This window comes from Melospiza georgiana, chromosome 3, assembly GCF_028018845.1.
Source record: "Melospiza georgiana isolate bMelGeo1 chromosome 3, bMelGeo1.pri, whole genome shotgun sequence".
Taxonomy (NCBI): domain Eukaryota; kingdom Metazoa; phylum Chordata; class Aves; order Passeriformes; family Passerellidae; genus Melospiza; species Melospiza georgiana.
The window spans coordinates 83,212,650-83,356,828 of record NC_080432.1 but is presented as its reverse complement, the minus strand read 5'-3'; the positions used below and the strand labels follow the sequence as shown (position 1 = coordinate 83,356,828).

At 40.7% G+C, this 144,179-nt stretch overlaps 1 protein-coding gene across 1 annotated transcript; it reads left to right on the top strand.

Annotated features, from left to right (window-relative positions):
• Positions 1 to 40,900: 40,900 nt before the first annotated feature.
• Positions 40,901 to 121,260, top strand: PTCHD4 (patched domain containing 4). Its single transcript, XM_058020589.1, has 3 exons — positions 40,901 to 41,452; positions 65,809 to 66,289; positions 119,482 to 121,260. Exons 1-3 carry the CDS (start codon positions 41,027 to 41,029, stop codon positions 121,113 to 121,115), a joined length of 2,541 nt encoding a protein of 846 aa, XP_057876572.1. The 5' UTR covers positions 40,901 to 41,026; the 3' UTR covers positions 121,116 to 121,260.
• The last annotated feature ends 22,919 nt before the right edge of the window (positions 121,261 to 144,179 follow it).

The following is a 144,179-nucleotide window of genomic DNA, read 5'->3' as shown; positions in this document are numbered from 1 at the left end:
AGAAGGAGCAGAGATAAAGTGGATCATTCTCACAACCAAAGAGAGGAGAAAAAGCTGAAGATTGCATTTATCAGAAGAGTTGATTCTGCTGCTGAGAACATTTTGCCAATGAAAAAGTGAAATGCCACGAATTATGGAGATTGTTTAATGTATGTGACTGCTCTGAATAGAAGAAGGTACAAAGGCATGTCAAAAGAGTGGGAAAATTAGCAGCTGAATTTGGCAGCTAGAGAGGAAAGAAGGCCATGTGAGAGTCATCATGACAGAATAAACCAGTAAACAGCCAGGGAGGGCTGAGACGTGGTTTGATGCAGGAAGAGAAGACAGGATGTGTGTGTGGTGAAAAAGCCTCTCAGAAGAATGAACAGAGAAACTGTGACCTGAAGAGGCTGGGAGGTGTGGGAGAAGTCTATCAGAAAGCTGCAGGTCTACAAAAATAATGTGGCTAGAACAGACCTCATTGGGCATGGCTGAAATTAAAATATTTGAATTATTTGAGGTATTGTTCTTACAATGGTTTTGATGCAAGAATACCTTGTTTTATACTTTCCATAAAAAATAAGTTTTAACACAAATTCTAATACCACCAGATGTTTGCCTCAAAGTTAAGTCTTCTGTGTGAGTGATAATGTTATGCTACCTCACAGAAGTAGTAATGTGACCGATTTAAATCCTTCTCTCCTTTGTAGCTAGAACTTTTGTTGAAGCCTCATCCCCATGACCTACCACAATGTTCCTCCTTGCACAAGCTATACCCCCAAGGAATTGTAAGCCAGCCATGTAGCTGAGTTGGGAAGAGGAACAGGAGGCTACTGACCCAATATTCTCATGGGACGCTATAAAAGTAAAATCACTGAGTTCCAGGGCATTCGGGCTTTCAACTTTGCAGACTTATCTTTAAAAAAAAAAATCCTTTTATGGGAAAAATAGCTTTAATCGGCGATCCAGTCTTGGTGAAAAAAAAAAAAATCAGCATAAATTCTGCAGATGTTTCTGGAAAAGAGATCTGGCAAGGTAAGAAATATCAAGACCCAGGTTGTTTGAAATAGAAGAAGGCTGCAGTCACTTCCAGTGGCCAGGTGTTGTGGTTGGTCAATGAGATGGAAGATGATGAAACCAGTGGCAGTGGGTAAGCAGGGCTGGGGAGGAGAAGAATGAAGACGAGGAGGAGAAGGGGAAGGGAAAAAACTCAGCATTTCATATAGTGGACTGGGTTTAGAAGAGAGGGTAGAGGGAAAACAGCTGTGAGCAAACCACTGTAACTTGAACATGGTACAAAGTGCAAAAGATTTTTCCTTCCTTCTCTTTGCTTTCAGAAGCCAGATGATCCCACATCTCCAAGGCACCTAATCAGAGTTAAAAGCAAGACATTGGGGAAAAAAGAAAAAAATAAAAACCCATAAATTCCATTCATGGATAAACAAAGCTATATCCTCCTGTATCCACACATGTATTAGTGTATTTAAATTGAATTAATGCTTTGGTCATAACTTCTCAGTGTGGCATGAAAGTAATTAAAATTAAGGGGTCTGCAGAGACATCAAATTCCATTCTCCCAGCTGTGTTGTGAAGCTTAAAGACAGTTACATCCATAGACACAGAAGTTTGCTAGACATTTATTCCTTATCTGTATTTTAAAAAATTGTGCCTTTTTCTTACCCTCACAGAAAAAGATCTTTGTGTCTAAGTCTGTCAGTGGGATTCCTTTGAACCTAAACCCTTATTTTATAGAACCATTTTTATTCATAATTGTAGCTATGGGGCCTGATCCTATTTTCACACTAGAAAATGCAGTCAATTTCAATCCAGCCAGTCGTGGTCAGACTTCTGTAAATGAGATTAGAATTGAGCCTATGTCAAACACAGTAGAGCCAGAAAAAGATTTATTTCTCTCATTGAACTCTTTGGGTGAGGATTTGTCCAATTAAAATATATTATCTATTATACTTTGGACAGCATGACCAAACTAAACTAACACTTAAAACTGGATGTTTGGAAGGGACAGGTTTCTGTTTTTCAACATAAGATCATTTGAGAGTTTTTGTTGATCTGGGAACTTTTTTAAGAGCCAAAGACACAATTTTTACGGCAGGAAGACCTGCCCTAACACCTTTGGCAAAAGGCCTGGGCTGTTTTCTGAAGAAATGAGTGGATATTGTTTTGCAGGGTGCTCTGAATTTGAGGCTTCACACCCTTTGTGGTAGTCATTGGTGCATTGGCTCAAAAATTTATTTCATTCTCATGCCTTCAGGAGATCTGTGTTTGTGCAGTGAGCAGGGGCTGGTTTTTACTTCAGGTTTGGGCAACTGATATGCCAAAACTTGACTTAATCCCTGTTGAACAGTAACCAAATAAACACCCTTCTCTAGAACTAATGAGCCAAGAGATGCAGTCAAAAAAACCAGCCTCATCCACAGGAGTGCATCTCCCATCTTACCAAACACCTAAAACTTACCACAGTAAGTCTTGCAAGCTTCAGTGCCACCCCCAAAATGTCCTTGGGTGAAACCATCTCAGGCATGGTTTTCAATAACTGTGTTTATGTCTGCCAGCAGTTTCCACAGAGGATTCCCTGGAGCCATGCTCCCACTGCCAGGCCCATTTATGAATTTTCTTGTTTGACCTTGAAGATTTCCATTCCATCTCTGAGGGAGGTGGCTGCTGTGCATCCCACCATTTATGGGATAGTAATGCCTGGACAGCCACAGTTAGGGTCTGAAGTATTAAGTGTCAATAGTACCTAAGTGCCCAGGGAAATCCAGGAGGCATGATTAGTTTCAAGATATTCTAGACACCCAAATATCTTTGAGAGTTCAAGAGAGGTTTTTCATTATTCATTTAGTCTATGTTGACCTTTGTTACTTTCCTTTGGCTTGTCCTCTGTTCCTTCCATTTCTTGAGGTCTCTGTGATGCTCCAGACATTTGGCTCTGTCTCTCAAGAGACACAAAAATGCTGATCCTATGGTGCTCCCCTGTCTTTTCCAGATCTCGTCTGTTTCCGCTGAAGTCTTAAAATAAAATTCCTTTTCATTACACTTTGGCATCAAGTTTTGGCTATGATATTAGGATAGTGGCAGTATTTACCAAAACTATAAAAAGAGCATGAAAAAATGATGTGATGAAGGAAGAAGATAAACAGGAACACAATACTCTTAAACTAGACCCTTTTAAACTTAGATGTTGCATTCTAAAGCTGCCAGCAGTGCAGATAAAAAGGAATCACATCAAGAAATGTGAACCACAAGTCCATTCAAAGGACTGCTCTGTAATTAGGTTTTTTTCCTCTTGGCAGACTCACTGAATAGCTGTTGAAAGAACCACTGATGGCGTTGGAAGCATGGATCCAGAGCCCCTGCCACCACAGCACCATGGTCATCCTGAGACCCTTCTGCAGGGTTCTCAGGTCACATCAATGCACTGATACCCACTCTGAAAGACAGATTTTGGTGTGAAATCTGTCATTCTTTTGTGGACCTAAGAATAGTTAAAGAGGTCACTGAACCCCAAGCTCTCTGCTACCTATTCTAGCTGAGAAATAAAAAGTGATCATTAAAGCAGACCTAAATCCATGCCAGTGTAAAGTGAAAGAGGTTTCATAAAGAAAACCTCTCCGTCTTTTCAGTCCCTGTCTCACTCAAGTCAATTAAGAACCATTTTTCAGCCCAGGGTAGGAAACAGCTCTTGAGGCTGAAGGGGGTGAGTGATGACAGTCACCTCATTTACTGCTCACACAGAGCCATCTGAAAGATGTACCTCAGTGTTGAAGTGAGGGGAGAGCGACCATCCTGTGATGCATCGAACTCGATTTATTGATCGATCAGTCAGCTTAAATAATAGTGTTAACGAACTTCATGCATATTCTGTAATACAGGTTTATGATAGGCTAACAGAGAAAACTCTAACCACACCTTTTGTTTTACTACACCGTTGATTGTTTACACAAAACAAAACCAGTGTTCTCACTGTGATGCGAACGGTTCCCAAAACTTCCACATCTGTTCTCAGGGTGCCATCTTTTCCCAGAGAGAGTGTTACACTTGTTATGAGAAGACTGCCTGAGAACTTTATTGTTTATACAATGATGCCTGAAAGAGTCTAATTGTTTATAGAAGTCAGGCTGGGAACTGCTTCACAGCTACCTGTTACTTTTCTCTCAGTTTCATGGCTTCGTGGCCTTTTTCTTCAAGCCATGCCTGAACTAAACTCTCCACACCTCAGGAAATGACAATTACTGCTGCCAGCTGCCCCTTACAGGGCAATTTCATCACAGTTAGCATTTGCATAGGCAAATATTAATTATTTATATTTAATGCAGCTTCAACAAAATTAGTGGAGCTTTTTAGGCTGTGCACGGTGACTTCCAGATTTGAGCTAGAAATGAAAGAAGCCAGGAAATATTGTTGGTGAGAAATACTAATGGACATTACCTGTGTTTAAATAGGATACATCACAGTATAAGTAGGCATTCATTATTAGTCATATGGCATACTTTAAGCAGTATTCACAGGGACAATTAGTTTTAGACAGTTTACATTCACAATTCCATGTTTACCTGAGCAGGCAGTTAATGCACTGGGAAAAAATCTTAGCTAGTGTACCTGTGTTCAGAGGTGAATTTTGGGAGCTTTCAGGATACCTGGGAATAGGAGCCTCAGCCTAATCACAAGCTCAGTACCAGGGAATGGCAACCCAGCATAGAAACCTTCTATTATTAGTGTGTCACCTAGTACACAATCTTCTGTACAAGTACTTCTCTGCACAAGTTTCAGGTGATTTTTGTATTAAATAATTTTAATTCCTATAAAGTAAGTAACTGCAGACATTGCCTTTCTAAACAGTTAAAGCAAGTGCATCTCATTCAAGCTGACTTTCTGATCAGTGTGGGAAAGGACCCAACCCTTTACTTATTTTTTCATATTCTTCCCACATATTCGCATGCTCTTTATTTCCTAACAAGTAGCAGCTCTTCCTTGACATTTTATCAAGCAGTTTTCATACTGTTTTATTAGATGTTATGCAGCTGAAATATTGAATTATACTAAACAAAAATGTTTAAATGATAAGCTTGATACACTGCAGATGCATCACAAAATTTACTTGTAGAATGTAGTTAAGTGCCTTTAAAAAACAGAGAGCTAAAGCACAAAACTAGTCAGCTCTTCACTGTCAGTGAGAAACAGGGTTCCAAAAATACTTTATGTAGGGGCCTGGTGGATGGGAGACCACGTGGTCCTCCCTGGGCTGAATATGCATCCTGCTTTCATTCCTTGGGGGATGAACAATGTGGATCTCTATTAATCATAATAAGGATTGCAATAAATCATAACAAGGATTGTGTCCCAACTAAGGAATGAAGCAAATTCTGAATCTGGGGCTGAATGCAGAGACAAGCTAATTCATCAGAGAATTGTCAACAAAGAATGTGCCTTAATCTTAATTACTGGTAGACCACCATGTTAGAGCCCTGAAACATATCTAAGTGCTAATACAAAGAGCAAACAAGGTGTCAGCATGGAGTGAAGTGCTAATGTCCCATCCTGAGGTGATGCTGGATGCAAACAACAATTTTGCCTAAATTTACAGCCACCTCAGAGCTGTCAAGCTCTTCTTGATGTGCTTACGGATGTAACATAGGAGGCAACCACTTGAAATTGTTGGGATCTTCCATACTGGAAGCTTTGGGATCTCAGGATCCCATGGACATGGTATTTTAAAATTTGTCTTTGTGCATGAGGGTGAGAACATTCAGTTTCTTGCACTCAGATAAGGTAATCTGTACAATCTGTGGTCAGGCCCCTTGAGGGATATTAAGACAAGTATAGCTGACAATCATCAGATATTGATGATTTTAATATGCGGCAAAGCTGTCCAAATTCCCTTTATAATAATGGATAAAGGATTAGATTCTTCTAAGCTGAAATGCATTTTAAGACAGATGTTACATGATTAATTTCTTTAAAGTCCAGAGGAGGTCCCAAAGATGATCAGGGGGCTGAACCATCTCTCCTACAAAGACAGGCTGAGCTTTGGCTAATTGAGCCAGAAGAGAAAGCTCTGGGGACATCTCATTGCAACCTTCCAGTTCTTAAAGAGAGCATGTGAAAAAGAGTGAGAGAAATTTTCTATACAGGTAGATAGGGATAGGACAAGGGGCAATGGCATTAAACTAAAAACGGAATAATTTAGATTAGATATAAGGAAGAAATTATTTACTCAGAGTGTGGTGAGACCCTGGCCCAGGTTGTCCAGAGAAGCTGTGGCTGCCCCATCCCTGGAAGTGTTCCAGGCTAGGCTGGATGGTGCTCTGAGTGACCTGGTCGAGTGAAAATGTCCCTGCCCATGGCAGGGGGTGGAATGAGATGATCTATAAGACCTCCTCTAACTCAAAGCATTCCTTGAGTCTATGACAGGTTTTGATCAAGTGAGAGAGTCTCCTTGACCTGTGATGCTGAGTAAAGTTTTACAAGTTCTCCCTAGATGAAAAATCCATGAATTTGAGTGTGTTAAGTGCCTGACCTGTCCCAGACACCAGCTAGAACTAGTTTCTGGGCACATTTAAAAATGTTTATTTAAGAAAAAGTATGAAGTAATCAGTCAAAAACATTCTGTGTTTCCTTGCCAAGATCTTTGCCTCTAAATAAGTGCCATCCTCAGCAGTGCATTGTCAATGTCATTTATTTCTTTGTCTAATTCCTATGCCAGAAACTTCTCTATCACTTCAGATCTTCATCTTCAAACATATTCAAGCAATCTGTCTTTTCCTATCAATTTCTGCCATTGTTATTTCCCTCTTTTAGATATTAAAGCCTGGAAGCTCATGCAAAGCAATTATTGCTCTTTTTCTAACTTGGCAACTTTTGTCTGTAGTTCACAGTGTTTTCCTTTCAAACTTGTTTCCTCCCAAACTTTTTCCCTTCTTACTGCACTTCTTATTTTATTTTTGGTGCCTGTGAGATTTTTCTTTCTAAGGTGACCTACAAAGGATTTTTTTTAATTGGACTTATACATTGTCTCTTTCTGGAATACAAAGATATTCTTTCTTTTTGTTTGTTTATTCATAGCAATTATTTTTTCTTGGCTATTTCAGGAATGTCAGTGCTGGCCTTTTCTGATTTTTCTGGATGCTACTTTGAATCTTCCCAAGGGCATTTATTATTAGCTCTTACATTGCAGCTGACTGGATATGGGTGTTGAAAGTTTAATCTGTTATCTCCATAAAATATAATTACTTGTACCCACCAACCTTGAAACAAGCCCATATTTATATAAAAAACCTTAACTATTTCTCAGTGAAAGCAAAATTTACTAGCTACCTCATGCCTTCCAGAAATATTCTCCAAAACTGCTTGCTTCATTAGATATATATCATCATCTTCCCTTAATCTCAGCTAGGCTTTCATATCTATGAACATGTGCCTAATATTAATAAAGTAAAATCCTACACCCTCCCACTCCCTGTCCCAGGAAGAAACATGTTGTACCTGATTTCCTTCAAAACTTTCTGAAGAAGATTTCACTGACACTGTGTACTTCTCTTGTTTTCAGTTTCTTACTCCAATATTAGTGCCTGAAACTGGTTCAGGTGAATCAAACATGGAATGCCTATTTCTCTTCACTGAGCGTGAAGACCAGAAACTCTTGCAACAATACAAATTGCATCTTGAACACAAATAGAATTGTTAGGCTCAAGGTCTTGTTTCCATCCTCTGTTTTCCTTTCCCCTCTCCCTTTCCCTCTCATCCTTCCTGGGCAGGGTTTTGTGGTTTGCACCAGACCACACCCCATGCCAGGTACACCCTGGGTTTTGGCCTCTGTGGTCTCAGGAGCAGCAGGTGACTTTGTGTGACCTTGAAAGCTGCACACACAGGTTATGCCTGGACCTACAGGGATCACAAGCAATTTTTGACACTGAAACTCTATAAAACATGTGGCCAAGCAGTGACTTCTGCCAGCCCTAAGGGGGTGCATCTTGAGCTGGAGGGTACCCCTGCCACCACCACAACAAAGCATCACCCAAAAGAAAACCTCCTCCAGTCCCTGTCATTTACATTTTCCACAGCTGATTTTAAAACATATTTTTGTGACTATCAGGGCCTTTATATTTATTAGCTCTTCTTGCTCCCCAGGTTTATTTTTTCACTGGTGGATTCTCTGTGTCTCTTTTTGCAGTTTGTTTTATTACACTGTGTAGACCAAGATCATTTACTCCTCTCTTAAGAGCAAAACCTTTTTCCTTGTAGACCTGAGTAATTTCTCTTCTTTCGTGATGAACAGTCAGGACAGTATTAGATATGAGTCCTTTACAGGGCGTTTTTGCAGGGCCATTAATAAGAAATCCCTCTAAATGGATACTAATACTTAACAGATAGGAAACTACACATCAGGAAATTCACAGAACTATTTCACTCTGTGAAATATCTCCCCTCAAATTTTGCTATTATGGCTTTCATCATAAAACCATTTGGGTTAAAAAAGACCCATTAGATCATTGAGTCCAACCACTGAGTCTGACTGTTGCCATTTGCTGGAATAAAGAGCAATCATGTGTTAAAATAAAGGGATCTGTGGTTTGAACACCAGAGAAGAGAAGTAGCTGTTGAATCGTGTCCTCTCCTGCTGTGGCCAACAAGCTCAATGACAGAGATAAATGTGTGCTGGCAGCGTTACTGGATCCATATTTTAAGCAAAAATTGAAGCCTCACTTCTACAAAATGCTGACAAGGCTATCTAGAAAGATGAACCATTAAGTGCAGGATCCATCCTCCCTCCCTTATCTGCTGTGCTGAGTGCTCTGCAAGGTGGTATTTCACATGTCAGTGGAAAGATCCATCTGATGAAGTTAGGAAAGTCTTCTGAGTGGAAAAAAATACCCTAAAATGAATTTCAGCCCTGTGTCAATGTTTTAGGTGTTCTGTTGCATCTCACAGACCACCAGGCACTTATGTACTGAGAAATGTGCTGATGTCCTAATGCACTGAGCCCCTAAATATGAACTGTTGGATGTATTTGTCTTCAGCTCAAGCTGAATCCCACCTTCATATTTGGTCAGCTGAATCCCCCCCATATCTCTGTCCTTGCAAGGAAAGGCTGTGGGCTGACCTGAAGGTGTGGAAGCAGGACAGGAAACTAAAACCTCTGTACTGGCCTCTTGGAGGACATAGACACAGTCCCTGAGACCAAAATATTGCCATTTATTATTTCTTGATTACTTGGTCCTAACTGAAAGAAACATGCAATTTGTTTCTACATAGCTCAGCAAATATTTGTGAACAAGACTCTGGTTACTTTAATCTTGTCCATTCTAGGAACAGGTTGATTAGAAAATCACTTATTTTGTACAATAATTTATTTCTATTTTGCTTTAGAGATTCATCCATCCATCAGGAGCAATTTCCAGGTTTATCCTACATTTCCAGAAAATCCTGTCTGACTTGCGGTAAGTGACTGACTAAGTGTTGGCCACTTGTAGATGTCAGCACCTTCAGTCAGATTTCTGAGTGATCAGCTATTTTGAAAATTAGGCACATTTTGTCTGAAGGAGTAATTCCTATTTCCTGTGCATGAAATGCAATATCAGGACAGTCACTGCAGTCCATGTTTCCTGTGTTTTTATCCCTACACCCATTTTCATGGAGGAGTTGGCCACATTTCATATGTGCTAGCTGTTCAATACTGGTAATGCTGATATTAAATTATTTGGAAAAGGCAAACTTATTTCACCGTTTAATATCTCATTTAGGAATGCCCAGAAGAAAAAGTCTGAGGATTAATCTAAAGAAGTATCTTGATTAAACCTTTGTATTGAATTAGAGTGGATTGGAGCTGTAGGGCTGATACAGCCATGATTTTCCAACATTTCCCAAAGCCAGTGTCCTTTTGTGCTGCCTGCTGGGTGATTCTTCAGCATTATGTATTACCTTCAGCTCTATTTAATTTGTTCCCATACGAGAGGTGTCTGACAACGACAAAAAAGTGCTCTTAAAAGTGGAGCCATTATAGTATCTTCTTTTATTGTCTGGTGGCTACACTGTGTTCTATTACATTACCTGAAAAATAGAGTGTCTCTTCTCTGATTAGATAGAGGGGAAAGATGGGCACTGTATTTTGTCAGAATTTACAGCAAGTGATGGGGTAAATGAATAAAATATTCCAAGTCAGTGTTTACCTTGTGTCCTCCTTTGCTGGCTAGTGAGATCTCTTAAAATTCTTTCCTTTTATATAACAACCTTAGACAGAAGCACATTTTTTCTTTTTTTTCCTGATCTTCATCATTTTTTTAGTGGATGCTGGAACTTATGACAGTGATTCCAGGTCTTGCAGCAGATGGCAGTTTTCTGAGAGGGCTGGCAGGAGGATTTCTCTTGCACTCCCTAAAATGAGGCATTTAATTATTGGGTGGCTGAAATTGACCCTGAAAATCTTCTAAAATCAACACTAAGAATTGTTTACTGCTCTGTTCTTGTGTGTGGAAGTGAAGAAGTTCTGTAATGGAAAAATCTAAATCAAAAACCAGAATTGCAGATTTCTCTCCCCAGAAGTTTAGCCTTTAATGCATGTATTTGTCTCCTGTTTCCCAGCAGGGTGAGGAGATCTTTCACATGAAAGCTGCATAGGAAAACCAACCTATGAATGAATAATTCACATCTATTACTTAGTATCTATTACTAACTCTACAAAAAATTTTCTAAGTGAAAGAATATAGTGGTCTACATCTCTAAAGGAGGCTGGTAGTTTTGAGGGCCTAATTTTCAAAGTAATTAAGTTACCAAAAATTCACAGTCAAATCATGTAACTTCCTTTTCTCATGATAGGTTGGTTTGTTGTTTTTTGGGGTTTTTTGCAAGTCTGAAAATCAGAGGCAACTTTGGAAGTTTGTGACATTTAGGAGAGAAGGAATTCCATTCATGCAAAGCAAAGAAAAATGAAACACTCCTCTATAAATGAGCCCTAATCCATCTCCCATGCCCAATTAAGATGTCAATACATGTCTTGCCTGACTTATGTCACCGTTCAAACTTGACATTGGTAAAACAGCATTCCTAATCTCCACCCCTTCCCTGAAGTTGCATTCTTCTCTCCATTTCAGTCATTCTGAAAAATAACACTATCACACTCATCAGTCAAGCTTATCATTTGGGCATGATATTTACACAGATGGATTTCTCTCCGCTGCATCAAGCTGTTTCTAAATCTCACTGACATTTCCTGACAAAAAGCTGCAAGTATTCTAATCCATGTAAGGAGCTAAATTGTATCCCAGCTCTTACCGCCTGATGTCTCAAGCTTCAATAAACATAGTCCTTCCCATTTCCTTTTCTCATCTCTTCTGCAATGTCTATAAAAACTAGATAACACTTAGATTAGGTGGGTTTTGCAAACTACTCCCTGTAACATCCTCAGTTTCTTTACAGCTGCTATTTTACTTATCTATTAGAAATTACCTGCTTAAAGAGTTTTGAAGGAATCACTTTTTCTTTTATCGATGTACACTAGCTGTAGAAACTTGTGTAAGATTAAAAAAAAAGATGGCTATTACCTTTAAATAAAATTATTGAAACCCTTTCTAAAAGTGAATGGCTTTTAAAAAATACATTGAAACAGCTAGCTAAATTCTGGCCAAATATCTGAGTAATCTTGTGAGAGTCATCCCCATCTTTATTGAAAATAATGACCTGAAATAAAGGTAAATCTGAAAACATTTGAAGCTATCCTTCTCTATATGACTCCAAGGCACACATTTAAATAGGATCGGTGTTTACCTCTCATCTTTACTGAATTGATAATTTACTTTATTCCAGCTTGGTTATTCTACAAAATGAAGCTAATACCTTCTAATAATGTCTGGCACAGAATACTGTGCTACTTGCACATGTTTACATGAATTTTACATAAATTAATAAGTAAAGTAATGGTGCCTGTCACTGCAATATTTATCATTACTTACTGAATTGCAAGTGCATAGTATAAAGGCCACAGCTTGCTAGCAGTAAGAATCTGCACAGGTTGCTCAAGCAAATGCAATTTTCTCTGTGATTTTAGTTTCAGCTGCAGCCTAGTGGCCAGCTGCATTAGCTGTGATTCAGCTGTCAGCAGAACGGAGCTGTGTCAGTGTAAAGCCCCTGCAGCCTCACTGCTCCCCGGGGCTGTGTCACTGGGATCCTGGCCAGTCCCATTCACACAGGAACAACTGGCTGGGGACTTCTGGGGATCCTGGGATCCCCAGTGTCCCTGGCATCCTGGCCAGTCCCATTCACACAGGTACAACTGACTGGGGACTTCTGGGGAGCTCCTGGAGGGAGGTGCAGGAAGGCACAGGTGTCCCACAGGATCTCTGTCACCTCTGCCAGGGCCAGGAGGGAATTTCAGATGTTCTGGTGCATCTTGATGTAAGAGTTGTGATGAGTCCCTGGGTCATGTAGATGCCTGCCATAGCTGTGAATTGAGACTGAAATACCATCTGAGATGTCTGTGTTAGCAGACAGACTGACAGACAGAGGGGAGAGGGACATTCCCTGAAAGTCAATCAGATCAGCTTAAGACACAGAGATTTAAATCATCCCTGAGTATGCCCTGAAGATTATTTCATCCAATTGGCCAGGCTCAAAAAATGTCATAACATTAGACTTACAAAGTGTGTGGAAATGATTCCAGTCCCAAAATGAAAAAAAAAAAAAAAAAGGAAATAACAAGGAATTGGAGCTCAGGATGAGCTTTAAGCTTTACTTAATGTAAATCTGTGTGCTGACAGAGAACATGGATTAAGAGGGTGGTTCATCAGCACTGAAAGCACATGACCCTGTCACAGAAGCTGCAAAAATAGCTCCTAAGGGTTGGTACAGATCAATCTGAATAGTCTGAGGTTGTGTTTTAGAAACATCTCTGCATGTGCCAAACCGCAACGTAGTATTCCTGTATTTAATTCTCATTGTTACCATGTACTTGCAGATAGTCCTTCAGAACTGGGGCTGAGGTTGAAAAGAAATCAGAGTCACCTCACAACTCAGTCCTGACAGACTGAAAAGGGGAAAAATCCACCTTAAGGACTTTACTTCTGAATCTACATGTGCAGAATTCGAGGATGAGAAAAATACCGGAATGAGCCCAGCGAGAGGTGGCAGGAATTGGCAGCTGAAACAAACCCAAGCTCCAGGAAGGCAGTTAAACTCACTCCAGAGGAAAATGTTCTTACTAAGGACAGCCAACTCTCCCCAGCTTTTTGTTTCTTTATTTTCAGTTTGCCTGTTTGCTGCTCTGTAGCCAGTACAGGAGAGGTGACACATCCCCCAGACCCCCGAGTGCTTCCAGGACGTGGCTCATAGGAATATGGATAGAGTCACAGGAATAAGGTTTCCTTTGGCATATTTCCAAAGTGCACGGGCTGGCATGGTGTAGGATCCCAGCCTTATGAGGGGAAGAAGGTCCTTTTTTTTGGTTACCTTCCACATTCCCAACATCCAGTGCAACGCCCCTACATCTGCATTCAGCCTTATTGCTCAGGTTTCAATTGGCTTAATTAGTAGCATTGATTGAAGTGAGGATCATGGGAGTGGGGGGAACTTACATCATAACTTTTCATAATAATTTTTTTTGCTCATTTAATTCTGACTTGTCAAACATTGGAACAATTGTCAAGGGTAGTCAGCCATGGAGTGTATATTGTATTGAAGCTTGGGCCAAATTCTACCGTACCCCAAGCTACTTCTAATATTAACTGAGGTAGTCAGGAGAGCAGAGAAGAGCAAAATTTGAGGAGAGGTAGTAGAAGAAGAAGTGTTTTAAACCAGATGAGCAGCTTGTTGGGACTGATGCCTGCGAGCAATTCCTTATGGCTGCCTGAGCTGGAGCCACCCTGGATGCAAGGTGCCACATTGGATGCTGAGCTGGTCTCAGCTGGCCACTGGGAGGATGTTTGCAGCCATTCAGAGCTTACATCATCCTAAGATTTTGACTTGGTGAGGTTTTAGCAGATGATTCCCTCATATCTATAGATTGCACAGTGTCACTTCTTACTTATGGACAAAATCACCATGACTGTGAGTTTTTTGAGCTCTACCTTCAGCTCACACATGAAATGTGCCTGGGGCAGGGTCTAGGTTGGCCACAAGTCTCAAAGAGCAGAGGAGATAAAAATAACTAACCCATCAACAGACTCTCTTTAATTTGCCTTGCATTTAAAGTGTCTGATCCAAGTTATTTTAGCTGAGAGATCACATTCAACATGCAGAGCTGAGATTTCATTACACAGTTTATCACACCCCTGAGTTTAAATCAGGAGTAACACTCCCTAGTGCTTATCATGGCCACTGTGCTGCATATAAAACCTACCAAAGCCCCTCCTCCATGAAGTGAAGGGGATCCACACAAACATCAGCAATCAAGGTGGCAGACCCTCCTGTGCCTCAGTGCCCAGGTTATAGATATAATTACAGCTGTAATTTAGTTAAAATTATATAAATATAACATTACATATCAATTAAATGCACTTTAGTATATAATTATAGATGTATAATAAAGCTGTATTACATGTATGATTTTATCTGTGCAAGAAAGAGTATAAATATAAATGTATATAAATGAAAATCATACCTTATGCTCTTTCATGCATAGGTAAGTACTAAATCAGGTCTTGCTGTGTATCTAATGAAATTTAAATAATGTCTCCACCAGCTTCTTTATCAACTTACCTACACACTTCCTGTGTGCTCTGTTCCTGGAGGGACAACCATGTGGATGTGGGTGTAATCTCCACAAGGTGGATGGCCTGCACTGCAGTGTGCAGCAGTTCCCTTCCCCAGGGTTTGCATTTTGGTTATGATTTTCTCTCTGGATAACACAGGAAACATCCTATTTGAGATTCTCAGATATTGCTGCCACAAGGAGCAGGATTGCAATGTCTCTATTTCTCCCAGTGATCCCTCAGGCAGCTGCATTCCCTTAAACACCTGGATGTTCCACATTATGCAGACTGCTCTCTGTAAAGGGCTGGTATAAATGATGAGATTCAACTGCTGGGGGAGTAACCTAATCAACATACAAGGTCACATTCAAAAGCTTGAATGTTGCTTCCCAATTAGAGCTATGTATCAGATGGAAGGCAAGGGATTAAATATTGATGATTTTCTTCACTGGGTTAGTGATTTTTTTCAGGGAAGCAGTTGCAGTTTCTCAGCCTATATCCATGTACCAGATGCATACTTCCACTAGAGTTTTCTTTTTTTTTTTTTTTTTCATTAAGTCAGAAGAATAAATCTGAAATAAAATTTGAAAAAATACCCTGCAGTGAAGACAAACTCAGAGGTGTTTTGTTCTGGTTTCTTTCCCCCCCATTATTCTTTCACATTCTGGATAGAAATGGCAAAGGTAATTAGCCACATTCCATTTCCAATTAGCCCAGTTTCCTGATCTAAATTCTGCTCCACTGATATCATTAGGGATTGCATAGACAGTGCAGACCAGATTTAAGTTCACACATGTTCAGGGCAGTGGGTACTTCCAGGTGATGGGCAGGGTCTTTGACAGGAGATGTTTCTGGATGAGATCCAGAGGGAGCCTTGGTGCACTGAAACACCTGAATCTGACCACTGTGAGAGATGTTCAGGACAAGGGGCTTGGATCACTGGCACTGAATAGATCTTCTTTCCTCTTCTGCTTATAAAAAGTGACGTGGCAAAATATTTCAGTGACCAGAAGAGGTTTCCAAGTGCATCTTTCACAATGGCAGTTTCAGGGCTGTAGCTGTCACCACACTGTGCAGCCAGAGCCCTCTGTGCAACATTTCCCTATTTAGTGAATGACACAGAGGTCTGGGTTGGAAGGGACCTTTAAAGGTCCTCTGGTCATGAGCAGGGACATCTTCAGCTACATGGGGTTGCTCAGTGCCCTGTCCAACCTGACCTTAATTGTTCCTTACCCTTTTTACCAATGATTCATTGCCTTCTCAGCATCACACATTTGTGCTGTGGAAGAACTGGGTGCAATTTTTCACTGATTTGTAGACTCATTTCAGGAAGCCTCCAGAGCAGTTTGAAAGTTGGAGAACAGCTTCTTACTACAGATATTGGCATTTATTCAAAAGTGTTTCTTTTCAAATTGAAATATTCACTCCCTCCCCCAATAAAAAAAGGGTCCCACATCACCTGGTCTTATCACAGAATTACAGAATAGTTTCTGTTGGAAGAGTCCCTTAAAGGTCATCCAGCTCAAGCCCCCTGCAATGAGCAGGGTCGTCTTCAACTGGACTAGTCTGGACAGTGCTCAGACCCTCTTGAATGTTTCCAGGGATGGGACTTCCACCACCTCTCTGGGCACCTGTTCCAATGTTTTAACACCCTCAATGTCTAAAAATCCTATTTTATGTCTAATCTAAATCAAATATCTTTCAGTTTAAAACCACTACCCCTTGTTCTATGGCAACAGACCCTGATAAAATCATTCTTCTAGGTCCCCTAAAAGCCAAAAAGCCCATGGTAAAGTTTCTCTGGAACCTTCTCCTCTCCAGGCTGAACAACTCCTTATAAAATTATCTGAAAGTAATGAAAGGGGGAAAAAAGAGCCCAAACTAACACTTTCATGTCAAGGCCATGAAGTCCATCCTGCCCTGAAAATACTTTGTTTGCCAGCTGCCTTTGCTGAGACTCTTGACCTTTCTTGATCACTGGATATCTTTACTGTAATAACTGCCTCATTGTATAATTAATTTCACTGGAGAATTCATTCGTACAGTCATTGCTTTGCATTTTTCAATAATTAATTCCCTGCAAGCAGGTTCATATTTTTTGTATATTCCCTGTAATATTCCTGACTTCTCTTTAAGGTTACTGAACCAATCTTCTCCCCAGACATTCTCTCTGTCCTTTTCTTGTCTCCCTTCCTCTGCCCCTGAGTCCTGCAGCACCCTCCAGTCCTCACACAGCAATGACAATCTTTGTTCCTTTCTTTGAGGGCAGATGAACCCAGTTTCAGGATACACACAAAAATTAAAATAAAATGAATTGTGGGTGGATGAGGCAGTTACAAGGCTTTTTGGAGAACAATTCAAACTGGCTAGCTCTGATCTTGGCAGTGGTAGGGCAGTCCCAGGGCCAGCAGGGTGGGCTGGAGGTGGCCAGTAAGGGTTTGTGAGGACTTAGAGGACTTCAGAGGACCTTATGACGTTCCAAAGACTTGGAGTGAGTAAAAGGACCTGAGAGGAGATTTCAAGGTGGGAGAAACGTTTGATGAGGCCATTTAAGGGTGTTTTGGAGGGCTTTTGGTAAAAGGAGGTTGTTTCTCTCTTTTCATGGGGAATAATAAATAGAGCAAGTTCGGCAACTCTTGGGAGTTTCAGGAAATATTCTGTGTATTTCTGGGTCATAGCACTCAAGTCTTACTCATTTTTGCTTTGTTTCAAATGTTGTCATTCACAAAATTTGTGTTTCTTCCCAGGACAGTTGTTTCTCAAACACAACCTTGATCTCAATACCTGTTTCATAATTTCACAGAAGGTGATTTCTTATTAGTTGATGTCCCCACATTTGAGTTTTCTGATCAAACAAATCAATGTTATAGGGCAACAGTGCTTTGGGGTTTTTTATCTGTAGATACATGATACTGATCACTGTTAATAACTAAATGGCTTCTTGGTACAATTTTATTTGCAAAACTGATCCTGACTCCAGACTTTTTAATCTTATACTGGAGTTATGCCACTGTTACACAGAATGGACTTGTTATACCCCTTAGGTAGCTACAGTTAGTGAGATGGATCCTCCACACACTCTCTTAGAAGAACTTCTTAAGTGAATTTTTATGCTTCCAGGTTTGTAAATTTGGAAATATTTAAATTATTAGAAATATTTTCTATTTCTTTCTTTTTTTTTTCTTCCAGGTAGAATTTCTGCCACAAATCTTAATTACTCTCTAAAGAAGGTGAACAAAGAAAACTCAAAAAAATTAAACCAATGTATTATCTGGCTCCTTTGCTCAGTCCAGAGGACACAATCCAAACTTTCCTGATGACTTTCCTTGCCTTTGGATTAAGTTCTGACCACAAAGTTTGGGTTTCAGGCACGTTTCTGAAGCACAAAATACTGTTCAAATCACCAGCCCCAAAAGGATCTGTGCTTCAGGGGAAAGCAGACAGAGGACAATTAAATGATGATATCTGGATTTGTCAGGCTTATCGAGACTTTTTGTATCCGAGCAGAACTCACATCTTAATATGTCAGGGCTCATCTACCTTAAATAGTCCATGATATTCCAAATATTAGGTTCTAAGCTGCATCTGAAATATTATCAGTAACCATTGTTAGCAAAGTGATACATTCTTTAGGGATTAATCCAAATATCGCTGGAGCTGTTAGGAGCTTTACTTTAAATACATTGGATTGGAGATGCCCCTGATTAATCCACTTTTAATCTGCTGATTTCATGGCCTTTTGCAGCCTGGTATGGGTTCACTCCACCCACAATCTGCAATGGCTAGAAGCTATTAATAAAGGCAGCATGACACTGACTTTGAATTATGAAATGCTTTTCCCCTGTGCAGCATCAGAGCTGGCTTTTCACCAGTCATGACTCTGCAGCTTCTCCTCATCTCGGAGTGTGGACACTGGAGGAGCTCAGGTGCGCACACAGACCCTGGGATAGCTCAGCTGGCCACAGCCTGGTGCTAAAAACACCAAAGCTGTGCCTTTAATCCCCACATGGACCATTTACTTCAGAGTTGGACATGGCGATCCTTGCGTGTCCCTTCCAATTCAGAATATTCCATGAATTTGTGAATAGATCAGATCCTTGGCCCTGTTAGAAGCACAAAACCTTTGCTGTTGGAGCTCCTTATGCAGGCACAGCACATCAGGATTAGCACATTAGATGGACTCAAGATGCTCAGGAACTGTGCCCTTGCTTATCCCTCATTAAAGCAAGATTTAATATGAACTTTATTTGAATACATTAGCATACATATATTACCATTATTTCTTAATATTTCATCGTGAAAACATATTAAGATGGCTCTATATGGGAAATGAGTCTCTGCTGGATGACATTTGCCTGCATAATGCATTCACACAGGTTTCAAGCTTTCCCTCATGCTTGCCAGAAGAAGGTATTGTTAATAACATTAAAATAAAATTTTAAAACTGTGAAGACAGAGGTGTACATGGTTCACTGCCATGGAAAAGGAAATGAAATTTACAGTTCAGAGAAGTTAAATTAAAAAAAAAGAGATAATAATTTAGGTTTAACATTTCACTATGAAATGACAATTCCAAGTGGAAAAAGTTATCAGTTATGTGATATATTTGTTGAAATTTTTATTCTAGTTTAGAACGGAAATATTTTGGAAAATTTTTTCCAATTGTGCAAATCTCAGTGCTTCCCTCAGGACCGAATCTCTCATTTGCTATTACACAAATATTATGTACAAATTCTGGCAAAGACTATGTCTTCCATTGGAGAAAAGAGAAAATATTCTCACTTGGCTCAAGGTCTTTCCACACTCAGTGAATGCCTGAAACAGATCTCCAGCTCCCCAGCATTTCTTTCTTCATCCTGCAATAACCTGTGTCCATGATCCATGTGCCTTGTAACACTGACAAGAGTTTCTCCCATGAAACCCATTCTCCCATTACTTTGTGAACCAGTAATGGAATTAATTCTGATCATTACAATCAAACCTTGGAATGCAGTTTTCTGGTAGCATCCTAATCATGAAGAGTAAATATGTGCAACTATGCTTTTCTTGTCATCTCAAGGAGATTTTTCAATGAGATTGAAACTCTAATGCTCTTGACAAACCCCTATCAGCTTTAATCTGAGAGGACTGCAGAGGGTTTATGCTCACTCATCTCTCTCATGAGCTGCTGCTGTAGAATTTACAGGCTCCATAGGTTCTATCTTTCTTATAGAGAGATAAATGTAGACTCTATAAAGATGGTAAACTTTGGATGAAGTTTTCTCCTATAGAGGAAGCTTGTGGTTTCTTCAGCAATTTTGAAGCCCTGCTATTTTTAATAAAGAATTCTTTTCTTCAAAGAAATGAATTCCTGGGAAAATCTGCATTAAGACTAATTCCGTTTGATCATACATTATTTTTACAAAGCCACATATTCCAAAGAAAATCCATCTTACTTTTAATTTCTGTACAGCTTTCAGGTCCAATTGTTCCTTCTTCCTACCACTCAATCACACTGAGTCTAGGAAGAGCAGCTGTGACCTCCAAGAATATCAACACATGTTGCAGTTTATTTATTAAAGTATCCCAAACAAGCACCTCCCCCCTAGAAAACCCCATAGCTATTTACTTCTTGCTTTAGTTCCCTTCCATTTTAGTGGTAACTTAATAAGATAATTTTTTAGAAGATGTAAAGAAAAATTACATTTTACACTCTTTAAGCCTTTCTCCAACATTTATTTCAAGCAGCCATATTCCCTTCCCTCGGTTTTCTTTCTGTCTTACATCTTTCTGCGCTTCACTTGCTGTCACAAGACAAACTCATGGGATTGGTTACAGTTATGCTCAGAACCAAGTTATGAGAACATATCATGTTTACATTTTTGGCTAAAATACCCACAAAATTTTGCATCTGATGTTTTTTGATAGGTACTGGTCTGTGAAACTTGGTGTTAATGCAATCATGCCAAAAAACTTAAAAGAAAACAGAGACTGGTGACTGAAAGCTGAATTGTTTTCATCCACAACCGCCTCCATCAGATATATCTTGTATAATGTACTGGGCTTTTATTTAATGCACATACTCTTTAATGTTACTGGAAAGTTAGGAAGGAAGAAAAGGGAATGTGTTTCAATGTTGGATTCCAGCCAAAATTTCTTTGGCAGGTCTGAGTGAAAAAAGAAACACTGAAGTTTTCAGAAACCTCCTTTAAAGAGAGCTCTTTCTTTACCAGAAAAAAAAAAAAAAAAAAAAAAAGAAAAAAAAAAAGAAAAAAAAATTAAATTGCCTTAGCATATTGAAAAACACTAAACAACTTAGGAGTGAAATCTTGACTTCATTGAAATCCCTGGCAAAACTCCAGCTTGTTTCAATGAGACAAAAGTATTTGTTGTAAACTCTGTGATATGGAAGATTTTGGCTGGTGGAAGTAATTGCAGATGATCTGATTGGACAAGGAACAATCAATTAAATTATGTGGGATGTCACAATATTCAGCAGCCCATTGAAGAAAACAGTCTTATCCTGAAAGATTGCAAATATCAAGTCAGGCAGGGTTCACTATAAAGAACAAAGTTAGACTCACCCAAAATTTTTTCTGCTAACTGAAGCTTCTTCTCTGAGCTTGTTGAGGCTGAGATTCACCTCCAGTTTCATGCTGGCATGAATTCCTGAAAGTGTTTAAATTGCTAATAGGATCAGAGGGAAGCTGGTCAAGCAACCTGCAAAACAACTCAGTGTCATGATTCTGTTCCCAGTCACTCAGGGAGGAAAGCAGAAATTTCTGCTCTGGACAGGAATTTTTCCCACTGATTTTCAGACGAGATGGACTGTGCTCCCCTACAGGCCATTTGTCTCCTCATTGACCACAGAGGGAGCCCAGAAAATTAAAATAATTGAGCTTAGATCTCCAAATTTTCTTTCAAATAAAAGAATCTTGTAACAAGAGGGCTTTTGCAAATGTTTGTGGCAGGCTGGCATGTCAATCAAATTGATCCCTAATCATTATAGACATCTACTTTACTCCAGGAGCTTCTTGGCAGACAGAGGATGGTGATGGGATAATAGCCCAGGGAAAAATTTCTGGCTAGGAAAAATAAAAGTCAGAAAACAAGTGGCAAGGAAACTTTGGGATCAATAAGGTGCTTGAAATTTCTGTGGAGGAAAAACATGTGAATGTTTATACCAGCCTTGAGCAGCACCATCATCATGTAACATCGTAACTTCTACATAAAAATATGTTTATTTTAAAATAAAAATAAAGGGCAGCATTTAAATAAAAATAAGGGGCATAATTTACCCCTCTTGGCATGAGGCTTTTTTTTTTGGACATCTGACTCCTACTTAGGCATGAATCCTTAGTGTGCTTCAGAAGGGAAGGTGGCTGAAAATAGAATCATTGCTGTTTTAAAAATAGGAAAGCTATTAAAAATAGGATGCTACAGCTTGAAAAAAATAGTATTTTTATAAGTAAAGGCTACTGTGAGAAAGGCAATTCCAGGAGTCTAGCTTTCACAAACCAGAAAATGACAGGGATGTAGTGTAAAAAAGCTATGCATTTAGAACTGGAGATAAGGAAAAAATGTAAATTAGATAAATGCTCACCTTGCCATTGGAAAACAGGACAGATATTTATGTCCCTTTTGGTGGCTATACATAAGTATTATCTGATATCTATCAGGAGCTGTGCACACTTGCCAGAGTCAGGCAGGACCACAATGCCCTTAGTGCCAAACTTTCCCCTTCTGAAGGTACAGTTAAGCAATTTGGAAGTTGTCAAATACCCTGAGGGACAGGAAAGTAGAAATTATGGAGTCAACATGGCTAGATCAGCATCTCTGCAAGCAGGAGCAGCATGAAACCCTAAAGAGAAGAGACTGTGAAGCTGCCAAATTAATATCCACAGCCTCCTTACCAGGGCTGCACATCTCACACTAGAAATTCAGTCCCTCAGTGGGAAGGGAAGTCTTCTTGTTAAAACCAAAAATATTGCCTCTGCTTCTAATAAACATCAAAATCCTAAGAGTAGAGCTTATGTTCTCTGGGTGGAGGCTCACAGGAAGCCTCTGTGAGGGGTTACAGAAGCAGGAAACTTAGGCTGAAGGCAAAACATAAATGCAAGTTGTCAAACTGGAGAAGGAGCAGCTTTGCAAAGGTTCATGTCAGATGATGAAGGAGGAAGGAATTTCTGTATAGACATGACCATGCATTTTATAAATAAAATTGAACTAGATGGTCAAAATGCTGCTACAGACTCAGCACCCAAAAATTTATCAGCTTTCTACCCTGGGAACTGAGTCTGTGAATGTTATTAATTGGCTATAAATGGCTGTGGTCTCTGCTTTTCATGGATTCCTGTTTATTACAACAGGAGAAATCATCACTAAGGCTAATGAGAAGGATGGTCTTCAGGGGTCTCTGGATAGAGAAATTATCAATTCTTCTAAAACTGTACTCCCTTAAGATACTGGAAAATCTCTGTTGTTTCTTCCAGGGAGCACATATTTCTTGAGTCATTAGCAAACTAGAGATAGTGACTTTTCACTAGATCCACAATGTAAGAAATGCTTGCTAAAGAGGTTTTTTGATGGTTGGTTGGTTTTTTGTTATTGTTGATATTTTGGGGGGTTTTGTTGTTTTGGGGTTTTTTTTGTTGTTGTTGTTTTTGTGGGGTTTATTTTTTGTATTGGGAACACTACAAATCATTCTGGCTAGAATGAGCATAATGTGCCTGTTGCACTGGGTCAGTTTTGTTAGGAACCATATCTGGCCAATCTCAGAATCTTGTATCTTCATGCAGAAGTAAATTGATGCAAATTAACAACATGTTCTGTTTACATTCTATTTTAAAATTTCATTACTGGGCACGTGGTTAGGGTGATAATTCCCCATAAGATACCTGGTGCTACCAGGTTGCTCTCTTATTTGTTCCCAGGCACAGCAGATGAATTATTAGCATCCACAGAGAGGCTGTAATTCTGCAGCTGACATCTTGCTCCATGCCCTTCATGCATGTAGCTCCAGAGTAAAGAAGGAAATAGGTCCCCTGTCCATCCTGCTGCAAGGACTTTCCCCACTTCTTTACCCACTCTGACCCATCCATGAGCCTTGATTCAGCCCCATCACCTGTGTGCTCTAAGACCTGCCCTGCTTTGCTCAGAACCTTCATTGGTGTGAAGCTGGGAATACCCACAGAACTGTAAATTCGGTACCAAAATTTGCCTAAGGGATAATGTCAGTGCAATACAGTGCTGTGACAGGATAATGGTCTCCTGGCACAATAAAACTGCCAAAAAGAAGCCAAGCAGTTTATAGATAATAAATGTCAAACAGAGGTAGATGTTTATTTTCAGAACATCACAAGCCTATTATCCTGTCAGACCCTCCTGTTTCAATTTCTTTATTTCTGTTAGAGTAAATGAATAAAGAAAAGTAAAGAACGAGGTGTCCTGCAGGCCAATCACAAGCTGGTTCAGCCTGAAGGCTCCAGTAAGGCATGAGTTTACTTCAACTTACATTTTTTTTAGCAGCTGCCTTGCTCTGGTTCACTGTCACATTAGCTTCACTTGGACAGGAATCCCCCCGTCTCTTCCAGGGGTGTTTGTGTTCCAGTCTTCCATCTCTCAATGCTGTTTAAACTTTCAGTCCTGTCAATTTTCATTCCAAAGGGGGGTACATGTGGCATGCACATTTTCTGGAAAAATCCCTTCACCCAGGATTTTTCTCCTGGGAAGCTGAGATGCCTCAGAGGAAAATGAAAACAATAATTATCTCTTTTTCTTCTCGTCTGTTTTACTCATGTGGAATGTGTTTGGAGATTGTTTATCCAACAGCTGATTGTTTCATTGGTTTGTGGTGTGAGTTGTTTTTACTCTTTGGCCAAGCAGTGCCAAGCTGTGTTGAGACTCTGGAAAGAGTCACGAGTTCTCATTATTATCTTTTTAGCCTTCTGTAAGTATCTTTTCTCTATTCTTTAGTATAGTATAGTTTAGTATCCTTTAATATAATATAGTATCATAAAATAATAAATTATCCTTCTGAGAACATGGAGTCAGATTCATCATTCCTTCCTCTGTCTGGGGAAAATGTAAATGCAATAGGCACATAGAGGGGAAAAAAGGAAGAAAACATTTGTCCCTGTGTCACACTGCTAGCATCTGAATCAGCTTGGCAGAGATGAACATTAAATGGTCTTTAGAGGGGGTAGATGAGGGTTGTGGGCAGAGTCAAACAGAATGTGTTGATGTGGGTATGATTCCCCTGAGCTTCTAGAAGTGAATAATGGCTGTCTCCATTTATGTCCATATTGCAAATAGATGTGTGTTGAGTAAACCCAAAGTCATCTTTTATCATAGAATCACAGAAATCACAAAACAGTGTGACTTGGAAGAGACCTTAAAGTTCCAAATCCCCTGGAGGCAGGGACACCTTCCCCTGGACCAGGTTGCTCCAAGCCCCATCCAACCTGGCCTTGGACACTTCCAGGGAAGGGGCACCCACAACTCTGGGCAACCTGTGCCAGTGCCTCACCACACTCATAGTAAAGATTTTTTTTGACATATATTCCTTCAGATGAGCATTTTGCACTGTTTACTCCTTTTTTTCTTGTTGTTTTTGTTGCTGGTGATGGTATTTATTAATTCTTAATTATCGACATATTAACATTTTATGTTGGTGTTTACCAATTAAATAATCACTACATTACTATTAATTTTTATTAGTATTAATCAATAAATATGGTACTTGTAAAAACAATTTGTGCCCCAAAAGATGGCACAGTCTGTTGCTGAACAAAAAAAGGAAGTAGAAGAGGAGCTGGTTGTGCTTTTATTTGCTGCTGCATATAACAAAACTCAGAGCTGCTGTAGTGGGCAGGGTGTCATGAACAAGCTGTGGCAGTGTGGGTCTGGAGAGTGGATATAAAGGGAAGCAAGCAGGAGTACCTGAAATGGGGTGAAAAGGGTGTTTCCACTGGAAAATACACTGAAGTAAAGACCATCATGTCGGAAGAATGCTGTGGTGACATTTGATCTCACAAGCATTATTTATTTTGTGTGCAGCTTTCCATTCACCATCTAAGTAAAGTCAAAAGGCCTCCAGAAAAAAAAAAAACAACAGCATGACTAAGGGAACTCTTGGCAGTTTTCCTGTGCAGAGAATGCCAAGGGCACAATATTAACCTTCAGACTTCACTCTGGTCCCTTTCTCTTCCTTCGCTGGTTTTCCTGAGATTGCTCCACCTTTTCTTGGTGGAAGGGCACTGCATTAAGATTTTTTTACTCTCCTTTCTTTACGGCTGAAAGAAAAACATCCAAGACAAAACCCCTCCACAGAGGAGTGATCTGGACATAAACCCTAATATTCCATGGACAGCAGTCTGGACTTCAGCGCATGTAGCGCCTAGGAATGACTGAACATCCAAGGATCAGCATTTGAAAACAGCATTTCCAGGGGGAAGATGGATCTGAGCACCAAGGGAAAGGCAGGGGGGTCGTGATAAGGCTGCTTCAGGATTATCTCATAGTAGATGGATGCAGTTCTTTGGGCTTGCTGTGACTTTTAATTGCATCTGTCCACAGAGCCATGTTAATTAACATTGATGCAGAAAGGGAACAGATTTACTGAAACATTCCACAATTTCTGCCCATAGGGATCCTTCCATGCCCTTTCTGACTGGGTTTTTCTTCCCAGTTGCAGGGTTGTCTTTGGTAAATAACCTGGATGAATGATGGCACCTGGCAGCTCAAGTGACACTTACACTCTCTAAGAGTGAGGTCATCTCACCTGGTTCAGCTACCTTTACACAGGCAGATAGTGACAGGGCAGGAGGAAACAGCTTTAAAGTAAGAGGGCAGGTTTAGATTAGATTTTAGAAAAACCTTTTACTGTAGAGGATGGCAAGGCCCTCACACAGGTTGCCCAGAGAAGCTGTGGCTGTCCCTGGATCCCTGGAAGTGTCCAAGGCCGGGTTGGATGGGGCTTGGAGCAACCTGAATAGTGGAAGGTGTCCCTGCCCATGGCAGGGGATGGAATGAGATGAGCTCTAAGGTCTTTTCCAGCCCAAACCACTCTGTGATTCTCAGATCTGAAGGTCAGGGGCCTGCTCTGAACAAAGCATCAAGGAGCCATCAACAGTACCTGGGGGCAGACAGTCACATCCAAAGGCTGCTTCATCCCCATCTAAAAAGAGTTAAAAGTCTAAGATGAACCCTCTGGTGAAGATGTCTTTTTGATGATTATTAAGGGACCTACCTAAACCGATAAGACTAGGCACATATTTTAACAGCCAAAGTTATGTGAGATGTAGCCCATCCCATAAATTAATTTCATGACTTCCTATTGCATATTATTTCAATATTGCAATACAAAATACGCTCTGCAAACTGAAATCAGAGGAAAAATGAATAGTTGATAAAATTATGAAAGTTAATTACATCAGATGAAATGATGGGATTTTCAATTATGTTTTTATTTCAATATTAACAGTCCTTAATATTTAATTTTAAATTCTGACACCTCTGTTAATCTACTTAAAATAAGTTGGGACTGAGATATTACTTCCATTTATATAAATAATTTAAACTAATTTCAAGAAGTTTATGGTTCTTACCAAAGTTATAAAAATGTGAAATCATTTAAACTGTGAAAAGCACTGAGGAAGTAGCAGGAAGTTGGAATTTGGGAATCAAAAAGGTGGGAAATTCTTTATTTTTGTCTGGAAGGATGACATTTGCTATGGTGATGCTGTGATAAAATCTTATGGAGTTCTAAAATTATCTGTTCAATTTATTTGTACATATTAAAGTTTAGCTTCATCACAGATGCAAATCATGTCATTAAAACCTCTCCAACCCTGCTTATGCATCTAGGACATATAAGATAATTTTATTTAACTAATGAAAATGATTTTTTAAACCCTTGGTTTCTGTACTTTAATTAAATTCCTGGATCCATGTGTAAGTCATTTGGCACCTATTATGTAGAGGGAGGGGAAGTCAATTACATCTTTAGAAAATAAGAAATTTATCATTCACACTTTTTCAGCAAAACAGACACAAAAAAACCCAGAGAACCCAAATAAGGATATTCTGTGTTATTCTGTATATTTTTTTATTTAAATGCATACAGATAAAAAAATATCCAATATTTGCAAAAGTATGTCCCAGATTCTGCCAACCACTGAAGGTGAACATAAGGATAGATAGATATGTTAAAAGTATTTGTTCCCTTCTCTTTGTGCTTTAGGGAAGAAACCTTCACCATCCATGCTTTCCCTTTTTTTCATCTCTGAGGAGGGTAAGGTTGGAGAAGTTTGGTATGCTCAAAGTTGATGAGTTTTGCATCCACAGTTCAAGACAAGGAATATTAGGAAAGTCATAGCAGGCTCCTAAAACCTTCTGAAGACAGAGGTTGGGCCCCTTCTCCACATGGTTGGTGCCAGCACTTGCCTGTTCTGTGTTAGAAGGTCTTAGTGCAACAACCTGTTAAAGAAGTTTCCTGTTATCCCAGCCACCAAGGTCATGCAAAACACACTAATTCTTTCTTCCTTTGTATCTGCTTTCCATAAATTTGAAAAAGACCATTGTGTGCGCTTTGTTCTTTGCCTTTGCATACACATTCTGCAAGGAATATCCTCAGAGGGACCAGTGCCGTCCCAAGATAAAAAATGGGCAAAGCATGAAGAACTGAAAAGTTTGCAGAGGGGAGATGGTTTTGGATTAGGGACAAGTCTCATAAACACTTGGGAAGGAGAAGAAGTGTCATATTGGTGGTGAGACACTGCACAGGTTGCCCAGGGAAGCTGGGGATGCCTCATCCCTGGGGTATTCAAGGCCAGGCTGAACAGGGCTTGAAGCAGCCTGGGATAGTGGAAGGTGTCCTTGCCCATGGCAGGAAGGTGGAACTGGATGATCTTTAAGGTCACTTCCAACCTAAACCTTTCATGGTTCTGTGATGATTCTGTGATTCTCAGAGTATCACATCATATTCAATAACTTGGTCCTAATATGCAAAGTGCTTCATGATCTTGGCATGGCATTCCTCAAAGACAAATTAATTCATCTCCTCTTGGCAAGACAGAGCCATTCACAAAAAAGACAGGGCAATCAGGTTGACTTATAGCAGAGCTCTGTGCAATTAGCTTACTGAAATTCTGCTTCATAATCCCTCCCCATGGGAGAGTGTGTCACTGAAATCAGCTCAGCAAAGATAAAAGAGGTTCTTCATGGGTTTCATAACCAATTCAGCAGGGCAACTTAACTTTGTAGGAGAGAGAAACAGAAATATTTCAACAGAAGTAAATTTGCTTTTCAAAAGTTTTGTTTATCTTTTATTGCAATTTAATTAAAGGCCATTGATAGCAAATCATGAGGTTTCTGCTGCAACAAGTTGCTCAGGCAATTGTTTTCATGCTGATGATAAAAGAATATTGAAGTCAAGTCCAATAATTAAACTCAGCAAAGAACATCAGAGGAAAATTATTTACTGAGGCATCAATTCATGCCTTGTTGAGGTACGACATCTCATGACAGAACCTGCTTGTTGTGAAGTCTCTCTGATGTATTTTGAGGCTGTTTGGTGGATAAATGGCATGAGGGAAGTAGGCATTGATTCCTGAAACTTGCTGTCATGCAGATATGATTTTGCAAGGGGGATAGAGGACTGCAATGACAGAGTTCTCTACAGCTCAGGCAAAGTGCAGAGCCTGTGATGGTTTATGCCCCCTTTGGGATGGGAGTAGAAGACGACAGTCCTGTTATACCAGCCCTGACTTATCTTGTCTCCTTATGGCTTCTCATGAAGAAGCAATGAAAATGGTGCTTCAGCAAATGAAGCAGAGGTGACCTTTTCAGTACAAAAATAGAAATCAAAGTTTGGAGTACACTATAACACAGCATTGAGGCAGGATCTTTCAAACAGCAACTTATCCTTGAGCTAGTCACTCAGAATTAAAATTTAAACTCTAGACCACACTTGCCCAAATCAAGTCTGTTTCTAGTTCATCTCTTTATAATTTCCAGCAGCACTGATGTTAAACCAAGTCGGGCCTTAATGTGTAAGCAGCAGGATTAAGTGACATGACTTGGAGACGCATTCCATATGATGTTGGACTGTTTTGGAAAATACCCTGGTTTTTTTTGAACTGTGCTTAGGTTGTGATGAAGTTAAAACTCATTCTCCCTATTTGATCATAATCATAATTCAGACTACTTGGTGATACTAGACCAAAGAAAGAGTCTTGACTAATCTGCCACAGTACATCCATTTAGAAAATGAACCCATGCATGATAATTACTTTCAGACAGTCATTTTCTAACCAGTTTTCCGTCCATCTTACTTTAGAATTAGCATGACTATCTTTCTCCAGTTTGTTATTTGTAATAAAATGGCTTTAGGCAATATTAGCAGACACCCTACAGCCTAATAGTTAGCAACTGCTTTTAGCTATTCTGAAGCCTGCTACAGAAGCAACTGACACTTTTTTTCTTTACAAAACCACGTTTATGCTCATTTCCTTTTGTGAGCTTTCAGATAGTTATTGTTTCATTACCTCTGGTTGACTGGTCAGTGGCCTTTGGCTTACTATTCCTCCTTTTTCTTTTTAAAAACCTCTACTTTATTTGCTTTATCCTATCTTATGGGACCTACCTGACATCTTGGAGTTCACAGACATCAGACAAAAATTCCAAGATATTTTTGATTTGTTATCTGGGAATCCAATTTAAATTCATCAAAGTGTTCTCAGAAGCTCTTCTACTTTTGTTCTGCTTTAATTTGCATTCCTCTGCTTCTGGCATCACTTTTTCAGCCATGTGATTTGATCACACCTCAACCTCTCGCTGAAAATAGAAGCAAAAATGTTATCAAATATTTATAATATCCTGATGAAGAGTCAAGAGGATCCAGTCTAAAAAAATGTTAATTAATGTGATGTACCACAGTGTTCATTCCCTCATGGAATGAACTAAACCATCACACACCTCAGGTCTTTGGTGGGGGTTAGGATCCATCAAAGGCAGAGGAAATTGCTTAAAGGAGACCATTTTAGAGAACCACTAAATGCAAATGGAGAAGAAGGGGGGAAAGCAGAGGGGGATGCATTTGTGTTATGGGGGAGGCTGTAGTGACAGTGTGAAACTTTCAAGGAATAAATGAGGTTTGTGTCAGGTCAGAACTGCCTGTTGATCTTCCTGTTCTGTACTATTTCTGACATTTCAAGATTAACAGGTTCATTTGGGACTGGGGCTTTTTTATTCTGCAGTTGCTACCTCTCTCCTTTCCTCTGTATTCCTCCCATTCCTCCCATCAAAGCTGTCTGAAAATACACCTCTGACACAGTTACTGAACACAATCACAAAAAAGAGATGCTTTGTAAAACACAGGAAAATTTACATACAAGCCAAAGTATCTTGAGTGCCCAAGAGTTTCTAGAGGAATGTTTTCCAAAAAAACCAGAATCCATGGGATGTTCCAAAGAGTGGGAAGCCTTGTCAATAATAAACAACAAATGATATCTCCTGGGAAAGCCACAGCAGCATCAATAACTGAACTGATGGGGGGGGGGGGGGGGGGGGGAGGGGGAAAAGGCAAAATTAATGAAGTCTAAATAAGTAAGAGGGAATGTAATTAATTAATACTAGTCACCAATATTTTACAGAAAACATCTCATAAAACAAATGCTATTTAAATTTTTGATGATTTTCCAAGGGTAGCTAATTAAGGTAATAACAAAGCTATAATCTATTTAGAGTTCAGTCTGATGTTTGACTTTTTGCTGCATAACATTTAGATTAAAAAATTGGCTCCACATCATATTTATAAGGGAAATCATAGCAAGGAGATTAAGAGGGTAATGCAGAAACCTGCAAGGGGATTTGTCAAAATGAGAAACTGATGGAGAGAAGATGCTCTTAGTAGGGTTCTGCACAGGCTCTTGCTTGGTCTGGTCTGTCCTGTATTTCTGGAAGGCTGGTTGCAATTGCCATTGGTTGGACTCAATGATCCTAGTGGTTTTTTCAGTCTTAATGATTCTCTGATTGTTCTTACATATCTTTTCCTTAGGAGGGATCCAGTTTTCCTGGGTTGTCCCTCTAACCAACAGCTGTATTTTTGGCTCCTGTCAGAGCAGTCCTACAGTAAGCGCCCAGGTTCCCAGGCAAGAAGTGATGACAGGTGACTTGAAACCCTTGCAACAACCCACTTTATCTAATTTAGGTGATTGAATTTAGGCAGGCAAGATTTCTCCTTGGAGGCCTGCTGGGCACCCTGTCTATCTCCACTGACCCTGTTGGGAATTTCGGCTCTTCTTTTGGGAGGAGCTAGACACTGAGTCAGATAAACTGGATCACATCCCCTTGGATCAGTTGGCCTATATAAATTTACAGTCCCAACTGATAGGGAAATCTGTATCATTCACTAAGCCTTTCTTGCTTTTAAATTCATTATATTAGTCCAGTGCAACAAAAACCTGATATCATGCATGGGAATCACCTTTACTCTCTGTAGTGCATGTGCTGTGTCAAGAGTTAAGAGCATCCAGAGTTTTCATTAAGGACAAAATATGACCTGAATTAAATTCTTGCTTTGCCAGGAATTTAGGGCATGAAAATTGAATTTCAAGCTGGTGTAAGTGGAGACAAAGTCACCAAGTTCCTGGTTTTATGAAGAAATAACAGTCTTTCATTTTTCTAACACTCTGTTTTTCTTTTCTCTTTGCCTATGTCTTACCTCCAGTCATTCATAATCCACTCTTCTATTTTTCTATTTTTATAGCCATCCCACAGGAATAATGTGAAATATAACCAATCAGTATTTGTAAAGCACTTTGAGGCTATCAGGTGGAAGGAAGTGTATAAATGCAAATTGTTACTATTGCTGTTACATTGCTGCCAAGGGACCTGCAAAGAGAATCAGGTCCCCATATATTCAGATATACACAGGCTTAGTCACATCTGTGAAAGCCTCAGAAGATACAAGCTGAGGAAGCATAAGAGGATAGAAGTTTAATAAAATATGGGAAAAGGTCGTTCAGGGATTGTTTATGAGTTCCAGACTGAATCACTCTTTTGTCACAGATTTTTGCTCCATTTTGCTCCTAGCATTGTCCTCAATACCTGCTTTTGGAATATTATGACTGTCTTGTCTATACTGGTGCAATCTCATGCAGCTTTTATGAAGCAATCCTCATGACTGTGGTTAGACATTCACTTAGTGACAAGTAGGTCTCATATGATGGGACAAATTATGGCCAAGTGCTTCTTGTCACTCACTGCACATTGTCTGGGGCAGACCCAGACTGCTGTCCCAGATGTTGGCATCTACATTTGATTAGGCAAATCCCATCCTATAATTACCTCTGTCAGTAGATTAAACACTGCCAGGGAACATTCCCAAGCACTGGAATGAAATCATGTATGTTCTTCAGTTTTAGAATGGTGCCTGGAATCATTCTGGCCTGAAACAACCAACACTTTCCCAATGCATTCTTGAGAGTGGCTCAGGATCCAGCACCAGCCAGGGACCACTCCAAGTGGTTACTTTGGATGCAGCTACCCTATTCCAGAGACAGGGATATTTCATGGCTATAGACACTGACAGGCTGTGCCAGCTGGACCCAGAGTCAGAAACTGGACCCTGGCACTGCTTGGTTTACCAGGGGAGTCGTGCCCACAGCTTGACACTCATCACAACTGTGACTGGGAACATTCAGTGGTTCACAAAAACGTGTCCTGATGTCCAAAGCTGACAGAACATTTAGTTCATTTAGGCCCTAATGGATCAGAGCCTTTTCAGTACCACTCCATAGGAACAGTGTGGCAAAGGCAGGAACAAGGCCATATTCCCTGCAGGCAGCTTTCAAATGCTTCACACTCCTGCAACCACAGTCATGCTGGGTTTGGTCTGGTTTTTTTATTTTTTTTCCTGTTCATTTTCCTGGCGTTTTGTTTGTTGTTGTTGTTGTTGCTTTCAGATTGTTTATTTGTTTGCTTTTGCTAGTTTTGATGTAGTTTTGCATTTTTTGTTTTGGTATGAGTTTGTTGATCTGGACTTTTTCCAAATGTTGCATTACTCTGTAAAAGACAGAAGGAAAGAGACTGTGCTGATACATTTTGCATGGACTCATGACCATGTAGATTTGCTGTTCATGAAACAATTTCTATGGCTCTCTGTTATAAATATCTTAAAGAAATGCAACTTTTAGGAGTGATAAAGTACTTTAACTTCAGCCTCCTTTCCTAGGTAATAAATTAGTTTTCATATTTTTTTTTTACCTCTCATTGAAACCACCATGCCCTCATGATGTCTAATAGCCAACAAGGTGTGTCCATGTTCACAGGGGTCTTAGGATGAGGGAAGAGATGAGGATCTGACTCCATGTTTCAGAAGGCTTGACTTATTATTTTATGATATATATAATATTAAAACTATACTAAAAGAATAGAAGAAAGGATTTCATCAGAAGGCTAGCTAAGAATAGAAAAAGAAAGAATGATAACAAAGGCTTGTTGCTCGGACTCTCTGTCCAAGCCAGCTCACTGTGATTGGCCATTAATTAGAAACAACCAACATGGGCCAATCAAAGATCCACCTGTTGCATTCCACGGCAACAGATAACCATTGTTTACATTTTGTTCCTGAGGCCTCTCAGCTTCTCAGGAGGAAAAATCCTAAGGAAAGGATTTTTCATAAAAGATGCTGTGACAACAAGGAGAGTTATTGCATATCTCTTCATGTCAGTCTAAAGGAGTAAAGTCCTGGATCTGGCTGCTCTTTGCTCCTCCCCATCAGTTTCTCTCACCGCACTCATCTCTGTCCTCGCAGGATTCACAGCAAAGGCCACCTCAGGCCACCTCCAAAACAGCAGACTGAGGGGGACAGAATTAGCAAGAAGCCTCTTAGGAGGATGATTTAGGAAGGTGGTCTCTTCTACAAGATCTATGGTATTGCCTTTCAATCCTGAACCCGCCATTATAAACAGAAAATAACACTGCTGTGATCAGGGCATCACCCTCTGATCTGGGCTAAGGACAACACTGCCCTCCATCTTCCATAAGGAGGTGAAATAGCACAAGGCAAGCATCCAAGATGTTGTCAGACCAAGGATTTAATCCATCTATTTTCTTACTGGGATTCCTGTGCTTAGGAGAGGATTTCCACCTTCCTCTGGAGGTGGAACATTAAAAATACATTGCAGTACTTTCTCCAGCCCATTTGACAACTCACAGCACAGATTTGGTGTCTGTGTAAAGCCCTCACAGAGGACGTGGGGAGCAGGAGTAATTGACAGTGCCGCAGATCTCCATCTAGGGATGGGTTGTAGCAGACACCTTTGTCTTCAGAGTACTTTTCCAAATAGCAGAGACATGAGAATCAAGTCATACGGTGACAGAAGAAATGAATATTCATTGTTTGCCTTTTATGATAGTAGGAAGCACAGCAGCAAGAGCTGAAAAGATGGGGTTTAATTGTTGCAGAAGTGATAAGGAACACACGTGGGAATGCATTCATTTGATTTTTTTCACTCCTGTGAGGGAGCTTCCTCAGTCATTTCCATTTTCTCCAGATGAATCAATATTTTCTCTCTAACAAAAGAAAACAAAGCCACAACTTAACCTCCCACCCACACAGAACATATTACTTAACTGCCTGCTGCTCCCAGCTATCTTCACAAGCTGTGTTCCTGCAGCATTTTAATTTTTCAATCCTCTCAAGAAATATCATAACATTAACATTATGCATTTTATGATGCTTTTACTTGTTACAGATCTTGCAGTTCTTTTCTAACACTGGGAGCTTCTATCAGGTTACAGGGTGAACTTGCCGTAAAAGCTTAGAAAATGGCAAGGATGGATTTGCTACTAAAAAAATCTAAACAGCAGAAAAACCTGTCTATATCTTTCTAATAAATGTTCAAGAGATCTTCTAATTTGTTTTTAAAACCCTCAAATTTAATAAGATTTTCAGAATTAATCGGGGGGGGGGGGGGGGGGAAATTACTCAAAGCATGCTCCCAAAAGCTGGATTGCCAAGTTTTTAATTTCAAAACTAAATTTGTAGGAGGGACAAAACAATCCTCTCAATGTACAATAAAGCACTGTGTTTGCACACAATACTTTTCCAAATCTGCATTTCATATGTGAAAGAATTGGCCACGTTTATCCAACAAATATTAACTCTTTGAAACCCTGTCTTGGCATTCTTTACTTATGTGAGCAGTATTTCAGCAACTTCCCCAATCACTCTGCAGCTCCTTAAGGAAATAAAACCCAACTGCAGGAATAAAACTTCCACAATAAATCTAAATACTTGAAAATATTACAATACATAATGCAATACCCATACCAGAGATTCAAAGGCTCTTTAGCTTTTGCTCTTACCTATTACCACTGCAGCCTCCTGTGCCTCTTCTGACAGTCTGGCTGTCCAGACTTTTCACCAGTGTCTGTGTTTCTGTATAACATCTCCAGGGCCAATGGGTGCAGGTTTCTGCTCCTGCAGGGCCTGACATTCTCCCTAAAAGGCACCTCAGTGTTTCATTCTCTCCCTTTCTTCAGCTGGAAGGGTTTTCTCAGTTATTTTCAAGACAACTACATAGCACAGAAACAAAACAGCCAATTCAACCACAGTAACCACAGGTTTTGCTTTGGATTGTTTTCCCTGAAGGGTCACCCCTGTTCTTTCTCCTTTCTCCCCTGCTCTCAACCCCAGTAGGATAAACAAACTTCCTCTGTCTCCCCCTTCCCATCCCTGCTCTCCCTGAGCAGTGCTGGCCCTGCTGTTCAATGAAGTTCAGAACTGAAACAAGGATTCCTAAGGGATTTTTTCTTATAATCCATATTTCTAAAACTAAACTGTATAGCACATATGAATTTTTCTTTCCCACTTTGAGGTAGAAAATCATAAAAGTGTATGAACATGAACTATTTGGTCTGAAGTTTGTTTTACTTGCTTTAATGTTCACAGCCTCTGTTGCTATTCTGAATTATCCCTCTGCATTATTTTTTTACTATTTGATGTCTTTTTATACCATTAATTTTTACTATATCCACCCAGCTATTAAACCATAACAACTTAAAATCACTATGTCAATAGGACCTTTGTGCCTTTACTCATTTTTGAATCTCCATATGGCAATCTGGCTCCTGGGCACCCAATATACCTTTTTTCAGTACCTAATCAGTGCACTTATTCCAACCCCTCAAGCCTGTTCATAATTCTTATTTAAACTATTGTGTTTCAATAGCTCTTTGATCTGAACACAGTCCACCAGTGCAGCCCCATCAGAGAATCAGAGGGACTGTTCCAGTCCTCCTTGCTTTAGGTTACCCTGCAAGTAAATTTGGTTTGCTTTGACTTTCTGCTCTTTTCCAAAGCTTTTTCCAAAACCATGTCTACTTTGCCTTGTGCTATAATCCCTTTATTTTCTTTGTGCTGAATCATTTGTTTCCAAAGTTGTCTCCTTTCTGGGAATAGGCAACTTCAATAATTTTCCTCCGACAGACCTGCATTTTTTCCAAGCTGAATAGTCTCAAATATTTTGGAGTGTTTTTAGTTTCTCTCTGTGGTTTGCTATTTCTCTGAGCTCCAGTCTCTGTGAACCATCACTCAGCTCCCCCAGCTAACATCCCTGACATGTCTGTTATTCCACTTTAAAGAGGATTCATTGGATGACACCAGGGAGGATATAAATATCAGCATATCCCAGCACTGTTCTCAGAAAAGGTGCTGATGCCCTGCTTGTTTCTGAGATGTACTTCAAGCTGACTTTTTGGATCCTCCATGGATTTTGCCATTTGGGATGACCAATATAATGCGCTGCTCACTTTATCATCCATGTTCCCTGTGGGTTAACACTTGCAGGTACCTTCAGATCAGCAGCATCTGGGCTTAAAATCAGTCTGAATTTGAAAGGCACAATGTGCTTGCAGCATCCACTCAAGTATCTAAAAATTAAGCCAGTTTTACTGGCACTAATGTTGGATTACACATTGTTACTGTGTACTCCCAGGGACAGGCAGGACCAGCTGGCAGTGCCCTTTATTCTTTACCTTGCTGCTCAGGAAGGAAGCAGCACAGTCCCACCTGTCACTGCACAGCTTTCTTTGCCCCATCTTTGGTCTGTGTTTCAGCCATGCCATGCTGGAATGCTCCACTGCAGCATCCTGGCCATTATTGTCCTGATGTGGTCCAAGACCTCGAGAAGCTGCAGTAAAAAATCATCCTTTGCCATATCTTATTCAGGCACTAGAGGGACATGCCTGTCCCAGGATGCTCCAGTCAAGTTGTGCTGTGTTCCTGAACTGTTCCTGTGGTCACTGCCTGTAATGAATCATCTCAACTACACTCTGCAACCTAACAGGTCAATGGGAATTGCTTTAACCTTTAAAAGGTGCAGCTTTAGATTAGATATTAGGAAGGAATTCTTTACTGTGGGGTGATGAGTCACTGGATTGAGTTGTTCAGAGACATTGTGAATCCCCATCCCTGAAAGTTCAAGGCCAGGTTGGATGGGACTTTGAGCAACCTGATCTAGAGGAAAGTGTCCCTGCCCTTGGCAAGGGGCTGGAACTGGATGTTCTTTAAGGCCCTTTAGAACCCAGACTACTCTGTCATTTTATGATCTGGCCAAGCTCCTGAGCTCCTCAGCTCTGTGAAGGACCACTGGACAAGGCCACAGCAACCAAGAGAAGTGATTCCAGGTTTCTCCCTGCCAGACCAGCTCCCAACACCATCTCAGTCACAGGAGCAATAAGTGCCAAGGATCCAAAGGCTCCAGGCCCACAGCACCCGGGTATCTCTGCTACCCACAGCTTAGACAGGGTCACCATGCTTTGTCAAGGGCTGTTACAAGCCTGCACTTGCAAAAATTAGGCATCAGGCTCTGGATTCCCACTCAAGGTCTCCCTTCTGTGTTTAAGTACAAAGGCTCAGTAAAGCCTTTGCCTTTAGACTTTATTCTCTGGGAGCACTCAACCACTGGCATAAGTACATCATAAAATAGACAAAGAGCTGTAATATGTACCAATGGAGCTTAGCATTTCCTGGGGTTATGGAGGAAGGCAGTACCTTAAGATGCACAGATAGATGGCTGACAGGGTCTTTTCTGCAGAACTTCCGACCTTAGACCTCTCCTTGTTGCCTGTAAGAACTCCAATCCACATTTGCAGATCAACTATATCTAGGCCACTAAATAAAAACAGCCTGAATTTGAAAGCCACGATGTGCTTGCAGCACCCAATCAAATACCTAAACATTAAGCCAGATTTACAAGTGCAGTTGTTTCCACACTTCTGAAAGGCTTCTGGGTCCCAAACTGAATCACTGCCTCTGCAACCTAACACAGGCCCTCCAAAGCCATCTCAGTTTGACTCCTTCTCCACCAGTCCTGTTCATCCACACAGAGCCATAGAGCCATAGGATGATTAAGTTGGAAAAGACCTCAAAGGTCATCAAATCCAATGCTAGTAGCAGTAGAAGCATGTGTAGAAGGGGTGTAGAAGCATGAAAGGGATTGCTGAATATGCTGCTTCTTCTCCAAAACACTGATAAGTACTTCAAACTGAGTGCAGCCTGCTTTCTGTCTAGTACTGAATGAGGCAGAGGCTGCTAACTGATATTTTTTGAGCTCCCCAGTTTCCACTCACCCTCTTGTTTCTGTAGGGGTTTATTATGGAAAAGCCTTGTTCTCTCAGACTTTGAGGTGTCCTTGGTCCCACCCCAGGATAAATAATTTCTGCTTGACAAAACTCACTAAAAGGTAACAGAAATTTGGGGGAAGGGGAGACACCAAGCAGAGAGCTGCGGGTTTTGGGTTTTGCTTTTTAATTACGCGTCTGTGATTTAGAATTACAAGTTAAGTACAAAGCTCCTGCAAAGCCAGCCTGCCTTTCCTCCTGCCTTTCCTACAAGGTGCTGTCAGCTCTGCTGGGGCTGGACCTGCTGTCCCAGCCAGTCCTGGCTTAGGCTCCCAGAGGAGCAGAGCTTTCTGTCTGGAGAGTTGGCAGGCAGCTCGCCTGCTGCAAATGCATTTCTCTGCTGCTCTCCTTTGGTCCGAGGGAGCTGCAGAATTCTCCTCCTCTTATGTAATGGTCTGCTGGTGTCTTTGCTTGGAAAACCTCTTTTTCAGCTGGAGGGTGTCAGGAGCTGTGTTCCGACCTCTCTTGGGTCATTGCTGAGAGAGCAGCTGGCCAAGGGAGATGTGCCAGGGTGTGGGGCAGCAGAAAGGAGCAGCTCCTCTCCCCTTCCTTCCCTCGTGTCCAGCATTTCCTGGGGTCTCCCTGTTCCTCTCAGGAGCATGGGGCATCTCCATCTGGGCGATCCCGGGCAGCAAATGGGGGAAAGGGCAAATTTGGGCTGGGAGCTTTGCCTGGAGCAGTGTGTACCGTGTGTACCCCCGCCCCCGACAGCCACAGCACGGATGGGGCAGAGCATAGTGCAGCGGGGGGATGCGGTGGGATAGCGGGATGAGAGCAGGGCGCGGTGGGGGGACGCGGTGGGATAGCGGGACGAGAGCGGAGCACGGCTGGGGGGATGCGGTGGGGTAGCGGGATGAGAGCAGGGCGCGGTGGAGGGACGCAGTGGGATAGCGGGACGAGAGCGGAGCGCGGCCGGGAGATGCAGCAGCCGCGGGACCGGGGATGGAGAGAGGAGTGCGGCGCGGGGATGCTGCAGCCGCGGGACCGCGGGACGAGAGTGGAGCGCGGCGGCTGCTGCTGCTGCTGCTGCTGCTGTGGAAGCGGATCGCCAAGTCTCCGGGCCGAGCTCTCCCTTCTCCGGCAACCGGCGGGGATGGGGAGGGGGAGCGAGGGAGGGGCACGGAGGGGTCGGGGGACGTTAAAATGCAGCATCATCCTCCGGCCCCGGCGAATTCCGTGTGTGTGTGTGTGTGTGTGTAAGGGGCGGAGGGGAGCGGCAGCGCTGCCCGCAGCTCCCGGAGCAGCGGGGCCGGGCGCGGAGCGGGGCTGCGCGGGGCGCGGAGCGGAGCGGGCACTGCGGAGCCGGCAGCGCTCCCGGTGCAGCGCCCGAGCCTCGCCGGAGAAAGGGGGGCACCGGGCGGGAGGGAGGGAGGGAGGAAGGGGAAGGGGGGCGGCGATGCTGCCTGGCTTGGGGGAGGGAGGAGAGCGGGGGGAAAAAAAAGGAGAGAAAGAGGGAAAAAAAGGCAAGGAACCCCCACCCCCCCCTTCCCTCCCTCCCCTGCCCGGTCCCTTCCATCTCCGGCACACACACACACACCCGCACGCACACACACACCCCATTGATCAATATTTGGCTGTCTTGCTGCAACTTGCTGCAGTCTTTTAAAGGAGTAGTAGAGAGAGAGGGAGAGAGAAAGGGAAACTGGCAGGAAGGGGTAAGGAGCTACACATGTCACATGTGCTTTCTAAGACGGCCAGGAGCATCTGCAGGCTGGATCTGGTGGAGGATGCTGCGGCAGGTGATACACAGAGGGCTCCAGTCGTTTTTCTACAAGCTGGGCTTATTCGTGAGCAGGCATCCGGTGTTTTTCCTCACTGTGCCCGCAGTCCTGACCATCATCTTCGGCTTCAGCCTGCTCAACCGCTTCCAGCCTGACACTGACCTGGAGAGCCTGGTAGCCCCCAGCCACAGCCTGGCCAAGATCGAGAGGAGCTTAGCCAGCAGCCTTTTCTCCCTCGATCAATCCAAAAGCCAGCTGTATTCGGACTTGCACACCCCGGGGAGGTATGGCAGGGTGATTCTCCTCTCCAAACCCGGAGGCAATATTTTGCATCAGGCTGATGTGATCCTGCAGATCCACCGAGCCGTGCTGGAAATGAAGGTGAACTACAAAGGCTATAATTATACTTTTTCCCATCTGTGTGTGTTGAGAAATCAGGATAAGAAATGCGTGCTGGATGATATTATTTCAGTGCTAGAGGATCTGAGGCAGGCTGCCCTCTCCAATAAGACAACAGCCAGGGTGCAAGTGAGCTATCCCAACACTAAATTAAAGGTATGCTCTTACTGCATGCTTTCGCCAATTAAAGAGGCAGCACTTCATTTCTTGTCCTAAGCAGCAAAGAGAAATATAATCATATCTCTCTCTCTCTGTGGAAATGTGTGTGATCTGGGCTTTCCTCGTGAAGCAGCTGAATCTGGTGCCTTGCTTTGCTCTGGGCGAGGAGGGAGGGTGGGGAACCGGACGCTGCTGCCGGAGCAGGAGAAGAAGGGAGCGGAGAAGAGCCTGAGCACCGGCAGACCTTGCAATGCCTTGAAGGTTCCATTCATGGGGGGAAAGGGACAGGAGGTCGGTGGGGGGTGGAGAGCTGGTTTGCACTATCACCTTTTCCAGCCTCACTGCTGTGGTGGGATAATTTGTCTTTAATGTGGCCAGGAAAAGCTTTCCTCAAAGGCACAGTGAGGTCCTGTGTCTCCCTGCCCCTGCCAGTGCTGTAAGAGCAGCAGGAGGTCTGGGCCAGAAGCAATTTCAGGTGTCCTGCCTTCTTTACCTGCATGCAAAGAAGGTGAAGGGAAGTGGGATTTTTTTTTTTTTCCCTCTCTCAGTGTAAAAATTGTTAACTCTGTCGCTGATGGATGGGCTGGAGTTTTGGGATGGATCCCACCAGCTAGAGGCTTCCAGCAAAGTTGAAACAAGGTGAAAGGTGAAAGAAGTTTCAGTCCTCCTAATTAAAAGAATAAGCAATTTGACACAAATTATCTCAGGACTATTTCCCTGGCACACAAGCACCCATCTGCTTTCCCTCCCATCTGGAGCAATTCCGCTCACCATGACTAACCTGCTGTGAGTAAATAAGGTACAAAGTTTGCAGGTAGCTCATCAAAGAAGTTTTGTGGATTACAGTACATCTGCATGCTCCCCTGGGCATTGCACCAGAGGTAGGATTTATTTAACAGAGTGTAACAAACTCCCTAGGACACTATTTACTCATGGCTCAGGTCATGGGGGAGAAGACATGCTCCTCCTTGAAAACCGGAGATCTCTGGTGTTACCTCTCCCTCTTTTTCAAAGAGTTCCTTGGGGGTAAGGGACGTGCTCTTGCAAGTACCAGCACTAAGATACTGAAGTTATAATTTGTTTCTTACTGTACATTTACCAGAAAAAGATCCCATAAAGTCAGTGCCTGTTCCGAAATCTGAAGCAGAGACATAGATTGATTTTATTTGATTGTCTTTTTCCTTCAATAAAAGTGCCAGGTGGAACAGCTTGGATTTGGTCCCGTGGCTGTAGATGTTACAGTAATTGCTTTGTACAGAGTTGTGGCTGCCTGAGTGGAGTGTGTGGAAATGAAAAGGTGTCCTTGCTACTGCTGGAAAGCCTTGAGTGCAAAGAGTGCTCAGAAAAACAAGTTATTCTGGATTAAATATCCCTGAACAAATTTTATCTTCATGCTATTACTGCAGAATTAAAGCAAATCCTTTACATTTTGCTTATTTTTAGAATTAAAATTAAGGTAGTTCAGTGGAGAACACTGATAATCTAAGTGTTATAAAGCAACTTTATACAGAAATAGTCATCCTATCCTCTAAATCCAGGTTAATTTTCTTCTCTAGACAAACCCTAACTGATCTTATCAAAATTAGGATGCAGTCACTTGCACTGTGGTTTTTTTCATTAGAAGATTGCCTACAGCTCCTCCTTTTTTTAAAGATAAAAGCAGAGGAAGAGATTATGTGGTCTGGATTAGCTACATATTGGATTGTCAGATAATTCACATACAGAGAAAGGTTTTCCTAAAACACAGAAGTTTAACTCAGAGCACTGCCAAACACCATCCCAGCATCTTCAATCCCCCAAAGACTTGTTGTGTTTCATCTTCTGGGTGAGGGAATAAACACCCTTAAGTAACTCAGTTTAAAGCTGGACAGAGCAGGGTGGGGAGCTTTTTGTCCTCTTGCCAGTGAAAGAAGGTAAAGCCACCAAAGGCTGTGACTTCACTTCAGATAAAAGCCAGCAATTACAACTCATTTATGTGAGTCCTGCTTTTACTGAGAAAGAGAAACACACTTTGCCACTATTTTGCTTCTTCTTACATATTAAGGACTCTATTATGGATCTGTGATCAGCCCTGAACCTGGGCTGGTCTTCAACAATGGTGTGTCTGCAGAGACTCACCTTCTCTGGTCTCTTTAGCTCCAGCTGCTGGGATTAAATTACTGTTTTGTATAAAATAATTCAGTAGTTTATACAAAAAACTAGTTTATATCTGTCATCTTTGCTGTCCCGTCTACCAAGGATTAGGAAGTTGGGGGCAACATCTTGTGAACTCCTTCAAACCATGGGCAAGATCTTGGTTTAATCCTGGCTCTCAGTCTGTTTACTGACCTCCCTCTATTTGCACCTCTGAGCAAAGGCTGTGGAAACTCAGGCCTGTATTTCTTGTTTTGAGGTGTCTCATTGTGTTTAAACAGAAACATCTCAGATGCTCTGCCCATTTGGGTAGATGAGTTTCTGGATGTTCAGCAAAGGCGCAGAACCCCTGTCGCTGTATCTGTGAGGTTTTGTATTTCTTCACACTTGAACTCTGACATTAAGGAAAAGCTGTGGTTAAACCTCATGGGACTGCAAACAAGAGACCCAAATCTGCCTGCTCTTATTCAGTGTGGGCCAGTGTTCATCACATTCACTGGTCCATGCCCTTGGGATTCTTCTCAGCTAAACTTTCCTGCAACATTAGGACCCTGTAAGATCTTCTAGGTTGCCTCACTTTCTCAATGGTCATGTTGCTTGGTTAATTCTGATAGGTTTTTCTCGTTTAATAACGGCCTCAAATTAAACAAAATTCTTCTAAAAACAATATGGGGATTTACAAACCATGAAGGTGCCCCATATGTGTTTAGTTTACAGCACAGTTTATTTTACTTGACATGGGTCAAGTGTCAAACTGTGCTGCTCTGGGACACAATGACAGTGTTGAGCTGTTCAACTCCTCCATCTGGGAGCTGTAAAAAACATCCTGTAGTTTTTTATTTCCCTCAAGCCTTGTGAGAAGCTTTTACTTTGTTTTTCTTCTCATCTCCTGATGGAGGCCAAATCAGTTCAAACCTCTCAGGTGAGGCTGGCTGAAGGCTGACAGGGGGTGAGTTCTTGGCAGGTTTCCCACAGGACTTTCTGGGAACCACTCAAGCAGGTTTCGGCAAACTGCTCCAGTTTTGAAGCAGCTGTTATTGGGCTGCAAAACCTGATGAAACTGCTCGGCTTTTCCTGAGGAAATTTGGATGTGAAGGACAATTGTTTAACCATTACTTGCTGTAGTGCTGGAAGAACTTACAGCCCTAAATACTTGTACTTTACCTATCCCTCTGTAAGGCAGGAACTTGGTCTCTCCACTCACAAGGAGCAGAGACACGCATTCACATTCAGAGCACAGAGTGCAGGGTGGTTTCAAATGCCTGAGGTGGGTTTAAAATCCACTCTGGCTACTTAGGGGTCATTGTAGGCAAGTGCAGGTGAAGCAGGCTGAAGGAAAATGCCGGCTCTAGTTCCTTTGGGGACACAGTAGCCTGTTCACTGCAGTCTGCAGCCCAGCCAGAGAGTGACTTGCCCAAGGTCATGCAGATAGACCGTGGCAGAGCAGGAAAACAAAGCTGGATATATGAAGTCTCAATGAAGATTTTTGAGACACTTCCTGAAGAACATTGCTCATGCTTTCCTCAGTTCAGGACATAAAAAAGATGTTACTGTGCTTGGAGTCTGGACTATGCCCTAACTTGCACAGACTGAGCACTCAGCATCAGTCATCAAACTGTTAAATCTCAAGTTTTGGCAAATATCAGCTTTGTTTTTGTCAGTTGAGACTTCCAGAACAGTGACTGGGCATGACTTGGGAGACAGCATGGAAAAGAGTCCACTCTGGCTTGGTAAATCCGCTTCATCCTGCTGACAACAGTGTGTGGTGTTCCTAGAAGTGAGCACATTGTGCCCCTGCCTCCAGGGCCAGAATGTGGTCTGAGGCACAGTTTATTTGTTGGTATAAACAGAATTATTGATTACCTGAGGATTACTTCTTGTGTACCATGAAATATGAGGGAAGAGATTGCTTTTTGACCCTGATTCGCCTATAACCACAGAAAATTTTACTATCCGATTCCAGAAAAAGCCAAAAAAAAAACCCCAAACAAAAATAATGGAAGTTATTTCTGAACACAGTTTTTATATGGAAGGGAAAAAGAGAAAGGCATAAAAACATTTTTCAGGTATTGCATCTTTATTGTTTCTTTGTTGCTTTTCTTGTTTATTTGCTACTTTTTCTGAGAAAAGATAATAACTGAGAACTTGCCTGTCTGAGATCAAAATAAATATCAAAACTGCTGGTTTAAAGAAACCTCTGTCAGCAGATTGGTTCCTGTAATATTGCCTTCAATTAATTAAGTATCAGTCATTTATGAACACTAGGCAAAATAGCAGCCAATAAACCAGAAATCTCTATTACCACATTTGTGATGAACACATCAGCTGGATATTGAGTCTGCTCTTGCTTAAGCCGAAGCATTACTTGCATTCATTTAACATCTTGAAATCTCTAATTGCAGTTTTGCTACTGGCCAGATTCTCAATTTTCCTCACATTAACAGCTGTACTTTTAAATGAGTCTCGCTCTATTTGCATTTGTGGAGTCTTTCTGACTGCTCTAAGATTAATCCCTCCTTATATGTCCCTGAGGGGGACACCTCTATGGGACAGAGAAGATATGAAACCAGAGCCCACCTCCGTCAGAGTAGGCATCTATGCACCAATAATATCCACAAACCGATTATCCCTCCAGTAAAACCACTTAGAGTGTAAGATTGCCCAAACTCCAATGAGCAGATGCTTCCTCAGAAGTGTGGCTCTGCACCCGTTTGTGATACCACCTGTCCCAGTCCAAGCATGTGGTTCAGGATTTTGTGAAGTGTTCTGTGGCTGGAAAAAGCTACTAAGTCAAAGCAAAATAATAAAACATGTGCAGGGAGAAGATCAGAAGAGGGAGGCTGGAGGCTGCAGATAGTTTTCATCTCAGCCTCGCAGATGAAGACAGGATGGGGCAGGCTGAGCTCAGAATAGCTGCTCAGTAGCATGAAAGCAAGTGGAAAATGTTTGAAGCCGAGGAGCATCTTCTGGCTCACAGATTGGGAAACTAATTTGGGGGAAAAAAGACACTTTTACCCTTCCAACTGTATTTCCATACTGTCCAGCAGCACTGGGGAGGGTTCCTGACCCTCCTCACCTGGATGGGCTGGTGGAGCTGTGTCTTTGCTGGGAGATGGCTCTGCAGATATCAGCTTTTGAGGACGTGATCAGGCATCCTGTCTGCTCAGATTGGGCAAGAAAATAAGTGTTTCCTTGCATTTTAGGAGAATTCTCCACTCCTCCCTTTGCTTACTACATTAGGAAAGGTCTCTGCCTCGGCTCTGATAGACCGAGCATTAAGATAACACTCTTCTCCCATAAAGCAAAGCCAGACTATGAGCCCTGACTACACTGGGAGCATGAAACTGGGTTAACATGTACCAGGATAAGCCACTCCAATGTAAACAAACAGCAGAAAGGCAGCAGAGACCAAGCAAAGCAAGAACGAGTGTTTGGATGTTCTTTTTCAATTGTTCTTCAGTTCAGAACTTAGTTCCTTGTCCATCTCTGAGGGACATTCCACCTTCAGCTGACCAGGGGTGTAGAGACCAAGTTCCTTGGGTGTGGGGCTCATTCCTTCCCATCCAATAGCTGAGAGCTCTGGCCATGTAGAAGACTGCAAAGAAAGTGTTCACCGTTGACCTTTTGGATGACCTTGGTTGTCTGCTTCCTGCCTTTCCCTCCCAGCTATTCCACTTTTACTTTTGTCAGCACTTGCATGGGGACGTGGCCTTTTGTGCAGTGCCAGGCCTTGATGTGAATAATAATAAAGAAGCAATTGGAAGGTTGTTTATGAGGAGAGAAGAGCAAGATGCAATTATAAACCCCTTCTGCTAGGGATAATGGCTCATCCCTGGAGATCTAGAATGGATGTCATCTGCTTGCCAAAGGGAGAAAGCCCTGCAGAACTTTGCCATTTTTCTAAAAAGACAGTCCTCTGTGGACATAAAAAAACATTTATTTCCTTAACTATTATGTTAAGGCTTGCCAATGTTTCTGCACTGACGTGGTGTCTTCCTATAACAGTCATCTCTATGTTTTCCCAAACATCTTTGTAGCCCCCTACTGTACTGGCTGTGTGAGCTCTTGGAGGGCTCTGAACTTCTGTCTTCAGTTTTAAAACAGATGGGTATTCTTGGTATCTGTAACAAGAATTAAAACAAATTCAGGTACCACCCAGCAAGGCAGAAGAATAAAATTCATTTGCATTAGTACAGAAGGCATGGTATATTCCCAGAGAAAGGAGAGGAGAGGAGAGGAGAGGAGAGGAGAGGAGAGGAGAGGAGAGGAGAGGAGAGGAGAGGAGAGGAGAGGAGAGGAGAGGAGAGGAGAGGAGAGGAGAGGAGAGGAGAGGAGAGGAGAGGAGAGGAGAGGAGAGGAGAGGAGAGGAGAGGAGAGGAGAGGAGAGGAGAACCTCATATAAGGTAGAAGTGAGAGGATGAAATTAGACTGAAAAATACAGCCAAAAAGAAGTTCTTACAGTATTAGCAACCACGTGGGTATGCATTTACAGGCGTATCTTAGTGCGCAAAAAATGATGTAGGTAAGGCTGGGATAGGTGTTTGTAAAACAGTAATCTAAGAGCAAAACCCATATTAAATGTCTTCAGACATTGAGATAAAAAACCTCTATGCAGTGGTTATTACAAAAGAACCCAGCTACTGGTTTTCCAAGAGAAGTGAATTGAGGAAATCGTGATCTCGCATTTGTATTGAAAGCTTTTAATTTATGCAGGCCCCACATCCACTGCCCCTTCACAGTGCAAACAGTGAGATGTGGCTGGGACTTGAGCTGTGAAACAGCTTTAAACACAAATGAGAATCTTCAGCAATGTAGGAAAGCAGACACTCTGAGTGATGGAAAGGAGAGGGGAAGACAACGAGAGGCCAAAGGAGCAAGCTATGAAGTTTTTAATACCTCTTTTTCTCACTGTATTTGTCCTGTTCTCTGTTTTCCTACCTGCCAAGGGGTGAGGTGCTCATGTGGGGAATAGGCAGCAAAGGAAGTTCTTGGAAGTGAGGCTGTGAAGCATCCTACAAAGGGAGAGAGCAGTGACCGAGGTCCTGAGCATTGCAGAGATGATCACATGCAGTGGCACATGTCACTGCCCTAGCCCTGGACTCACTGGGTGTGAATTGGCCTCACTTTTACACTGGTCAGGCCATTTGAGAGCAGGAGCTTAAGGTGAAGTGCTGGGGATCTCTGATGACACTGGCAAGGGTGAGCTGGTGGCAGCAGGAAGATTTCCATCTAAAAAGATTTACTGTGGGATCAGCTCAAGGGCAAACTGGCAATCATTTTTTTTGGTGGCAGCCCTGGTATGAAATTTTGCTGAAGTTCTTTTTCTTCTCCTTTACACTATTCATACATTGGTGGGCAATTCCTACACAACAACATTCCTGCATACCAGCAGCAGCTCTGCAAGACACCAGACAGCCTTCACAGCTGTGAGCTGGCCAGATCAGCTTTTCTCCCTGGTTTTATGCTTTGCCATCAAACACTCCCTCCTCCAGTCCACTCTTGCCAGCAAACTGGCATGACAGACAGGGAGCTGCTGGGTGAGCATGAGTTGTGAGACTGGCGTGTCACTAGCTGGCTAATTTGCAGAAAGTTTTGGTCTGATAATGATCTATAGCTAAAAAATTATTGGGCACTTCATCTGTGTAACATTTCCTGAGTACGTATGATGGCAAATATTTTGGTGTCTTGCAGACCAATTCTTTTTAAAAAATTATTCAAAACCTAAAGCCTGCTTCTCTGTGCTGAGGGCATCTGAGAAGATAAAGGGCAGTCCTGCCTTCCTGCCCCACACCTTTGAAGGCAACAGACACCACTGAGACTTCTAGTGCAGTGCAGTGTAAGCAAAGAGGATTAAAGATCCATCTCCAGCCTGACACAGTTATTTCCTTGTGTTAATGATGGGACGCCTCGGAGACCCCAGTTAATACTTCCACAGGGTGGCCAAACACCTGACATGTATCTCTCACAACATGTAAGGATAAACACCACCTACAGGGCTGGTTCTGGGGCCCTGAGCTGTCGTGCCCAAGTTTGACACTGAAACAAGAAAGAAAAGCGTCTCTTACACTTTGTGTAATTGTTTCTACCAGTGTCACACGAGTGTTGTCAGCCTGATGGGCAGGTGTTATTCTTGCCACATGCATGGTGCATTTTTACACAGGTGTCAACATCACCTAAAGGGTGCTATGATTCAGCAGTGGCCATGGAGGGTTTTGGTGCTTCTGTTCTAAATGTTGAATTACCTGGACTAAATTTTTCATAACCCCATTTTTGGGGATGGCCCAAAATCTTCAGCTGCATCTTTTTCTATCTGAAGTTACAGTACTCTTGAAAAAAAAAGCATTTTTGAAACAATGTCTGTCCTGTACCTAATTTCATTTTGAAGGATGGAAGGATAAGGACAGGTTCCCACAGTTTCATTTTGACATGCCCCTAACAAAATGTTCCTGGTTTTTTGTATTAAAAGGGGTCATTCTAGGTATTCTTTCAAAATTATTGCAAAACTCACATTATATTTTAGATTAGAAAATAAAAGAGGAAAAAAAGTAAGAGGAAATTTTTTTCTTATATTCAAACTTTAGGGAAGGAAAATCACAGCAAAATAAAGTCACCCAGCTGGGTGAGGACACAGCCCAGTGCCCCTGCACATGAATTTACCCACCAGGAGGGTGCTCTGGCTCTTGTTAATGCAATTTTACACTGAAGACCAAGGCACTGTATTGATGGGACAAGTGATTCTGGCTTCCAGTTTTCCAAGCCCGTCTAGTTTGTAAAAAATTGTGCGGTTCATTAAGAAGAAAGATGTTGTTAGCAGTATTTCATTATGCAATTCCATCTCTTTGGCAGAATCTGTGACTTCAATATAAATCACCTTTTTCCTAATCATTTTCTAGGATGATTTCTTAGTGCAGATTTTAATACATTAAACAAATACATTAATAAATTCAGTGCCGAGTAGATGCAACATGGAAATATTCATGTGCATTTTTCCCCTAAAATTCACAGTTCAGTTTGTTCATGTTCTTGACTCTTTGAGTGAGGTTTTATTCACAGATAAGCACAAAACATTCCTCAAAAGAGATTTCACCATGTAGACTTTTGCATCCAGATGACAAACCCACTTCTCTTCAGGAATGACTGGAATATGTGGTAATAAATATTCTTGCAGTGGTGTTTCTTTGTTAACTAACCTTAAATTTTCCTGTCCATAACTAATTTCCCAACTGCATGTAGAAAACACTGGCCACCCAGTTGGTGCACAACAGATTTGTCATTGTAAATGGCATAGAAATTTGGGACACCCACAGAGAAATGTGAACATTTCTGAAGATTTACAAATGTCTCTCCACTCTTTTCTATCCCCAGGCTTCAAGATTAGCACAAGCATTAGGCTTTAGGTATATACCCTAAAATAAATTCCACAAGCTTGACAAGCTTAAGAGCTCCCCTGGTCTCATAAAGCATTTCATTTTCGGTTTTGAGAATTCAATTTTAAAGAAAAGGGTGACTTTTTTTTAATATATACTCCTAAAATAAGAAAGCCTGTATCCTTACAACTTTCACCATCTTCTTGCCTTAATTATTGGATTTTGGAAGTGGGAGAAGGAGGACATCCTTGAAGGGAAATTTGTCTCATATAAATGTCAAATGCTGTAATTGCATATGATCCATGGTTTTTTCATCACAACATTCACCTCAAAAGGCAAGTTAAAACAGATCATTTGTCACTACTTAACAGATCTGAACAAAGCTCCTTTAGGAGTTATTCTGATATTTCCGTTGTGGAAAACCCGATTATGTTTTAAAATAGTAAAAATATCAGAGAAAAATAAGGCAGAATGGAATGTGTTTTCATTTCCTTTAGGGCAGCTAAAGAAAAGATAACCAGGATAGGGAATAGCCCAGGATGAAGCTGAAAAAACTCAGGTTCATGCCTAAACAATTTGAATTGGCTTTTCCCACAGCCTGTTCCATGAGGTGACAGTAAACACAAAGGACAACATTCCAGATGTTTGGTAAAGGAGCAGTTTGGGGTGTTGGATGGTGGTTTTGGTGCAGGGCTATGCATTCAAGAATTCATATTCTGCTGTGACTTCTCCTTTACATTGATTTTTCCCATCATAAAGGAGGGCTGTGGTGCTGCTTGAGAAATTCAGAGCTGTTGGAGTTTTATGAGACTCTTCCATGTAACATCAAGAGGTCAAACACATAAAAGGTTTATAAGGTCAGTCTAACCCATTCCGTGGCCTGTGCAGGATTATGACGAAACCCTAATAGAGAAATTAATTCAGATTGGCTTGGATGGGAAATCAGTCATGTGGGTTGGAAACTGGCTGAAAGATTGTAAACGAGGAATCATGATAAATGATAATGTAACAAGTTTATGGAAGGTATCTTGCAGGGTATCTGGAGAATTTGTGTTAGGTCTGGTCTCATCTAACATCTCTATTAATTATCAGGAAATGGAATTGAATTGCACAGGAGTGAAGTTCACAGATAATATTAAGCAAGAAGGACATGTCAGCAGCAGCTGAGTCACAGAATTTACACAGACAGATTCAGAGCAGTTAGAAAACTGAGCAGAAAATAATACAATTTTCTGAAGAGCTCTGATTGCATTCTGGTGCCTAAAGGGCAACATAGGGTTCTCCCTTGGAACTGATTCATGTTAGCTGAGTTCTGCCAATCTCAAAGTGAAGGTTCACCACTTAAATGAAATGACCAAGGTCAAAGACAAAGTTGATGTTGAAGTTGGAGTTTTGCAGCCCCCAGAGAAAAGGCACTTACTTTTACCTCTGACACTGCTTTGCAAGTAGGGACATTTCAGTACTCAATGTTCTCCTTCCTCCTTCACCTTCTTGCAAATCAAGCTCAGCAGGACACACACAGCTCCCTGTGTGCAGCTTGAACAGTGCTTTGGAGGCTGCAGAGGATGTGTGAAATTGTCAGGGAAGCCTTGATGGAATTTTGCTTCTCTTTGTTCCTTTTGTTTTGTTCCTTTCTAGAAGGAAAAAAGCCCTCTTCTGGAGTTTTGTGCTGACTGTGGATTTTTGATGGGTGATTTGATTTGGACTTGGATGATTTGTAAAATTCCTTTTGCCATGTTGTGCATTGTTTGATTGTTCCCTAGCACTTCAAATTTGAAAATCCTCATACCCCTAATGTCACAAATTGGCTCCATTTTGTCCCTGTTGAATTTTGTCATTTCTTAATTGTATTTTGGTTGTGCCAGGGGAAAATTGTGGTAGCAGACAGTCCTAAAACTTAGTTGAACAGGATAGTTATGAAATATTCAGCTGGATCATATCCTATTTCTTGTCCAACTTGAGCATGATTGCAGAACGATTGTCTAGGAAATGGCTGGTGACATTTGTGAAAAAAATTGTGGGGTCAGGCCATTTCTTCTCCTCTTTTTGACCACAACATCAGGGCCTTTGCTGCAGTGGGTGGGACCTGGTCTGGTCTTCAAAGTCAAGCTGGGACCCTTCCAATGAGGGTCTGTGGTGGAGCAATTTGTGGGTGCTCATGCAGAGAGTCACGATAGCAACACATCTCTTTCCTCTAATATGACCCCTTTCCTATTCAGCATCTAATTTAAAGTGAGTCCAGTGGGCAACCAGAGGATAGAAGGGTGAATCTGCAGGAGTAATTAATTTCAGTTTTTCTAAACATCTACATTAGGACAGGAGAAACTCACCATTCAAAGACATTATGGACCAGAGAAATAATATTCATATTATGCATTAACCTTTCAGATGGTGAAAATTAGGTGAGGTGAATGAATGCCACTATACTTTTATTTCAAATCACCCAAAACAAAAAGTTCCATGAAATTTCTGTAAGTATGAGGATATCCTAAATCTAGAGATCTTAACAGAAGAGGCTCATGTCAGATGAAGATTTCCCAAAAATCCTAGGGAATAATCTGTGTTTGCACTGACATGAGAAAAAACCTACCAGAATAATTCCACAGGGAAAATCCAGGCTCCTTCTCAAGTCCATTGCAACTTTTTCTCACTCCAAATCTCTGGCAGGGCTTTGAAAAACTCTTTTTGGAAATTATTATTAGACAGTTGCAAAAGAACTAAAATACATTAATCTGAATAAGGAATTAGCTCCCACTGAAGGAACTGGAATTAAATGCCATCCTCATCCAAAATAGATTGCCAGATATTGGCAGTTTATTGCAGCAGGGAGATAGAGATTTTGCAGAGTGCTCAGAAGACAAATGCTGAAATTCCATCATCTGGAAGGGCTTTACCATCTGATTACTCTTTGGCTTACACGATCAGAATTTTTCCCTAAATATTTGCTTGAAATCCAAAGCTGGCTAGATACCACAAGGTCCCACCATCTGCAACATTTTTGTTTTAGAATTAAAAGTCCAATCCTTCCTGTTCTGCCAGAACCAAAACCTTTCCAAATAGACTATACTAATACAAAATTGAAAAATCACCTTGCACAGCAGGTGATTATGAAAAACTTTTTTTGTTTTTTAACACCTATGGCATTACAGTAATTGTAAAATATATATTTGCGGAGAAAAGCTTTGATGTATTGTAAGGAAACATCTGAAATAAGTTGAAAAGATGGTTGTTAATACTAATATTATTTACAGAGAATTTCTGCATTTCTCCAGAAGTGCTTTACACAGTAATTAAATATTAATCTCACTCTGTATCTTGAGCTCATTCTTAACAGCAGCACTACATTAATTTATACATCTAGGAACACACATAACCTAACTTCAAGCATTTTATGAAGGTACATAAACTTGGCTTTGGGGCATTGTAGGCTTTAGGAGGACTAAAATCCCTAAGAATGAGAATCAGTCCATTTAAGATAAAAATTGCCCTCCAGAGCTGCCCTGTTTTACGGTAGCAGCCAGTAAAGTAGTCCTGACATTTTCACAGTAGTCCTGACATTCCCAACCTGGTGCCTTGGTTAGACAGCCTGGCTCAGGATCTCAGAGCCTCAGTTGGGGCTTCTCATGCTTTGTTCTGGCTGAAGAGGCACATCCAAATCAGAAACTCTCCTTGACCTTAATAAGGATTGTGTATTCAGAGTAAGGACAAATACTCAGCTGTGAAATACAGTCACCTCCAGGTATGGCACAGCTGATATCACCACCAGACTGGGGGGTCTCAGCAGAGAAAATTAAAGAAAACTTCTGCCAGATGGCAGCAAGGAGGGGATGACGGGATTAAATCTTCATTTTTCCATTTTTTACTTGTTTGGGTTTTTTTTTCTTTTTCCCTTCCTGTTCGGTTTGCATAAACCTGGATTATTTCTCCAATCCATTTCACCACACACCACATGAGCAGCTGCTCCCAAGCTTGGCAGGGAGGAGATGCAAGCTTAGGACAGAGAGGAAAGGGACCTCTCCTTTGGCAGCATCACCATCTCACGCTGAGAAATACAGCTGCTAAAGAAAGTGCAGCACCAGAATGGGAGGATTTGTGGAGCATGGGCAGCTTCTCCAGCTGTGTGTTTGCACAGCAGGGTCCTGGGCCCTGCCAGAACCTCACTGGTGACCAATGATTATGGTCTGAACTGAGACCTCAGCATCTGCTGGACTTTCTCTGTGTCATCCCAGTCCTCCACAGCACAGAGGCTTCATTGAGATAATTTTCTAGGCATGCAGACCTTGTTCAGTGCAATCTCTAGGTGAAGGGGTTGGGATGATGTAAAATTTCCTGATTGTCTCACGCTGTTGTGTAACATTGGAATATCACTGCTATGCGCCCTGTGCTGAGTGCAAGACACCCTCTCCCACAGAGTATGACTGAGAAAATACAGAAATCCAACCCTCCTAGTGTCAGTGAGCTTCTAGTGTAAGAGCCTTGCAGTAATGAGAGCCAATGGGAAGCCCAAAGTGGAGAATCACAGAATTATTTAGGTTGGAAATAACATCAAGTCCAACAATTAACCCAACACTGCCAAGTCCACCACTACATGTCCCCAGACACCACATCTGCATGTTTTTTAACAATGCACATTGATGCCATGGCACGATGTGGTATTACATGCTATGATGCCACGGGCTTTCCTTTTTTAAATGGGATAAAATTAAAGAAGACCTGTTAGAGGATTGCACATGACAACACCTTCATCTCTATGGGCTACTAAGATTTTACCAGGAAGGGAACACATTCCAAGGTGATCTTGAGATAGAATTTAAAAATATAAAAGCTACCTGCTGATGTTCAAATGTGGGTGTCAAAAATCTCTATGAATGTACTGAATTCAAAAGTACCCTGGGTGGGAGTTAGCAGAACCCCAGCTTTAGTTAGATTTTAATGCATAAACACAGACCTACTTAAATGCCTCATTCCCACTTCCCCTTCCCAGATCCTCGTCCAGCGCCATGAAAAAAAGGAAAAAAAAGAATAAAAAAGGAAAGCATCTGAAAGTAGACATTTTTTTGGCTCTCTCCAGCTAACAAATGGCCAAACTCATTAAAACCCAGTGTGTGCTGGAGAGAAGGGAGGGATGCTTCACGGTAGAGAAATTGCTGCACAATGCCAAATTCAAGAATAATAAAAAAAGAGGGGAAACTGATTAATTATCTCTTAGAAAAGAGGAATTTTCAGCTAGAAGTGTTAAGTGTCCTCAACTGTATCTGCTTTGTGCAGTGCCTTGTTATATCTTACTGAGGATAGTGAGAGTAGAAGTCCCTGCTAGGACTTGGATAAGAGCACAGCAGCATCTTGTATTCAAAGGCTGGGCTTAGCTAATCCAGCTACCTGTAAATTAACCTCAAAACCATTCTAGCTTCAAAATCTTGCCACATCACACTTGGCTCTCTCTGTCTGATTCTCAGTTACCTCTTTTCTTCCTGCCTTTGATAGAACATTTTTGCAGTGTTTCAGTACTTTGGCTGCTGGTCCCTGGAGAAAAGAGGATGAGCAGAGACAGATAAAATTAAAGAGATGTTTGCCAACATAAAACATAATTTAAAAAGAAAAAAGCACCTTTTTCTGTGTCATTATTGAAACTTCAGATTATAAAAGCTTAAATGATTCCTGTGGATCTGCTTTACTGCTCACTTTTTTATTCTCTGCTGTTTGTTTTTTAACATTTCCTTTAAATGAAGTAATAAAACCAGGCAAATCCAATCCCTTTCACTTTCTGGCAGATTTCCTTCCTATTTCTTCTGTGTATTGGACTTCAAGTGGTGTAAGGAAAGCAATTAGAAGAGGCACACAGTGGGATGCTCACAAAGCAAGAGGGCCCACAAATATGTCAGTGAAAATCTGTATCCTCTCTTTAGAATCTCCTGTTAGGGACAGTCACTGGATCCCATTCTCATCCCTCCAAATCTCTTTAGCTTGGGTTTATGGAGTATGGGATGAAGTTTTTCAAGCAGTTTTTGTCTTTTGTTTTTGTTTATGTGGAAAGAAGACAAGAAAGAAGGCTTTCTATATTTCTGGTGTATTCTGCTGTCTTTTTTTATTTAGTAATTAGGGTCTTGTTTAACTTATATCTCCATGGACCTCCAGAAATCTAAAGACTAAATATTCCCAAGAGATAGAAAGAATTTGGGTTGTCCTGTTTAGTCCACTTGGAGAAATACACGACCCTCTTGAGATAACAAAGCTGTTAAATTTCACTGGGGTACAAAGATAGCTTTAATTCATTAGTTCATTTGCTTACTTTTTGTTGCTAATATAATTCAAATCACTGCATTTATGAGAAAAATTTATCTATTTAAAAATTGAACAGTTCTATTCTTCCTCCTCCTTCCAAGCAGGTCATTTAATTTCCTTTTTTGTTGAAAAGCTGGAAAATCAACAATACTCTGAGACTCCCAAAGGCATCTTCCATCTGTGTCGTGGAAGACACTGTCTTGGTGCACCATAGTTTAGAAATGGACAGAGAGTGAAAATTGGGCTAGATTGACCACTGGTCTGCACTGAAAAAACACTTCTTATTTTTTTCAACACTCGTTGCAATTTTCTTCCTTTCCTTTGAACATTTTTAATATTGCACTTAAGCTGTGGAGGAAATTGGAATTAATATAGAGTATTCATTGATTAAAAGTACTCATGATATAGATTCATAGAGACTGCCAAGCATGAGAGACAGTAAATGCATTCTCCAGAGTCATTCCTGCGTATGTCAGTGAGACTGTTTATATACAGTGCTAACTGTGTATATCCAAATATTGGTGCTTTATGCAATTCCCTCGAGGCATTGCTGTCAGTGATTCATTCCTGTGTTTCTCCTTGGCACAAACAATATCTTTTGGGATGAAGAGTAGCTGTGGGCAAGACCACAGAGACCAGCACCTTTTTCTTTTTTTAATTGTATCTGAGCAGTTTTCATGGCTTAGCAACTGGCAGGGGCTTGAATGTTTTCTCAGTTTGCATAGGTGGAGAGTCACAGCTCTAGCAAGCAATGCAGGAGCTTGGATTTACCCCACCTGGCATCTCCTTGCAAAAGTTCTGATCTGCACTGGCTACTTTCATCATCATATTTCATCCTGAAGGATTTAGGGGCCAGATGCAGCCATACCTTTGCTCTGGTAAGGAGCAGGCTGTGAAAAGCAGAGGCTGGTCCCCAGGTTCTGCCTTGAGGGCTGGTGATCCTGGGCAGGGCAGAGCAGAAACTCCAAGGTCAGTGAATGGTGAGGGGGGAGCAGGAGCTCTGTGCCTGCTGGAAACAAGAGGACAGTCGTGTTTTAATACCCGACCTGGTGGATTTACACACCCAGGGTAACCTACGACTTCAGAGGTCCTGCTGACATGGATCTCCTGTGAAAGGTGAATTGTGTCACCTACAAACCTTTCTGAGTCGCCCACCTTCCTCCTGAGTGAGCCATCCCAGCATCCCCAGGCTGCTGGGCATCCAAAGAAAGCTGTGCCCTTCACCCCTGCACCCATCTCATGGGGCTGGGGTGTGACACCAGCTCACCTGCCTGAACAGTCTGTGCCAAAGCTGTTTCACTGCTGTGCCTGTGTCCTGCTCCTGATGGAGGGCAGAGAATAAAAAGGCAGAGACACCAGCTGTAGCCCAAAATTATCCCCCAGTGCTTGCAGTTCTCTTTGTGCTGTCTGTGACTCCCCCATCTTCCAGCACCCTTCCCACCTAGGGAGATGAAAGATCACAGCCCACGTGGGTATTGCTCATCAGCTTCAAGGACACCATCGTGTCCTTGGGTGCACGGGTGCTGTTCAGGATAGCTGGGGACAAAGCTCTGCTGGGCACTTAATCTATTCCTCTTTTCCAGAAGGAACTGGGATGGGATCTGAGATGGACTGAATGGGAATCTGACCTTGTGAGTGAAGGGATTAGTTGAGTAACAAAGAGCTTGAAGACAGGACAAAGAATGAAGGGGGGTTGCAAAGGATGTAAAGATGAAATATAGTCTAGGAGGGAAGTGAAGTGAAGCTGGTGTAGGAGGGAGAGAGCTTATCTCGTATTTTCTTCCCAGAGGGATGTGCAAGGGAAGCAGAAGGTGAAGTTAGAGCCTTTTTTCCTTCCCTTCTGTTCTTCCCTTGCCTTGACAGAGATGCCTATTCAGGGTGACGGGGCACAGGGACAGCTTGTCCAAAGAGATGGTGGATGCCCCATTCCTGGGAACATTCATGTCCAGGTTGGACGTGGCTGAGCAACCTCATCTAGATGAAGATGTTCCTGCTCATTGCAGTGGGTTGGACCATGTGACCTTCAAAGGTCCCTTCCACCTGACCCCACTATGGTTATCAGAAAACCTGACAGGGTGACACTGAAGGAACAAAGTGAGGAGCACCACTCAGAAACAGCCTGTGCACTGCCAGAAGCTCCTCCAAAGAGAAAAGCTCTGTAACAGCAGTCACACTTTGCTATTGCACCCTTATGAATTCTTCCATAATTTGATTTATTTATAGGGCCATTCTCTTATTCTCTGTTATTAACACTACAATATATGTCTCTTGAAACACATTTCATCTGTTCTTGCTTCTTTTATCAAAAACTAGAAATCAAAAGTTGTTACGGGTAGGGGTACAGGCCCAGAGTCATTAGGAAGAGGTGTCAGATGTTGCTGGCTCCCTTTTGGGTGCTCTGTGTACTTCTCTCTTTCACTTAAAATTCACCCTAGAAGCCCATGATTTCCCTGGGAAGGGGCTGAAGGGCTGTGGGTTTGTTAACCAGCAAGACACGTCTGTGAAGGGGCCGGCATGAGCCAGGAATGACAAGGCAGGTCAGGGATTTTTTTAGCATAATAAAATCTGGGGTCAAGTCTTAAGTAATATCATGCCTCTTCTTTAAGGGGAGAGAGACAGGCAACTGCAGAGAACAAATCTGCTTCTGACCTGTACCTCAGGATGGAGCAGATCATCCTTTAGATGTGCCTGACTCTTCACAATTACTATAAACCAAATTTTCTTGGCCAGCTGGTGAGCTGAGCCTCATCACTGCTGGGTAGCCAGAAATAAATGAATTCTTCTTTATTGCAGCAGAGAGTTAGACAATTACATTGTGGATAACTTCTCATGGCCACTTTCATACAATTCATTTTTGGTGTGTGAACAGATCCCTAGGCCATGCTCTGTCCCTGTTCCCAGCCAGACAAGGTGCAGCTCTACCTCAAATGTGCTGCCCTCAGTGTTCACCTGTTCTGGATGCTTCCTCCATCCTTCATCCCTACAGAGCAGCTGCACAGCAAACAGTGCAGGAGCACCTACACAGCTGCAAGGGCAGGAAAACTGCTATATAAAAACATGTGGGAAAATGCTGACATGAATCAGCATTATGTGCTCTGCTCTGGAAAGGAATGCTGCAAGAACTTTTGGTAATTGGTGGCAGTGCAACAGGGATCGACTGGTACAAGGTCTCCATGCATAACTGTACTAGGGACAGGGACAGAAAAATCAGTCTGATTGAAGAGAAAAAAAATCTTCCTCCAAAGTTTTACAGTGAGGCTGAAAGGAACATGAGCAGCCCAATATGTTAAACCCTAAATGAAAGGGGATTTAAATTTTTTAATACTTTTTTTAACTTGAAAACTGGCAGCTGGCTGAAAAGCAACTTGCTTCATCCTAACTTCTGTGTTTTTTAGCATAATATTTTCTGTGACCTACAGTAGAGTAGGAATGTCCTTATCAGAGGGAGAAACAACTGCATTGATTTCATTAGGATGTTTATCACACAATGTATTTCAGCAGACATTCCTGGTTGCCCTCTGTCGAACACTTTAAGCTTTTAAGATAAAATAGCATGCAAGCAGGATGGCATGCTTTATCCTAACGTTTCTATAATGTAGCTTGATAATGATCTATCACTCCAGCTGATGAAAGGAAGCAGTTAAAGAAAAATAAAAATAGAGATAAATTTGCTGGCTAAGGTTCTGTAGGTGTACTTGAATGAGAGTGATCAAGCAGTAGGGAACAACGGCTCCTTTCCTTGTTGCCAGGGATCTGAAAAGAGTTTTAAAACCCTCACCAGTCCAACCTCTGCTGAGCAAGGTGCTAAGGAGGTAGAAGCCGTGTCCTCTCAAAAATAGCTCAAACCCTCCCTTTTTCCTTTGAGAGGAAAGCCAGAGGAGGCTGATGCCATTCAGAGCAGAGATGAATGATGGAATAATTTATATTCAAAAAGACCTCTAGGATCACCAAGTCCAACCCTTGAGTTGCCACTGCCAGGCCCACCACTAAGCCCCATCCCTCAGTGCCAACACCCACAGCTGGCCCTCCCTGCCATTCTCTGCACTGACCACAGCCCCTTTCTTCCTGACTTAGTGAGATTTTGGAGAAAGAAAACCCCCCAGCAGAGGGCAAGGCCCTGCCGAGGGCTGGTCTGCAGTGACCACACAGAACCCCCAGCGAGAGCTGGGCCTGCAGCACCTGCACTGAAAATATTAAGGAAACAAAAAAAAAGGCCACAGGTAATTTTAGTAGTGAGGGAGTATTTCTAGTGTCCCTCTGGGCTGCGTGCTGAGAGGATCTGTGCCTACTACTATTATCACTAGCAGAAGATATTTAGCTCAGTAGGAGCAGCTGGTTTCCTCTAACCTGAGAGGCCCTCAGCTCTGGAGCAAGTCAAACTTCCCATGCCACTTACATACCTTCTTAGGAAATAAAGGGTCCACACATCATTTACAGATAAGTTTCCATCCTGAAACATAGCAGGGGTTTATTCTCTACACATTCATTCACAATTAGTGAATCTTGCTGCTGAAAAAACAAGGAGTTTGGATTTTCAACCACAAGCAAGGTCAGGTCTGCATTGACATAGGTGGCAAAATTCATCATGCTGGGGAGAAAGGAAGGTAAAGCTGTTCATGCCTGTCATCTTAGTTCTCATTCTCCTCCCTTTCAGAGCCTTAATATATCAAATGCCTTTGAGGCAACTAGAAAAAGAGAAGGGAGAACACAAAAAACAATTTAATAATGTCCATTGAAGCAAAGAATTTTGCTTGCCCCCTGTTTTAGACGAAATATCACATGCCCCAGCAGGTGATCTATATTTCATTGCATCTTTAAAGATGCTTAGATCTGGAGAGAATTACCTGCCAAGAGAATCTGGAAGAACAGAAAATTCATTAAAAATATCTAATATTCATTAGATATTTTTAAAAAATTGAAAAAGAGAAGGACACATACACAGCCTGGGAATTTGAAACAAGATTCCATCCATGCAAGTGATTTTGCTAAAGTCAATTAGCATCTTCTGTTGTAGATACATGAGTATAAAATCATGTACGACAAATAATTATTATTATTATTATTTATTTGAGGGGTTTGTTTTTCTGTATATAATATCAAAGAGTAGCAGCAGATCTAGGTAAAAGTGTGAGGGGTCTGTAGTCTGAAACATCAAAATATGTTATGAAATTAAAAATAGCAGCGTCTAGGCATATGTCAGGAAGGAAGCACTAATTAGCAGAAAGCACCTTTTTTAATGAAGAACTATGTGGAGTCTTATTCAAAACCTGCCTGGCTCTTCAGGCATCCCTTACACAAGTCATTGTGGGCACATTTTGTTTTCCAGAGCTTAGGCTTAATTCAGGAATTTAGCCCTTCATGCCTTGTTCTTTCATTCAGTTGATTCTGGAGGACAACAGAGAACTTGGGGCAGTGAATAACTCCTCTGAAGCTCCCATGAGATTCCAAGAACAGGTAGGTCCCTGTCTTGGACTCTGGGAGGTGCTGAAATTCATGTTAGCAGCACTAGATCTCAATTTTCCTACACATCAGTTGTCATCCATAAAATGGGGTGAAGAAAAGACTGTGGATCCCCATATTTCTTCTGCTTTCTTCGCTAAGATTGTAAGCACTGCAGAGAAGCTGTGGCTGCCCCACCCCTGGAGCTGTTCAAGTACAAGTTGGACAGGGTCTGTAGCAATCTGGACTAGTGGAAGGTGTCCCTGCCCATGGCAGGGGGCTTGGAAAGAGATGATTTTTAAGGTCCCTTCCAATCCAAGCTGTTCTTTGATTCTGCTACTGTATCTGAGAAAAGCCCCATTTTCCCAAGTGCTGTGGTGCCACATTCATGTTTAACTGCAGCAAAGGCAAAACCCCTTGCTTAGATAGGAAACAATTTGCCTCCAGAAAGAAGCGAACAGACAAAATGTCCTCAGAGCAATCCGGCGCCTGTGATTTCCCCGATTCCATCTGAAAGCTTACTCTCTGTTTTGCTGACATACGAGCTGGGTGCCCTATTGTACATCAGTGTAAAAAATAGCTGTTATCTGCTGTTTCACAGGAGATTCAGCAGAACATGACTTATTTGTGCCTGCTCTGCTGCCTCCTTTGAAATGTGGCCCTCGCTCGCTGCACCCTTTGCAGGGGAAGGCAGATGGTCATCACAAAGTTTCCCATAACCTTGCCGTGCCTGCTGCATAGTGAATCAATGAAACCTGAATTACAGTGCTCTGCCTGGGCTGGGAGCTGTGCTGCTACAGAATCCTGCAGCTCCTGCAAGCCTCTGAATGTCAGCTCTGCCCAGACACTGAGGAAATTTCTCTCCAAAATTTCAACACGGTGCCAAGTGGGGATTTTTAGCTGAAAAGTTGCATCCAATGTGAGCCAGGACTGCATTGCTCAAGCCTTAATTACCAGCTTGGAAATGCACTTTTTGTGGGTGTTTCAGTGTTAGGTGTGACCTCTCCTTAGAGAGAGTAGAAATAAAAAATCCAAACAGGATTCAAGCATTAAATGCTAGGGATGAGGATTTTTTGGAGTCTGAACAGCAGCAGCTGCCCCTCTGTGATAGCTGTCTCTGCTTATGTGACATTTGCAATGAGGCTCCAGGTGATTTGGGAAGCTGGCACTAGACTGCAGTTCACCTTTTGTGTCAGCTTGTGCCAGGATACCCTTGCCAGAAGCCACTATTGTGGTGGGAATAACAACTGGGAATAGGGAAAAAAATGAACTTCTGAAAAGCACTTTGTCACGTTCTCTGGGCTCTGGCAGGCAAAGCTGGGAACAGTGCGAGCTCCTGCCTTGAAAGTAGGCATAGCGAGAAATTTCTCAGTGGGAGGATTACCTCCTTTACATACTTGATTGAAGGCAAGGTGAGTACATAAAACATTTTAAACAGTCTCCCAATTTCTGATATTTATTTGCTGTATGAGTCAACATGCTGGAAGACATCTAAATTTTATAAAACCTCATTTCGCCGATTTTTCCTTAGGATGGGGATCATTGCTATGAGCAGGTCTGGCAAGTTCAGATAATGACCTGCATGCAGCACAGGTGCTTCTAGAAATGGGTAATGCCGGGTGCAATACATGTTGAAGTGTCTCCCCCAAATGGTTCTGGCCTTTTGCAGATGACTGCTTCCATGTGTGCATGTGGAGGGCAGAGCCTCTCCCAAATTCAAGCTTTTAGCTCATTCCAGTAGTGTGCCTAGGCAAAGGATGTTATCTCATATGAGATAACACTGATTCAAGGTAGTTTAGACATCAATGCCTTGATCATTTTATGTTTTTATTAAATACAAGAGGAATAAATCTGAAAACTTATAATTTATGTTGGGGAGAAAGCAAAATAGTATTTGGTGTACAAAAGACAATCTCTGGATTTAAAATTTTTTATAAAAGAGATTACTTGTGCTGGGATAATTTTATCATTGAGTCTTATTCCTCAGTTTACAACTGGATTTGATCTTCTAGACCAACACAGGCTTCCCCTGTCTTGGAAGGGCCATATACAATTATCCAACAACCAGTGGCTACAGAGAGAGGACCTTTCTTACAGGACCTTTCTTATTAAATCCTTCCAACAATAAAAGAAAAAAACCCAAGCCAAATATTAAATGGAAACAGATAACTTTACAGAAAAAAGGCCTGGTCTGGTTAACAGGCAGAGGCTGAGTGGACTTGATGTGTCCTTTACTGATTGTCATGGAGTTTTATATGTCCTAGCATTTCCTAAAATAAGCGAGACCAGAGTAATGTTCATACTCTTGAAATGTATAAAAAAACCCAAATCCTGGTTAAATTTAGGTTTAAGGTAGATTATTTTCTCTGTACTACTGATATGAATCCATGAAATCTCAAATTAACAATTCAAAAAGTCTAATTTTAATTATATTTTTCTGGAGACAAAATAGCTATTAAACTTTTTGGATGTCTGTATCCTGAGGAATCAGGATTCATTTTCTGTACATTTCCAACTTCTAAAAATCATTTCCAAAGTATCAAGAAATCACAAATCATCGAGAAATTATTCTTTATCTCAAACTTTTTGTATTAATTGGAGATTTGTCACTGTCCAGCAGTTAAATGTGGAAGCTCATCCTCTCCCACGGGGTGAGGAGCTTGCATGCCACATTTTGGTCCTGGGTGTCTGGGAATCCCTGAGACTGCAATGAATATCTTAGCAGCCACTGAACTGCAGCACAGAAATGCAAATGAGCCTGTAATGAGTAAGACAGAGTTGTGGCAGGGAGCAGGGACAGATCCCAAAGCCCAGTGAGGTGAATGGCAAGGCTTCTCTTGAGTGTAGTGGTGTCTGAGCAGAGCTCTTGGCATGTCTGTGAGAGGAGACAGAGTTTATCTCTGCACCACGTCACAAGCACGATAACCACACACTCATCTTTTCTGCTTTCTCTCCCAGGATGGAAGGAGCAGTTTCATTGGCCACCAGCTTGGAGGGGTAATGGAAGTACCAAACAGCAAGGACCAGAGAGTCAAATCAGCCAGAGCCATCCAAATCACTTACTACCTCCAAACGTATGGCTCTGTCACCCAGGACCTCATTGGGGAGAAGTGGGAGAGCGAATTCTGTAAACTGATGCACAAGATGCAGCTGGATCACCAGGATCTGCAGCTCTACTCACTAGCATCCTTTAGCCTCTGGAAGGACTTCCACCAGACCAGTCTCTTGGCCAGGGGCAAGATTTTGGTGAGCCTGATGCTGATTCTCCTGACTGCAACCCTCTCGAGCTCCATGAAGGACTGCCTGCGTAGCAAACCTTTCCTGGGACTCCTGGGAGTGCTCACTATCTGTATTTCCAGTGTCACTGCGGCAGGGATATTTTTCATTACTGATGGAAAATACAATTCTACTCTGTTGGGAATCCCTTTCTTCGCTATGGGTAATTATTTATCTTCATAATAATAGGATTAACAGAGTTTAATGACAGAATTGTAAATTACATCCTGGGTTATAAAGTGCAGATTTTACTTTGAGTGAAAGTCTAAGTCATTTTCATCTTTCTAAATTGATCTGTGCCTTGCCAAAAAGAAAAAAAAAAAAAAAGAAAAAAAAAAAAGGAAAAAAAGAAAGAAAAATGGAAACAAAACAAAGCAGTAGCAACAATAAAAAGCAAATTACATTCCTGGAATCTCAGCCAACATGAGAGAGGGGCAGTTCTATTGATCTCTGTTACAGAATGAAGGAGAAATTGTTATTGAAAACTAGTCAGCTCAGCAGACAAAATGGATATATGTTGACCCAACTTTGATGGGCGGCCAGCCAAAAGAGTAAGTTAAACAGGAGAGTACCAAGGAAGGGCAGATTTTTACATCCTTCCCAAGAAGGGCCTTTCTTCGAGCTCTGCCTGAAGGGCAGAGTGGGAGAGGTTGGTGTAAGAATAAGATTGATGGATTTATCTCAGAGAGGAGATTACAGTTGTGGTGTTTGCCAGGCTGTGAGCACAGGGGCCTGTCAGGATCTGTGGCACATAATCCCTTGGTTTGTGAAATCCCAGATCAGCTGCACAGATTTCCTCTGCGTGGCACCCCGACAGGGGAAGGTGTGCAAGAAGAACAAATGTAATACCCAGCTCTTTAGGCAGAAGAATTGCTTTCAGTAAATTGCTTTCTGGTACTGTTTGGTTCCAAGCACTTCCAGTGCATCCATGTGGTTGATGAGCTTGCTGGGAAGTTGCATTGGAAAGGCAGAGGGAAATGTGCCCAGCTCATTTGGGCTGGAGACAGCGTTGTTTGGTGCCCTCACATCCAAGTTTGTCGGAGTTTTGCCATACCATGAGTCTGAACCCCAGTGATGACTCTGTGCAAAATCTCAGAGGTGGCAGCCCAGAACTAGACATTTACATGCTCACTTTCAGATGGCAGAGAATCTTCCCTGTGACCAGAGCTCTGCATTCTTACAGCTAATTTCTTAAGTGCTGTTCATGCTTCTAGTCCTCCAATCGAGTACTGTGTTATGGTAAGAGTCAACTAAATATGCAAAGTCACAAGCCAGAGTCAAGGTTTGAAAACGGGTCTTATACTTTCCTTAAAACCTCAGTCTCCCAAAAGACTATATTTTCTTCTCTTCCCCTAAGAAAACTTGCATGGGTGTATGCATCCCCAACCCCAACCTCCTATTTAATCTAGCCCCTAATAATGCATCTGTGTCACTAAACAAAAGGGCAGAGCTGTGGCCTCATCGGTCCTGCTCTCAGATTCTCTGGAGCAGCTACTTGAGGTGGGAAAGAGTGGAATGGAAGGATTGGTCAAGATTCCAGAAGGGAAAGAGAGGAGTGAGGCAAAAGACACCAAGGAATTGCACCTTTGGTTCAGCCTTTTTAATATTGATAAACAAGGCTGTGCCAAAGCCTCTAACTCAGTCATCTGCACTGTGGCAAGGGGCCCTGACATGGACTGCCCTGTGCCAGCTCTTCAGATGTTGTGCATGGCTCTGTGGTGCCAGAGGAGTTGATGGAAAGTTAGTTCTGAGATGGGGAAAGGGAAAAAAGCCAGCAGAGAACATGCCAGGTTGTGACAGATGGATCCTGACCTGTGCCAGGGGGGTGGGTTTAGGAAACAAAGAATGGAGAAAGGGATGAAGTGAAGGGGGCTCATGCTTGTTATCAGATTTTGGGAACTTTTTCCTTGTGTGTCAGGAGGTGCATATCGAAGGAGGAACCAAAAGGCACTGCCTTGCTTGTGCAGCAATTTGAAGTAAAGGTGAAAAAATGCTGAAGTGATGAAAAGCATCTTTCCAAATTGTACATTCCTCTGTCAGTGTCTCTTTTTAGATGGCTGCAAAGATAGGTAGCACATTCTCTTTGCTTGACAGGTCCCAGACTTGTGACTCCCAAGGGAGCTCCTCAATTTAAACCTTCTCTGCAGCCCCAGGGTGAGACACAGGTCAGAGTGTCTGAAAGCAGAGTGCCTCAGTTTCCCACCTCGGTAGTCCATGACTTTGCTGTCTTAGGAAAAGTAACATTTATAACTTTCTGTTGTGTTTTGCTCTGTCATTCTTGTCACAGCCACTGCCAAGAGCAAAAGGAAAAGAAAAAACAACCTCTCTTGAAGTGAGATATTTGCAAGGATTTTTTTCTATAATATTATATTGAATGCAATTCAGGTTGAAAAAGAAAGCATTTATGTAACTTCAGAAATTTCATTCAGGAGTCTCAGACTGAATTGAAAATATCATTACAGAACAGCTTGCAATGCCTGAGAACTGCTGGTTATAAATATTAGACAACACTTTTACAGTTTAGTGGAGGAAAAGACAGGCAGAATGTCTTACCAAAGTCTAACTAGGTTACAATCTGCAAAGTACCATGTGCCTTTAGTCCCTTAAGGGACACTGCCACCTAATGAGACCTTGCTCTGCTCAGAATACAGCCAGGACCTCACTCACCTGGGCCCTTTCTGGGCAGGGTTTTCTGCTGTACTGGCTGTCATGGGCAGATCTGACAGTCCAGAGCAGAAACAGTGAAGACCCCAAGAGTGTTGGTTCTGTGGGTCCATAACTCGCCCTGGCCAATGCTGTACCAGCGTCCCTTGCTGCTGGCACTGCAGAAAGCAAACAGCACATCCAATAGTAATTGAGTGAACAGAGAACAAAAGGTGCACAAGGTGGGGTTTCCCTGAACTGCAAATGCCAGATTTGCAAGTCAAACTTTCAAAGTCAAGTTACTTAGATTAAAAAAATAAAAAGCCAGGGAATAACAGTGACAAAGACCCTGCAAGTACAACGCAGAGTATACAGGCAGCATTAATTCTGGCAGCTCCCAACTTTGGAACACTTCAACCTGACATTTCCAAACCATCCATTTGAAGCACATTTGTTTGGTCAAAAATATGCAGTTTCTTCTAGCATTCACTTTTCAAAGGATTAATTTTAATGGAAATTTTGTGATATTCTGGGCTTGTCCTTTTCCCTGCAAGGGTGGCAGGATGCTACCATCTGAATAAGCCTGGATGTTTAGATCCACAATTCCTCTTGCAGTGCAGAGTTTCTGTAGGTTTCAGTAGGTGACAGAAGCCTATAGAAAACTGGAATGTTTAATATTTTCTAAATTTAGACTGAGTGACCTCCACCATAATTATTTGCTGTAGTCCTGCTGTGAGGGAATGGTCTGCTGGGATAAAGCACATCTCTGCTCTACTGGGGGAAGAGTGTTAGCTCAGATTGGCTTTTCTTTATCCTTGAAGGTGAAAAATTTCTGTCTTAAGTTAGACATGAGGACAGTTGTGGAAAATCCTGTTTTCTCTGACTCCCTCTTCCCAACCACAGTTTCCTCAGACAGCCTTGGAAGTTTTCTCAGTCTCTCATTGTATTTGTGCAGTCATTCAGGAGAAAATCTTTGGGAAGTTCTCCTGCAAATAATTTTCTGGCTGCCAGGATCTCCTGCAAACAGGAGCAAGGGAGACTGATTTTCAGCTGTTCATATCCCAGGTAAATGGATAAATGTCATGAGTTAATGCAAAGGTGCTTCTTTAGATTCAGAGCTTCCTTGTTTGTTAAATGAATTGGGCCTAAATGTTTTTTTTTTTTCTTTTTTTAGTCAGAATTTAATAACCTGCATGTGAAATCAGAATATGAGACTGTTCTGCTTTGTATTTCTCTTCTGGGACAGATAAAACTTGCAGTTTTTTCTACAAATTTAACATCAGCAGAGCTGTCATGACTGGCTGTGTTTCAGACACAAATAGAGGGTCATAAAATTAAGTTTCAGATTTGTTCTAGCCCTGGTTAGATGTTCACATCTGCCTTTTGTGTTTAGATTCATATGCAATTTCAAAGGGGTGTTATGTACGTGACATAATTATGGTTTCCCATGCCTAATCATCACTAATTAATATAACCAGAAGGTTAACTACATAATTGAGATATTATTGCTCCCATGATCTGCTTTTTAATGCACAGGAACCAGACTGATATCATCAGGGAGATAATGATTTAACTCAGCTGAGGTCCTGACTGTGTATTTTTAAGTGCAGGTGTACCAATTACATCATTTTACATTGCAATTATTTTTGGCCAGTCCATGAAGTACTTCATTATATAGATTAGTGGAAATCTTATGGTAAAAAAACCACCTACAATATAATTATAGTGTAATTATGCTTTTTGTACTGTAAAGTGTGAGTGTTTCTAGAAGTCTGGGTTCACAGCGGATGTGAGAAATATTCCCTGTCATTTGTAAGGCCAGACAATGGGGTCCATAAGATATTTGTGGGAACAGCTGATTGTGGCTGACACTTTAGAGAACATTAATCTCACTGAGTGCCCTACCACACCTTGCAGTATTGCTGCCACTCCTGCCAGTAACCCCACTGCCGGTAGAGATGTAGCAAAGAGATACAAAAGCTTCGGGAACCAATAGGCTGCCTGTGTCCAGCAGTAGCCCCATGCCTGTTTTATGAGCTCAAGATGGATGGCAGTGATTGTACTTTCAGTGCAGAATTCTGTTAAAATTTCCCATTATTCCTTCCCCAGAGTTGTTAAAATGGAAGGAGGAATCAAGGCAATAGCAGACAAGACTCCAGGCGGTTATTAGCATTTCAGATAGAAGCCATCTAACCTCTTTCAGATGGCAGTTGTTGAAATAATGACTGGTGATCATCTTTCAGTAAATTTGAGATGTCACAGTATTATATTAGCAGCAGAGTCATGGAAAACTGAAAAAAAAAAGTCCTAGTTCAGATGACAAATTATTTTTTTCAAACCTCAGAAGACAAATGTGAGAGCCAGAGTACAGGCTGTCACTAGTTTACCTGAACATGAGGTATCACAGTATTCTAACCTTTGCTTCAAGCAATGGACTTTCTGATTATAAATGTGACAGAAACATTTCAAGAGTGACTCAGACTATGGGTTTGTCATTTTGATGCAGCACTAAAGTAAAGTAAATCCCATATGAATCTCATGTTGCACCATCACCTCCTTTCTGGATGAGGAGCAAAAGAACAACCCTTTAGAGAAAAGAGACCTCCTGACATAAATCCCCACCCCTCCATTCCTTAGAAATTCAGTAAATCTGCTGTTTAGATGTAACAGCAGTTCATGTCTCCACTCATTCACTGGATCTTTAAGGGCTTGGAAGTAGTTTGTCCTTAATTATAGAATTTCTGGTTCTGACTTTTACAGAGAAAAATGGGAATAACAAAAAAAAAAAAAAAAAAAAACCAAAAAAAAAAAGTTTAGAAATTTGCCATATTTGTATATTTGTAAAGTTGATTTCCCCCTTAACATGGTATATTTCCTGTGCAGTGTTGCAGTAGGTGGGATTGTTTCATTTCTGTGGGAAAGAAATTTCATCCAAGAACAATCTTTCCTGCAATTTGAGTAGAAGACTAAAGCCTTTCTGGGATAATCTGCTGCACTTTCACCATGCCTTTTCCTGCAACTGTGTCCTGTAGTGGTGATTGTTAGGGAGAGGCAACTGGACTGGGACTATCTTTTCCCCAAACACATGAGGGGAGATTTTCTCTGAGCCAGTCCTTTGGGCCTTCTCACAGCCAGCACAAAGGCTGCACAAAGCAGCCCAGCCAGCCTCAGTCCCAGCATTAGGGTTTGTAGCACCCAATCCAAGTGTCCCAAATGTTCCCCTCTTAATCTCAATTTCCTTTGCAGGCAATAAAGAGAAATAGGAAAGCCCAGAGCTATTTGGAAAATTGCCTAGTAGATGTTTGGGAGGAGCTGTGTTAATCTCTGGAAGGTTTTATCCTTCTCTTAAAAAGGGTGACTTCTTAGGCTTCAGCACCTCAGGTTTTGTGGTTTTGGGATGGTAAAATAATCTCATTCCTATACTGGGTCATTTAAAGTTCATCATTGGATCCACTTTTTCTGTGTGTTGATCTCATTTAGGTTGGACATTTGGTTTGGACACGAGAACAAATTTCTTCATAGAAAGGGTGATGAAACATTGGAACAGGCTGGACAAGGAGTTGGTAGAGTCACCATCCTGGAGGTGTTTAAGGAATAACTGGATGAGCCACTCAGGTCTACTCAACATGGTGGTGTTGAGTCACAGGCTGGACCAAATAACCTCAGAGGTCTTTTCCAACCTAATTGACTCCGTGATTCCATGATTCTGTTATTCTGTGATTCTGTGGTTCTGTGATTCTGTGATATACATAAGTTCTAAGACATAGACACATGGATACAGCAGATATGCACAGACTGCCTTGAATCCCTTAGAGATGGAATTCTAGCCCTTCTTGTCCTGTAGAGACTCTTCAAAAGGTCTCTTATCAACCCAAATGTCATCCTCCAGGGATGCTGGGGCTGCAGGGCTGCAGGTGAGTAGTTCTGAGGCTCAGCACAGGTTGAAGCATTCACCTGTGGACCACAGCCCAAGCACAGACCATCACTGCCAGATCTGTGACAGAGCAAATGCAAAATACATTTTCTGTGTTTGTTGCTTGAGAAAAGGCAGGTAAAGTCTGGCTTCTTCTGTCTCTAGCTGGAACTCAAGAGAAGTCTCCAAAAAATGTTGTCTGTTATTGTTGTTAATATTATTAGAACATCTTCCTCAGCTCTCCATCTGCAGTTGACAGGCAGGTAGCTGTCATTTGAACTGCTTCTATCTTGCTGCAAGCATTTCTAAAATCCTTTGTAAAAAGTCAATTGATAAAAGAAGAGACCATGATTTAAGCTAAAAAAGTCAAAGGCTGAAAAGAGTTATTTGCTTTTGCACTTCAAATATATGATTACTGCTCAATCAATACACCAGTTCTGATAGAAAAATATATTTCCTCTTCAGATGCTTCACACATTTGTCTGAACAGTTCTTTCTTTCATTTTTCTACCTTTTCATGGCAATGCTCATTCTTGTGACTGGTTTATTTAAGGTTCTTTATTGGATGCACATTTTCTATGTGTTGATCTCATTAACGCAGGAGTTTCATTCCTTGTGCTTAGTATGTATCGATGCACATCACATTTACCTTTGGCTAATTTGGGCTGGAAAGGAGGTGCCTCATGGCAAAAACTATTTAGCTCCATGTATATCATCCTTATTAGAGCCCTGACAAATCCAGCTTCAAATAGCACCAATAGCAATTCTACAGCCTGCCTCAACAGCTTGTTCCAGGGCTCAAAAGCCATACATTTATAAAGGTATTTCTTAAGATTTCCACTGCTGCAGTTTGCACCTATAAACTCCATGGTTTGTCTGGCTCAACTGTGAAGTGTAATTTTCACAGTAACTATGTATATGCAAATACCTTTATGATATTTTATATGTAGGGCTGTGCCTATTTCAATTTGGATATAATTTCCTGCCAGATCCTGTTAGTTCATACCTTCCTGTGAGCTCCATACACACAGGAAGATTGATGAAGGCTTCTGGTCTCTGCAGGAGAACAGTGAATTTGCAGGAAAGAGCAGATGTGGGGTAGGCTGAGGATGTGTTCTGTGTTCTTTGGTGTGTTGGGGAAATATTCAGCTTTGCCCTGCTGCTTCTTTTGATCTGGGAAGGAAAGGTGGGCTCTGTTACTCAAGGCATCACAGAGTGAATGTTCTGGGCTCAATCAAACAGGCTGTCTACTTGCCTTAGATACTGTGATCCTCTGCAGGGAAATCCAAATTTGTGCCTCTGGGTTTTCAGCAAAAACTAAAGCCAGAAAATGTATTTGTTTTTCTCCTGTAACACATTTAGTTTGCAAATCATCCCTGGAATTCACTGTTGTGAGATATGGTTGTAGCTCAAAATTCAGTATGAATTGAAGGTTGTAATGAAGGTTGGATTTTTTACACAGCTAGCTAAAACATCTTCATTATTTTGAATAATATTGCAACATTAAACCATAACCATAAGGAAGATGCATAAAAATTAATGACCATGCTAAAAACCTGGTTCAAAAATTGGTACAAAGAAATTTCACTTGTGAAGAAATTTTCCCATAGCTGCCTTCTTTTAGCCTGATGATTTTCCCCTGAAGAGTTCGAAAAAGGATATTCAATAGACCACTTGCCAAAAGTTCTAAATCAATATTTATCTGCTATATTCATCTGCAATATTAAAAACTTTGCATAGAATCAAAGGCTTAAGGAGTCTATTGCAAATACCAAACGAACTAAAAAGACTTTATTCAGTATTGTATCATTTATATGTCCTTTGTGCAGCCGCTAGCTAGTTGAGCTTTTAATAATTCAGTTTTATCTTTCCATTCCTGATTCTTTTTCACTCCATTTCCTTCCCATGAAGTGACTTCTCCTCTCTGGTGGGATAACTGCCTGCAGTCACATCCAGCATGCAGGACCCGCACTGGCTCAGGGCTCACTGCTCCATGAGCTGCAACAAATGAGGCAGCAGCCCATGTTACTCATGCCACCATCATGCGCCTGTGCTCCTGGCCATCAGAGAAAGGTATTCCCAGGTGTAACAGCTGACTTTCCATGTGTTAGTCCTGCTGGATGTGTACAAACAGGTCATGTTCTATCCACACTCATCTGATGGTGAGATGAGGAAGGAGATGTTATTTTGGATGCCCAAAGTGGCAGGGAGAGCTGCAGCAGCTGAAGATGCAGGCACAGGGCTGAACAGGGTGAAAACCTCAGGCCTTTGCAGCTGTGGATCACTAAAAATGCTCTTCAGTTTTTGTTCTGCAAGAGTGAGCACACTGTCCTCACTGTCTTGGCTGGTTTTCAGTGAGGATAATTGCATTTGTCTCTTCCTCTGATTCCTGCTGCTGTGCAGGTCAGATGCAGAGCTGGAGAGCCCTGCCTGGCTCCAAGCACTGTGCAGGTGCTGCTCTGGGAAGCAGATGCTGGTTTTTACCCAGACATGGCTGAATTTCTCTGGTGAATGCAATGGCCACATTACGTGGCTCAGCAGTCTCTAAAATCATTCTGAGTTCCCTGAGAACACGTAACTGTGCCTCAGCATGTTGTCCTTGCATTTTCCTGGAGTCATCCCTGGCATTTCAGCACTAGGAAATTTTTTGCTCATACTCTATATTTCTAAAGTCCAAGGAAGAAAAGCATTCCTCTACAGCCTGATACAACACTTTGACTGCCCTACTCACATATCCCAATCTATATTCAAATGCAATTTTCCCCTGGAAATGTTAAATGTCATAGCTTTTCCTGGTGTTATGAACTCCATGGCTGTTGATATCCTGCTTTTAAAGAACACTATTGTGCTAGCATTGCCACAAAACCATTCAGTATTACAGCATTTTCCAAACTTTCCAGAAACTCAGAAATCACAGGCACAATCTACTAGAGGGAGCACTTGCATTGTTTTTTAGTGGGGAACCTAATGGCAGATTAATGCACCTGGTGATGACCTAGAGGGTGAAAAATTCTGTATTTCCTAAAGTTTCTAGCTAATATATTTGCTGTTACTCTTGAGAAATTATCCTACAGGGAAGACATAGCATTGCAAGAAGCTGTGTGGGGAGGTGCTCTGCATACTGAGGGCAATGAAACTTTTCTGTCCTTCTACCATAACTGGAAACTGTTTAACATAAAGCTCTCTGCTAATGCAATTTAAACCTTCTAAAACTAGGCCGGGAGACTTGGGAACAAAAAGCCTGTCTGTGCTTAGAGTAGATATCCCTGGAAAAGGAAACTGCAAAGAGCAAAACTCAAACCCATCTAAAGTCTGATCTTCTTATGGGAGCAGCTGAAAGAGGAGGCTCCAAAGGAGAGATGCTGGCTGCTCTGTTAAAAGCATTACCAGAAAGTACAGTTGGAGCTCTATAAAAACTGAGTATTTTGGAAAACAATCCACCAGTGCAAATATCCCTCCCATCACACTCCCAGTCAATTTCAAAATGGCATTTTTTGGAGTGGTAATTGCTGGGCTCACCTCATCTTCTACTGCAAAAGTACAATCATAGAATCACAGAATGGCTCGGATAGGACGGAATCTTAAGCATTATCCAGTTCAAATTCCTCTGAAGGGGCGCCATCCACAAGGTGCTTCAGGCCCTGTTCAACCCAACCTTAACACTTGCAGGGATGGGGCACCCCCAGCTTCTCTGGGCAACCCAGGCCCTGTTCCAGGCCCTAACCACCCTCACAAGGAAGAATTTCTTTCTACCAGCTAAACTAATCCCACCCCGTTCCAGTTTAGAGCCATTGCCCCTTGTCCTGTCACTGCATGCCCTTGTCAAAGTCCCTCTCTGAGCAGCTCAGTGCCTTTTGTTTTCTGTTATTTGGACTTTCAATGCCTCTCCCATCAGAGCTGAGAAACAGCAAGAACATTATCATACAGTTTAAATGAATAACCTTGATAGGATACTGAAGCAGGGCAGGCTTTAATAATCATAGATGGAGATGTTCTAAAGCTTTCTTAGGTTATTTGGAGTCAGACAACACAGTTAATGAAGCAAGTTTCAAAAGATCTCTCTTACGTGGATTTTGACCTCTAATGTACTGATTCTTTCCCTGAAGGGAAAGTAATAGAATCCCTTTATGGACTATTAAAAGAAAAAAAAAAACAGGTTGTAGAAATTTATGATGATTTAAAAATTGGTCAGAAGGTGTTAAAGTAATTGGTGGTCAAGGATAGACAAACAAGAACAAATGCATAAACTGAGCAAAACAAGGCAAAAATGCTAATCAATTTATTTAATATTTTTTTAAAGTAAAAAACTGTATATGTGATTCAGTTTTATAGCAATGAAATTGATAACCACTTGGGAGTTTTGTTCACAAGCTGAAAAAGACACTTGTCAGCTCTTAAATTTCTAGAACATTTTCAGTGATCCAGGAGAACTTTTCTTGTCTTTTGAGACCTCCTCTACCTGACCCTGTCTACTTTGCATTCCACTTCCTAGGACCTGCCACTGTATTGCCAAATGCACAGCAAATAATGCATTCCTTAGGAAATCTTATATTTTAGCTATTGAGAAAGTCTCTATGGACTTCACTCAAAGTTTATTTGAAAAGACAAACATACTTTTAATTTCTTCAATCAGTGACACAAATGTCAATTTCATTGTCTTATCCTGGAGCACATTGCAAGGTTTTTAATTCCCAGAGGGGATTGTTTTACCTGACATGAGTAAGGAAAAGTGAAAGCATTATGGAAATTGTTGAAAAATAGAGACTGATTTTAACCTGCAGATCAGGTTCTTTCACTTTTCCCTCCACAGTGAACTGTTCCCCTATTAGTTTAAACAGGCAAATGGAATACACTGCCCTTATTGGCAAGTCCTCAGCCCCAGGTACTCCTCATAAAAGGTGCCTTCCAGCTCTTCCATGAGCTTTTTCCACCATCCCCTCTGAATTAATTCAAGTACCTTAAAGTTTTCAATTCAAATATCACCAAGTTCCAGCAAAATTAGACAGTTATTTCACACAAATTCAATTGAAAAGAAATGGTCAAGGATTATGTCAGTAGTTCCTGAGCAGGAAACCTTTTATTTCCTGAGGAAAAAAAGTGATAACTTTGTAGTTTTCATGATTTTCAAATTATTTGCTTTCCAATCTAAAACCTCATTTTACTTTTCCCCTGAGAAAAAAAAAAAAAAAAAAAAAAAAAAAAAAAAAAAAAAAAGGCAAAAAATCAGAGTGCCAGGAAATAAATAAAGGGAAACATCCAGTAATTCCCTTCACTTTTTAAATTGTAAAAAAGGAAAAAACCCTCACATTTTGTTAGATAAAAGATTTAAGTACAAAAATTCCAACAACTTTATGTTCAAAAAACCTAGTATAAAATGTGTTGGTAACAGATATTTTAACACCATAAATCAAGCATCTATCTCAAAAAAATCAGTGCATTTTATGCCATAAAATGATTTTTAAATGTGCATGATATTATGGAAAATACATCCTATAAGAAAAACCTGGTTTTTAAAAATTAATCTCCATGCTTACAGGAGAAAAGAAACCATGCTGGTATAGTCTATTTAAATAATGGCAATTTGACTCACTCTTGCACAACATTTTGATACATGCACGTATTTGTACTACATTAAATCATCATAGCTTATATTAAATATAATAATGAAATATTCAATCGTAAATGCACACTCTTCCTGCTGGAAAGACATAAATAACTGGAAAAAAATATTCTATGATATTCAACATCTTTCCTCATGTTCTGGAATGAAAAAGAAATCAATAGTAGTAAACTTCTTGGATAATGCAAGGTTTGGCAGATAAAAAATAATGAAAACGCAGCCCAAGCACATCGTTAAGCAGCTCATTTTGTCAACATGTGCTCCATCACAGTTAAGTGCTGGATTATGCATCTAGAAACAAAGACTGTATTCACATTTGCAAGATGAGCAATTGCATCCCCAGAACAAAAAACAATGAGATCACAGTAGATAATGCAATGAATATGAATTCCCAGTGTACTGCTGCTGCTGTTAACACGGAAGGAAGAAATGGGAAAAGTCTGTTAGGAAAGAATGGGAAGGTGACATCAGTGAGCAGAACGACTTCAGGAAGATGTTGGTTGGCCTACTGGGGGGACTCACCCAATAAAATGCAGATGTCTATCAGGTATGCAGCATCTCTTTGGCACTGCTGAGCTGTTCCTAGTGCACATTTCAAACTAGACTGGAAAACTGGAGCGCTCTGGGAGGAATGGGATGCTCATGTAGCACTCAACAACGGTGCAGGGCAGGTGGAGATGGCATAACAGGACCCCACATATCTGGAATCTGCAGGAAAACCACTTGATATGAGATTAAAGACACAATTCTTTCACACAGAAAGCATTTCATCATGGGGACAGTTTTCCAGGGTTTGATGGACCCTATGATTAAAAAGAATTAAGACTAAGACTTCATTTTGTAGTGTACAGGTTAGACCTCAGGACTGTGATTTTGATGCAGAAATGAAAAGTTGCAGTGATTTGGCATGTGATGGAAACAGTTTCCCCTAGGCTCAAAATGCATGAATTTTCTGTTATAGAAAACATAAATTTTGTCTTCTGTCTTTGTAACAAATCAGATTTGCTAATGCTCAACCTAAATTTTCAGCTTCTCAACTTTATCACACTATTCCCATTTTATGCCCACCTTTAGGGAACTTTGGATAATTGTCTTTAGTCACCAGGCTCCTACAAATATTCTTTCAGAATAATCTTATGCTCATATCTCTGTTGCATATGCATTATTCTGCAAAATGGATAATAAAATCCACTCTGCTATTTAATGGTATTTTGTAAGACTGTTACAGTACAACCAAAATCCAAAATAACTTCCAAAACCTTTCTTCTTAGAAAGCTTTGATATGTGCACAAGGTCATCTGGCCACTTGATATACAAAAATGTTTGGTGTTTTGCTTCATTTGTTCTCAAAAATTTCTAGCTTTTAGGCTCTTCAGAGGAGCTGTGACTCACACAACAAACTCTTCTAGGCCTACATGTTTTCCAGTCACACGTTTTCTCAACATGTGTAGAAAATACTGGAAAGCTGTTATTGTTCATATGCTCTCTGGCTTTTTGATCACATTGAACTCATGCAACAGTAGGACTTCATGAGAGGCTGTATCACAAGGATTTTCTCTAATGAAGGCATACTGCATCTCTTCTATTGGTTTCTGTTTTCATGCTACACACTGATCTTAAACCTTTGCTCTTCCATAAACCCTTCCAGTGTTTCTACCTTTTGGCTGTCCCAACACAGAGCTGGTGAATGCTCATGAGTCAAATAAACCATGTGTTGCCTCTCAACACAGAGATTAATTTCAGCATCTTCCCTTAACTGGTACCTTGCTAATGATATTGCTCTTTAATACCACAATATTTGCTTTTTCCTAGACATGAAAGCTGGTTTTTGTGGTTAGTAATTGCTGCACTTTATCTCTTAGGGTCAGCAGCAGGATTAGCTCTTCACATCTCCAGTTCTTTGACATCCTTTTAATGTCTTTCCAGTACAAATTGGCAGTGATTCAGTGAAGCTGGTCACAACATTCCCTTCACACTGGTATGGTACCTGAGAAGGCTGAGTATTTTGGATTTGTGAAACACAGCAAAGGAATAAGTCTCAGTAAGAGTTCAAACTCAAACTCTTCTTCATGGGAATTGTGGCACTTGCTTCTTAACACACTTGCTGGTTTTATGATCATCAAACCTGGATTTCACAACAGATTAGAGCCTGTATACAGAGGCTCGGATTCTAACACAGGGCAGGAATAGGCTGTTGAAAGTTTTCTCTCATCACAGCTCTACCTTTATGGCTTTCTTTTGGTAGCTTGCATTCCTCAGATCAGTGCTGGGTACTGGATTTACAGGATAACAGATTAAGTCAATATCCAAACCATTTGGGAACCTAGTATTTTTCTGGAAATCAGAAACTGCTTCATAGTGCAGTCTATCTTTAGAACTACTAGCAGCAGGGAGCAATTTTAAAGGGAAATAGAAATAAAGCAGTGACATTGCTTTTTTTTTTTCTTTTTTTTACTTTTTATCCCTGTTATGGCAATTTTACTTGCTGTTGATCACCTCCTAGATATAGTCACATTATTTTCCTCCTTCCACAGATTCCTCTAGTCAGACCTTTTTTCCACTCTTTATTTTTGCCTTCTGTCCTCCAGGGTTCCCCTGATCAATGTAGTTCATAAAATATTCTTCTTTGATCCTTTCTTTCCACAACCTTAAATGCCCTTGGCTCTTCAGAATGAAACTATGGTCTTTCTTTTTTCTCTGTTTTCAGTTACAGCATTTGATTCTTATTTGCATCAAGTGTATGGCATGTCACCACGAGCCTCCTCAAACTATTCTGCAAATCTCTTCTTTGGTGCCTAAGGAATTCAGGATAACAGTGTTCCCCCACTTGTTCTTACAGGCAGCATCCCTGTAAATCCCTCTGTGCCAGATGCCTGCTGCCTACATTGGTAATCCCCCCACGAGGTGACATTGTCAAACCATAATCCACAGTCTCCTTGTTGCCTCTTCCTATTTGCAAACACTGTTCTTTTAATAGTCAAACACAATAATCTTACAAGTGACAACTAAGACAACTAAGCTTATCTGTGTGGAGCAGCAGAGGATCCTAGCAGTCAGTAAGGCTGGAAGGGGAATTTGCTTCTAGCCCCATCCCAGCAATCCTGGGATATGTGCTGCTTGCTCATCCAGGGGCTGGTTTAGGTCTGGTTTGTGGTGTCTGCCCATGCCAGCTCCCAGGGTCTGGGAAAACTCAGTTTCATGTGAGAAGTGGGAGTAGGACCATTGGGGAGCACTGAAGGATCTGACTGGCCAGAAGGTACTTGGCTCTCAGCTTCCTGACTCTCTTTCTTACATCTTTTGAAATTTCCTCTTTGCTCTTGAGATGATCTAATTGGTAAAATGAGCCTGGTTGTTCCTTTCATCTGCACTTTCATTTTTGGGCCTTGAGGGGTGAAAACCTGCCATGGGCTGCAGTAGTTGTGTTCCTGTTTGTCCAAGTGGAGTCTGTTCCTGCTCCTGCAGGCAAAGTCCAGCTAGAAGGTTTTAACTGTCTTTCAGACCCCCATCTCCTCTGATCACAGGTAAATAAATGTCTAAAGGAAGGTACTCTGCTGGCTCTGAAGAACTCCACAATGGCTGTGTCAGAAAAGACTTGCTAGTTTGATCCTGTAAGAGCAGAGAAATGGGAACATCATGAAATAGGAGAGCTCCTGGTACAAGAGACTTCAAAATACTTGATTAAAATGTATCTGTATTTTTTGTGTTAGAAAAAAATAAATATTGCTGGCTTCATAGTCAGGCAAAATATGTATATGGTGTAACTGAGAAGGGGCTCCTCTACTTCACCTTTAATCAATCTTCCACCTTCCCAAAACTCTTCTCAATAAATCAGCGTGGAAATGGCAGAAATCATGCCATTTTTGCTCTGGCTTCTCATTGTTATGATTGAGTTCACAGGATAAGTCCATCAAAGTCAGTGGAATTGCCTCAGAAATTAATTTGTCTGGGATATCTTGCAACAGATGTGCTGTTAGCTTCTGCTTTTATAAATGTTGTGCTTGTAGCACAGCCCTATTGTGTGAGATCCTTTCCAGGCTCAGAGAACCCTGCAACATAAAATCATTCCAGAGACTGAGAGAAAGGAAAACAGAAAGATTTCATCAATGCCACAGAGAAACCAGGCTTTAGAAATATAATGTGTCCCTTGTGGCTCCCTTGCATGGTCTGGATTGGGACCACGCCACCCGAGTGTTGCAGAGCCCAGGCGGGAGCAGCCATGGAGGAGGCCAGATGCCTGCTTGGGAGGGTGCCCAGGGCCTGCCACCACTGCACAAAATGAGAGAAGAAGCCACTAAAACTACTTCCTAATTTGATTTACTTGTGGGTTGAAATATTTTCTCTCACTACACAGTGTTTGTTTGCAACAGATGCAGCTGAATTAGGCTGTAATGAGGCCATGGGTTACTTGGCTGAGGAGGGTGTTGCTGCAGAGGTGGAGGTGCATTGCGCCACTGAGGTAGAGCTGTTTCCTTCATGCCTGGCTGTGAGCCACCACCAAAACTCTGTCAGGAGGACTGAGACAGCTGCTCTAATGCTATATATGTCTATACTATGCACTCTGGGACCTCCATTCAAGGGCAGATTAACATTTAAAGAGGATAACGAAGGGTAGCAGCTGGCTCATCTGCTCATCTACACCCAGGCACACTCACCCAAAGAGCTACAAGCAAGAAAGAATAACCATATTCACTTTGGAGAGCCAAAATGATATTGGGAAGGTCAGTCCTGCTGTAAATACCTCAGACACACTAAACATTGGCTGATAAAGGGGAGTAGAGGAAAATTCTTTTATTCAATGAAAAGATATAAATGAGCAGGAGATAGCCCTGATGCCAGCAGAACTGCTACAGGGACCAGCTTCACCAGAAAAGCATCAACAGCAAATGCAGATAGTTTAAAAATCCCTAGCTGATATCAGCATCCTTCTGCTCAAGTCTCTAACTGAAGTCACAGAATAATTGACCTTGGCTGGGTTATAAGATCAGCAATGTTCTGAAGAGACTTGCACTGAAGGAATATTTACTGTCACATATATGGACAGGAAAATCACATCGATTTCTTACTAGAAAGTTGACACATGGCATTTCACCGATAAACGAGCATTTATAGGAATGGAATATGCTCAAGGAGAGATAAAAGGGCTGAGCCTTTGTAAGAGAACTCTCTTTTTAATCTCAGGGATAGGTGCAAAGTGCATCCAGAGTCACCAGTGGGATGAGGTCCCCAAGGGAGTAGCATACTATGGAACTCTGTCTATCCAGGTACCAGAGATTTATTGTATTTTACCTTAAAATACACAGTTCCACTGCCATGTGCCTTCACACCAGGCAAGGCACTGCTCCCCCAGGAAACACCAGCAGGCAGATTTGCACAGCTGTTCCTGCCTCATGGAGTGATTTTATGAAGAGACTCTCATTTTCTGACTTAGTGGCTGCCAGCACATCTGGGACAGACAAACAGCAGCCATCATTGAAAAACTATTGATAAGGCTTTATCCTGTTTCATCCTCCTGCATTGCAATGTGTTTAAGTAAGAAAAACCTCCAAAGTTACCACTTTAATATGGATTAAATCCAGATTTGATCCTTTAAGCATGTCTTTTTGAGTAGATAAGGAGGTTAAAACTTCTGGGTTTTTTGATCTGAGAACTGAGCCTGAGACACAGGACAAGAAACTATAAGGTTCTTTATGCTCCTCTGCCAGTAAAACCTCCTTGTACAAAAATGAAGCATCTACCTAATTGGGAGAAATTGAGCTGAAAAATATTTTAGCTGAAATTGTGTCCTTGAATGGGTGAAGATATATTCTCAGAAGTAGCTTCTGTGATGACACTGTAGTTATGATGAGACAATAACATTGCAGTTAACTTTAAGACAATTTTCATGTCCATTTTTCACATAACTGGCAGTTCACATACATGATGGAATTATCACATTTTTTATTATATATTTCTTGCTTAATAAGCCCAGTTTGTGGCATAGAAGAAGTAACAAAAGCATTTTGGTCTAAAATAGAAGTATATGGAAACAGCTTAAAAATTACAACATAACTGAAATGCTATTACCCTCTACAAGCAGTTTTATATAATGAAGTGTACAACCATGAATGCATATTTAGAAGCTTTTGAAGTAATCATGGTTATGAAGTGGTCACATATACTGGCAGATCTGATGGGAAACCAAAGCTAGATACCTTAAGTATTAGTGGGTCTTTCTTCTGAAGGAATTTCAGCTCCATGGCCTGTGCTCAAAAGATGCAATTTATTCATTCCTATTTATTCTAAATAAAATATTCAAAAAATATAGATTATTTTATGGCATCTTTCTGCTTTGCTCATCTGAGGGCTTATTATAATTTCAGCTTTAGCTTTCTGTCCTTCCAACATGCCCTTAACTCCAGTATAAAAAGGAACAAGCCGAAAGAAGGAATCTTTGACTTATGATTTAAAATGTGAGTCTGATAATTAATGAATTACAATAGAAACATTGCTGTCTATTTTAAGCCAAATTAAATAAAGAGGATAGAGGGATCCTTTAATAACAATAAACACGGAATTCTAATTTCTTTTTATGCTCTGTGATCTCATACAAAAGATCTAATATAAATAATTGCATTAGATGTCCTATTTTAGGAAAAATGCATAGCTAGTATTTAGGAAGACTCTTATTGCTCTGATTTATCTATTAATGAAGCAAAACTCAGTTAATTACCTAATTTGCATTATATTTTGTATCTACATATATGCTGGGATGAGCACTGGGGAGAGGTTTTGCATCAATCCATTTTTAATAAGCTAATGAAGCTGGCTGGGCTGACACTGCAGATCCAATCGCTGGCTGGTTTCCTTTTGCTGGACTGAGAATTTGTGATCAAGGTACACATCAAATGAGCTTGTGAGCTGAGAAAGCAAGACCTTTCCTCCTCCAGGTCACAGATCCTGTTACTGCACTGGATCTCTGAATCTCAGGAGCCTGTTTGATGTCCCACACTCTTGTCCCATGGCCTTGAGTGAGTAGAATATTGCAGCTTATAGATTCCTGTCCCTGCCTGCTCCTCTGCCCCATTGCTCTGAGGCAGGGCAGGACCCTGAAACTGCCAGCCAGAGTCACTCAAATCAAGGTAGAAAGTGGCAGGTCTGCTGTTGCTTTTGCACCCTTTTTACATCCCACCTTCACGCTCTGGGGTGTTTCTCCCCACTCTTTGTCTGTCCCTACTCTTTTTCAACCTGTCTGTCCCATCACGATCATGTGCTTGCTGTTGCTGCATCCATGTGTCTGTCAGGAGCTGCTGCCTCCAGGAAAAAGAGACTTACACAGTTTTCCCTGAGGCCTTCCCAAGCCCTGTGCAGCAGAGGGTCTGATTTGCCATGTAAAGCAGATTTGTACAAGAATGCATCCTCTCTGACATTAACTACTTAAAAGCAGAGCATTTGGTTCTAAACCAGCTGGTTGTCCAGGCTAAGCCTGCCATGGCCAGGCAGAGCAGTAACCCCAGGGAGTGGGGGCTTCTTCCCACACCCAGGTGAGAGTTGGAAATAGTTTTGAGTCCCCGTTGGTGTTCTCTTCTCTGTGTTTTGGACAAGAGAGGGAGTTAAGGACAACAAGTTTTGTGTACAAACCAAGCTCTGCGTGGCTAAAGTTGAGAGAGATTAATTTCATCCTCGGGGCCTCTGAAATACTCTCCCATGCTCTGTGACATAAAGTGCTCATTCTGGAGACTCAGCTACAGTATAAAAGTTAAAACCAGCTAAAAAAAATATTGTCCTAATTACACTGGGTCATATATCAAAATATGGTAATTTGAGTGATGAGTCACTAAGACTGCTGAGGAAAATGAAGTTTTTACTATTAAAAAAAAATGGTGAAGCCTGCGTTTTCTGGTTTTAAAGCCATCATTGGGAATAAGATAAAACTACATTGGCTTTTGATTGAATCAATGCAATTTTGCTTGATTTTAATCCATAATTTAAAAAATACTTTTGGAGTTTTATTCAGATTTTTTTTACCTTTGTGTCTAAGATGAATTTTAACAACTAACATGAGGATTGAAGCTCAAAGAGCAATTTGAGCTCCTTATTATTCAGGACAGAAAGATTGTAGATCCAGTGGAGACTGGTAAATGCCTTCATAAAAGTTCATGTTAGCTATTCAAAACTTAGTTTTACAGACAAATTAATTGTCTTAACTCTTTTTATAATTGCTAGTGATAATCAGTTGCCCTAGAAAGTGATAAATCCTATGTATTTTACCTACCTAGTGTTATGGTGAGGTGCCTGTCTCTCAACTGACTGTAGTTAAGACTCTGAAGACTGATCTAGACCAGATACACAACTTTCAGATCTCTAAAATCAGTGAAATTATTCTTACCTAGACTGATGGAGAAGATACATTTCCACATGCTCCTTAATTTAAAACTGCATTGTTTTTAGAACTAAACGAATATATTTTCACTCCAATATTCTAAAGAACTCCATTCAAAGCTGAGGGGGGAAAGGGAAGGGTGATTTGTTTGAAATATTGTAGAGGAAGAATTATGAAATCACAGGTTGGCAAGACATTGACATTTCTTGCTTGTTGATATTAAACACAAATGTCATTTAGAGATAACACCTGCTTGAAAAATCTTGCAAATGGTGTTGTTTAATACCAGTGGAAGCAAGCATAAAACCTATTAACTTCAATTAGTATTTACATCAGGACACCCATAGTTCAGTGAAATGCCTCCCTTAATGAAAGTTTTAATACTCATGTTAAATATGATAAAAGTCTCCTGAAGAAGAATGGGGTAAGCACACAATTAATGGTAGTGCTGAATTAAGGTGTTTTGGACAACACTAGAGGACAGGAGAACAATGAAGTAACCATTTTCATCAAGAGCTCATTTAACAGACCAAGCATATGCCTGAAATGCCTCCATGGAGACTTGCTTTTACAGTCAGTGGGGGGAAGGACACAGCTACAAAGGTCAGTCATCCCTTTATGGCCTCCAGAGGATACAGAGCATCCGCTGCTCCTTTGCTGCAGAGGACAAGGCTGTCCTCAGCTTGGACATCTCACCCAGGGGCTCCTGAGAGGGCAGAGTGCCACTCTCACCAGCAAATGTCTGTGCCAACATCCCTATCATAAACATCTGGCCTCACTTTTCTGTTTGGATGGAGACATCCTCCCTCAATTATTTTACCTTAGCATTTTTCTGGGTTTTACCTCCAGCAGTGTGTGGCCTGAATAACCTGGTTTATACCAGATTGTTGTTCTGGAACTTCTCTGAGAATAATGTGAGATCTGTGTAGCTTTCATGCTCATGATACCCTCCTCTCATACCATGCCATGTAAACATTTTAAGAGATAAAGATACTTCCAAATACAGGCTTTAAATAGATCTTGGCTGCATTGAAAAATGTTCTGCCAGCCTTGGTCTCCCTTGCACTTTACAAGAAAGGACAATGCCAGCTGACAACAAAGAAAGAATACAAGATGATAAAAGTCTCAACTCAATTCTAAGAGTAATTGCAAACTTTCTCTATTTTCTAAATGCCTTCCTGAGCTTAGTCCAATTATTGCTTGTGGGCACTTTTGATATTTTGATCCAAATTTCCTAGTTGCCAGACAGACAATGAAGCAGAGCTAGATCACAACAAAAAGGAAAATGTAATCCAAAGGATTTCACTATCAGCTTAACTACAATTATAATAACATAGAATGAATAACACAACATATAGAGATAAAATTCTGCAGTAATGCTTTCCTACTGTCCTTCTTATTTTAAATTCCAATGCTCTTGAGGAGCAACACAAGAATTTCCAGTTCTATTGGGCTGGAATTTCCAGCTCAAAGCAGCACAGAAATGTGGGGGGGAGTTAACATCAAACACTCTTGGTTTGATGAAATTACCATGAACTCATCTCTGCTGTTTTACCCAAGTATTTTTCTCTGAGCATTATTTTCAGCCCTGGTGATGTTCTGATGGAGCCCATGGCCTCACAAAGCACAGGCTCATGGATCTGATCACTTATATTAGCTCTGTGTCCATATATGCACCAGGATAGCAGCACTTCAAAATATGGTGGGTTCAATTTCCTAACCACAATCCTGGAAAATTACACTGAAAAAGACAGGTCATAGAGAAACTGTTCTAGAATTTAATAAGGAATCAGCTGGTGATTTAAGAAACTTACTTTCAGGAAACAGATATATAAAAATGGAAATTAATCACTTAAACCCCTCTCCTCTCTCCTCTCCTCTCCTCTCCTCTCCTCTCCTCTCCTCTCCTCTCCTCTCCTCTCCTCTCCTCTCCTCTCCTCTCCTCTCCTCTCCTCTCCTCTCCTCTCCTCTCCTCTCCTCTCCTCTCCTCTCCTCTCCTCTCCTCTCCTCTCCTCTCCTCATATTTTTTTCCCAAACATCTTTCTCTGTTATCTTAGAAATCACTGTGAAAATCACCTCTAGGAATAACAGCCCAGGCATTCCAGAGCTTAAGCTCTGATCAAGAGCCAAACAATGGGATTCATCTTTAATTGCCATGGGCAGCACCGTTAGTGGAATTAGATGTCAAAATTTTAAATTCCCTACTCAGACTGGAATTTAGTTACTTAATCCAATGAGAAGGAAAAAACAATCTTAAAATAGAACTAACTATCCAAATACATGTTTATATTTCTGAGGACAGAATTAAGGAATTTTGTTTCATTTGTGAGAGCTTTGCCTTTTTTTTTTTCTGCAGCTGAATCTGAGCTCTGACAAAGTAGGAACTTGCTCTCTGTGCTGATTGAATCCAGCTAATTTCACAGCATTGGCAGAGTGAGGCTGAAGGTCTCCTGATGCAGTAATGGTGCTTACTCCACTCCCAAGAGGTGGAAGAGTATTGTTTCAGGTTTGCTGGAGGCTGGGTGTTTTTGTGAAAGTTTTTAATGCCACATTGAATTGTTGTGTGCTGAGAGATCCTTCCTCCATGAGGAAAAGCAGCTGACAGTGGCAATTTTCAGGCAAAACTCTTTGTAGGGCAGAATACCAAAAGCACCACTGCGTTTTTCTGATGTGACCTCCCTACAAGGACAGACAAATTCTTGCATTTCTGGACCCGAGTGAATAAAGCAGGAAATAATGAAAGACAAAAATTTCTCATCTTCCTTGTGCCATTTCTTGCCTTAACTCCACTGAATTTGGTGTGAACCCTCAATTCACAGCCCTTTCCAAAAGCACAGACAAAGATTTTTTTCAAGATGGTACCCAACAATAAGTGAAAACATTTGAAAATGTAGACTGCAATCTTATTATTCCCCAAGGACACTGAATTGGGTCCAAGAGAAGGAAAACAGTAAACAGGCAGATATTGGGGGAAGGAATGTGACCATGAGGAATAAACACACTCATGAGGAGGGGATGGGAGCAAAGAGAAGCCTGGCAGCAGGTAGAGTTCCTGTGAGTTTGTCAGAAATGACACTCCAAAGGAAACTTGGCTCTTGCAAAGAGGGAAAAAAAACCCAAAGCAAAACAAAAAATAGAGAAGGAACTTGCATAGAGAGGAGAAGAACTAAGCCAAAGGGAAAGGAAGAGTTTATTTAAGAGCAGGCTATGATACTTGAAGAGATAGAGGTGGAGGTGATGACAATGAGGAAAACACCTTCCAGGCTTCTCACCACCTCAGAGCCTGTAACACTGACAATCAGCAGACACATGCTGAAAACCTGAATCCCACTGTTGTCATCACTGCTTGGATGCTTCTCCACTTCCAGCACCTGTTGGTACAACCAACCCCCCTGCAGACCTTGGGCTGCAGGGCTTGGCTGAGGCTGCAGGACATCCTTGTCATTGCTGGGAAATGCATTTCTTCTTTCTGCTCTGAGATCATTTCTCATTCACTCCTACTTGCACAGCATTACACCCCATTCCTCTAATGATTGCACAGTCCTTACTCAAACAGAAAGGCAACTCTTAGATACTCCATCCCTGCACAGGAAAATAAAAAAGAAGATAAAGTTGGTGTGACCAAGTACTGTTCCTTCCTTGATGCATGTAGTCTTCTAATATTTGATATTGCATTACCTTTGCCTCATTTTTTACTTTCCTCAGAGCATGATACAGAAACTTCCACCTTCCCTGGGCTGTGAAGACAGAAATTCAGCAGGAACAGCCTCCAAGTCAGGCCTCTTTTTTCAGCTCATGGCTGGTTTCCATGAGATGGAAATGGATCATATGTATTCAACACCTTCCTCTGGTGCACCCTGAGGCTCCACCTGCTCTCTCCTACTTTCAGACTCTCATCTGAGATTTCTGCTTGCCCAAGGCTCCCTACAGCCAAAAGCAAAGAGGGATACCCAGCAGGTGTTCCTGATCTCAGTAACCACTCTCCCCAGTGATTACAAGGAAGAACCAGTGCAAAAAAGTACTAATATAGGTGCCTCTTAATTGCCTAAAATGGTGTGGAGTAAATCCAGGAAGCAGCCTGTAAACTGCATGCAGAGGTTGTAGAGATACTGTCCCCTCCCCATCTCTGGGCTGGTGCCAAACTGGATGAGCCTTGCTTTGAAACCACGGAGCACAACAATCACCTGCTAGATCTGGTCTCTTTCAGCATTAACCATCCCTTGTTACTACATCACTAGTCACACACAAGTGTCTGGATCCTGTCTGCCTTTTTGCTACTGGATTGCTATTTTCATAACAATTTCCACTGTGACTTCTTTTTTCAATGAAAATAATTCTGTTAAGTTTTGCTGGTGGCATTTTTCAGAGACAGTCAGCTCAGGCTAGGAGAAAATAGGCAGAAAAGAGATGATATCTTTCACAGTGAGACAGAGTCCCTACCACTCCTGGCAAACTGTAGGTGGTTTCTTATTCTTTAGTCTCTCTAAAATGTTTTTTCCTCTACTTTTGAATTAATGAATTGTGTACAACTCTGAGCAATGAAGCTGGAACCCACAAGACTAAAATATGAGAGAAAAGTCTCATCTGAGCTTTTCTGTAGAATTCTGTGATAATTACACTCAGCATCATTCACCACTACCTGGGAATATTCCATAATTTATCATTTTAATCTATTTCTTTGTTGACAGTTTTTGCCAAAAGGAAAAAAAAAATCTGTGGGTCATTTATTTGACTGGCTTGAATAGGAATACTTCTAGTTAACTCTGTAGGGTTCAGTTCTCAAACACCATTTGAGGGATCTGGTGCTCTTTATCTCTCATGGAATAATGTGTAAATACAATGGACTAAAAAATATCTCAAAACACCTGTGGTCTTGCAAAACAACTGTTATTTGCCTGCCATATAGTCAAGTAACAACACTAGCACAATATTAGTACAATCCTTTATTTAGCTGGTAATATTTATATCCAACTTTTTTTCTCTTTTTTCTTTTTTTTCTTTTTAATTTTTATTTATTTATGCCATACTTTGAGGAGCCAAGCAAAAATTTTACTTTTGTTGAGCTGAAAATTGCGATGGGAGTAATCACATAACCTTAGCTGGCCTCACAAGGGAAATTATCTTCTCTCTATTTAGTGCTAGTGAGAACTTGCCTCATTTGATTGTATTGTGCTAATTGAGGAAACCTAATTTAAGAAAGCTGGTCTGTAAAATCCTGCTACTTTCTTTTAACTTCAAGGTGTTAATGTTTCTCCTAAGAATGAAGCAGGCACATAAATTTATGCTGTTGTAATTTTATAACGGATGTCTCTGGCAGGTGGCACATTTTAACAAGGTTGAAAAATCCCCATGGGCTCAAAAGAAGAACTGAGAACATAGCAAACATTTCATAAGGAAGATAAATTCAATATACTTAAAAACAGAGGAAAACTTTTTCCAGTAGCCAACCTATATATTAAATGCTTTTATTCTCTGAGGTTTTTAAAACAAAACAAATCCCAACCATTTTAAATGTGCTTGAAAATCTTTTTTGTTCTCCTTCTATGTTGTTTTTCATCAATGTTTTTACCTCTGGTTTCCACCACAGACATAGTCAAAGCGTTCTGTACAGGTTACTAAAAATGGCAGAGTATTTATATTGCCTAAGGGATGTGACAGAAGAAAATCACCCTTCCCTAATTCCCATCAGGACAGACTTATCCTTCATAGAGCTTCTTCTATGACTGGAGACCAACTTTGAATAAAATGAAGCTGAACCAATGGAGGTCTTTTGCACAGGAGCAAATCCAAAGTAATTTAAGAAATTGTAGCAGATGTACTTGGGTTTAAGACAGTATAATTGAAATGACAATTCAGAAAAGTATTTAAGCACAGGCATAACTCCATCTCTGTTCATGCTTAGCTTTAAACATGCATTAAAATCCAATCACTTAAACACATGCTTAAATATTTCCCTACAGGATTCTTTCTTGAATCCCATCCTAGACTCTGAAGCAATGTTCACAGTTTATGATGTGCAGTATATTTAAGTAATGTCACACTTCAGAGGCATTCAGAATGGGAAACTTAAACTGGTTAGCGACATTTTAGAACAACCTTTCTGTTTATTATGCAGACTCGACTTGTGTCTCTGTGATTGAGACCATTTTAACTTTTCTACTAAAAATATAATTCAAATTCCTTATTTTCTCTCAGACAGCTTCAATTGTTTCAGCATTGGGTTTTGAACTCTTAGATCTGAACAGCACCATGAAAGATGGTGAGGAAAATCAGGGACTATAAAAAAGATGGGGGCAGATATTTTATGATTGGACAAGGAGTAATGGTTCTGAACAGAAAGAGGGCAGATTTCTATTAGATATAATGACTATGTTTTCACAGTGAGGCTGGTAAAACAGTAGAATTGGTTGCACAGGGAGATGGTGGGTGCTCCATTCCTGCAAACATTCAAGGTCAGGTTGGGCAGGGCTCTGAACAGCTTGATGCAGTTGAAGATATCCCTGCTCATGGCAGGCAGGTAGATTAGATGACTCTTAAAGATCCCATACAACCCAAATGATGCTGCATGGCAAACAATGTACATGGAATTTCAAAACTCTGTTGGAATACCTTTTCTAGTCCAAAGTGTTACCTCTTGAGGTTAGCCTCAACTTTTGTTCCGCATCCAAGCATTTACAAAGGTCTCTCTTAAAATGCACACTATGTCAATTTTTTTTCTCAGACTCTGAACCACAAGATTTGTGATACTTTTAGATTTCAGATCTTGCCTACACATCAGTCTCCACAAAAACTCTTTTAAGAGATTAAGCTCTTTAAGATCACCCATTACAGGGAAGACAATGTCGAAAAATAATCTATACCCTGTGTACTGTCTAGCATGATTAAGGTTTTGAATATTATTTTGAAGTAACAAAGCCATAATAATTATAAAATCACTTCCAAATATTTCTCAATAAAAAGGTGTCCTTATATCCACAATCTGGAGGGTCTCCTTTTTTCTCCAGTGCCCAAAGGGAGAGCAGAGGTGATAATGTGGAAATAGATTTCCTCTTTTCTTGACTGAAGATAGGGAAGATGACCCAAAGCCTCTGATGTTACCTTTGCTATGGACTGATCCATTACTGCAGTAGAGGCATCTCCATTTCCAGCTGAGAAAGTGTGGCATGAAGTCAGGCTTCATTATAGCACTTATGCAAGGCAGTTTGGGGAATTTGCATTTATGTTCCCTCACTTTTTTTCTTTCAAAAGCCTCACTGGTCAGAAAATAATTTGCTCAAGATATTCCCAGCTAAAGAACTTCTACATGACAGCACAGGCTTTTCCCCCCAAGGGTAATGCTTTTTCGACAAAAACTGAAGAGAACAATTTCCTCTGCTTTTCAGCAAACACTTGATTTTAGACAAACAAAAAAACAAACAAAACCCCCATTTTGATTGCTAGACATCTGAAATCTTAACCAATCTGAAATTAGTTAAAAGTTCCAACTACTTGAAACTGGAAACCATAAAAGAATTAAGGTTTCCTTTGAAAAGCTTAAACCAAAATATGCATTTTCTGATGGAAAATAACCTTTTTTTCCCACTGACCCTGATAATCGGAGATGTTATTTTTAAGCACAGCTTCTCGAAATGCTGTGCAGTTTTATTCTGAATGAGATTTGCTGTGGGTGTGCAGCTGATTTTGTGGAAACACATCTACTGTGTTCACCTACACGAGTTCAGAGATAAGTTGCGTAAGAAAAGAAAGTGGGATGATATTTCTTCATGCTTCAGGCTCTTCTACACCCTCACATTTCCAAACTGATGGCACTGCTGGTGCCACTACCACAACACTGCAGCTGAATACTCCTGGCTATTTTTGCAAATAAGATTTTTGTTTAGCTTAACATCAGAGAAGAGAATTTCCTCCTTCCCCCGCATTTGATTCTCTTCAGAAAACACATATTATAGTCTTTGAGCTATAAAGAACCTATGCTAATGTATCTCTAATCCTGACAGATGTCTTGGGACAATATTTCAGTAAAATATATTTACTGCCAAATGGCTTTTCAAAGGTAATGGTCCGTTGTTAAAAATGGTATTTCATGGTAATTTGAGTTCTTTCTGAATTTAGGACACTTCACCATGCAAGAATATAACCTCATCAGAAAGAAAAATGAATTGCTGTGAGTGGTATCCTGCTTTAGTTTCCATTTTCCATCTTCCTGCCCAATACAGCTTGATATGGTTTGCAGGAGAATCATACAGTGAAACAAATGTTGATTAAATCTGAGTGTTTCCCAAACCCATTTTTATTAAACTTGCAATGTGTTTTACTGGCATTATATCTGAAAGAGAAAAGCTTTGGGGTTTCTCTATCTCCTCTTTTAAAAACAAATATTGGCTATCTGATCCAAGAGAGTGGGAAAAGGGGAAAGCACAAGAGAGGCCCCAAAGGTTTGCTTGCCTCATGTGACACAGGCATATAGGATTTGTACCTTGGTATTGGCAGGACGTCCTTTGTCACCTCTGCTTCTCTCAGATGCCAACCCCTCAGGTAAATGTACAACCTTTTGTGATTTGATCTCATCTTAAGCACACAACCACTCTAAGATGCTGTAAATTCGTCTCCAAGATGAAATTCAGGTTTAGACCAAAGTAAAGACTTGCAGAAAATATCAAAAATAATGTTCCTTCACATCTCCACCTCATCTTTGGAAAGATTGAAAGGAGATAAAAAAACATTCTTTGATCTCTTCTTTTCCACAGCTACAAATCAAGCAAAGTCTGAGTTTTCTGAATTAAATTTTTCAATTTATATTTACTTTTTTTGTTCTTCCTGATATATACGAGATTCTGCCAATGTTTGCTGACCTGACAGAAATGCTTTGCTGAATACTGATTGAAAACTTGACTTCCAGACGCTTTAGTTAAGATGGAGTCTTCTTTTATTATAAGGCATACACTACTTTAGAAAAAAATTCACCTTAGGACAGTGTCATCTTGAACCAAGAACTTTCTATTGTGATGACAGCTTGATCTTCCTTAGAATGTGTTGCAGTAAGGACATTAATTAGGCAATGTGACGTGCAAGATGCAGGAGAAAAGAGGTGGAGAATCTTCTTGCCTTTTGAGGAAACAGGCTGAATGTGTTCATTTTCTCTGAACTGCAATAGTGGAGAGAGGCAGGCAGCAGAGGGGAACATCACCCATAAGTGAATAGGCTAAAGAAACATCACTTCTGGCACCTGGTGACTTCTAATACTGCTAAGAGTGATTTCCAAACATGTTCACATAGTCCCACAAACCAGTGGGCCTTTGGATATTCCAGACACCTGGAACAGAATATTCAGTTCTTGTCTCCATAAATTTTAAATGTTGTATAAAAAAAATCATGACACGACAAAAAACCCAACCACACTTGTATTTCCTACTTGACAACTGCTGCTGCTAATATTAACTTCTTATCTACTTTATCTGCTTCTGCTCCTACTTTCCCTAGTCATTGTCAAATATTCATTTTGCATATTTTCCTCTTCCTGAGTAGTAAATCTATACATGGAGAGCACCTAAGTCCCTCTCCTATGGCAAGTCTGTCATGGTAGCCCTGACAAGGAAGCTCAAACTCCAAGTTGGCTCTTCCAAGAAGAAAGCTTTTATTTCTGTGAATGGTTTCCAATGGTTGAACAATTCAAACAGTTCATCAATTTGAAACAATTCAGCCTGGTGCCAGGCCTGGGAATGAAAACATTCCAGGATTCTTAACGCCAAGCTGATTGTTGGAATGCATGAGTGTAAGTTGGAAATTTCACCTGGCAGGGAGAGAACTTCACATGGGGCTTCTGCTCCAGAAGAGTACCTGATGATGGGGAACTGGATAGGGCCTGTGGGGTTGTCTGGCACCCCATGCAAGAGTTGTACAGGACATCATTGCCAGACCATGGCATCTGTATGAAACAATTGACAGAGTCAATTTACAATCCAGGAAAGGGAGTCATGACCGACAAGTGAGGAGGAAAAGGTGAGAAAATCAGATTAATGAACCAGAAGAGAGAAAGTGTGGTATTAAATGAGATTTGCATCTCTCCCCTCTATTTTAAAGGATAATAGGCAACTCCATCCATTGGAGGATATTGCAGCCTCAAGGAAGAAGAGTTCATTTTGTCTTTTTTTAAATTCTGCAAAGGCATAGTGTATTAGCAAAGATGTTTATGTTTTGCCCATCCAGCAACAGGAAAGCAAAACCCATGAATAAAACAATCATCTTCTCTAGACCTTCAAGCCAGAGAGAAAATGATTCTCAGCCCAGGAAAGGTCATTAGACATAACAAAAACACAAAACCTCAAATGTATTTGGATATCTTAACCCACTGATAGGTGAGGGTTAAGTTTCTCTGTACCCTAGAAGATTCAGGAAAAAATTGGAGCCTTTTTTATTCATAAGACATCTCTACCAATCAGTTACAGGGAGGAAAAAGCACAGGACCACTGAATTGCATTAATTATTTATTCTGACAGTCAGAACAGGCAATTGAATTGAGATAGCTTGGGTGTCTCTGTTGACTAATAGGGGAGAAATATTCCAGATTTTAAAGGCAAAGAGTGAATTGAGAGTGACTGTTTATTAATACATGGTTGAACTTACTACTCCAATGAGAAGTTTATGTTACAGCTATTTGGTTCTCATCTACAGAAAAGAATAATTTGGGAAGGCCTTAGAATTGTTACACAGGCTCTGAAACATGAAAACGTTACGATAGTAAAAAGTTAGCGGGAAGCTCCCGAGGGCAAATAGATACGATGTACATTGATCACAATTCTTATAAAAAGTATAAACTAGAAAAAACAGAAGAAATAAGGTAACTGGATAAAGGAACTTTTTTTAATGAAGACTAAAAAATAATTACACGGCATAAATAATTTATTATCATAGAAAACCTGAAAGAAGGCAGATTTATACTAAGCTTGTTTTATTCTGGTTTTGTCCCTTAGTTTCAGTACTATGATGCCAACTAATTCTTGCTGAGCAGCAAAAGCTTTCTATAAAAAAAACTAGAAGGCAAAATTGAAATTCTGAAATTCACAGAAGCCTGAAGAAATAAAGGATGAGCTGTACACAGTACAGCAGTCTGAGGTGGTTCCCTCAGCAGGTCATTGTAGGTTCTCTCTGTAGTCAATGGGATGAAATATGCACTGTTGAGTCATAATTCATCTGTCCTGATTTAGAAGCCTTACTGCACTGAAATGAAAGCATTCCTCTTTTGTGGATAAAAAGTGTCTAAACAGTTCACAGTTCTTCTGTGTTTAGATGACCTCACTCCACATGTTTTGTAAATGAATGAAATTCCAGAGAAGAAAATTGAGTCAATTCAATCCTAAGTAGAACCCATATGTAGCAAGGAAGCAAAAAAAAATTAACAATAATTTGTAGCTTGTATTCCCATTCTCTTAGTTTTATTTATCTTCTATCTCTGGTAGCAATGGCTGCATCCATAGCAGTTAGCAAGACTGTGCCACTGTTTATTCTTTATCCTGGAGGCCAGCTGGCATTATCTGACAACATCCATATGTTTCAATTCTCCTAGCCTTCAAAAGAGAGGGGCGATATCCAAATTTCCTATTGGGAACAGTTCCTGGCCTATAATACATCCTCAACTGTGCCTGGGAACAATTTATGAGAATGTTACTTGGCACAGCTGAAACCTCTCTGCCAATCAGAAATATGGCAAATAGTTTTGGGGTGTCCATTCCAGGGCATTTTTTAATGCAATGATATAAAGATACTCTCTGAAAATGACTGCATAGCACAGCTTTGGAAACCCAGGCTACAATGACCTGCAGCACATTTCAATAGAGACAGTGGCAAAAAAATACCTCAGTGCATGTTGGATTCAGCTCTGTGTTATCTCGTCTCCATTTTCAATAAAATATAAGAAGATAGTTGGGAGCTACAAGGAAGCTGATAATATAGTGAGAATAACTGACAGCTAGTGCTGATAAAGGGGAATATGTGCTGGATAACCCAAGTATACATGAATATAGGAGATACAATCAATGGGAAATGGGCATTAAAGTGATCACTGTCAAAAAACTGAAATCAAAGCAGGCTTGAAGAACAGAAAATGACTATATGATTTATTTCTGATCTCTTTATATAAGACATGAATCAATCACAACAACACAGAGCTACACTCATAGTTTCTTTTTTATGTCAAAAAGAGGATAAATCTGGAGTTCCACAGTATTGCACATTGGCAGATGAGCAGTGAGGGGTCCAGTCTAGCAATGGGTGTGTCTTGACAACTCAGGGCCAGCCTCGCTGGGAATAGGTAGAATAAGAATGTCACCAACCACAACATGAACTAAATATCTTGATCCATCTGGAAAAATAGACTTCAAGAAGATTGGCAAGGAGATTAAAATCCAGACTGAGGAAGAATAGACAAGACCTGGATTGTTATCACCCATCTTTCCCTAACATCATCAAGATTTATAATCATACAGTAGGATTATTGCACAATATAAGCTTTCTTTATAGAGGAATAGCATTAGAGTAGAAATTACATTTGAAAATGAAAAAAAAAAGTAAAAATTAGTTTTACTCTGGAACTCTTGATGTGTATATATCTTATGTGACAGAATTTGATTCAGCTTCTTAAAAAACTTGATTCAAGGTAAGGCTTTCTTGGTTCCCATTGTATCAACAGAGGTCAAAGCTGGGATTCAGTTGTTTATTGCATCTATCTTGTGCAGTTTAAGAAGCCCTGGGATGTATTCTGTCTGGCCTTCAGCTGCCAAAAGAAAAGGACATGAAGAAACATGTATCAGAGTATCTAAAGTATTAGTGACCATCTGCATTTCCACCACTGGATTTCATCACTAAACAAACAAACACAGCCAAATGCAGCTTTTCAGCTGATCAAATGTATTTCACTTTTCCACAAATGCATTCCACTTTCAGGACTCAGGGCAATTTTCCATGAGTATGAATTTTCTAAGAGTATGAATCTAAAAGTCATGTTTGGATACCTCAAATACTCCAGTCCTGGACATCTATTGTTGGGCATGTGAATGGAGTTCCTTCTGATTTTGTGTAACCATATGTTGCCAAGCAAGAAAATGTCTCCAACAGCAAGCCTGCTGAAAATTATTTTCCAAAGGTTTGAGAGACTACCCCAAATAATCTTGTAAACATTATCAATTATTCCCTCAGAACTTGTGGAGGCAGGCCCCAGAGGATGGGACTAAGAAAACATAATACTTACCTTTAAAAAGCAGCATAATCAGAAGGATCCAGAAACTTGTAGACTGGCCAGCCTAACTGTGAAAGCCACAAAGACAGAGAGGAAGGTTGTTGAACAATTATTTTGCAACCCCTGGCTAGATAATAAAGTCATAAGAAAGCGTTAACATGAATTTGTCAAGAACAGGTCGCATGCAATAAATTTGACATCTCTCTCTGATGAAGAATGTGATATCATATCATATATTTTCGTTTTCACATAAAAAATAATGTCAGATCATTAGTCCATCTTCATGTGGTTTTTTATGTCTTGCATGTGTCAAGTGCCTCTGTTTAATGTGTGGCACATTTCTCAGGAAAATATCATATTTTTAATTGACAACCTGCAGTAATTGCCATACCTTGACAAGAACAAAACAAGACAATCAGATCAGAGCTTATGATGGAAGTATTGCCAACATAAGAAATTGCTCACATCCTTGAGGTATTCCCCATTTTTGAATGACAGTTCTACACCTGTGTCTATCATGGGTAATATCTCCCAAGTAATAAAAAACTGCTGCAGTCAATCATTGATGTTATCAGCCAGATTTCCCCAATACCTAGACGGGTATTCAGAATGCTGTGATCATTAAACTACACTGATATCAAAGAGGTACAGAGGAAAAAACAAAAATTCTTGATTTACAGAAAAAAACCCCACAACGTTCAAAAGCCCCTTTTAGAGCAAAACGAACTATTCAGTAAAATGACTCATGAAAAACCAAAATCCTGAGGATTTAATATGAAAGTTATTGACTATAATTTGTAAAAGCCAAAAGCCGCACTCTTAGTGCTTTTCTGTTAAATGTACTATAAGATAAATGTCTACAATGTTCAGTGTTTTTTCCCACCTCAGAATTATCATGGTGGACTTTTCAGTATGGGCTTCTAATCTTATTCTGTTACATGAAACCTGCAGCAAATTATAGGTTGGCTTGCAGTAAATTGTAGAGCAGATAAAAAGATGCTTAAATATTAAATTAGCTTGGTGCACTCATCTTTCTCTGCATGTAGCCTGTCAGTGCTTCTTCAGCAGTTTTAGTTTAAAGAAATTCTCAAGAAAATTGTTACTGTGGCATTTATGAAGTTGAGTGTAATAAATTTTCAAAAGTTTCTGAGGGAAAACAGTCAAATGTCAATATGTCTACACATGCATACATAGTGGAATTTTCAAAATTGTCTTTGAGGTAGAAGGAGAAATTACTTAGATGTCTATTCCTTGGTTCAGATGTCTACATACATTTTTAATTACCTCTTTAATGTTAAGAGTGACTAAAATGTCATCTCACCTAGAGTAATCAGCCTGAAAATTAAACTTCTAGACTCCCTCAACAGTTGGTGATGTGAAGTGGGTGTCCCCAGAGAATCCATCCCACCTATTTTAAGATCCAATTAATCATTTCTTTGTCTAAAGAAGAAGCTCAGGTGCCTATCCTTGTCTTAGTGACTTTGAAGACTAAACAACAAATATCAGGACATACCATGTTCATCCTTGCAGACAAATCAGCTGGGGGTAGAAACTGAGGGACCATTGGCTGGGTCCTTCCTGTTTTACTTAAGTATGGACTGAAAAATGATAGTGAACAAGCTGAGCATGGCAGATGTTGGAGTAGGAGTGTGTGTACTAAAGTACCTGGAATTCATTTGGAAGGGTTTACTGAGGCTGCTCTCTTACAAAGAAATGTCGAGGTTCTTCTCACAACTCTCAATATTTCTTTGAAAAGTCTACCAACTTACATTTAATCACCCAGGGATTTTCTATAGAAGTTCTTCATGCATTTGTAAAATTCAGGCTCAAGTTGGAGCATCTCAGTTGGAGCATCTCAAATTTGAAAAACTTGCATCCAACTCTCCATCCCTTTCTTGTCAGAAAAAGACAAGATAAAAAAGATAATTGCTTTGACATAAAATGTTCAATTTGGCCTGAATCCCTTTCTTGGAGTCTTGGGGAAAAAACAGCAAAGGAAATGAAAGAAAGCTCTACAATAACAAATGATGAAAAGTATTTCCTTCCTGTCAGTAGATCAATGGAAAGAGTACCTACACTTGCTTAGATCCAGTTCCAGCATTAATTCTCTGTCTATCTGAGAGAATTAGTGCCCACTTGGTTCACAGTCCAGCACAGTCTCTTCATCACCAAGCAGCAGAAGCATTCTGGGAGAGGCTGTGCCTGTTCAGGCACTTTTATTCTGTCCTGGCAATATTCCTTAAATCAGCGATTGATTTGAGATGTCACTGGATTTAGTCCCAGATGAGTGACATAGTTCTCAAATGAGACATTCTCTGCTCTCTTACTTTTTCTCATCTGCCTTGATTTAAACATTTAAAGGTACTTTTAAAGCCAGCTCCTAAGAATGTGAAAGGGAAGAGTTATGTGTTTCTACAAAAAAATGTTTGGACTCTGTAAATTTACTGCAAACCAAATTTTATGGAGCAGTACAGTAGCTTGTACTAGCAATGGCATGGCCAGCAGTGACTGTCCCCTGTGCCGGGCACTGGTGAGGCCACACCTCAAATCCTGTGTTCAGTTCTGGGCTCCTCATGGCAAGAAAGACACTGAGGGGCTGGAGCGTGTCCAGGGAAGGGAAAGGAGCTGGGGAAGGCTCTGGAGCACAGGTCTGAGGAGGAGCAGCTGAGGGAGCTGGGAAAGGGGCTCAGCCTGGAGAAAAGGAGGCTCGGGGGGACCTTCTCACCCTCTACAACTCCCAGACAGGAGGGTAGAGCCAGGTGGGGGTCGGCAATGAGGCAAGAGAAAGCAGCTACAAGTTTCATCAGGGGAATTTTAGATTGGATATTAAGAAAAATTTCTTCACTGAAAGGATGGTCAGGTATTGGAACAGGCTGCCAAGGGAAATGATGGGGTCACGTTCCCCAGAAGTGTACAGAAATGTGTGGATGAAGTGTTAGAGACATGGTTTAATGGTAGACATTGCAGTGCTGATTTAATGGTTGGACAATCTGAAAAGTCTTTCCCTACCCCAACAATTCTGTTATTCCAGAGTCAGATATAAAGGCAAAATTCAGTCCTGAAAGGACAAAGATAAAAAAAAATCCCACCAAGATTTTTCATTGTTCTATATCTACTCTCAAATAAGACTAAGACACTCTTTAATGCTGAATATTTACCAACAAGGCTACAGAAATTCTTTAATTTTAATACAAAAGAGAGGTAGGTGGGAAGGAGACATGAAGACCAGCAATAGAAATTGATGCATACAGCTACAATAAAAAGGCTTGCAGTTATATAATTTTGATTATCTGTTTTTTCTAGTCAATATTCAAGTCAAATTGTACCTGTGCAGGTTAGAGTGTCTCCAAAGTCCATTTTCAAGAGATAGTGTTTGTGGTGTGAAAGTGTAAACAAGGACCCTGGCTAAGGAACCTGAGAGAATAGGCTACCTTGACTTAAGTATCTTCTATACCCTCATTTTTTTAGTTTAGATTCTTCATTCTTGTGGTCCAATAACTTAAAAGTGTTGCTTTCTTTAAATGAAAACTTGTGATTTCCATCAGAATTTTGCCTTCCGTTTAAGGCAAGCTCTGGGCTAATTTAATCAGCATTAATTATTTTCCTCTTGGAGACAAATAGGGGTGACAGAAGTGAGATCATTCACAGCAAGGCTGGATTAAGTTTCCTAACAAGCTGCAAGAACCAGAGGAAGTCACCAAGTGCCAGGGCATACCCTTCAACTAGGGATTGGACCCTGGAGAAGAAGAAAATTACACCTGAACAAACAAATCTGCAAAAAGAAATTGAGACAGGTCTGTCAACCAACTATGCTAAAAGAAAAAAAAAAAAAAAAAAAAAAAAAAAAAAAAAAAAAAAAGAGAGAAAAAAGTCAATATAGGAGAATGAGCATTTTGGGTCTTGTTCTACTTAGTTCATACCTGAGAGCTCAGAAACAGACAGAGGAGATATATGAACCCATCCTGCCTACATCTGGGCTGCTGACAAATCTGCCTGGACACACCGCCTCCCAGTCTGCTGTTCCAGAAGTAATAAAATCTGCCATCATCGTTGTTCTGTTAGTGATAAAGGCAAAGGAGAATTTTCTGCAGAACTGTTTGTGAGAAAATTAATTGACAGCAAGCCTCTTGGCAGTTTGCAACCATAACATTTGTATGATCTGCTGATGCCACAGTTTTATTCCCTGCTAATCAGATATTGCTGTCTTTACCGTGCAAGGGCATCTCTTGTAGCTGTTGTTGGCATGCAGAAGGCAGGCCTCGTAACAGCAATAATTCCACAACATCCTTCTGTCTATATGGGCACATATTGTCTCAGAACACTCCATGGAGATGACCCCAACACACCACAGCCAAAATGTGACCATCTGCTTGATCACTTCATGATGTGGAAATTCAGCTTTGCCAACCATTTCCTTGGATCCAGTACAAATCCCTACCTCACCAAAGGAGCCAGTTCCTCAGAGATAATTGTGGACTTTCTTTACATGCACCTGGATTGATCCCACCTGGCATAAATGAGTTGTCAACATCTGAAGCTCTGTCTCCTTGAGCTTCCTCTGGTCAATGGAAGGAGACAGACACCTGTAGATTTCCAGATAGACAAGCTATCCAAGGTTGTCCTAGATTTGAAGGACAAGAGGGATAATATGCGCCCTGCACATGACAAGCTGGGGGATGGTACACCAGGATTAGAGGGATTCAGTGCTATCCAGGACCCTCGGGTTGTTGCTCTAAGCTGAGAACACTGGAGAACACTTAGGGAAAATCAGAAATCTTACAGAAAGAAGCCAGAGTCTCCTGAGGTAACAGAAGCCAAAAGGAAAATATCAGGGAAATATCTCTAAGGAATTAAGAAGTGTTCAGAAGTGTTAGGAAGTGTTAGGAAGCCCAGCTGAAGTGCCTCTACATGAATGCCTTTAAATTCAGCGAAAGTAACAAAATGGAGAAATTGGAAGCCACCATGCTGTCAGAAATCTGCGACCTAGAAGCCATTCCTGAAACTTGGTGGGATGAATCCCATGACCAGAGCATGGCTATCAGTGGCTAAAGGCTGTTCAGAAGACACAGGGGAGGAAGGAGAGATGGAGGAGATGTGGATCAGGTAAAGAGACAAGATAAGCCCCTGAAGTTTAGCAAATAAGCTTCCAGCTCTTCAAGAATCTCATCCCTACAACCCCACAAGAAACTGTCCCTAGGGAGCAGAGCAGAGCTAGAGGATCTCTATGGATTTCTTCCACAGAGCACAAGACCTGGCAATCCCCAGGAGAAAGACATTAGGAAAGGAAGGCAAGAGACCAGCATAGCTGAGTGGGGTCAAACTAAAAGGCAAGAAGAAAATGTACGGGCGGTGGGACAGTGGGAGCAGAGCCAGGTGTCTTGGAAGGATTACAGGACACACTCAGTTGTGTAGGGATGGGATGAGGAAGACCAAGGGACACCTGGAGCTGAACTTGGCTAGTGACACAAAGACTAACAGGAAGGGCTTCCACAGACATGTTGGCCAGAAAAAGGTCAAATAAGGCATAACCCCTTGACAAAAAATGCTGGCAAACTGGTAACACCGGGCCAGGAGAAGGCTGAGGTACCCAGCAGCATTTCTGCCTGAGAAAACAGCACAGGACTGCAGTGATCTGGTGCTAGAAGAGCAGAACTCCATGTCCATGGCTATGTGAAGCTTTCATTTTCCTATTTAAAATGAAAAGATACTTATCATTAGCATTTCATAGGAAATAACAACTTTAAATCTAAAATGATGTTACAAACATGCAGATTGTGCAGCAATTTTTTCAGTGGGAACATTTTATGGGAACATTTTCTGTTTTCATTACTGCTTTTCTTGAAAAAATACATTTCAAAATCATAGAAACAGAGGATGGTTTGGGTTGGAAGAGACCTTAAAGATCAGCTAGTTCCAACCCCCTGCCATGGCCAGGGGCACCTTCCACTTTCCACACGGGATATTTTACAGACTACAGCTAAAACTGTTTTAGGAAAAATAATTTTATTATTTCTGGCTGAAATGTTTTTGTATTTTGCCACAGTATTCTGGTTTGTATTTAGCAATCTTTTAAGCCTGTACTGTGCAGTTGGAGCCTTATGAATGAAAATATCATTATAAGAACCATTTATCAGCTTGAGAGATATAGACTGAAACGGTACAAATTTCTGGCTCAGTCTTATAATGATAACTCATGACAATATCTAAAATCATTTTTAGTTCTTTAAAACTGAAGGGAAAGAGCAATTTGCTATGTCATCACTGGGATAAATGGGCAACATTCTCAGAAGCAATCAACTAAAATAAACTGATATATAGGTTCCTGTAGGAGGCAAGCAATCTTAAAATGTCTTTCTAAAACAAAGCATAACTTTCCATTCTGTCCCACACTTAAATTGCAGTGATTTACAAATATAGTTCATTTTATATTTATTGTTATTTGGCTTTCTGAGTAAATTCAGGGTAGTGAGAGCACATAGTGAAGTGCCTCTCGCAATGCTTTGCTGACATAAAATTAATAAAACTAAGCATTCCATAAGATCAGTGATTCCTTGGGAACAGCCAGCACCTTGCTCCTGGCATAGATTATAATTTTCTTTCTTCTGAGCTTTGCAAGCAAAACCTTCTTTTGTTAGCAGACTTATGAGGCTGCTTCTTTCCAGATTTTTTACATCTCTCAGTTACATGTACCAAGCTATTAAATGGGATTTGTGGTCTGGGTTTGGGGTATCTCTGCCTTATTCCCATTGCAATGACTGACAATGCAATGTTTTAAAATGTATGAAAAGCACTAAAAAGTAAGGGTTTGAAGTAGTTTGATCCAGCAGTTTCCTCATTCCCCCTTTGTCTTTCGGAGTGTTGAGCTTCCTTTAAGGGGTAATCAGACTTTTTAGAGAGGAAGGACAACTGGAGCAGAGTATCAGATGGAAAGAGGCAGAGATCATCTCCCCAGTTCCTGTGTCCATGATACTTTTAATGGTCAGAGAAATTAATGAATGCACACAGTAAAGGCAAGTGGGAATGACAGGCTCAAAACAGCAGAGGGTTTGGTCCTAAAGCAGTAGGGACACCTTTGTGTCAGTCACCCTATAAAGTAAAGCAGCCCCCGGCCCTACCACCAGCTGAGGGTGCTTTCAACCACTGAAGCCATTGCTATAAAAGTCTGATAAACTGAATGAGCACACTGTGTTTCTGCAATGTCCATGGCTATGTGAAACTCTCATCTTCCCATTTCAAATGAAAATATACTTATCATTACCATTTCATATGAAATAACAATGTAAAATCTAAAATTTAAGTTTATAGATGCCCCCACCCAAGTTTATAGATATAAACATGGTACCTCAACAGAACTCAGAAATTCAACATCAATGTGATTTTTTGCACTTGCAGTGGCAGAACAGCATCACCATTTGGCCACAGCCTTTACTAGAAAACAGAATAGAGCGAGGGCTGGGACCTTCTATATAATATTAAATTTTCTGCGTGCTCCCTGGCATGCTTTTACTCTGTCCATGGCACTTTCCCAAATAATTCCCAGGTGCAAATTAAGGTTTGTGCATGGCCATTCTGTTCTAAAGGCTAAAGGAATAACATACCATAGTTTACAAACTTAGATTGCACCAGCTGGCCTCTGTGACAGAAAATTAACCCTAGAAATAATTAATTCATTAGAATGGATGCAGATTAGAAATCTCCAATGACCTCCATAGGGATGTATGTGCAACAAAAGATTCATCAATGTAAGCACTACTTCTCCAGACTCCTTGATGTTCTCAGGGAACACATGTTCAAACTATTCTCATGTTCAAATTTTTTCCCATCTGAAAATATGGATATTCAAAATAATAATGGGAAAGGGGAGGCCAGCCAGCTGACTCACTGCTCCTAGTATTCTGAGCAAAAACAACTCTCCCCAAAACAGAAAGGTGTCTCATATATTGTTCCAGGACTAAAGCATTGCCTTAAATTCTCAGAGTTTAGCCAGAATAATAATTAAGTGAAAAGCTTAATGATCATCCCGCTGGGATGGGCTGCTAAAGGTCAGGTTTGAGATACGTTAATGAGCTGCTAAATGCTGCTAACTGGAAGCGGCTTTTTTTAAGTCCTGCACAAGCCAACCCACTCATGTTTTTGATGGCAACACTGAGCATATCAGATGGCTATGGGAGTTTTGCCATGAAATGAAAGCTCCTCTTGTGCTTTATTTACAACCATTGCAGCAGAGTTTATGAGAAGCAGCTTGAAGGTAAGGCCATGCCCTACCAAACTGTGAAAGAGCTTTTTGGTCTAATTCCATCTTGTCATGGAGTCCTCTGGTCAGTGATTTGGGGAATGAATCAGAGCCATGTAGAGTAGGAGTCCTTCACTGGTGACAGCCCTGACTCGGGGAAAGGCTGAAAAACAGTATGGGAAGGAGTCAAGGGCTCACAGGAAAAGCAGAAGTTTTATTATCTTAAAAATTGGGAAAGCAACATATTTTAATAAATGTCTATGAATTCGCGTGGTTTACTTCTTCTGTGTCCTGGTCCTACACCAAAGGTATGAATTTCCGAAGACATATACATTGATTGATTCATTGATTGATATCAGGTTTTAAGCCTATAAATAGCAATAAAAATCCTGTGCTGCATGAGGACAGCAAGGCTGAGCAATGCCGTGGGCTTGCTGTTGGATCCGTCTGATGGTTCAAAACTAGGCAGTTTAAAGCTAGATAGATTAAAACCAGATTTCTTTTTGCCTCAAGTTCCCTGCCATAAAATTGGTGTAATACCCACAACAATCTCACAGAGGTCATGGTGTTCATTCATATATATAGTGCATGAGGGAATCAATGCACGCACTGCTATACCATCCTACAGCAAAATAATCAATTTTTAATCATTGCTGTGCACAGGTGCCAAGGGTAAATGGGACCTGAGACCAGGCATTTGTATTGTATGAGGCAGGTATTTGTATCAATTCAAAGCTAGGTTTCTAAATGGTATTGCTACAATACTAAAACAAGTAAAGTAAACAACTTAAACACCAGATTTAAGGGCCTGATGAGCTGCACAACTTTAAGTCATGCTTCTCATGCATTTGGATTTTAATGCAGTCAGCCCCATGAATACAAAAGAACATAAAATCATTCAGACTGACTCAGGCCAAAGGGTTTATCTAGCTCAGCATCCTATTTCTGATAGCAACCAATGGCAAGTGCTTTAAAAATGGGGATTTCAACAGATCAAGCATCAAGCCATACTCTCCCAAAACACTCCCCAAGGCTCCTGCTGCTTCTTGGCTCATTGACTTGTGTGTCCAAATAAGTTATCTCTGACTTTATTGACCCTTTCTGGGCAATTTTCTTCCATGAATGTGTGCAAGTTCTTTTAACTTGCTGAATGGTCCATATTAGTGTTGCAGGGGTTTGAACCAATTTGATACAAGAGTAGCTGCAAGCTGTGGAGCAGCAGGCAGAGCATCAATGTGTGTTGCAGTTTTCATTTTTCAATAAAACTGCATAAAAAATTTAAGGAGAATTATTTTATTCCAGTCATCAGATAAGTCATTTCTTCTCTCTTTGGTTCATTTTGCTTTTAACCCCTTGTCTAATGAGAGGAAACCCTTAGGTCCAAGAAAAGTCTTTTGGCTGTGAAGAGGAATGCTGAGCACCTTTATAACCATTTGGTAGCTTGTCTGAATGAATTCCTGCATCTACAGCATTGCCTGTCACTGCTGTCTGATAAATAATATATATGTAACCTACACATCCTGTATTGGCAACCTGGCTTAATTTATAGGGACATACAGGGAATGTGGGAGAGGGAGAGCGTTGCTGTGTGAGCAGCTCAGTTTGTGTTTCACAGAGCAGGGCAGCAGCCACGGTGCTGCATCAGCTGCTTGGCAGCTGCCTGTGATCTGGGGCAGCCAGATGTGAGGATGTGGAGATATGGGGATGTAAGGATGCTTCCCAGCCTGAGCAGTCCCACTGGTGGGACGGCCTGATCCAGAGCCCTGGTGCTGCAGTGATCCCGATGCTGTCCCAGGCTTGGCAAGGGCAGTGGAGCAGCCTTCTCCCATGCTCCTGTGCAGTGCAGGAATAGGGCTTTTTGGGAAGGGAAAGGGAGAGTTAATACCTATTTTTCAAGTTGCTGAGTCAGTCCCTGTATTTCCTTCACTACCAGCAAACAGAAGCAAAAGGCCCATGTCACCTCCCCCTCTGCCTTCCCATCCCTTTTCTGAAGTAAACAAATGTCAGCAAATCCTGCACTAACAACACTGTTAAAAATATCCCCCTGTCAGCAGACAGGTTCATTCCCTTTGTCTGAAGCTCTCTTCATTGCAGTGAAGGTGTGCTGTTACATCAAGATAAGCAGTCTGGGTGGAAATCTCAGTGTCCAGGGGAGGAACAGAGACATTGCACTGTGCACCACAGTGTCAGCAGCTAGAGTAATTTCCAAGTAGGAATCATTAGTAGGAATTTGACAGGATTTGACCTGGTAACTATCAAGGTAGAGGCTAGCCCTGCTTTACTCAGCTGGAACTTGTCCCTGGGGTAGCAATTGAAAATGAGCTACTTCAGCCAAGATGCAGCACTCACTCTCTTTAGTGAGTTTTAAACCAAGTTAACCCCAGCACCAGCTCCACACCTAGTGAAAAGATGGTGCCCAACTAGATTTTGGGGATGTATGGAAAATATTCATGAACAGAGTGACTATATCCCTTTCAAAGGGAGATAAATCCCCACAAAGCTTTTCCCAGATGATTTTCCATCTGTTTCAGGAAGGAGATGTTGGTTGTTACAATGAATAATTTCACTGGGGAAAGTTGAAGAATGACCTTTTTCTGCTCATTGCTTGTTATGTCAGGATCTTGCAATTCAGAGACTTCAGATTGTGCAGACAAATGGATCTTGTCACTGAAAGGTAAAAGTTTCCTCCCTTCACAACTGGGTCCCACCACTGACAACATTATACACTTGCCTCATGGATAAAACTCCAGGAATTTGTCCCACTCTGTTCAAGCAGTGCTTCACTCTCTTCATTTGCTCAAACTTACAAAGGCAAAGGTTATTTTTTGGACATATCTTTTTTCACGTCTATTTACTTCTCCAGTTATTTTAGCATTTTTCTTTGAAGAAGCTATTATTGCTCCATCTTTGCCAGAAAGCAGAAAATGACCAAACATTGTTTCTATAATAAGTGCAGATTATTTTTTTTGGATTCCAGAATCTACACTTGATTGAAACATCTTCCTTTCTTGAGTCTCACTTATACTTTATTCTTTTGGATGTTACTGGATTATCAAATCCAGGTAATAAAATGTTCCAATCAGTGCCACAAATTCATCCTATGCTTTTAACCTAAATAAGTGTACAATAAATTCATGACTTGATCTAAATTCATTACCTTGTTTTCTATATGTCACTTAAACTCTCATCAATAAATAGCAGTTTCCATATGTGCAGTTCTTGCTTACAATGTTCATTAAAAGGCTAAATGAGAAACAGCAAAAGCATTTTAATTAATTGCTAAGCACAGCAGAAAACTAAGCAGGATTCCAACTTTATGTACAATTTGCAAGGCATATACATTAGCTCAAACGTAAATCTCCCTTAATGAGGTTAAATCTCCCAACTATTAATCACATCCATTGAAACATTCTCCATGTTCAGCTCTATTTCAGTGCAGGGGGGGTGCTATTTAATATTTCTGTTCCTTCAAAAAAGAAGAAGAGTCTGGGAATAAAAAATTGTAAAATTCTACCTTAAAATGAACTGCAACAACCTTGAATACAAAGTGTCATTACAGTTTAGTTAGAAACATGTTTGTGTCTGGACTAGCAGCTCTTTGGCTTATCTCCAGGGCTCATCCTGGGCTTCTACCCAGGGATGCTTATGGAGGAGCTCTGGAAATGTCTTTTGAATAAGAAAGATCCAAAACTGGATAAGATTCAAAATCAGAGATGCCAAATTCTTGTTAGCATTAATTATTCTTAATTTAAATCAAGATCAAGGTCCCTCTATGGTGGTCTCCGTGTAAACAGGGATAACAGTGTTTGCCTCCAAAATGAGAGACAGAAACTGATGAAAGATCAAGGATGTGCCAGAGGGATGTGATGTGTAAGTAAATGATCTCCATGTGATTTAGCTCAGTTCCCATAGTTGCTTACTTATGTTTGGGCTTCTGTGTGTAGTCCGGGGCATTTATTTTGAGTTGGATTGGAAAGGGTACAATGAGGGGGCTGTCAAGGTCTGTGGAATGAATTACCTGAAGAGGGAACATATCAGAAAGGAGACTAAAAGAGCATTAACCACTGCTTGTAATCTGTGTTTCCAACAGAATGGTGTTAATCTAATTTATATCTTGATGTTTCTTAGGAGGTCGGAAGGCAAGGGACAAACTACATCTGTGACTGCTACATCCTCACACCATTTCCTTCCTGTACAGGTGTCTACAGCTGGGCTGTGGCTGAGAAGCTGGCAGAATTTCATGGGAGCAGTGTTAGGCTGATACTGATCTTTTCTGAAATGCAATTATACAGCCAACTGCAGACAGAATCAAATGTTTGCCTCTCTGCTCACTGCTCCTCAGCCTCAAACAATCATGGGGTTGCTGTCTGCTAGGCTTCCCCAAAATGCCTGTCAGGAGACCAAAGCTTTTATGTTTTGGTCTCATTGGAAAGTCTCAGAATTATTTAAAAAGCTTTCAGAAGTGCTCATGCAAGCAGAAATAAATGCAATTACTCAGAGTACACATGAAGGAATAGTCTGTATATTTAACAGGAGTGTCCCATGATGCACTGCTACTTTTTAAATGAGGTTCATATTGTAATGGGGATACATCAAAATTTGGAAGCTGGAAGAATTGACAAGTTCCAGCGTATGGCAAAGTCTGGCAGAAATATTTTTAAGGAAATTAAAGTATCTATTATATAAAACTGACTTTGCTGCTGATATTTGTGGTGGATTTAAGTGCATTTTCTGTGTTTATCAGAAGTGCTAAAATCTAGCATTAATGAAATCTCTTGTGCAGCACTGGAGATTTCCCTGAGGTCCCTGTCACTAAGGATGAGGGCTCAGCTGGCTGAGGTTTTATTGCACTTGGTTAAATATTCTTTCTATAAAACCTAGTTTTAAAATGAGACAATTTATTATGATAGAGATCTGTTACTTAGAAGAAGAATTCTACCCAGAATACTTTTCAAGACAGAAAGGCACAGCAGGGTGTAAAACCCCTCTGTCAGCATTTCTACACAATCTGGTTAGAGAAGAAATTGTGCATGTAGTGACCTCACAAGAGAATGGACCTTGAAAGGATTTAATTTCTCTGTTTAAATGCTTTTAAATATCATGAAATGCCACATACCAAATGAAATAAAGAAGTATAGGTTTAGTGAAAACAAAATTTCTGCAGGAGCTTCAGCAGGAGATCTTGACTGAACTTCATTTTTTGCTGCAGTTGCTGTAAGCTCTGTGACATTCAGAAGATGTAAATACTGAAAATTCCTACTGCTCAAGGAGACTCCTCCCTTTGGACAATGCTACTCATCCGTGCATCACTGCCACAGTTAGACCCTCTATCCCCAAAGTCTGAACCATCCCAGGGATTTTACTGGCAGGATGAGGTCTGACTTTGCCTCTAGTGGGAGATTCTGGAGAAAGGGTAAACCTGAGTTTACCCCCTAAACTATGAGAGTGATTTAGTTCCTCACCTGCCTCATCAGACCCTCCCAGTTACCACTAAAGCAGCACAACAGCCAAGGCAAAACTAAGTAAAAAAGAAATTGTCAACAACCCAACTGTGTGAACAACTCAATTGCCATCACTTTACAAGTACCTAGAGAGATGTAAAATTAAAACCATTTTTTTCCTACCTGCATTTTAGATTAGTTTGAAAACCTATTCTCTATCTTTTCCTTCTCCTTAATCAGACTGGGACTATACTCAGTGTTGTGGTTAGGGTCCACTTCTTAGCTGGATGCAATGTTCTGAGATTTACCTTTATGGAATGGGATCTAGTTTAAGGTACACATTTCCTACTGCTCCCTAAAGTATGACCAAGCTTCAAATTTTCTCTGCCTTCTTCATCAAAATCCCTAAGGATTTACTGACTCTTCATAAAGAAGTGGTTTAATAATTTTTTTCTATTGCTTCTTCTCTCCCTGAGATCCAGAGAGTCCTTGGTGACTGTGATTAATTTTTTTAATCTCTGTGCTTCAGTTTTTAAATGTAAGTGGGGATACCAATATTAATGACACTACTATTAGTGATTTGGCAGAACAACAAATGCATGCTCCACTGCAGTGTGTTGAGATGCAAAGTTTTTCCTCCATAAAAAAAAAAATGATGATATGAACCTAAACTCTCTAAAATGGGGTGTATTTTCTAATCAATAAATCTGGATAAGAGAGTCCAAAGAGCCAGCAACCTGGTCTAGTAGGAGGCATGTCTGTCCATGGCATAGGGTTGGAATTAAATGGTCTTTAATGTCCTTTTCAATCCAAGTAATTTAAAAATTCAATGATTCTGCACTTCAATATGCTCCTAATGATCATGGCCCCTGCTATTAGGGGGCATTGATTAGACAAAACTAGACAAGTTTTTCTAGGACATTAATTGCCTATCCCCTGTGGAAAAGAAAGGAAAAAAAAAAAAGGTATTTTCCCCCTAGGTAAAACAATGTAAAGTTTATTTCCATTGGATCACAGCAAAGAATTATAATGTAAAAATATATTTCCTGCCCACTACTATGATTTAAAAGAAAGCTGCCTCCTCATCCTTTGTATACATTACAAGTTACATGTGTGGCTGTTAATGAAAACTGAGTACAACACTTGAATTTCTCAGTGCAGAAATGCTGAGTAGTCTGTGCTATGGCACTTCTAAGACTTTTTTTGTTTGTTTGAAATATAATGTACAGGCCAAGGTTATCACCACATTGACTGCTGTCACCAATTGCAGCAAATAATCTTCTTTACGCCTTGATTCAAAAAAAAGTGCAGAGTCATCCTGATCTCCTTTCCTAGAAAGTTTACCAAAGCTGGCAGCAGCCAGCAGCTCTCCTTCCAGCAGAGCCTCGTGGCCTCAGATTGGGGTACCAGTGGCTGTCATGAGGAGTGATAAATGCATGTCAAACTCCTGTCCAAAGAAGCTGACTGATTGTGACAGAAGGAACAGCTAAATGCTGAATAAGCATGATTTGGTTAAGAAAACACTGAAGACAGATTGTTTTTCATGTTTAAAAAATCCTAAGCATTCTAAGCAGAGATAGGTATGATGGTACTAAAGAAAGAGACCTCAGGAATGTGAGCAGAATCTGCCTCCCAGCACAGACAGGATGTACCCAGCACCTACATTAACATTTATTAATCTGACCTTTAGACTCGCAATGAAGAAGATTTAATCACCTCCTAGATTGTGTGTTCCAGAGTTTAATGAAGCTTAAAGAAAACAAGAAAGCTTTGTTTTTCCTGATATCTAATTTAATGGTTTTGGGGGATTTTTTTCCAAATGAAACCAATGACTTCTCCTTCTCAAGTAGAAATGAGAAAGATTTGATTGTTGTCTGTATTATACCTTTTTTTATGTTGAATGTTGTTGAGTCCTCACTGGCATTCCAGTCTATGAGGGGGAAAAAATTAGACTCAATCACTTTCTCTTTGATTTTCATGTACAAATAACAGGGTATTGTTTGCTGGTTTTATTCTCCAGAACATTCAGCCTATTTTGTACCATTTTTTTTAAATGTCATCCACAACTGAAGTCTAGAGCTAGGTGATTTTAAAGGTCCTTTCCAAAACAAATCTTTCTATGATACAGTAAAAAAAAAATCATGCCCCATTTCAAAACAGTGCTCCAGTCCTCCTTTTTGAAGATGGATACTTTGCTTCTTCTTACCATTCTTCTTGGACCATCTCATTTACATTTACCCCCTGAAATGACTTCTAATTGTTCAGAGATTTCTTTGACTTAACTTTTAATTGATTCATTTCTCCAGGTTGATTGAATTTAACTCAACCAAGTTGTCTTTAATCTCTCATTTCACTCTTTTTGTTTCTGTCCCTATTCTCCTCCAACTTATCTGCTCATAATTAATATTTTGCTCTTAAATTTGAGGCAGAAAAATGCATTATTTATTTTCATCTTCTCTGTGGCCTCCCTTTCTTGTTCTCCTACCCTCACAAATAATGGACTAAAAATTTCTTGTCTCCTTTCCTTTAAAGTAGTCATAGGCCATTGCCTGTCCAGCAAATAAAAAATTGCTGTACTTCATTCATGTCATGTTACTACCAGAGAAACTTGGCAGTTTTGACCCAGAGCCAAAGACCCTCTGAACCTTCCTAGAACTGCTCAGTGAACTTAACTCCACTGTCAGTGTTGTTGTGGCATTAGGAATGAGGCTGGAGAAACAGAATTTTATAGAGTGACTATGTTGTCTGAATCTTGAGAACTGTCAGAAGACATTCAGGAAAAATGGATTTGTATCCTTGTTGCGAGAAGGGAATAGACCTGCTTATCTGGGGAGAGCAACAGAGGCTGACTGGAAAACTTGGTATCAGACTAATGACATGGGCAAACCAGTCAGGCAAAGATTTCCTTTTGTGTCAGCAAGGGAATTACTGTTCTCTGTTCCCCAATACCTGTGTTTGTGTGATAGAAATGAAGATTCTTGTAAAAGAGGAATAAATGAAATTAACTTCTGTACAATAAGAATCATAAGAAAATCAGTGCCAATTTTGATACTCAAAAAAGCTACAAATACCAATACTTTTTTTCCTTGAGATAATATTTTTTCTAATTGCAAAAAGCCCTAGAGCTTAATTAGAGTGTTTTAATTTTAAACATTATCACAAGTTTGAGTACACACATTAGTGCATACTCTTGCATAGCTCTTCACACATATGTTTGACAATAAACTCTATTATTTACTGTGTAACTACCCCAAGGTTAAATGCACCCAGGTACTCATCACTGAGAATGTGATATGTTAATGCTTATAAATTGATAACAATAAAAACATGACAAAAATGCAACTGTGAACAAAAACTTTCAGCAGGGCAGATAAGTGAGATTTTGGAATAAGCAGAGAAAAGTCCATATTATTGTTAATTGTTGATAGAGCTGGTAGAGCATTGCTTCACCCATTCCAGTGGTGGAGTGCATCCAGGGAAGGGAAAGGAGCTGGGGAAGGCTCTGGAGCACAGGTCTGAGGAGGAGCAGCTGAGGGAGCTGGGAAAGGGGCTCAGCCTGGAGAAAAGGAGGCTCAGGGGGAACCTTCTGGCTCTGCACAGCTCCTGACAGGAGGGGACAGCCAGGTGGGGGGTTTGTCTCTTCTCTCAGGTGATAACCAATAGAACCAGGGGAAATGGCCTGGAGTTGCTCCAGGGGAGTTTTAGGTTGAATATTGGGAAAATTTTCTTCACTGAAAGGGTTGTCGAGCATTGGAACAGACTGCCCAGTGAAGTGGTGGAACCACTGTCCCTGAAGGCATTTAGAAGATGTGCAGATGTGTCACTGAGGGCCATGGTTTAGTGCAGGGCTTGGCAGTGCTGGGTTAATGGTTGGACTCGATGATCGTAAAGGTCACTTCCAACCTAAATGGTTCTCTGGTTTGTGTATCATTAAATGAAGCCATGCCAGGACATGGGCCCTTGAAATGGTGACCAGCCTGGTCCACAACCTGCAGGAGACAGACACTTGCTACAGTCATATAAACATTGCATTCAAGTCACTTGATTCTGCAGAATTATTCAGCTGAAGGAGACAATCCTTCCTGCTTGATGGCCCAAAAATGACAGTGTGCAAGGCAGCTGTGCCTTGAGAATTTGAACAACTCACCCTAAACTTACCAGGGAATTCAAGGTCCCTCCTGAGCTGAGATGCTGGCTCATAAGAGAGCAGCATTTCCACACAGGCTTTTTGCTAGCTGCAAGACTTCTGTACCAATGTATGTTTATCTTTCACTGGGGACACTGATCTGCAGTAGAGCAGGTAACATTCACAGAACCTGACAGTTTATGCTGTAATTTTCCCTGCCTAGAACGGCTGTCAGGAGTCTGCTTTGGGCAACATAAGCGGCTGTATGAATCCAAACAATTTAAATCTAAAGACAAACTCAACAGACCTTTCATTGCACACACTTGGTTATTTGCAAATCTCCTGTTGTCATATTTCTGGGTTTGATCTGAGAAAATTTGCTTTGTGTCTGCTTTGGTTCATGCAATTCTTCTACTACAGTGAGTGAAGGCTCACAAACAGAGGAGAAACATCTGCAATCTACTCCTATTTCTTTTTCTGCTCATAGTGTGTCTCCTTACACTAGCCAGAATTTTCTCAGGGCTAGATCCAAAGTGAAGAGACCTTTTCATTTTCTAATCCAAATTCAAATTTGTGGTTTTAATTAATTTTTTTAATTGTTTTAATTATTATTTGAAAAGCCAAACCATTTTGGATGGGTTTTTTGAATGTTGGCTTTTCTATTTTCCCTCAAGTTGAAATTCTCTAATGATAAATGAAAAAAGAAGATCCACGTGTGTATATATTCTTTTCAACATACACATTATACGAGTATGTATATATGATATATAACTTGTTTGTTAAAGTTTTCCATAAGATCAGCTTCAGCTTTATCATTCTGTCACAAAACTTAATAGCTGTAGACTTCCTAGACTGTGACTATGATGAGTAAAATTAAAGTAAGTCTGTATTAAATTTTAGTTTATTAAAATATCATACCCCAAAAACACTTATGAATGGAATACAAAGTCAGAACCTGTCATGAAATACTGACCAGATCTGACTTTTCTGAATGTCCTCTCACATGAGCTAAGAGAACTCCTCGTCACCAGGAGGAGCTCTGGATAGCAGAAAGAGACACAGATATAATCACAGAAAATAAACCCATATATTTTCTAGATAACAAATGTGGACCAATGACTTATCCAGTACACTACTCTCCACCATCACCACCGGCATATCAATTTTCATAGTGTGCAAATTTGCATGCTATCATTAAGAGCTCCAATTTCACTCAGTAGGCAGAGAATCATGATACAAATTACTCTGGTTATTTGTATTTACAGCATAATTTTTCCTTCATTATTTACAAAGAAACAAGGTGTCCTATTCTTGGTCACAACCACTCATTTCTCAAATAATCCCTTTAATTTATACTCTTTGGAAGAAAATGTTACTTGTATTTTAAGTTTTTGAAGTTGAATCACTTAAACCTTGAAAGCTGTAATAGGATGAAAAAAGGAATTTTTAAAATGAACCCCAGACTCGAACCAAACTTCACATTCTCCTGTATTTGCAGTCCATTTGGAAAGTAATTCAATGTCCACTAAAATCAATTAGTATCTTCATTTTTTTTCTGAGCATGTAGAGTCTTAGAATGTCAGGACTGTAAATTTCAGCACCTGCAGGTGAACGTGTTCTTTACCTTTAGACAGACATTTAAGAGTTTTCCATTTGTTTAACCGGTGACAAAAATGTAACAAAATTTAGCTGACAACATTTTTTTTTACTGCTGGAGGATGAAACACCTGGGGGATGACTGGACCCCCTATATTTATGCTCAAATACAAACTTTGTTTTCTCATTTCAGGTCACGGAACCAAAGGAGTGTTTGAACTTCTTTCAGGATGGCGTCGGACCAGGGAGAATCTGCCCTTCAAGGACCGAGTAGCAGACGCCTACTCAGATGTCATGGTCTCCTACACCATGACCAGCTCCTTGTACTTCATAGCCTTTGGCATGGGGGCAAGCCCCTTCACCAACATCGAAGCTGTAAAAGTCTTCTGCCAGAACATGTGTGTCTCCATCCTGTTGAACTACTTCTACATCTTCTCTTTCTTTGGCTCCTGCCTGGTCTTTGCTGGCCAGCTGGAGCAGAACCGGTACCACAGCATCTTCTGCTGTAAAATCCCTTCGGCAGAATACCTGGACCGGAAACCCGTGTGGTTCCAGACCATGATGAACGACGGCCATCAGCACACTTCCCACCACGAGACCAACCCGTACCAGCACCACTTTATCCAGCATTTCCTCCGAGAGCACTACAACGAGTGGATTACCAACATCTACGTCAAGCCATTTGTGGTGATACTGTATCTCATCTATGCCTCTTTCTCCTTTATGGGGTGCTTACAGATTAATGACGGAGCCAACATCATCAACCTTCTTGCCAGTGAGTCCCCGAGCGTCTCCTATGCCCTCATACAGCAAAAGTACTTCAGCAACTACAGCCCCGTGATCGGCTTCTACATCTATGAACCTCTGGAGTACTGGAATGGTACTGTGCAAGAAGACCTAAAAACACTCAGCCAGGGGTTCAACACCGTGTCCTGGATTGAGCAGTATTACCAATACCTTCGAGTGGGTAACATCAGTGCAACCAACAAAAGTGACTTTATCAGCATCCTCCAGAGCTCCTTTTTAAAAAAGCCAGAATTCCAGCACTTCAAAAATGACATCATTTTCTCCAAAGCTGGAGATGAGAACAATATAATTGCTTCTCGTCTGTACCTTGTGGCCAGGACTAGTGAAAATACACAGAGGGAAGCGGTGGAACTGCTGGAGAAGCTGAGGCCCCTTTCTCTTATACAGAGCATCAAGTTCATTGTGTTCAACCCTACTTTTGTTTTCATGGACCACTATGGTTTATCAGTAACTATGCCCGTCCTGATTTCTGGTTTTGGCATCCTGCTGGTGTTAATACTGACCTTTTTCCTGGTTATCCACCCTCTGGGAAATTTCTGGTTAATCCTCAGTGTCACCTCAATAGAGCTGGGTGTCCTTGGCTTGATGACCTTATGGAATGTAGACATGGATTGCATTTCTATACTGTGCCTTATCTACACTTTGAATTTTGCCATAGATCACTGTGCACCCCTGCTTTATACATTTGTATTAGCTACTGAGCACACCCGAACTCAGTGTATAAAGAACTCCCTCCAAGAGCATGGGACAGCCATTTTGCAGAACGTTTCTTCCTTTCTTATCGGGTTGGTCCCCCTCCTCTTTGTGCCTTCAAACTTGACCTTCACACTGTTCAAATGCTTGCTGCTTGCCGGCAGTTGCACACTTCTGCACTGTTTTGTTATTTTGCCCGTCTTTCTAACCTTTTTCCCACCTTCCAAAAAGCACCACAAGAAAAAGAAACGGGCCAAAAGGAAGGAAAGAGAAGAGATCGAATGCATAGAGATTCAGGAGAATCCTGATCATGTTACAGCAGTCTGAAAGGCTTAGAAAAATATAGTAGTATATTCTCTTTTTAAAAAAGCGTTGCACAGAGATGCAGGGAAAATAGAGCAAAGATCTCAGCTGCTTGTGCTGGCCAGGTCTGACAAGGCAAAGGAAGATCAAGAAGGGGTATTCATGACACCTCAAGGTGCAAACTTTTTTTAACAAAAATAATGAAAGTGAAATAATCTCAAATGTTTCCTTTGAATCCTCATTCTCCACCAGGGAAGAGTCTGTTGGCCATTAAGTGTTCCTGAGTCTCAAACTGTAGCTGTAATGGGAATTGCTTAATATGTCATATGTAGGACTAAAGCTAAGGTGAAAACAGGGTTGCCATTAGGTAAACACTAGGGGGAAAGGCAGATTTGTTTGAAAAAATTGTCCATGGAAGAGAATGAAACAATATTTCAAATAAGAAAAGGTTACAAGACCAAGAGATATTGAAAATGCCGTGGTAATTTTTTATTTTCTTGAGCAAGTTAGTTAAGATGAAACCTATGCACTTGGGAAGTAAATGTTTAAAACTATCTAAGCCAAAGTACTTCCCAAATCCAGTAAACCTTGTATATCTGTAACACCACAATTAGAGCATTATTGCAAATATGGATGGCAGAAGGATAGAAGTACTGTTTATACAGGAGAAGAAACAATCATAGCCATTTGGAAATCCAATGCGTAGTTCCTTTAAATGTGACATATCACTGTTATCCCAAGAGGTCGCAGCTGGTAGTTAATACCATACACCTATTCTGGTAATTATGAATTTCCCCTTGAATTAACAGATCTCACAGAACTAACCCAGGCCATCATCACTGCAGCACTGTTTGCAGTTCCTGCAGTGCAACACTTCTGAATCCTAATTTATTGGTGTTGACATTAAATACTGAATATTAATCAAGCAGGAGCTACAAACGCAATGATGAATTGCATTTCACAGGCACAATGTGACCGTGTAGCAGCTGAGTCAGCTCTGGAGCACCTGCACAGTCTTAGCATCATATATTTGGTCCAAGGGATGAAGGGATATGTTTGCTGGTCCCTGCAATATGCTGCAGGAAGTGGGATTTTCCCCTTCTTTAAGCAAAACATTATACAAAAAGTATATGCCACACACTAAAAAAAAACACCTTGTAAATGTTTGCATGGGGTCAGATCAACCCCTAGTTGTAAGAAGACAGACTGGTCCCCTGTGGGAAGGGGAGGGGAGGGTAAAATGTCTTTTTTACTGTTATTATTATTCCTAAATATTTGAGTGTTGATCATCTGCAACATAAAGCTTTGTTATGGCAGTTAAAATTTCACAGGAGAGTGCAGTAAATCCTCAGTTACTATGTGGCACTAGAAATTGTACTGTAAAGGACTGTGAATGACTTTCTCTGCTTTGTAAACTATTCAGCTTAGTAGCCCAAGGGAAGGGATGAAAACAGATCTAGCCATTTCAGTTTGCTCTTGGCCCAGTTCTGCACTGGAGCTTGCCATGTCAATCTCTCCTTTCAGTATTTTAAAAGGGCTTGCTTTCTACTTTCTGGAATATGGTCCAGCATCTCCTCCATGAGCAATGTCTTCCTGAACCTATAGTATCCATGAGGACACTATGTAAAGCTATCACTATATGAAGTGTCTATGTCTACTTTGTATTACTTGTGGCTACCTTTAAAAGATAATCTGGAAGCTATTTGACTTCCAAAATGTGTATACATGGCTATTTGTGGCTGATAACTCAGTCTCAAACCTGCAGAGTTTGCTGACAAGGAAGTGTACATATGTCTTACTAAAAAGCTCTCTGCAAGATGTTAATTCTTGGCTCTGTGACATGTCTCACCTCTTCCTACTGTTTTATGGTTAGGAAGAGACAGAAAAAAATCACCTGCAGTACAAAAAAAAAAAAAGCCATTTGAATGCCAGTTCTAATGTTCATGAGCGGCTTCTGCTTCCAAGGAATGCAATTTCACCTCTTCTCTATATTTTCTGTACTTTGCCATTATCATTTGCCAAAAATGACCTCTGTGTTGTAGGAGTGGTCAAAGCTCTTGATTGTTGGAGAAAATTTTTGAGTGCAACATGTCTTAGAGAGGGAAACTTTCTAGACAGACAAAGCTTCCAAAGTTTGACTCTAGATTGAAAATTCAGGGGTAGCTAGATCAAGGTTACTGGTTTGACCCAAAATATTAAAGGGCCAGACACGGAACTGAGATCTAAATAGTTCAGTAAGGCTCAGAAGCAGGGGATGTTTTAGTGTTGGGTTATGGGTCAGATGTGTTTCTAGTTGGGAAGTTTTTACTGATTTTGATTTGCATCTTGATGACATTGTGCAATATCCATCCTATTTTGAACAATCCATTGTGAATGTCAAGCTTCCCAATCTTTTTAGATTTCCTCCACTGCCCACACAAAACCTGGATTGTTGCAGCACTGTGAGCCTTGGTTATCACTTCTGGAGGTGTCACCTGGGAAGTTCCTGGTCTTCTCTTGCACTGCCCAGATGTATCCCAGGGATGTCTGTCATGCATTGTGTTGAGGGAAATAGCACTTTCCAAAGCCATCAAAGCCAGGATTCATCTCATCTAACTTCAGATACTAGCAATGTAGATATTTATATCTGAACTTCCTTTATGGCCATAAGAGAGCGACAGACACTTCTGATCCATTTTACAGCTGTATATTAGGAGTAAATGAATCACATTTTTTAAAATTCAGATTTCTGTCCACCGGTGATCAAGGAAGCTCAACAACTGGTTCAAACACAGACATCAGCCATGCTATCTCATCCAGTCTTGGGAAGATTAACCCCACTTAAAATAACAAAATATTAAGAGAAAGAGAAAAGATTATAAACATGCCTCCCAAGCTTCAATTTTAGCCATAAATTCCAGGAATAACTCAGCCCAATTTTTATGTTTTGTTTATGAAGTATTATGCGCAATAAAATTGTTTTAAAAAGTGGAATTCCCATAGCAGAGCAAAGACACCAGAAAATGTCAATATTAAAGGTGGGCTCACATAAATGAGCAAGAATTTGATGAAGTGTCAAACCAAGTCCTCTCAGTGTCATGCATGTGCAGTAGCACTTGTATAACAGGTACCAAGGATATAGATCACACACTGGGACTAGAAGGTTTTTATTTCTCTGTCAATGCAGGAGTGAAGTAGAAAACAAACCACACCTTTCATGGATGTAATTTTGTTATTTTTTTCAACCAATTTCCACATCCACCAAAAAAGAACCAGTGCAGCCTCTACTTCTGCAAAGAGATCAGGTTCTGTGGAACAAGGAAAACGGGAATAATTTTGGGACGCAGAGTCCATATTTTTTAATTCTTTCTACTTGTTTTTGTTTACTTTTCTTGCATTTTTTTTCCAGTACACTATATCTTTTTCTACATCATCTTTTCAGCCTAACTGGAGCTGCATAGCACCTGTGAAGAAAGCACATAGCTCATGCCAAGCAATTTGACACTCTGATAACATGCTGCATACTGGATCTTCATTACACACCTTTTTCCCCAGTCACCATAAATCCCATGCAATACTGTGCATATTCCTTTAATGTCTGATTTTATATATGGTCTAGATAATCTTCCAAGAACCTTGTGTGCATCTCCTGCTTGGTTTGATTTCTTTCCCTCAAAATATATTGCTTTGAATTTATTGTTGAGATAACTCTGTTGAAGTCAACAGATTTATTGCCATGATATATTTGACTTTGCATGTCTTCTATCTGCTAAGAAGTGATACCATGACAAATGAGCCTCTTACATTGTTGGTGTGCTTGTTGAACAAAATATCTGTCTACACTCTATAGCCATAGTTGCATGCTGCACTTGGGGGGCTGCAGTGAAGATTTATTTTTTTACACTTTGTTCTGTGGGCTATTTTAATCTAAACCTAATAATTTTTTTCCTCTTTTTAATTAGAGTTAAGTCTTCATCTTTGTAGTCCAGTACTTGATGTAGGTTTAAATTAGATTTTAGGAAAAAATTCATTACTGTGAGGGTAGGGAGGCCCTGGCACAGTTTGCCCAGAGAAGCTGTGGCTGCCCCACTCCTGGTTGTGTCCCAGGCCAAGCTGGACAGGGCTTGGAGCAGTGCAAAGTGTGCTGCCCATTGCAGGTGGTTGGAATTAGATGGTCTTTAAGGTCCCTTCCAACTTAAACCATTCTATGTTTCATAGATTTATTGCCTAACAAAGCAAAGCACTCTTTAAGGTCAAGGTAGATATGGATGCATGACACCTTGCATGCATAATTTAAAAATATTATCTTCAGGGTTATCACCCTCAACTTTTTACTTCAAACAATTCCTATTTAGAATGTAACCTGCTACATGTTAATGTCTATTCAAGTTCCTTGAACAACTCTAGTTTTGAAATTTTCTCTGATGGGAAGGAAAAGAACCAGGGGGGAAGGAAGAATACGCAGTTAAGTGGTTGTGTAATCAGAGTTCTTTTTTTCCCCAAAGGTTTTCACTGCTCTACTCCTAATTAAGTCACACTGAGTAGCAACTCTAGCATAATTAAGATTTATTTCAATGTAGTTATCCCATATTTCACTATGACAAGAGCTTGGCTTATTGTCTTTATGCAAGTACCATGCTAAGTCTCTGATTAATTTTTCAGTAATTATAAACTTTAATAAGTTTTTTTTCATTTCAACACTAGGTTTTTGAGTACTTCAAGCTCCCATTTGATCTCCTAGGAAACAGTGTAAGGAAGCAAAGTTAGGCAGTCAGTGAGCAAGAGACGTGTTGTAGTGTTGGGGAAATTGGATTCTTCATAAAGAGGCAGGCTTCAAACAAACAGTGATACTCAGGATATCTGAGAAAATTAAGGTGAAGTGGAAACCAAGTGAAACGTTGCTTGGAATGTAACCAAATTATTATAAACAGATAAAGCTTTGATTGTTCTTTCATAACTTCTTACACAGGCAAAAGGCATTTGAACAGGAAAGGAAACTGGACATGGAAAGCACATCATATATCACCCAAAATGATTCATTTCACTGTAATCTTGCATAAAAAACGTCACAGACCAGTTTAGTACTGGTTGTTCCACCTCAGCATAGGCCTCCCCATGGCCTGTTTTCCATGGAAACAAAGGAAGGGATTCCATGTTTGCTTTCACAAACCCTTGGGGAGGAGATTGAGAACTGCTTCCTTGCCTGACAGAACTGTGTGGGTGAGAGCTGAGAGATGCAAGTACAGGTTATTTCATGCCCCACTTGCTCTCTCTCTGCCTCCTCAAGAGCAGCAATACCCTCAACCCCTGGTACCAACCCCAAGCTGAGTGCAGGAATTCATAACTTCCCCAGGAGTAACTTGGAGTTTGTGACCACAGCAGCTCACAGGCTGACACAAGCTGGTACACTTCTGACTAAGAAGAGTTTAATGGCTTTTTTTAGAGATGTTCTTTGAGAGATTCCCCTTGTCACTACAGAGTCCCGCACAACACCTTACCTGCCCAACACTTGAGTGGAGTAAATCCTTCTTCTGATATGCCAGTCAAGTAAAAGAATTTTCTAGAAGCTTTTATTTTTGATCATAGAGGCTTTTCCTAAATGCAATATTTTAATTTTTTTCCCCTCAACCATTTCTTCATCTCTTTCTACTTCCTTCATTCTTTAAAAGCAAAGGTCCCAATGTGAAATTCGGATGCTCATCCTACCCATCACAAAACATCATTATCCACAAATTTGAGTAGGGTTACGGATGTTCAGGTCAAACACAGGGATCAGGATTTCTTGCCCACACTGGCAGTCGAAACCCTGCTGAAAACAAGTAAATGTGAAGCAGATCATCTTTCCTAGCTCTCTTTGTTTCCTCTCTGACATACCAGTGTGTACACAAAACTATTCTCACTTTTCTCCTGCTTCCTCATTAAAGCAGAGTTTCTTTTTCCTGCTCCCTGAGGCTATCTTCTTTTTGCAGCCCAACTTATTTCACACTTTATTCTTCTCTGGGTGCTCTCAACCTCTTCAAAATTTCCCTATTTATTTTTGAAAATTCTGAGAGCATAACCCTGTTGAAATAAAAAGAAGATGTTTCTATGCTTCAAAGTGCAGCCTGTGGTACAGACCTAACTAATTTATAACAAAGCCCAAATACCAAAATACTTTCTTCAGACAGAAAAGTGTGTGTAAGAAAACTTGGGAAAAAATTAAGCCTAAATTTCCATTTTTATGAGGTTTTTATGTCATAAATGTCTACTTTTGATTACTGTAGGCATTTATTTTTCAGCACACTTTTATCATAGAAATGCCTAGTTTTTCTCTGCTTTTCTGTCTCAGCAAGAAAAATAAGTGGACATTTCTTCATGACCTCTAAAAGAAATTATTGCCCCTGCATGGAACAATTATTTTGTCAAATTTCTGTCCAGAGCATATTTTCCAGCACATTAATTGTACAAATCACTGGAAACAAGTATTCTAGTGGAAATGCTGATACAGCCTTAACTACAGAAAAAATGACTGGTACTTCAATAGCGTCCTGCTTAATTCCAACCCCTCAGCATCAGCCTGCTGGATACTCCAGGCAGTATTTCTTACATGGATTGATAATCATCTCCTTCACCATGTGGGCAACATCAGCTCATCAGAGTCTACCCTGCTTACACAGCAAAATCACAAACAGATAAGCCCAGCTTTTGCTGGAGAAGGGAAATATCCCAGGGTGAGGTAGAGTGGCAGCCCTCTGCTCTGAGAGTGCTTCTCACTTTCCCATCTGTGTGTTGGATTTTGCACTGAGCTGCTCTGTAAAGGACAAGAAGCATCACTTTTCTTTCCATAAGCCATTTGAGAATAGGATGTGAAATATTTAAGATTTAGTCATGGATAGACATTTTTTACATGGGAATTTGAAAAGGGATGTCAATCAAATAGAGTAAAAGTCCCCCTGAATAGAGAAATCTGAGTCCACAAATTCTTGCTATTCTGACTTGATATTTCTCTGATCTTATTTTCTTTCATCAATAAGGACTGAACTTTTTTCCCACTTGCCACATTGAAGATAATCCCTGACCTACAAAAACATCCTGTTTGCCAGAAGCAGACATTCTCTTGGAGGAAATCCCATTGGTTTCAGCTCCATGTCAAGGGAGATTTTGCAGGATTTGGACAGCAGTGGTTAGTATGAACCTCCCCAGGCATAAGCCCTCATTCCCAACATGCAGACCCAAATACTAAATATGTAGGATTAGTAGGATGTGTGATTTTGCCTCTACGGAGAAAGAAGGGGTCATTGAAAAATCCAGTTCTGAATTCACCATAGGTGGAAAAGCAAAGAGTGGTCAAGGATGGCCTTGCTATCACTGTACCCATGTGAGAATTTCAGAGAACTCATCCAGCTGTGAAAGCTTAAACAGGGACAGCATCATGCCCTGAACAAGAATTTGTTCTTTACTCACTACCTCAGAGAGCCACACTGCTCCTGAACAGCATCATGGAGCCTGTCCTAAGTTCTGGGTATGATAAAGTTAAGTGCAGATCTTTGGGTGCAACTTCTTAACACCAGGTTTTGTAATGACATAAGTATTGGAATTTAATCTTCAATGCCATTAAATATCTAGAGAAGTCCCTGGCACAGCTTTGCTCCAGAAAATCAGCTCTCTCCTCAGCAACTCTGGCACAGTATGGGTGCTGGCATGGCCCAGGGACAATTCCCACCAGACAATTTAGTTACAGTCACCCCATTTTTAGACTACAGGACTGTTTTACAGTATGGACCCCAACAGACCACATCAGCCTCCTTCAGGGCTGCAGAGAAATCCTGACATTGCTTGATTAATTCTCAAAGTTATAACTTTAGACATCAATGCAGCCTATGTTCATAGTGATATTTTACATCTGAAGATCTTCATCTGGCAAAATACTCAAGTAAATGATTTAGTTTAATCAAATTCTAAAGTCTCATGGACTGGAACATCTTTAAATTTAAGCATGTGTTTAAATACTGAGCTAAATAAAGATGCACTTATCTCTGTGCTTCAAGTTAAATAGAAGTTTTGCAGAAATAGAAGCCTTAAGAAAAAAGGCCTTTTTTCCCATAACATACTAAATTCTACAATTATAGTAGCAATTTCACAATATGTAGAAAAACGGTGCCAAGCACATATATTTTTCAGGGTTTCAATTTCCCTGATGTAAGACATCTCAGGGACATTTTAGTGATTTGTTACAGTCATACAACGCTAAAGCAAGAACAAAGCCTTGCTGAGCACTTTTTCTGGAAAATAAATAGCAAGATATTTGACTCAGAATGAGAATACAGGATCTTGTGATGTTAAAGCTCATTTCTAAAAGAAAAAATGAAACTTTTCATTTAATTTAATTCATTATTTCTTTCAAGTGACTCACTAGAGAAGTGCTGGATATGTCTTTATTATGAATAAGACAGGAATTTCTCAATGAAGTTAAATTCAGCTTTGCCAATAAAACTATAATAACACCCCACATTAAAAAAATTAATAAAATAAAATTAAATAAATAAAAAAAGGCTTTGTGCCTAGTGTAAAATTTTTCATGGCATCATCTATTGCTTTTTAATTAAATTAAATATGAATGGTGGTCACGTCTCCTGAGGCTGCATCTAGGAAGGAACACATATAGACTGAGAAGAGAAATCAAGTCTCCACTTGTGTAAGAACAAATGCAACTGCCAAGCCATAAACATGGTGAATAATCCAATTGGCTTCAGTGGAGCCATCAGGATGCATATGAAGATATGCACATAAGTCTTTGTCAGTCTGAGGATTGGGGTAATCTGATATTCTAATCTGAAAAGGAAACAGAACTTCTCAAGCCTGACATTTCCTCAAAACCCTTAGAAAGGTTCAGTGTAAATAATCTCTGTTTCTTCCAAGAGCAAAGCCTTTTGAAAAACTTTTCCTGAAACCACAAACTCAGTAGGTACATAAACATTTAGGAGTGTAATGAAAACCATGGACTAACTCCTCCCCTGGGATGCCTGGAGACAATTCTTTGTGGAAGCATGGATGGAAAGGAATGCGCAAAAATCAGATATTAGAGGTGTCCCCTCCCAGGCTACAGTCAAAGGAGAGAAATATGCACTGCAATTCCTCGAGCTCAGATGAATCCTATAGAGTGAGGGTCCTTTCATGAGTCTGGCAGCAGCTGCCAGGGCTGGGGAATAGTCTGGGATAAGCAGTTCATAAACCTGAGGGCACCAGCATAAAATGGGGTCAGGCTGATGCCTCTGGGGCATCTCTGTTGGTTGTAACTGCAATGAAAACGCTGAGAAGTGGCTCTGGGGTGATGGGCAGTGGCCAGTTTGCCAGTTCTCTTTGGCTGGTGGGCGTTAGGGCAGCCCCATTAGGGCTCCAGGAGGGCAGCTCAGTGACTGGAGCAGCACAAACAAGGCAGCTGTGAGCAGCCAAGAGTTACTAAAACAGGGGCTGAATTAACCATATTCTGTAAGGAAAATACAGGTAGTTCTTTCCATTCTTTATTTCCATTTGCCCCTTCTTTCAACACAATGGTTGTTCCTTTTTTTTTTTTTTTAGCCCACTATGGTCAGATATTCTACCTCCCTTTAAGTCCTTTAAGTTGCAGAATTTGCTTAACGCTTTTTTTTTTTTGTATGAATGTAGATTAGATGTTTAATTACTGAGGTTTCTCAGGTGTAGGCAACTTTACTATGCTATGGATAAATAGCATAAGTCAATATTGATTTTCCTCCCTTGTAAAGCTCCCTTGCTGCTGAAAACTGTTAACATTTCTCAAGATTCAACCATGACCATATTTGTATAAAAGCCTTTTAATGAGCTTGAAACTCTATGCCAAATACTTATGTCTTTTAAAGACTGAAATCTTCAATAAAATATGTTACTCGTAAATATTAGAATTTCCCCTTTCTTCAATAGAAAGATTTCAGTATTAATCCATATTACGGTACCATTTTGTCAGCTGCCTGTTGCCTTACATTTAGATTTAGAGGAAATGAACAGGGCTTTTTTTAAGAGCAAATGTGGAGCTAAGATGTTGGGCAGCAGCAGGAACTGGCTCCTCCATCCTCACAAGAGGTACAGGGCATTTCAGGACTTGGGAAGAGTGGGTCAGAGCCAGGGAATTGGCAGCCCTGAGCTGGCATATGGTCCCTCACTGATTATCTGCAGATAGGCAATTTACAGGTGCCCTGAAGCTGTGTGAAATGCAACCAAATGTTTCAATTTCCCCGACAGAGCTGGCTACACAATGGCCTCCACAGAACACACGCCAGTTCCATTCCTCACCAAACATTCCCGCCAGTGGATCCTTTCTCCCCAGGTTTCCTCCTGGTTTCTCCCTTCTCCTCACAGCCCCAGCAGCTCTCAGCTCCTCTTCCCACACTGGTAGAGTTGGAATTTCAAGACCTTCCAAGCCAAAGGCATGGGGTAATCTTTCCCAGGACTTCTTGACCATCTCTGGGAAGACCAAGGAGATCTGCCCTCATTGGACCCAGTGCTGCCCCATGGCTCAGAGATCTGCCCCTGCCTCTTTGCCACCTCTTCTCTTGCTCTCAGTAGTGCAGGTACCAGCATGAGCATCCCTCAGGCCCTGCAGTTTACAGTGAGCTTCTAAGGACACATTAAATCATTCACATGTTGGTTCACATTCCTCCATCCAGTGCAAATGGGAATATTTGTGCTTTTCCTTCAAGTCTCTGTCTGCATCCTGAAGTCCTGGTCTGTTCCTGTCTAGAGGGAACGTACTGGACAAAGATGATGTGCCTGGTTTCCTTTCAAATGAAAACAGGCAGAAAACACAGCACAGCAATTTTCACCTGAATGTGAGGAAAAACTTATTAGCTGTAAGCGTGATTGGGCACTGGAACAGATTGCCAAGAGAGGTTTTGGGATCTCTTTGTCTGGAGATACTCCAAAATAATCTGAACACTATCCTGAGTTATACACTTTCAGGGACCCTGATTGAGGGGGGTTGGACTAGATACCCTCCAGTTGTCCTTTCCAGCCTGAACCACTTTTGTTTCATTTAACTAGGGGGGTAAAAAGTAGAAAATCTCTATTTTTCTTCTAATAGACTGATTTCAAGGGGAAAAAGAATTTTCTTCTATTACATCATAGCTACTAACACAGCTTTATTTGGGAGAAGGTGTTGACACCTGCCGAGGTGAATGAAGCAGAGAGCCAGTGATGCCTCTAGGCCAGGTTGGATGGGGCTTGAAGCAACCTGGTCTAGTGAAAGGTGTCCCTGCCATGGCAGGGAGGGTGGAACCAGGTGGTTTTTAAGGTCTCTCCCACCCAACCCATTCCATGATTCGATAATTCTATTTCTCCTCACCTGTGCTAGGTCCTGCTGTTTCTGCTTGTGTTGATTCTGTGCCAGTTTCATATTCATGAGGGAGGATGCAGATTTGACCCAAAGTTACAGAAGTACCCTAGAGACCAAAAAGAGTTTTTTCACTGTTTTCCAAGGAATAGTTAAAAAATTCCCTAAACTGTTATGAATAAGAAAAGGTAGCTTAGAACTGTGGCATGAATTTCTCTTCTTCATTGCCAAGGACATAGAAAACATTGACCAAGTTTTCTGTGCATGTTGCAAATAGAACAATTAGAAACTCATTTCAACCAGCAAGGCCCTAAACCTGCTAAGCTTCTACAAACAGGGTAATTTATGTCTGGCTGTAAGAGAGGGATCCCAAAGGGTTGAGACAGCATGCAGGTTTGGTAGCAGCCATAATATGGGGAGAGCTTTGGCAAATATATTTGCTATTAAAATTAGGGGTGGGGGGAAAACTTCAATATTAATTTTGAAAATAAATTTCTCTTCCCCCCTCCCAACCTGGGTTTGGTCTGGGAAACTAAAACAATAAAGTAAAATTAATGACAACAAATCTGTCTTTCAGAGGCAAGTCAGACCTGCTGGCTGCAGCATCTCTTGTTTGCAGCTGGCCACTATAAAGAAGCAGAAATTGGTGTTCTGGCATATAAAGTAACAGCTGAAAATACTGGGGTTGTGCTATTTTAGCTTATATTGGTACTTATGCTGCCCTCCAGTGATAAAGACTGTTATTCCAACCTGTATTCTGTACTTCTGTTGCATTTTATTTCTGGTCTGCTCAATTTGCAGAGAAAACTGCAGTTCTCATTCCAGAATTTTAGCAAGTTCTTGTCTAAAACTAATAATAGTATCGTTCCAGTTAATTTTATTTGTAGCTTTTTTTTTTTAAACCAAAAGAAAATTTAGATCAATTTAATGTGAGAAATAAAATAAATAGCATGGATTTAAATATGAAAAAACCCACACAAATACATAACTTTGGACCAACTAAAGTATCACAGTTAATAAGAGTTTCAATTAAAGAATTTTTTAATACAGATTGACATTTTAGTTTTAGTTCTGTAAAAAAAAAATCCATGTTTGTTGCTGTTATTATGCAAACAGTACTTTCCGTACTGAACTTTGGTGGTGTTTTGATGGATGGATCTTAGATCTGTTCTGAGTTCCTGGTTCTCTCCCATGCACCTCTGAAATCCATGAATAGTGGGAAAGTCAGGTGGCACCTTCCTGGCAGCACACAGACAGACAAAGCATTGAAGTTTCTGTGAGCTCATGGTGCAACAAAAGAGATTTATATGTTCCTCAGCTCAAAGGATTGGCACAGCTTCTCACAGCAAATTGAGTGTTCCAGAGGTATTATTGGTGCTGTAAGAACCCATCACCTGCCAAGAACTGACCTGTATTTTGGCTGATTGCAGTACCTGTAGAAATATGAGAGAGTGGAAAAGTTTGGGCATATTTTACTCTGCTGTTTCATTCATGATCACTTTTGGATTTCTAGCTGCAATTTACATTTCACTTGGGAATGATGCAGTGGTGCTGGTTGCTTTTTCTGTTCCTCCTTTACTTAGTGCTTTTTCTCAGATATATGGCTGCAGCTCACACAGACATTTCTCAGTTTTAGAATATGGGGTGCAAACAAAATATTTATGAGAAGCTGAGTAAGTGCCTGAGTGAATGGCTTGTGCAGAAACCCCTGTTGCTCTAATTATCAGTGGTAACTTTTCTATTGCTCTTAAAACTAAATGAGCCTTTGGCTCCTGCCCCCATTGCAGCGCCCTGGGTTTGCATAGTGATCAGCAGGACAGGGCAGAACAGAATTCTGTTCTGGACCTGAAGGATTTTGCATGATCTCCCCTTGACAATTGAGAGTTTAACCAGCACTGACAGTTTAAAGACCATTAATTTCTCCAATGAGAAGCAGCCACAAAGTGTTTTTGAGGTGTAGCGTCAGTCCAGGCTGAGCAGTTTTTCAGCTACAATGAGCAGAGCCCCACTGTGAGGTGGTGTGTCCACAAGATTACCCTATATAGAAAGAAATGGTTTCTTGCTTTTTATTGGTCTGGAGTAGTAATTTTACCAATCCTTCCAGTCTAGACTTCTCCAAAATAGTATTGACCAAGAGCTTGAACGGGTGTGTGCAGCATCCAGGCAGAAAACTTGCTGAACTGATAATACTCACTGAAAGAGTTAATAACCAAAAGGGTTTGCAGAGTATCCTCGGGGCTTGCTGGATGTAGGTCTGGTTTTCAGCAGCCAGCTCAAGAAACAATTTTATGTAAACAGATGATGTGCCTGAAGGTATCAGTGAAAAACAGGCCCAGGGATGGAAAAATACAAGACCTCATACCACACCAGAAGTTTTTCATTCTTTACACAAATGGAGCTGCCCTCTTAATTATCTCAATCTGGGCCAGGTTAATTGGAGCCTTCCCTGACGTGAGTCAGTCTCACACATTTTCTGCATCTTTGCTAATTAAGACAATTTTCACCTTTTATAGTTGCTTTAGTATTCAGAGCAGTTTGCCATAGGCTAATTATAATTATTGAGTGACGGCTTTAAAATTTCATGTTTGTGATGACATTTTATCACATTAAATTGGAATCCCATAATCCTTCTTGCTCTGTGATAGACAAGGAGGTCATCTCTATTCTGGAAGTTATCCACTGTGTGATACTGTGCTGACATTGGCCATTTTCATTCAGAACCACTGCAATCTCTTCTACTCTTCAGCTGAAGACATTCAGCATCCAGTGATTCCAAGGGAATACAAAAATACTGAGTTCAGGATCCAAGCCACAATCCTTTTGCTTTCATCAGACAGACGTCCTTGCTCTGTGTGATTTGGGAGAACTGGATATGCAAGAACTGAGGCACAGGAAGGAAGAAGCCGAGGCAACACATCATTGCTCCTCTGTGTGCAAATCCATGGCATTTTAAGAGCATAATCACTGATGCAGAGTGGAAAGTCTTCCCTCGAGATTTTCAAGGTTCCCTTGAGCTGGAGGAGCAAGGAGAAGAGCTCAGTCTCATCAAGCAGTCATTGCCGCTTGCAGGCAGCGCTGTATCACAGCCCACAGCAGCTTTTCCCCACCCCTCTGTGAAGGTGAAGGCTCCTGCAGATGTTCTCATGGGCTTTCCAGAACTGACACTTCCCTGGAGTAACTCTGAACAGTTCAAGGCTTGACAGCAAAGTCCCAAAACATCCTCTTTGCTTCATGGCCATGGCTTTGCTCCTTATCACTCTAGCTGCAGTCCCTTGGCTTTTGGTTCAAGTTTGAAAATGCTGTAAATAGAAAAATCAGGGCATAAAGTAGAAGAAAATTCCTGATTGACATAAGCATAGTTTACTTGGATTCATCCTATAGTGTGCAAGGGAATTTACTTACTGAATTGCAAATCTGTGCCAACCTACAGCCTTGCAGAGGGATTTTCTACACTGAGTGGTGCTGGTGAGGAGACACAGCAGTTTGCAAGCAGAGGCAGAGCTCTGTGTGTCAGCACAGCCCAGGCTGGAGCTCGTCACTCCTGTGCTGAAACAGGGCTGTCCTGTGAGTAACACACACCAGCACAACCACACCATTGTCAAAATCACACCAGTACCTTTGCTCAGATCCTCTACAACTAACCCTGCTATCCATAGCTTGGAATAGCTTTACAAGCACAGATATTCCCACTTTGACCCAAAACTTCCAAGCACATGCTCCCATCCCACTGATGTTTGTGGAGAGAACATGTGCTTATGAGCCTTGTTCATTTTGCTCACACAGGATTTGAAGACTTTATTGAACTGTAAGTAGCTGGGTGTTTAATTCCTTCTAAGGCAGGAATAAAGACAAGTTCAAATGGGATTTTCTTTGTTCTTGGTTGAGGAAAAGAAGCTACAAAACTAAAATTAAATTTGGTGATGCAGAGAAGCTGCCATAGCATAACCACACTGTTACTTCTTGTTGGCTTCTTGTTAGAAGACTAAATGTTTCTGTTTGTTAAAGTTCCATCTTTTCAGCCCACGTGATGCTGTAGCCTGCTTTACCAGAATTTAAAATAGACTTGAATACTTGTATTTATGGTGGGTTTTTTGCTGAAGAAATAATGTAAGATATAATTAATGAGTCATGATGACTGCAAATTTGAAGCTTATGATTTGTGACTGATTATATAGACTTCAGATAAGGTAAATATGCCTCATATCTTTCTGTTCTGTTGTGCTGTGCAGATCACAGTCTCTTCTAAGTAGCTGACAAAATATAGTCCCTTGAGTGTGTGTAGACCACCTCAAATTTTACCTGATTTCTTCAGTTCTTGGTCAAAGCACCATGAGATTTTGAAAAGGTAATGGTGCCAGCAGAGGTAAGCAGAAACAGCTTTGAAACACAGCCCTGAAAAATACTGCTAAACATCCGGTTTTTTAGGACTGCCCAATAAACTGTGCACCTGTGGCAATACATAATTCTATTCTAGAAAACCTCTCCAGGCTCCTGTGTTATCAGAATAGTTTCAGAGTTATACAGAATTTTCATTCAAAGATGCTTGCACATACTTCTTAACAAATGGTTGGAAGTTCACAGTCCTAATAATTTTCTCAGAGTACATTTTAAAAGAGAACATCTCTGAAGGAGTCCACAGCCCTTGGAGTATAAATAAATCTGCAGCAGCAGAAGGCAAGGGAAAATTCACTCCCCTACTACATTTATAATGTCTAACACCAGTCAAAAGGAAAAAAAAAGTTAATAGAAATTGAGATAGGAATAGATCTATTTTTAGAGCTTTTTTTTTTTTTTTTCTTTCCCTTCCTGGCAAATATCCATATTTTGGAGGTTGCTGTCATTTCTATTGGCAGGAGAAATCAATAAAGGATTCGGCTATTTCTTCAGCATCCTCCTCTTTCACCTACAAAGGATGTGAAAGGCACAGCCTCCAGGCAGGAGGGAGCAGCTTCTCTGGCTCAAAGTCCCCTCTTCTCCCCAGATTCAAACCAAAAGTCTCCCACAGGAATTTTCAGAACTATATTCCCACTCTGGCTGTAGTGTGGATTTTTATATCTCCACTCTCTCAGCCTTCTTTTTCTCTTTCTCCAAGGCATCTCCTGGAGTCACAGAATGGTTTGGGTTCAAAGGCGCCTTAAAGATCATCCAGCTCCAGTCTCCTGCCCTGGGCAGTGACACCTTCCACTATCCCAGGTTGCTCCAAGCCCCATTCAACCCAGCCTTGAACATTCCAGGGATGGGGCAGCCGCAGCCTCTCTAAGCACCCTGTGCCAGGGCCTCACCACCCTCACTGCCAAGAATTTCTTCCTAATGACAGTTCTGAAACATGACTGGGGGTCACTAATGTCTAATGGTAGACAGCAGCTCTAATGCTGTCACCAGTGGTGCTTGTGCTCAGCCACACTGCCCTGGACATCTAAACCAATGGACAGCAGGGTTTGACCTCTAAGAGCTCCAAATGAAGCTAATTTCATGTTTTTATATTTGTAGGCAGTTCAACTATTGTGCTACATCCACTGAGCAAAATAATTAGTCTTTCCTGAAATAATTTTTCCTGCTATCAGCAATGTTTTGGCCTTTGCTGTAAATTAGGATTATAATTGTGATCATAAAAATGCAGTTACACTGGAAGAAATTCTCTATCCATATTCAGCCACAGAGATGACAGACACCTTTCTAAATAGAAATGTGTCCATTTCTGCACTGTAGCTTTAAAACTCTTCCCCAAATGAATTAGTACTTGGATGGAATACAAATCAGGTTATCTCATCATCACTTTTTTTTGACATCCCTATAATGGAAAGGCCTCAGTTTAAAGAAATGTAGTTGGTAGCAACTGACAGCTTGGCAGCATATAAATTTTGTGTATTTCTGCATGTTATTATTCTCTCATTTTTAAAGTATTTAATTCAATCCCTGACATGCAAACAATGGTGTTTTTCCATAAGACTTCATTGTGACATTATAGAGCAAGTTCTCTAAATAGTTTTACCACATCATTTTGGCCATCCTGCTATAAATAGCTCCTCAGCATAAATTTGCACTTATGTTCTCAATGAGACAACTTTCTATTTTTAATTCTTCAGAGGAATTCCCAGAGGAATAGCTCTTTTAAGACCACAGAACTGTAAGGGATCTCCTGCTCATAAAATCTAACAAGAACTCCCTTGACAGCTGGTTCCTGAAAAATGTGATTCATGTGCTGACTGCTAAAAATAGATGTGGCTGAACCGAAATAAAAGTTCCAATGTAACAGAAGCCCCCTTGAAACACTGCCAAAAGTATAAGTAGCCTCCACAAAGCATTAATGACCCACGGTGGCCAATGTCTACAAAAGTCAGGAAACAAGGTAGAATTTTTAAGAGATTCCTAAAGCTGGTGCCTGGCTCCCATTGAGGCTCAGTGCTTAGGAGTTTTTTAAAATCTGGTAGAAATGTACTTTAATCATTGCAAAGGCTTTGAAAAGCCTGGCTGTGCAGCAGCTTTGAGATTGCCTTGTTAGTGGAGCTCCCCAGATGAAGAACTTTAAGTCCATTTTTCTGAGCTTGTACTTTCATCACTTTTGTACCCAGTAAGGGATATCTAATCAAGGACTCAAAAATCCTTAGATGTGGTGTCAAATATCCTGGCCATCCTAATGTTAATGGGAGAACCCAAAAAATGTGAAATTGCCTAGAAATAAAACTGAAATAGAGCAAATAAATTTCACTGTTTTTGAAAAGTGTATTGCAGAAGGAAATGGGAACCAAAGCCAGTTAAAAATGCATTAATCTTTTAAAAAGTCATTCATTTTTAATAACGTAAGGTATAGGTTCCATTATTCATGCAGGTAAAGTCAACTTAAAACAGCTTTTGCTAAAATCCTGACAGAATCCCTTTGATGTCTCAACCCTCAACTTTCATCAACAGGAAGGAAAAGCTCAATTCTGCTCCCTAGATCCAGAGAGAGACTCAGTGAAATCAGTCACATTGCACAGAGCCCTCCCCAAGCTGACCCACTTGCACGATCAGCTCCTCAAAAACAAAAAGTCTGCGTTCTGGGAGATAAATCCAAGCAAAAATTAAATCCTGATTATGTCACAGTTAAAGCGCTGAAAAAGAAAACACTTTGTAAAAAGTGCTGGACACTTCTGTGGAAATTGGATGTAAGTGGAGCAAAGGCAAGAGGCAATGCACAGCTCTAAATGAAGCAGAGAACCTTTACAGATGAGGTTTTTAACATTGAGGCAGCATATTGCCCTCCTCCCTTCTGTTCTGCAGGTGGCCAGCACTGTCCTGATGTGTCTCAGGTCATCTGGAATCGTTCCAGAGATCTCACTGCTGGCTTAGGAGCATTCAGCATGAGCAGCAATCTTTGGATTACACCTTGAAATGGCAGAGTTCCTTATCCGAGAAATTATTCGTACACATACTGTCATTTTAGGTCATTCCCAAATGGACACAATCTGGACCTGGGAATTTGGTTTCACTCCCTACAGCATTTGGGATTTGATATAAAACCATGCCCTGATATGGTTTGTACCTCTGCCTTCTGTTTGGAGGTTTGGGAACAGCTGTACCTGAACGCTTTTAGTCAGGAGCTGAAAAACCACATAAATAAGAGCAGAACGAAGATTGTCATGTCACTGAGTACCTTTTAGCTGGGTAAGCCAAGAAATGGAGCAAGTTTTTCACTGTGACCCAAAACTCAGTAAACTTTAAGTAGAGCAAAGCAAAATGGGAACTTTTTAATTAGATAAAGCACGCACAAGAAACAATATATTTTTACAGCAAGGGCCACTGTCAAGAAGATGTTTTTACTGGCATATCTGGTATAATTAGCATCCTAAATGAAAGCCTTTGAAAAATGAGGGAACTGTGCAGACCACATGGAACGGGGAAACTTGATGCCACAATAAATACATCCATGGTGTCATCAGGAATGGCAGAGAGAAAACTTGCTATGTGGTGTATTACTCTTGGATTATTATGTCCAGACACCATTAATTTCTCTAAGATCAATAGAAAAAAAAGATTTCAAAACTTCTAGAGTGCGTGAGGAGCAAAATCTAAGGCTCTAGACAACGGGATATCAGAAATTTCTTTTTATGTCATCTTAGTAGCTGACAGACTGATATTCCTAGAAACATAATTCCTTGACAAGAGAGAGATAAAGTGTGAAATGCAAGATAACACAGTGAAGAGTGTATTGAGGAGGTGAAGGGAGATACAGTAGATAAGAAGAGAATAAGAGGACATTGTTAATGTGTTAATCTGCATGAGCAGCTTCTTGAAGGCATTGTAAGGCATTGTGCTAAAGCACATGGAAATATTTTGTCCTGTCAGAGATTATGTCTCTGAAGGATATTCCTGTGCTCCTCAGAGTGTACATCCCTCTGCTCTTGCACCTTGCCCGTGGTGTTACCTTTGTGTGAAAGCTTTTGCACGGCTGTAAGTACATGAATACTCTGCCTAACTCTGAAACAAGCTTCTCCTGGACAAAGAAGGTCTGCTTTGGCACCCATTGAAAATTCTTTTCCTGCACAGAAGGATTCAATTATTTACCTGATGGCAGTGTGGATATCTCTTGTCCTGAGAGGGGCATGTGAATGTTTTGTGTGTGTGTGTGTTTGCACATGGTCAAAGTCAATTTTTTGTGCAAAGAGGTGTTGAGAGCTAAGGTTTTTGTGTATGATTTTGTGTATGATGTTTATTATCATATCCCTTCCAACCCAAGCCATAGGATACCATTGCACTCAGCAACAAAACCTATCAAGTTTTCTCTATGTAAATTTTGAAAAAAAATTCCAAGCAATTGAGTAGCCAAAGGTGGGAAAACCTGGTTGAGATGTTGTCAAGTTCTCAAGGCAGCAGTGGAGTTTCTGCCCTCCTCGAGGCTGTTAACCATGAGCTGGGAGGATTTCCCAAACCACCTGCCATAAACTGACTCCTCAGCATCAGCTCATTAAACCCTAGCTGCTGCTGACTTTTGGTACCCTGAGGAGATGTTATACAAAGTTCAATCTCTCCACCATGTGTTGGTCAGGGTCTACAGCCAAATAGCTCCTCCCATGAGCCGCCAAGGTGGGGGAATCTCTACATCTCCCTAAGAAAGGGGCCATTGAATCCCATGGGAATTGTGCTGGCATTGAAAGAGAGGTAGCCCAGCTTTGAGCCAGCCAGGATGCTGAAATTCTAATGCCTAAGAGGAGACAGTGAAGCAATGACAGGGAAATATAGTTTTATGTCCCAAGGACAAGGACTGAAGGAATTTTAGTTCAACAAACAAAACATAATATTTTCAGGAAAAATATTGAAATACTTGATTCCATTTCAAACACATGAAATGAATAATTTACAAATCCATCTATTTCAGAATTTAGGAATAAAATTAATAATAAATTATAATAATTACTAAATAGTCAAAACCAATAGTCAAACCAAACTGTTCATGGCATTTGTAAGAAAAGCAAGTGTTGATAAAACAGCACTTTCCAAGGACAAGGACAGGACAGAGCTCACAGGGCTCTGATATCTAGGATCTCTTGAAGCAAAAATACACAAAGATTGTACCAAGGCAGCTAAAGCTCTTGTGGGGGAGAAGTGGGAAGAGACACACAAATTTAGGTCCAAAAACCAATGAGAAAGTCCTGGTAATAGCTGCCTATGAAAATTCCTACACTATCTTGCTTATGTAATATTGCTCCACTATTGGTAAAATTTATCAGTTTTGGATTTAAGAGCAATGGATTTATTGTGCCAAAAATAAGCAGGGATTCAGCCCTCACATCTTCCTATTAATTTCAGAATTATCTTAGGTTTTCTCTTGTGACAGGTTAAATTAGATTATTCTCAACAAAAATAAAACAAAGAACACTCAAAGAAGATAGCAAAAATAAGGGAGCAAGATGCCATTTCTTCTCTGCTTGAAAGCCTGGGCAAGGAGTACCATGTGTTTCCCCATCTGTGCAGAAGTTTTGCTTATTGCTCTGGATCCAAATTTAAGGGAGAAGGGACTCAAGGCATTTTAGTTCAGAACGAAATGTTGTTCAGCACAAGCAAGAAAAGTTTCAACGAAATTTTGCATCCCCACTCTTGCTTTGCACTGCGGGGATAAATAATGGATGAGCAACCTCATGTTTTATTGCCAAATGTAAATAAATGATTAATTTATATGTGTGCATATATGCATTTTTTTTAAGTTGTTTGTAATCAAATGATAAATTTTACTAGCTCATGACCCAGAGTTTAGTTCATGGTCTGTGAGGATGAAAATTTGCAGTATGAATCAGCAAAAGGTTCTGCTTTCTCAGCACATGCATTGCAAAGGGTGATGTCTTGTGTACATTTCAAACCAAAAATTCCTCATTTTCTGTTCCTGTGCGCCAACATTTCCCAATATTAGTTACCACTGAGCATTAAATTGTCCAGCATTTTAGTGAAATAATTTAGATTATGCTCTCCTAGGGGCAGTGTGTCTGGTGTTTGCTGAAGGGCTGTTTGAGACTCTTTTTGCAAGCTGTGTGCCATGGCCTTCACCAGAGTGGACGAGTTTTGAGTCCTGCAAAAGCTTAAGAGAGGATTTGCTTCCTGGCAGCTTTTGAGAGTTGAGTCTCAAAAAGGAGATGGAGGCTTTTGGAGACTCTTTTGGATAGAGGCTCCCACTTGGGCTCATCCTGTGTTTCACTTCCTTGCACTGAGGATTGTTCCACAGCCTCCTGGAACTGTTGGAAATGCTCCCTTTGACTTCTGCAGGGTTTTGCATCGGTTTGTAGGGCAACAAGAGATGGCTGTGTCCAAAATCGTTGGTATAACTTGACTGAAACATAAGAGAATGCAGCCTTTTATAGAGAGGTCAATGGACTGAGCAGAAATACAAGAGCAGATGCTAAAATAACACCCAGGGCAACATCAATCTTATATTTTTAGTCCAAATCTTTCTCAGGATCCATTCAGTTATTAATGATATTTTCAGGACAAAGAGGAGATAATGCCATGCTTTCTGAGCTGTTTCATTTTGACCTTTCCTTGTTGTTTTTGATTTTCAGAACATAAATTAGGAAGGGAGACTGCGTTGCACTTGTTACATAAAGTTACCTTCTGAATTTAATTTCATGTTTGAAATTGAGCACCCGATCAATCAATGAAGTCCAAACTTCAGTCTCATTACCATCAGAAGTTAGAATATGTAATTTTTTTAGATTTTTTTTAGTATACAGTACTTGCAGTTATGAAACCTTCAGCATTTTGAAACATGTGGAAGAGCTTGAAATGCATCCATGTGTTCAGCCAAACCACCTACACATCATAATGATGTTTCTTTTGATGATGATTAGTGACAAAAAATAAAGATAACTCAATTCCATTCTATTTTTTTTTTTTTTGATAGAATCTCTGATCCAGCTGTGTTTTCTTAACTAAGACAAATTCATCCTCCAGCAAAACACATGGTTGGGAACCTCTGTGCAATTTCAAGGTGGCAGTTTCCTGTAAAGTGTCAGAATCAGACTTTTCAGTATGGTTGAGATAAACAACCTCATGGCTTCTGACCTTGATCAGTGCTGACAAGTAAATGAGGATTGCTTTTAAAACTTCCAAGATAAGCATACAAGCATGAGCCGGGACTCCAGCATGAGAGCTGGGATTTTTCTGGCCAAAATAGGGACACTTCTAGGGTCCACATTTGGCCAAAAGACAGAAGCAGGCATTTCCTGGGCAAAATCCATTGTGTCATGACAAAGGTTAAAAAACCAGCAGAAATGAATTGTGCCCTGAAAGTGCCTGTTTCTTTCTGCTGAAGAGGAAGA

Coding starts and splice junctions, on each gene's coding strand:
- PTCHD4 (XM_058020589.1), top strand. CDS start 41,027: ATGTGCTTTCTAAGACGGCCAGGAGCATCTGCAGGCTGGATCTGGTGG. Junction 41,453..65,808: donor GAGCCGTGCTGGAAATGAAG/GTGAACTACAAA, acceptor TTTCTCTCCCAG/GATGGAAGGAGCAGTTTCAT. Junction 66,290..119,481: donor AATCCCTTTCTTCGCTATGG/GTAATTATTTAT, acceptor TTCTCATTTCAG/GTCACGGAACCAAAGGAGTG.